Here is a 132,114-nt window from a genome sequence, read left to right as displayed (position 1 = left end):
TTTTCTTATATAATATTACAACAATTTTGGAGGTTTTTGACTTTTTATGTGTTATATTATAATCGGTCAAGAATTTATAGTGTTTCTTTGTGCTTTATATTTAATATTTTTTGATGATTCGTTCAACTATTTCTGTGTTTGTTCTTAAACACATAAAAAACGTAGCAATTTTAATGAAGCCACTGAAGTATGTTGAAACAGAACACGTCAACAATAAAATCTTTTAAAAATGCAAATGGAACAAAGAAAATCTTAACATTTGATTTTGTTTTTGTTTTTGTCATGTCAATTTATTAGATTTTTGTTTTACGTCTGGTTTGTTAAGTAGATCAAATTGTTCGGTTCTGTGGTTCATTTTTTAATAAATCATATCAATTGATTTACGTTGTAATTTCATATTTATCTCAATACGATCTACCTCTTTTAAAATAATCAATTTGATTATTTTATTTTTATTCAGTTTTTGCCTATATGTGAATATATAATTGTGAGATACACATATAACTAACCTAAAATCCAATGAAGTTTACAGAAATGCTGAATAAGCCTATCTATAACATTCCTACCTAAAAATTTAAATACTTTTACATAAAACACTCACCCATCCTAAAACAACCCTAAACACAACCCAACTACTTTAAATCAACCCAAACCGACCACCCACAATTTCCGGCCAGCCGCCTCCAGTCAGCTTCTAGCCACCACCACCCCTCACCGACAGTCATTGGTGGAAACCGCCAGCCAACAACGACTGGTGCTCCCTAAGGGCGGTGCCTGCTAGCCGCCTCCGACCACCACCTCCGGCCTCCGGCCACCGACCACCTGTAATTTTCTCTATATAAAAAATTATAAGAGGCTGGACTCTGCTCAGCAACTAGAGGCCAGGCCCGCTCAATCTAAGCCACCATGAAATATTTAATCCAAAAACCAAAAGTCAAATGAACCGAAGCATAATCAAACAAACCAAAACCACAAAATTTAATAGTAAATTACTAAATTCTCCAACTTTTACCTCTCTAGTCTCATTTTTCAAATCAGAGCAGCTACTTAGAAAGTCACCAAACCCTCCTCACTTTTCAACTACCAAAACTTTTGACTTAGCATCTCTTTGTTTCTTCATCTTCTCATCTCTTTTCCAATCCAAATCTTCAATCTTTAACCTTAAATCTTCATGAGTTTTCAATTCAGAAAATATTTGGATGATGATTCATCCTCTAACACATCCTTCACAGGATCAGTTGCATGTTCAGCAAGGTGCGATGCATTAAACTATGAAAGTATTTGCAAATCCCCTTGTGTCAAGTTTTGCTATGTCGATTGTCCTCCTCCCTACCACAAAACCCTTAGCAAACCGTTGATCGCCGGTTTAGTATTAGCTTCAGTTTTTATTCTTGTGTTTTGCTACGCTATATACTACAGATTCTACTATTCCAGGACAAGAATCAGACCAAGATCATCATTACAGCCGTTGGATCAAAGAGATGAGACGACCACCCGTGAAGAGTTTCTTGATGAGGATCATGGTCCTGTTCTTGATCATCCAATTTGGTATATAAATACTATTGGTTTAGAAAGATCTGTTATTGATTCTATTTCTGTTTTTAAGTTCAAAAAAAGTGATGGTCTTGTTGATGGAACAGAGTGCTCTGTTTGTTTGAGCGAGTTTCAAGATGATGAGAGTCTTAGATTGTTGCCTAAGTGTAGCCATGCTTTTCATATTCCTTGTATTGATACTTGGCTTAGATCTCATACCAATTGCCCGTTGTGTCGCGCTCCGATCGTTTCGAGTTCGGCCTCCACGTCTGAACGGAGCGGAAGCGTTGAGCGGGAGAGTCCGATCGGAGTTCCCGAGGATGATGGGGGTTCCGAGGGGGAAGTTGTTGTTGTTATGGAGGAAGGAGATGGCGAAAGTGAAATGGAGGGTGGGGATGGTGTGATGATTGATCAGCCATTGAGAAGATCAGTTTCTTTGGATTCTTTGTCTGCTTTTAAGATTAGTCAAGCTCTTGCTAATGTTTGTGAGTCTGATAGGAATTCAAGAACAGAGTTGGTGAAAGATTGTGAATTGGAATCAAATTTGGAAATTGTTTCTAAAAGATCAGCTGGTGCTGGTAGTAGTAGTAGTAATCAAGGTTTGTTTAAATTCATGGCTAGCTCTTCATTTGGAAGATCATTACAAATTGGACCAAGTTCTTTAAGGAGATCATTTTCTTGTGGTGGAAAATTGTTCTTGTCAAGGTATGGCAGAAATAGCAACTCTGTTCTTCCATTGTGATATCCTGTTGTTTGTGAGATATCGTATGTATGTTGCACGGAAACTTTTTGAATCTCATATTACGCGTTTTGTTTCCGTTGAAACGAAAATGCTTCTGAAATGCCGAAGCATATACTTATAAACTATACTCTAAAATATAAATATGGTTTTGGTGTTTTCCGTTTTGGTGTTTCTGTTTCCGTGCTACATAGGAGAAATCTGCATACTGAATTGTTTAGAAACCTCTCTACAAGTTGAGAGATTTTTATACTACAACCTGTATTAATAATAAACACATAATCATATAACGATCTATTAGTGTTGTACTTATTACAATACCATGCAATTGTAAGTAAAAGATTTATTCTTGCTAGTAATTTTGCTGCTATGTTATATCTCCATAATCCATAGTAGAATTTTGCTGCTTTTTATTATTTTCTTATTTGTCCTATGAAATGCATTACTAATGAAGAGTAGGAATATTCCAACTGATTAACTTTTTCATGAAATTTCAATGTCTAACATATAATATACCATGATCGAGTTATATCTAATTGGTTTTGTATCATGAAAATTTAATGTATTTTACATTTAAATAGATGGCTTCATGAACCTTTCTTTAATTGTTAAAATGTGATAAAATGAAAACCATATTTTAAAAATATGTATGCATAAATTTTCTTTTTAGATATTGGAGTAAACTATAGTAAAAAGCTTATATTTTTCATTCAATCTAGGGGTGTAAATAGATCAAGAGTATATAATTTTTTGTTTTAGTTTGAACTCAAGTGTGTTAGTTCAAGATCAAACAGGTTTTTGTTTAATAAAAAATTGGAGTTGGAAGATAAAAAATTATACCTATACATCTCAACTAGGTTGACACTCTCTTAGCGTATACACCATTTTCTCGTTACGGAATAAATTTAATAAAAAGGATAGATACAAAATTCGATTACAAAATACGGAAGTGTTCAAATAGAGAAAAAGAGTATATTCTCTAAAAGCAAAACAAGTGTTAAAAAATTCCTAAATTGTTTATAGGAAAACATTTTGATTTAGATCCAATAAACATTCCTCTTCTCGAGGCCTCTTATCCTGCGATGTATACTTGAATTTTGATGGATTAATAATTATGTGAATAACACACAAAAATATATCACAAATGTTCAGCAACAACAAAATAGAGCTGTAGCTCAAATGGTATAAGCGCTAGACAGCAAACTGCTAGGTCGTGGGTTCGTTTCCTCCCACAAGCGCTCCCCTTTCCCAATTATCAAAAAAGAAAAAATAGAATTAATTATTAAAAGAACATATATTTGATGTAATTTTAAACTTTATAAGTAAACAGTAAATTGAGCAGACCGCGAGCTGAAAACAAATATGAACTAAAATTCTATAGTCCGAGTGATAAGGTTCCGAAAATAGAATTGTTATTGGCCATAAATTAGTTTAATTTGATAAAATGGTAACTTGATTTATTTGTATAGGCAGACAGGTGATAATGCCTCGTGATCGAAAATATTGAATGTTCTAAGCTATTAGTTTAGAACACCACTCTAAATTTCTACATATGCTTACTTCTTATTGCGATGGACAAAATATTTAAACTAAAATTTGTACTATCGTTTGGTTTAAGAATCAATGTATATCTTTTGCTTCAAGAATAAATGTATAACTTTTCGTATGTCGTCTAAATGATAAGGTATTTGTTCGAATGTCGTATAACATTTTCCTACTAAATAAATACTTAGGCATTGCTGTTAAATTTTCCTTAAGAGGTAACGAACAAAAGATGCCAAATAGTTTGGCCGTCAACAATCAAATCATCATTCAACAGATTTCCTTGGATTTTCACGAAAATTGTTTAACCTCATGAAATTTTAAAATTGCCAAGATCTAGCTATGCAACTTATAACTTCACCTTCCAAACATTTGGCAGATCAATGCGTTACTAAAATAAAAGAAATATAATGAATTTATAATGGCGATGGACCGATCACTTTAGTGATTAGTTTTAATTATTTTAATAAACGAAGAATTCTTATTTTAGTATCCGAAATCATTTTATACACCGACTAATCCGAATTTCATCAAGTGGATCCATTAAATAGTAAATCTATTCTAATGTATATTTTCCTCATTCACAAAATTTAAATCCGAAAGCTTATTTAAAAGAAATCAAGTAAGCCACGTCCTTTTAAAGAAAACTACAAAAACTTTTGTCCAATTCCATAAAACCAATAGAAATTCTACAAAACATCAAAGTAAAATGCATATTTAGATCCTTGTACTATTACATTTTTCGAATTGGTTTCATATTTTTTTGTTTATCATTATCGAGCCCATACACTTTTAATTTTATAAACATTAGGTTCCTCCATCACGGAAGTGAAGTAAGTGTACTCCACGCAACGTTATAATAGTGCAAGCCTGCAAGGACCCAAATATATATTTTGCTAAATATCAATCATTGATTGCTTCTATCCAATAATTATCCAATTCATTCTCTATTTCCATGGTTGAAAATAGCTTCACTACTGAATCAAAAAAATGACAAGCATCAAAATAATATCTGAATCATCTGCTCTTACTTCTATTCCTTCCTCATACACCTTCCCTCCAAATCCTTCCGATGAAGTCGTATCAGAATCCGATGAATCACTTCCAATCATTGATTTCGCTCTTCTTACTTCGAATTCCCCCGATCAACGGTCCAAAATCATTCATGAGCTTGGCAAAGCCTGTCAGGACTGGGGATTCTTCTTGGTATAATAATCAACTTCCTATATTTTAAATTTTTTTCGCTTTATCTCGGCGTTGATAGTTTATTTTGATCATCAGGTGATCAATCATGGAGTGGCGGAGAGGTTGATGAGAAGTATGATTGATGTTTGTAGAGGATTTTTTGATCTTTCTGAAGAGGAGAAGGAAGAATTTAGAGGAAAAAATGTATTGGATCCAATAAGATGTGGGACTAGCTTTAATGCTTCTGTTGATAAGGTTTTGTTTTGGAAGGATTTTCTCAAGATTATTTCACATCCTCAGTTTCATTCTCCTAATAAACCTGATGGCTTCAGGTAATTAATTATAAACCAACGAGTATTTGCATAATTAAAAAAAAAACAATATGCCAAAGTATAGAACTCAATTAAGTTTTTGTGCGATGTAATTGCTTTAGGCAGAGGTGTAAAAGGATTGAGCTACGCATTTTTCAAGTTCGACTTGAAGAATTTTAAATCGAGTTCGAGCTAGAGCTATTCGAGTTTAATCTCGAATCGAGCTCGAATATAAAATAAAAAGACTCGAGAGTCTAAACAAGTCTAAATGATTTTCATACATGTAGAAAATAATAATCTATTTCTTGCTATAGCTTTTTATACCTCTAGATTTAAGGGGCCGTTTGGTTCGCCACAAAAAGAGGGGAATGGGAACTGGAATGATTCTCATTGTTTGTGTTTGTTTTGTCAAATTATACTAGGGAATGGAAACGTGATTACCCTTTCAATGGGAATCACCCATTCCCCTCCTACCCCATGCGAATGCGAATGGACTTTTGGGAATGAGAATCAAAATTTGACAAAATATTTTAATAATAAATAATAAATATATAATTATTAAAAAAACTATTTTTAAATATTTATTTTAAAAAACATACTTAAAATAATAAAAAAAACTTTTTTAATATTTTAAAAAAATATTTTAATTTTTTTAAAATAAATTTTTATTTTTTTTTTAAAATAATTTTTAAATTTCTTTAAAATAATTTTTTTTATTTTTTAAAAATAAGTTTTTTAATTTTTCCAAAATAATTTTTTTAATTTTTCTCAAAATATTTTTTTTTAAAATATTTTTTTTTAATTTTTCTTAAATAATTTTTAAATTTTTTTAAAAAAAATTAAAATCTTTTTGTTAAAATTTTATTTTTTTATATAAAAAATATTTTAAAACTAAAAAAAAGTATTTTTAATAAATAATAAATAATTTTTTTATTAAACTTTTCTCATTCTCATTTCCATACTAATTTTGAACCAAACAAAAAATGAAAACAATCATTCCCATTCCTTCTCATTCCGATTCCCATTCCGATTCCGATTCCCAACCTTGAACCAAACGGCCCCTAAGTGTATATCATATTAATTAATTGGTTGAGTTGTACATTTTATAGATTTATTTTTTCAAAATGCATCATATATGTTAATCTTAATTTTTTTTACTGAGCTCAAGCTTACTCGAATCGAGCTTACGTAGTTTGGATGTAAACAAGTTCGAATACGCGTTTGTAGCCTACTCGAGCTTGTATAACACATTTCAGTTTAAGCTTGAAATTGTTTTTTTATAACACATAAGTACTCGTATACACACATTCGAGTTCAATCTTAACTTGAGTTTGACCTTCTATAACACATACAAACTCGAGTTCGAACTTAACTTGACCTCGAGCATGAAATAATTCTTACGGTTTGATTATATCGACGCAGTGAGACATCATTAGAGTACTCCAAAAGAGTTAGAGAAATAGGAAGAGAATTGCTAAAAGGGATATCAGAGAGCTTAGGATTGGAAGCAAATTACATAGAAAAAGCAGTGAATTTGGAAGAAGGTCTACAAGTGATTGCAGCAAACTATTATCCACCATGTCCACAGCCTGAACTTGCAATGGGAATGCCACCTCATTCAGATCACGGCCTCTTAACATTTCTGATACATAATGGAATCAGTGGACTTCAAGTGCAACACAAAGGGGAGTGGGTTAATGTCAATGGTTTACATAATTCCTTTCTGGTTAACATTGGAGATCATCTTGAGGTTCATTTCTTGATCTTGCCTTCCTAATTTTTAGTTTTCAATTTGTTATTTTTCTATGACTTTTAGGTATTACATCACTGAATATAAGGGTGATTCATGAGTTATATGGAGCTAGAATATAAGAAAATGAGTTTTTAGAAGGTTTAATTGCTCTAAAACTCCAAACTTAAACGTAATTTGTAATTTTACGGCTTGGCGAAAAAAGCCAAACTTTTACGACTTTTTGCAATTAAAACCAAATCTTTTAATTTTTGCATTAATAGCCAAATTGCATTTGTTTGTTGCAATAATAGCCAAATTGCACATTTTGTATGAGAATTTTTGAGTTTTTTTTCCACTTCTTGTGACTTTTAATATATTATTCATCAAAAAATAATAATAGACTAATATTTTAATTAAAAACAACAAGTTTGGCCACCAATTTAGCTATTATTGCAACAAGAAAAATGCAATTTGACTATTATTATGAAAATTAAAAGGTTTGTTTTAGATTTTAACAATTCGTAAAGATTTAGCTTTTTTTTCACCATTAGACCTAATTTAACACGATTTTCCGATTTTGGAAATGCCGCACACCAACTTTTGAATCTTAGCAATTAAAAAACACCGAGTAATATTTTTTATCAAAAGAATGTTGATGTTGGCATCGCAACTGTATTTGTTCTGGTGTTCATAAAACCATTTTTTAACGGAAAACTGTGTGTTTCGAATTGCAAAAATATGATAATTCACGTTAAAATTAATTAGAACGTGATTTAGAAATATAAATTTTTTGAGATTTTTATTAATTAGGCTCTAATTAACTAGTTTGAGTGTTGGAATTCATTTCTGATAGTCTTTTTTTGTTGGCTAGATTTTGAGCAACGGGAAATACAAGAGTGTCCTACACCGAGCAGTAGTGAACAAGAAAGCTACAAGAATATCCATAGCCACAGTTCAAGGTCCGTCGCTGGAAACAGTAGTTAGACCAGCACAAAACTTACTAGAAATTGAGGGGAAAGCAGCAGCATTTATTGGCATAAAATATAAAGAATATTTGGAACTTCAGCAAAGTAGCAATCTTGATGGAAAAACCAACTTGGATAGAGTTCGAATTTGAGCAGCTTATTACCATACTTTTTTTTTGGCCAAATGTCGTAAAAGACCAAATCTTTCATAAAAGTTCTACAAAAATTCTGACCTTTTAATTTTGTCGATTTTGGCCAAAAACATATTATTTGGTTTCAATTGTGGACAACTCTCAATTTGTTTTCAATTTTGCCTATGTGGCGCCTACGTGGCATGCACATATATTGAAAGGTCAGGACTTTTGTGAAACCAAATAATCCATTTTTGGCCAAAATCGACAAAATTGAAAGGTCAGGACTTTTGTGAAACCAAATAATCAGTTTTTGGTCAAATCGACAAAATTGAAAGGTTAAGACTTTTGTGAAATTTTTGTGAAAGATTTGACCTTTTTACGACATTTAGCATTTTTTTTTATAATTAGCTTATTACCCTACTTTAATAAGTCGTTTGTATAGCCATTATAAAACAATGGGTATTTGTAAATTGAGGTAATTATGTACAAGTATGATTTCTTTTAGATTTTATAAATAATTATTTTGCACATATGATCTTTTATTTCAATTAGAAAGCCGTGCAGGCTTAAAAAGATTAATCTTCGCTTGTTTTTCTTCTCAAATAAAAAACCCTAACCGTCATATATTTCTTTTTGTCTTTCGGCTGCCATCAATGCTATATTTTTATAATTAACGGTAACTATTTCTTTTTTTATTGCTTTATTTATATAGAATAAAGTAAATAGCTAACTCCTTTTCATCTTTTTTGTGTTTGTTGGGAAATTTATCGATGAAGCACATCAATCTTATATATATATATGAATCAAGAATCAAAGATAGATCAAAACCGTTCAAAACTGAAGATAAAATCGGTTAAATATCATATTAATTTTGTTTTAATATTTTTTTATGATGGTGATTGTCTTTCCTTATAAAAATTTATTGTCCTTTTTTTTATGAAAGGTTTGTTTATTTGTTTTTTTATGAAGAATAACGGTTGGTAGTCTTGAGTTAGATAGTGAAGAATTAAATTTTATAATGACAAAACAGTTATGTGATTTTTGTTTTATAGGCGATCTGCGAATAAGACTTTACATCTTGTTTTATGTTAGGTTATTAGAAATAATAATACTTGTTTTAAATTTTACACTTGTAACTACTTATATATTCATGGAAGATTATTTCTTATGTAAAAAAAAGTGTTCGAAAACAAGTTTAAAAAGAGAGTTTGATATATTTATTGTAATTTATAAAATTGACAGATTAAAATGTCCAAATTATTTGTTAAAAATATATTTAATAAAATGGTCAAAATTGCGGATAAAAAAAATATTTTATCAATTTTATGGATATTGTTTTTATCAATTTGGATAAAAATATAAATATAAAAATAATTTTACCTTATACATTTATTAGTAAATAGATTAAACAATTTATATCGTGTTAATTTGTTAAAATAAGTGGCTATATCCGTGCTTATTTAATACAATTAATAAAAATACACCATATTCAAATTTATTAAATTTAGACATAATCTATTTTCAGGTTCCTATACTTTTTATTTTTTATTTATTTGGCATTTGGTCTACTTTATTTTTTTAGTTAGATTCTATACTTTTTATTTTTATTTATTTAGTTCCTGTGCTTCTATCTTCGTCTAAATTTTTTATAAACCTGTTATTTATTTAGTTTTTTTATGTTTTTATTTATTTCATTCTTAATTTAATACGGGTATGTGTCACATTTATGATACGAAAACATGTTCCTTACCAACATCTATATACTAGTTGTCCGTATAAAATGGCAAAAGATAATATTAATGAATGAAAAAAATTAAAAGTTTTGACAAAGTTACACATTACGTATACAAATTTCATTTATAGATATCACTTAAATAAATGATATAGATTTCATTTTCTTATTTTTCCAATTAAATGCATTACTAATGAACTTGTCATAGCATTTTAATGTGTAGCTTATAACATAGCATGGAAATTTAGTGAATGTGTTTTACATATAATTTCTTTTATGTATATATGTTAATAAATTTCTCATGAAAAAATGAGATAAAAAATATATACATGCATTTAATATATTTTAAGATAAGAATAATCCATTCTAAGGTCTTTAAACGATACCATTTTTAATTATTTGATCCTGATATAAAATACTGTTCTTTTCTGATCTTTCAATTTAGCGAAATCATATGTTCAAGTCTATGAATAACGAAGATGACACCGTTTAGAATAAAATTTATATTTTCGAGTAAAATGAGACAAGGTCATTTTCGTTATACAAAGACTTGAACATATATTTGCTAAGTTGAAATACCAATAATAATAAAATTTTATTTAAGGGCCAGATATTTATATAGTTTAAAAATCTTAAAATTGATTAATCCTTTAAGATATTGAAGTAAACTATATTAACATAAAATTGTTTGGGAGATTCAAACCATAGTCTTCCATTGTTATACTTGCAAGATTCAAGCACATCAGTATGAAGCAAAGGCGAAGTGACAACAAACTCGACCCAACTCTGCATTGCATTTTTACCATCTTGGCATCTGAGCGATCAGACACAACTAGAGTTTGTTTCTGTTCCAATCGAAAGAAAGACTTTTGAAACCCACGGGCAGATTGCTTTGATGATAGTTGGTTATGAAAGCGGTGTGAAATGAATATCTGGAAAAAATTTAAAAAGAAATCAAAACCAAAAAGTGTAAGACATGTGTTGCCAGAAACAAGTAGCAAAAGAATGAGACAAAATAATACTAATTGTTATTTTAATTCACATTTCACAATATTAGCCTATTTATAGAGAAAGATAAGAAATAAATTTTCATTAGAAAAATTGATTTTAAATTGTTTCAATGATGAGAAGTTTAATTGTTATTTGTTCATTAAACAAGCTAATAAAATTAAGTTCATTTTGTGTATTTTCATTTTCAATAAAAATAACGATAACAAAAAATAAAATTAGTTTTATTTTAATATAATGTATTAGTTATGAAAAAATTTGTTTATCAATGAAAAATCAAACAATAATTATTTAACGGTGATGATTTAATATAAAATTAACCCTTAAATATATGATATTTTTTATGTGGGTAACATTTATGACCCGATAACACAAAAGACCAATACATATGGCTTGTATATTCTTGTTTCATTTTTCATGTCAACATCAATATATAATTATTGTCAAGTTGGTGTAATGAATTACAATAAATAAAATATAAATGGAAATGTAAATTTTAATTTTTTTTGATAAAATTAAAATTAGATTAAAAAATTATAATTTTATTTAGGGTTAATTTACTTGAAAGTCCCTCAATTTTACGTTTTTTTTGTCTAATCCATGATTGTTCATTTCATCTTATCTGATTTTTTAAGTTTACGTGTTTATTTATCCGGTCCTTAAAACTTCATTTGGTCTTACAGAGATATTTCATTGCTCTATGAAATGCATTAATGATGAACAAGAGAAGTTTACAGCAACCAAACATTTTTCATGATATTTTAATGAGTAAAATAATAATATGACATGAGTGCATAATCGATTATAATTGCTTCCGTATTTCGAAAAAAATCATGAAAATTCAGAGGAATGTAATTTACTTATCCATTTTGCTCTATCTCTAATAAGAACTCCTTAATTGAATAAACAAAAGTATAAAAAGTTATACTATAATTCTAATTAATTTCTAAACAATTTTTGATTCAATTGTAGTGTATAATTCATTTTATTTTAAAATAAATTGTTATGAATGTTTTCATGAGTTTTTTTTTAGATATAGGCAAAAACTAAATTATAAGATATTGGAGTAAACTATATTAACTTGAACTCGCATCAAATGCATTCAACAAGATCATGTTTGTTGTTTGCTGGCTATCTAAGGTACATATTTCTTACTTCAGATAAACATAAATATCAAGTTGAAAATGCAAAAAAAAATCATAAAATCCTAATTTTCTTAATCAATTTAAGTTTTACAAAGATATAGTATATCTTGTTTCTTTACAAATTAATCCGACTCCATTTCGAAATATAACATCTAAATTATTTTACATATTAACTTTATTGGATATGATTTAAACTTGAATTGTAAATCAATTTGTAAATATTAAAAATATACAAAAAAAAGTTAAATACATTTCAAGGAAAAAAATATGAACTTGATCATTTAAGGACGATGGTTTATATGTTGATTTTGTTGAAGTGGAAAATCCCACATTGGTTGTGTGTGTGAATGAACTTACGTTTCAATATTGGTTTGATAACTCTACTTAACACCAATTGGTTTTAAGATAAAATTTAACAGATTTATTAACACCTACTGCTTCTCTCTTATTTGTTCCAATTATGTTTCTTTTTTCTTTTTTGTGTGTGAATTTTTTCAGTGAAAATTCTTGTTTTTTGTCTCCAGTTTTGTTCAATACGAAAAAAAAAAATGCTTAAAGAGTAGGACTGCAAAAGAAAAACAAATTCTGGCTTAGAGTTTTAATTTATTTATAAATTTTAATGAATAGATACAATTTTATTTAAAACATGACCAAACAAGAGTCTGGAATTTTAGCTTCTTCTTTAATTTCTTCTCTTAGTTGATCATCACCATTATCAAATAAGGTAACAACAATTCATTAAAGCTATGTTTCCAAAAACTGAATTGATCATAAAAATTGATTAAATAACTAGTAAATTATTTTGATCTATCTATATTTTACAGGACTAATCCACATCACGAACAAATGTTAAACATCTTTTCAAGAAAATTGATTACATTTATGAAAGCCAAAGAGAGAAGGAGATGGAGAAATGCTTAGATTCTTAGTTATATAGCATGCTGGTGACATGGTTCAAATGCCTCCATAATAGTATGCTCATACAATGGAAAATCAGTAAAAAGTTCTTAACATTAAATCCTTATGTCCTTCTTAGTACATACAAGTCCTTGAACTCTGTTAATAACATATTCAAGTGAATATCATATAAATTCGTCAATTATACACGTTTTGTAATTTAATTACTATTTATAAAAGTGATAATATTTACACATCAACCATCATTTTTTGACAAATTAATAAACCGATTGAAATATTGGTAAAAATTGTTGACACGGAAGCTAGTGGTTGTTACCATTAACTACATTATTGACACATTAAAACACGCCGGTTTGAATTATTTACATATAAATCACAAATTTTAAGATTTTTATAATTTAATCATGAATTTTATAATTTTTTTAATTTAAAATGTTCAGAATTAGATTATTTTATGATATTTATAAAAGGGAAAAGGGTCATTTATGCCCCTATGGTTTATCTCCAGGATCAATTAAGCCCTCAACGTTCGGAAAGGTTCAAATATGCCCTTAATGTCTTAAAATATTGATAACCAGGCCCCTAATTTTGACGCATAAATGAAACGTTAGGGGCCTAGTTGTCCAAATCGGGGGCCTGATTGTTCATTTTCTAAGACGTTAGGGGCATATTTGAACCTTTTTGTACGTTGAGGGCTTATTTGATCCTAATGTCAAACCTTAAGGACATAAATGACCCTTTTTCCTTTATAAAATTAAGTTATTTAATATAGGGTTAATGTCAAAAAAAATCACGAATTTTACACGTTTTCTCATTTTAATCACGAAGTTTAAATTTTCTCATTTTCATACACGACTACCACTTTTTCCCAAATTCATACACGGTGATGACGTGGCACTCATTCATTGATGTTTTGTTTTTAGCCATCAAGTTATTTGTTTAGCCAAATTTTACCCTTCTAAACCTACCCTACACTTTAGCCTCATTACAACCCATTTAAAGTCCATTTGATTTGTGTCGATTACCGAACTAAGTGGTGGAGTCCCGGATAATAGTCAAGCCTATGGTGAAGCTATGCATGCTTTTGTGAACTTTTAAATTGTTTTGCATTACCCTAAACACTTGAGTGTTGGAGTGTAATCTTGTGAGGATTCATGCCTTTTGGTTAATTTTCGCACAAATTAACCTTGAATTGCCTTTATGAAACTCATACTTAGTTGACATGTCCCGCAAGTGATAATGTGACTCTATGTGATTTAAGTATTGAGTACTCTAAATTATGATTGTGCAATTGAGTTGTCATTAGTGTGCATCTTTAGCGGTTGCTAAACTTGGAAGGAAGCATTCATCTTTTTATAGCTTGTGAATTTAAATGCGGTTTGTGTTTCAGCAATTCAAGTTTGCTAACATGTGTGCCTAAGCGAGATTCAATTCTTGCTCGGGACGAGCAAAGGTTAAGTGTGAGGAGGTTTGATAGGTGTAATTTTACTTGTCTATTTTGAGTTATTAAGGCCATGTTAATGTCCATTGAAGGTGTTTTATTGCTCATTTTCATGTCGAAGTGTTTCAGGTACATATTGGCAAGAATCGGGCAAATTGGAGCGTATTTGGAGAAATCGAAGTCGAAAGGAGCAGAAACCTGCAAGCCAGGCTCTGTTTCGGACGAAAGAAGCTCTGAATGTGTCCAGAAGTTCTTCATTTAAGGGCCATTTTGGACGAAACAAGCCAACTTCTGACAGAAACGCATTTTTAATGAAGAAACATGGTGGAAAGCTGAAATGACATATATGGGCATCCATTTGGTCTATTTTCATTGGTGGCTTATTTTAGACTTGTACTAGAATGTAATTTTGCACCCTTTTTGTCCTTGAACTATAAAAGGACCCCTTTATTTCCCTTTTAGAGTTATGCACTCATTTTTAGATTTGTAGCCCCCATTTTACCTTACTATTCTCAGCCTTTTGAATTACACTTGTTCTTAGTTATATTTTGAGCTTTGTTATGGATTGAAGATTATTATTATTAATTGAAGATTATTGGTTCCTTTATTATTTGTTCTTCATTATCTCTTTCTTATGCTTGGGTCTTCAATTATTACAAGGTAATTAATCTCTATACTATGTTTATTCCTATTTCTTACTTATTAGTTATTGTTAGTATGTTTGTGATTAGTAGCTAAACCCTTGTTTAGGGGTTGTTAATGAGGGTGATTGTTATTAGTTGATTAGGGCTTGATTGGGTAAAAAGGGTTTGTAGTGATTTGTGTGCTTAATGCCTAGGATAGATTGATCTCCTAATCCTAGGTTAAAAGGTTAATTAATTAGGCGAGAGTCATTTAATAACCCGGAATTAGTAAATCACTTAATTAGGGCTTAATCACGCGAGAGCGGTTTAGGACTTAATTGGTTATAGGTTAGCTTCGTGATTGGATTCAATTGGTATAATCGAAATCTAATTACGCGAGAGCGATTTAGATTTCGGTGTATTAATTTAATTACAATTAGCCTTAATTGCGGACTTGAGAGAGCGGATTAGGCATTTTAGAAAAAGTTGACCCGAACCAAATACTAAATCAACCCCGGTTAGCTAGAACGTTTCAACCCTAATTAGCAACCTCTAAGCGTTTCTCTTATTGATTAAATCTTGTGTTAATTAGTGATTCTTTAGTTAATTGTTTAATTTAAGTAACGTGTTAATTGCTTGTTTTAGCATTTAATTGTTTGTTAAGTAGTGATTAAGTTCCATAGTTACTAATCTAAATCAATTTACTTGTCGCTTTCCAAATTGAACTTTAATTTCGTGTTCGTTCACTTTAAACCTCTTGTCCTTGTGGGTTCGACATCCGACTTCCGGATTACTACTAGTTAGCGAGTGAAAATTGTCTAACACATCAACATTTACCTTCCACTAATCCATCACCGGAGAACATCAAATCACCTTGCCCCTTGAAGCTTAGAGTGAATTTCTTGGTCAAGAGTTGTTATTAAGCTATTAAAGGAGAAGAGCCTGCTAATTTTGATCGTATTTAGGGCAAAATGTGGAACCTTAAAGTTCCTTTACATGTCCACAATTTCATTTGGAAGGCATGCTCGGGTTATTTGCAACCCGTTGATGCTCTTGCGACAAGGCACGTCTTCATCAATGCCGACTGCTCCATCTGCATGTCTTTCCCACAAACAGCGCTGCACTTGTTCCGTAACTGCTCTATTGCTACCGATTGTTGGAGTATAATCGGAGTTCAAGTTACTGCTGCTCGTCCAATTTCTACGGTAGATTGGTGCTCTAATCGGTTGTCTAGCCTGGAAGACGAAGATAATTGTTAGGCAGCTTTGATTTGTTGGATCTTTTGGTCTAACATGAATAATTTTGTCTGGTCGAATGAAAAGGGGACTGTTTCGTCTGTTCTGAATACTGCAGGGTTCCAACTTTATGCATGGTAAGTCGCGAACGTGTAAAATCTTGAGCAGAGATCGGTATAAAATTGGAGAGAAAACGTATGCAGTTTTTTTTTAAAATCAACATAGAAAGTTATATTAGGTCAAAACCATAGCAATTATAACCTTCGGGATAAAACACGAAAACCTGATATAAAACAAAGCACCTATGCTAAAAAATAAACACCTCCATTGCATATTGCCTAAGAAATTTTAAAAGTTAAAATAATATAACTACGTTAGAGTTGTATAAATTCTTTGATTTATCAGGAATTCACAACATGCAAGCATGAATTATCACAAAAAATATCAAATCAACAAAATCTGCAAGCATCATAAGCAGCTAGAAATTAACCAAGAAACAACAAGACAATATTCGCCAAGAATTGGTGCAAGTGATCGCCCAAAACTATAAAATCTTATCCTTAACAACATCAACAAAACCATAAAAACATATATCACAACCAAAATCAACTTTAGAATCAAAAAGTTTAGTTTAAAAAACTTAAAAAGGCATAAAATATAAATAAATGGATGAGCAAATGGTGAAATTCTGGTCTTAAACTGGAATCATGTGTTCCCACCCAAAAAGAACGAAGCCATGACAAAGGGTGGAAAAAAGAAACACATTTATCTCTCTAGTTGAGTTAGAAAAGAGAACCTTAGAGTATCTTTAATAGACTCTTTAAAAGGAAAAATACTTGTGTGAACCAAATTCGTCATGTAGGATTATGAACTATTCACTTATCGAAGGACACGTGTCAATAATAAATGTGATAGCCAATCATTAATTATTTTACATTTATTGATCATATTTTAACTATAATTAATATGGTATTTAATGATTGGCTATCATATTTATTATTGACACGTGTCACTATCTCTTTATTTTAAAAAGTTTAAGACTAAAATAGAAATCCTTTTATATATTGTCAATTTAAAATAGAGAGTGTATTTGACTCTCTATATGCGGAGAGCAAAACTCACTCTGTACCTTTTATCTCTTTAATAAATTTTTAAATTCAAAACATATAGATCATCTTTTTGTTTTTGAAAATATGTGTTTTAATTTTACTCAACATAAAATAATATAAAAAGAAAATTATAATAATAAAAATGAATATAATAATTAAATTAATTAATATTTATTAAATAAAGTGTCATATCTAGAGAGTTCATTGGAGTAAAATTAGAAATTGTGTTCTTTATACGTAAGATGCTCTATGTTTTTTAATAAAATACGCTCTCTGAGTACCATTGGAAATGCTCTTAGTAGAATTTGTTTATAGTTATTCAATTGATCTAAATTAATTTTATAAAATATACAGTTCCAAACCAAAATCGGCGGTTTTTACTAAAAAAATATTAAACCCGTCCGAGACTCTCCTCCCGGTTCCGGGCTGGTTTGAATACCGTTCAAAATTGAACAAAGGGTCAACGCGCCCGCAAAATTTGTGACACAGAGTCATTTCATTAAATTTGTACTTTTTTAAACAATTAACCCCCTTAAACTCTTTATTTTTGGGTCAGATTACCTTATAATTTATATTTTTATTGCAAAAAATAGGTTTTTTGATAATTTTATCGCGACAATTAGGTAACTTTTTTTCCATCCCTCATCTCCATTTTATATTATTTTGTGTCAAAAATACAATTATGAGATAATATAACCCACAAATAAGAAGTTTGGAGTAATTGTTTATAAAAGTACAAATTGTATTAAATAATCTCGTGTCACAAGTTCAGCGGGCGCGTTAACCATTTGTTCGTTAAAAATTTGACCAACTAGTAACTAAATGCCGGATTTGATAGCGCCAGTTCATAACGGGCCCGCAACCTCTTAGTGATACCTTAGCAAACATTATTTTAGATTAAAAATGGCTTATAGAGAAGACCTTAAATTTGGGAAATTGTAAGAAATACTTCGTTTTCAAAAATATTTGTAAAATTACTCTATTTTTTGAGAAAAAAATACCTTTTTTTTCAAAAATTTATTTTTTTACTCCGAAATTTTGTAAAAAATACTCTGTTTTTTTTTTGCAACTGTTTTAAACTGTATTATAAACTGTTTCAAAAATATCAATTAGAAACTTTTCGAAACCGTTTGAAACTCTATTTGAAACTGTTTTCTAAAACAGTTTCAATTTTTTTTAATAAACTGTTATAAACCGTTTGAAATCCTATTATAAATTGTTTTTGAAACGGTTTATAAACAGTTTCAAATTGTATTTTTTTATTAAACCTTTTGAAACTTTATTTGAAACTGTATACGAAAAGTTTTGTAAAACAGTTTCAAATTGTGTTTTTTGAAACTGTTTGCTACTGTTTGAAACTGCAGAGTAAAAAAATAGTAAGTATTTATTTTTTTTAGATACGCTTGCAAATTTTCAATTTTTAAGGTAAATTTACAAATTTTTATAGTTTTTTTATGTATTTTCCTAAACTTTCCCTTAATTTTGCATTTGATGTCTAAGATGACTGCTTAGCTACTTTTGTTCTGATTCCGGGTATACAAATTGTTTTCATTGGATTAATGTTCATCAGTTCTTGTGAGAATTGGGATCGAGTTGGCTTGGTGTTTGACCAAACATGTTGTATAAAATTACTGCTTATGATGTGTTTGATAAAATGCCTCAAAGAAAGTCCAAAAAAGTGACATTTCTTTGAAAGATTCCGTCAGATTTATGGTGTTTAAGAACCTGCTTTGGAGTTGGTCCAATTGGGTACAAAAATCTTTGCTTTGATCATAATATCAGCCATGATTAAGCCGTAAATTGGCTGCAAATTTTCCTACTTTGGGTTCAGGCCATGTTTTCCTGCACTTCACTGGGATAAAAGACATGATAGTTTAACTTTATTACTTCATTGAAGTTTCTGTTAAAGTGCTTTAACGTTTTTTATTTTATTTTTGGTACAAGGCACATAAAGCGTCCTGAACGGTCCCAACTATGAGCTGGCATGACGGCACCTTTGAGCCTTCCGCAGAAGCAATTATAACGGTCGGCTAAAGAAGATTTAGAAAGCTAATAAGTCTAATAAGCATTTTGAAGGAAGGGAAAAGTCAATCAAAATGTTGAGCTCGAGGAGGAAATTCAGCCTTTTTTGGTTAAGGACGTGATGTTCATAAAGAAATTTTAGATAGACTTAGTGCACTACGTCGTCTACAATCATCTTATAACACATTTTAATATGTGTTTTAAAATAGTCGACTCAGTCCAGTCCACATATGAACGTAGTGAACTGGAATCTCTCATGTTCATGTATATGATGGCTTTTTTTGCATCCACAAGATTCGGAAATCTGTAACAAGCAATAAAGAAAAAAAAAGAATCTTTGACAATTTGTTTTTATCAGGAATATTAGGTGGAGTTCTTTTATTATCAGCATGAACTCTTGCTCAGTTCTCTCTACTTCCATTTTTAAATTTTCTCATGTCATCCAATTACTCTACTTCTGGTCTGTCAGCAAATTGCAAGTATGATGTTTTTTTGAGTTTTAGAGGCGAGGATACACGAAATAATTTTATTAGTCATCTGTATGCTGCTTTAAGCAGAAGATCAATAAGAACCTTTATTGATGATGAACTTAGAAGAGGGGATGAAATCACATCAGGACTTTTAGAAAAGATTGGAGAGTCGAAAATTTCAGTTGTCATTTTCTCAAAAAACTATGCATCCTCAGGTTACTGTTTGGATGAACTTGAAAAGATAATAGAATGTCATGAGTGCTATGGACAAACAGTTATACCCATCTTTTTCCATGTAAATCCATCAGATGTATTGGAGCCAGATAGCGGAGTTTATGCAGAAGCACTTTTTAGACATGAAAAGGATTTTGTGGAGAAGCAAGGATGGAAGGAATGGTGCAAATATTCCGTGGTTAAAGCCGTCAACTTTCTCAAGCTCTATCCACAAGTTAAGAGGTATAATATGAATTTCAATTTTTATGTGCTTTTAAAACGCTTACTATTAGATGTTAGATTGCATGCTGCATGAAATGTATGAATGTTTTATGTAAACTCTATTCAATGAGATTAATAAGTCTTTATGACAAGTAGGACAAAGCTTTGTCATGATAATAATTGTTAGCTTTGAAGGGTAGTTTCAATCCATTGATTAGGTAGTACATACTACATAGTGAAGCAGACGAGTTGTTCTGTTCATTTATGTATGAGCGCGCGTGTGTGTATTTTAATTATTTATACCTTCACATCCTTTAGCTCCCGCTTTGTTCTCAGATCAGGTTAGCGCTTATGCTGCTGCCTGATAGTGGAACTGTTTTTTCATTATGTGGCATGGTCGAATAGAACGGGATCTTGGATATATAGAGCTTGTTTATGATTTAATGCCGAGAAATTTAAAGCATGTTATATTTATTAGATTTGAAGGTGGTCACCAGAAATTGAATAAAGTGCAAAAGTGGAAACTCGCATTAACGAGAGCTGCCAATCTAGCTGGCCAGGATTTGCAGATAATTAGGTGAACTCATAAACTTTCTTTCTCTGCCCTTATTAAGCAGGATACTATGTTTTGATTTGAGAATAGCATGTTGAATATGGGAAAGCAACTTCTAATATAAACAATTTTTTTTCTGAGATGCTGGCAGGAAGGAATCTGATCTTGTAGATAAAATTGTCAATGATGTTTGGAAAAGAGTAAAACAAGTATCAGCAAGTGCTTCAGATTTATTAGTGGGTCTAGATTTACAAATTGATCGCATCAAAGCACTATTACTTGTTAGGTCGTCTGATGTTCGTATCATTGGAATTTGGGGAATGGGCGGCATAGGGAAGACAACTTTAGCCGGGGCTATTTTTAGTCAAGTTGCATTTCAATTTGAAGGTTGCTGTTTTCTTTCAAATATTGCGAAAGAATCAGAGAAACCCGGTGGATTGAATCGTCTGGGAGAGGAGCTTCTTTCGAAAGTTCTGGAGGAAAAAGACGTAAAACTGAATACTCCTGATATTAAATCCTCTCATTTTAAGGATATGCTCCATCATAAAAGGGTTCTAATCATACTTGATGATGTGAACAGCACAGAACTATTGGAATATTTTGCTGGAGATCGTTGTTGGTTTGGTCTAGGAAGTAGAATTATTATAACAAGTAGAGATAAGCAACTGCTCAGAAGAAGTGTTGATGTTACATTTGAAGTTAAGGAGTTAAACCATGATGATGCGCTTTGTCTTGTTTGTTGGAATGCATTTAAGCAAAGCAGTCCCTCGGAAGGATTTGTGGCTCAAACACATTTATTAACAGGCTACGCAAGAGGTAATTCTTTGGCTCTAAAAGTCTTGGGTTCCATGCTATATGGAAAGACGATAACAGAATGGGAAAGTGCGTTGAAGAAATTGAAAAAAGCTCCTCACAGAGAAATTCAAGATATGTTAAAAATTAGTTATGATAACTTGGATGATGAAGAACGGGAAATTTTTCTTCATATTGCATGTTTCTTTGAAGGTGAAGATAGAGACCGTGTGACTCGGGTGCTGGATGGCTGCGGCTTATCTACGGATATTGGCATAAGCACTCTTGTTGATAAGTCCCTTATAACTGTTCCGAAACACAAAATACAAATGCATGATTTACTACAAGAAATGGGTAAGGAAATCGTACGTCGAGAATCCAAAAGACCAAGCGAGCGAAGCAGGTTATGGAATCATGACGACATTTATAAAGTTCTCAATGAAAAGACTGTGAGATACATATCTTTCATCCTCTTATATATCAGCTATAGTTAGATCACAATTTTATTGCTAACAGGTTTATTCTTTGTTCTTGATTATTAGGGAACTGAAGCAATTGAAGGCATACTCTTAGAGATTTCTAAAGTAAGAAAGTTGGAACTAGCTCGGAATGCCTTTACAAGGATTTCTAATCTTAAATTTCTTCTATTCCGCATGTCTAATAACTCTGATGGCTCTGGAGAAGAAGGTATGGTTCAGCTTCCTGAGGGGCTTGAGTCTCTACCCAATGAGCTGCGGTATCTTTACTGGCATGGATACCCGTTAAAGTTTTTACCCGACAATTTCGATCCAATGAACCTTGTTGAGCTTAACTTGCCATGTAGCAGACTTGAAGGGCTATGGGAAGAAAAAAAGGTATGATCTTCTAATGTATTTTCTGGGTTAAAAAAAACTGCGGTTATCAAACTCTTAAATTTTAGTAACCGAACTTTGATTTTACCAACAATGAGAGGTCAATAAACAAATCCAGGTCAAAATTTTGCTTACGCGAAAAGTGCGTGCCTTTTAATTTTGCTATGTCATTTAAAAGTTAGTATCCGTTTTGAAATAAAATATGTAGTCTGATAACCTTAAAGTAAATAAAATATGGTAAATATTGTATCTTTATTGTCCGCGTAAATAGAAATTCCACCGAGAATCATTTAGTGACATACCATTGTTGGTAAAATTGAAGTTTGGTTACCAAAATGTAAGAATTTTAAAGTCGGTAACCAATTTGTAAAAAATGCATTAGTTTGGTAATCGCAAAAAAAATTAACCTGAATTTGCTTATTCTAGAATTAGTAGGTTCAAGAATTCTAATTTATTGGTTATATTGCTGAAGGTTCCCTTGTCAATTAGCCAACTCACCAAGTTAACTTTCATGAGCCTGAGGTACTCCAAAAACATTCAAAGTCTTCCAACTACCATTGATCTGCAATCTCTTGAGACTCTTGATCTTTCTGGTTGCTCAAATCTCAAGAGATTTCCCGAGGTTTCAAAAACCTTAAGATATTTATATTTAAGTGAGACTGCAATACAAGAAGTGCCCTGGTCAGTTCAGCACCTCAGAAAACTTGTCATATTGGATATGAAAAACTGCACTAAACTTGAGTTCATCCCAAGCACCATTTGTGGATTAAAATCTCTTGAAGTTTTTGCTCTATCTGGCTGCAAGAAGCTAGAGACTTTCCCAGAAATCTCAGAGACTATGGATTATTTACGGCACCTTTCTTTGGATGATACGTCTATGGTTAATCTTCCGGATAGCTTCTGCAATTTGAAAGCTCTTAATATGCTTAGTTTGTCTCATTGCTCAAAGCTTGGAAAGCTGCCGAAGAACATCAATTATTTATCCTCTATCGTAGAGCTTAATCTGAGTGGGAACAATTTTGATATGATGCCTGCAGGCTTTCAACAACTTTCTACGCTGACACGGCTAAATGTGACTGGATGCAAACAACTTGAAGCATTAACAGAGCTTCCACTGCGAGTGAAATATTTAAATGCGCGTGATTGTAGATCATTGGTATCAATATCTGGCATAAAGCAACTTTTTGAGCTAGGATTGAACAATTCATTGTGTGACGAAACTTTTGTTTTTACCAATTGCTATAAACTGGATCAAGATCAATGGGGAGATGTCATCGCAAATGCGCAGCTGAAAATTCGACAATTTGCAATGGAAATGAAACATTGTGATCATGAAGCCTATGATGAATTATCAGTGTACTTTACATATCCTAGTATTGAAATTCCTGACTGGTTTACTCACAAGAGTATTGGAAGTTCAGTCACAATTCAGCATCTACCTCCAAACTGGCTAAACCACAGGTTTATGGGTTTTGCTGTAAGTTTGATTGTGGGTTTTGATGATCAATTAAGCTGCGAGTACCCTCGTGGAGTTATCGCCTGTAAATGCGATTTCCGAAACAATTATGGTGGCTACAACAGTCATATTTTCACGTTGAACACTTGGAAATATTTCCCAGCCAAATCCAATGGTTTAAAGCATGTGTTCATGTGGTATGATTGTCGTTGGTATGATACCTTGGTTGCTAACAGCAGTTGGCTAAATCAATGTTGGTGTAATGAAATTTCATTTGAATTTTCTGCTAAAATACTTGATTATACAAGCCATGAAAATGGTGCAAATTGTCCTGAAGTGGAGAAGTGTGGGGTTCTTCTGCTATACTCAAAAGATGAGGGGTGCAACCAACAGGAAATGCTAGTGGAAATGACAAAGAAGAGAAGTAGCAGTTTTGGGAAAGAAGAGAGACCATATCTTAAAAAAATCAAAGCTAATTTTGATTGACAGTCCTTCAACTTTCGTCTCTCTTCCAATATAGTTCCTGAACATGACTTTGTAACTATATTTGCCTTGAAATCGTGTTTTGTATATGCAGTATCCCCGACGTTACTTCAGCGCCTTATTTTATCAAAATTAAATGATATGGAGGCTAACTAGAGTCCTATACTAATGACGTGGTGGGTATAGACCATCTAAGGATTATCCTGAATAATATATGACTAATTTTGTCCACGGCTAACGTGATGAATAGAGTACTCTATTTACAAATTTCTTATGACTAACTTCTTTCATAAATTTGCTCCTCTAGAAGTTTTTTGATTCCACCACCGGTAAGATTATATTTATGAGATCTCTAAGTTGGTTTTCTGGTTCCGCCACGGGTAAGGTTATAGGTATAAAATCTCTGTTTTCTGCTTAGTTACTGCCAATCATATGGGTTAAAGAGATATAGCAATTCAAGTGGCTCTTAAAAGCAACAACTGCTCATTGAAGCCCACAAAAAGTAGTGACATTCAAATTGGTATGCAAGTGGTCTTCATATATCAAAATTGTACTTGCAAGAAGTAAATGTTGATGGTCCATATGAGCTACTTGCAAAACATATTAAGACTTTATGCATCAATGCTTGATAGTTTTTAGGGCCAAGTACTCTGTATGACATTTTTTTTTATAAAAATGTAATACAATTAATTTGTTTTAACATCCAAATTATTTTTAAAATTAAAATTAAAAAATTTCCTAAAAACGTTCATGTCCAAAATAGTCTACTCTGCTAAATACATTTAACCATTTAACTCCATAACAGAACATGTAGCCATCATATCATTATTCTGTCCTTTCCCAACAAATGGTGAACAATCTTTAGCTATTTCTCCAAAATCTGACAAATTACATTAATACCTGTTTCACACCATCTTTTTGTGATCTTATCCAGCGTTATTTTCATATACTACGTCAAATAATCAATTCATCCAAAAAATCAAATTATTGGCATAAAACTTTAACATTATGACCGAAAAATTTAAAATATGATTCTATTTATTGAAATCGATTATTTCATAGTCGATATATATATATGTGTGTGTGTGTCTCTCGCTATACACCAATTCATTCATCGATATCTTCTTCTCTCTAAATCTATGGCTGAAGTAGCTCCATTGGTACCTTCTCTTGTTCCGATCACTAAAAAATCACCTAAGCAAATTACAAGCATTAAATTCATAGCAGAGTCACCTGATCTTACCACCATCCCTGCAAGTCATATCTTCACTCCAAATTCTGATGAATTATTATCAGTTTCAGAGCCAGAAGAGCCAATTCCTGTCATTGATTATTCCCTTCTTATTTCAAGTTCTTCTCATCAAAGAACTAAAATCATTAATGACCTTGCCAAAGCCTGTCAAGATTGGGGCTTCTTCATGGTATTAATTCCAACTTTTTTCAGATAACCAAATTTATTTTGTAGTTTAATCTTTTACCTTTTAAAATCTGTTACGGATGATATTGATATTTTATTAATCAATTTAATTTCGAGTATGAACTAGCACGTAAATGATCATATTATATGTATATTAGTATAATTTGTTAGAATATCGATTTTTAGATTTTAATGAGTTTTGATAAAAAAAAATTGGGAAAATCTTACCTAAACCCGGTCATGAATTTTTCATGAACCTACCCAATGAGGTGTTTGAAAATCTATTATAAATTTTTCTTTCTTCCACTAATTTTCTTTTTCTTCTCATTGTTTTAACATTTCATTGGATAGGTATAAAGTTTTTCCATGAACCGGATCTAGATAAAAACTTCCTTTTTTTTTTTGGAGTTTAGAGTGCATGGACTGTCAATTTTTCATCTTTAGTGGTGGTGATAAAATTTTAATTAAATTACATGTCAATACTTCAATTTGTTTATATCAAAATAGTTGATAACGCAGTCGGCCATGTCAAATTGCAACTAACATGAGAACAAATATACATAGTAAATATATTTTTCATCCTTTTGCTATGTCAAATTAAAAATTGACGAGATTTTATAAAATGAAAATTAAATTTTTGTTACTATTTTGATATTTATAAATTGACTTTATCCGCAAAGGTTTAGTAAGTCTAAATCTTAATACATTAAAATCAAATTGAAACATAGTATAATAGTTTGGTATCTCTTATAAAACATTTAATCCGAGAAAGTAAAGTTGATGAGAATTAAAGTAGACATTCCCAAATTTTCTAGTCCATAAATCCAACTAGAGTAACTAATTTAAAAATTCTAAAAAATTCTAAAGATTACAAATTTTAAAAAATTATTTAATATTTGAAAAAATTTAATGATGTCAGGTGGTCAATCATGGAGTGCCAGAAACACTAATGAAATCAATGATTGAAGCATGTAAAGGTTTTTTTGATCTTCCAGAAGAGGAAAAGCTGGATTTTAAAGGGAAAAATGTGTTGGACCCAATAAGGAGTGGGACGAGCTTTAATACTTCAGTTGAACAAGTTTTCTGTTGGAGAGATTTTCTCAAGGTTTTTGTTCATCCTGTGTTTCACTCTCCCACCAAACCTCTTGCTCTAAGGTAAAATTGGCTCATTTTAGTACAAACATTAAGGCGAAAAGTCATTTGTACTTGTTAAGTTTTGAGAGAAAGGTTATTTTGGTCCGGAAACTTATATGATAGGATCAAATTAGATCTAATTTAATTCATTAAGATCTAAATAGACACAAATGTTTATAATTTATATTAAATGAATCTGGCTTTTCTCATTATTTCATCTTAATTTAGATCATTTGGATGTATTTGATGTGATTTTAAAAGGGTAAAATAGTTTTACATATAGAATTAGACACTTTCTGAATTTAATTGTTTTAATTTGCAAAATTAGCAGATTAGACTGTCTATTTTTTTAAAAGATGTATCTATTAATACAGTTAAGGTTATGGATAATAATCAAATAGACATTAAAAGAACACATCTATTTGACCTTAATTATTTGAATCAGATCCATTTAAAAATTTATGATCAAAATAATCTTTCTCAATATAAATTTGACAAATTAATTATGAAAAATAACAAATTTTGACTAGTATTTTGACAATCGACCTAGTTTGATAGATTCTATAAAAAAAACTAAATATCAATATTGTTTGGTTCTTTCCTAGAAACTGAAAATGTCCATCTTTATTTATTTTTTATTTAACCAATTGAATCAGTGGTTGAATCGGTTAAACCGTCAAGTGTCAACGATTCGATTTTTAAATTATTAATTACTTTTAATATTTTTCTCTAATTTTATAAATTGTAGTGAGATTATGTTAGAATACTCAAAAGAAGTGAGAGAAATAGCAAGACAATTACTAAAAGGAATATCAGAAAGCTTGGAATTGGAAGCTGATTACATAGAGAAGACACTCAACTTTGACCAATGTCTTCAAACCAATATAGCAAACTATTACCCACCTTGTACCCAACCAGAACTGGCCATGGGTCTGCCCTGCCACTCAGATCATGGTTTGTTGACCATTCTAATAGAAAATGGAGTCAGTGGCCTTCAAGTGCAACATAAAGGAAAATGGGTTAATTTGAAAATCACACCCAATTCTTTTCTAGTTAACACTGGAGATCATCTTGAGGTACCTTTTTCAACTTTTATTTTTGATTTTGTGCCTAAGGAGTGATTAAAATTTCGGTTCGTTTGAAGAATCAACCAAACCAATTTGATTCGGTTTGATTATTTAATTAGTTTACTTAATCGGGATTTTGGACTGCTGTGGTTTTAATTTTAGGATTGATGGATTAGAAAATTAAAACTTTTTAGACTTTTACAATTTTAACAAGCTTTTAATCTTTGCAACTTTTAATCCAATTTTAATTTTTCACATCGTTTTTTAGTCAATTTGCTCCAATAAATTTAATAGCGTGTGTACAACTCCACAGAACTTCTATGCTATCAGACAATTATACTGACATGTGATTCGTGAACCTCTTTTCGAAATTTCAACATAATGGGAGCGAATTGGTTAAAATTGTTGCTAAAATTTAAAATTGAATTAAAGTTATAAAGTCTTAAAGTATTTATTAGAATTACAAAAAGTAAAAAAAAAGGTTTGGACTTTTTAATCCGTTAAACACTTAATTTTATACTTGAAAAATTGCGCTAATAATTTTCTTTTTAAAATTTATTAAATTTTATTAAATTAAATATGAAACAATTACAATTTGTGAGAAATTTGAACAAATATGAAAACTAATTAAAAATTTGGATCTTGTTAGTTAATTTTAATTTTAATTTTTTAATTTTAACTATAGTTTAATAGATGAAATTACAAATAAAATATATATATATTTTGCCTTTATGGCTAACATGCCATGTGTCTTTAAAGTCTTTTCACTCTCATGGTTGACTCGTCAAAATTCATTATTAATGTATAGTTGAATGACATGAAAAAATAAATAAAAATATTTTTTTTTGATGAAACTAAATAAAAATATATATTGTTGTTATTTTTTGTGTTTAGCCTATTATTTTTGTAAAAACCATATTGTATAGGATAAAAATTCAAATGAAAACCATGTTTAAACAAAATTGATGCAGCATAAAAGCCACATTAACAAACACCACAATTTTTACTCAAATTTTATAATTGCATTATAATTGTAACCAAATTCTCTGTATTGATTTGATTTTTTTTTTTACATAATTACCACGAAAGTTTGAATTGATCAACTAATCACATGATCACCAAAATATTCAGTTATTTCTTTATCTTACAACAAAATGAAACATTATTTTTCTGTAGATACTGAGTAACGGGAAGTACAAGAGTATTCTACACAGAGCAGTAGTGAACCAAACAGCTACAAGAATATCTATAGCCCTCGCACATGGACCGTCACTCGATACAATTGTTAGTCCCGCACCAGAGTTGATCGATCGTGAAAACAAAAAACCAGCATATATCGGTATCACTTATCAAGAATATGTCCAACTTCAGCAGAGCAATCAGTTGCATGGAAAATCTTGCTTGGATCGTGTTCGAATTTGAACACCCGAGTGAACCGATTTCACGTGTTTTTGTTTTCGATTCTCTGGTGTAAGTTTGTATGTGATTAGTAGAGAATCAGTTTCACTTATCGGTTTATAAATGATAGAAATGCATCCTTTTCTTATTTATCCTATGAATTGCATTACTATCAAAGAAAATGAATAAAACTACCAATTTTTTCATGATATTTTAATGTGTAACGCATAATATGACATTAGCTTATAATCAAACTTACATGTTATCAAGTTTTGTATTTCAAAATTTTGTCATGAAAAATCGGTGACTGTAATTCACATTAATATGTTAACACTAAATTGACATGAAAGATGCAATAAAAAAAATTGTCAAAAAAGAGATTGTAATTGTGAAAGCATTTAGAAATATTTACGAATAATAATTTTAAAAGAGTTATAGATATAAGATGTCTTTTAAGATATTGGTGTAAACTATATTAACTTAATTATATATAACCCATTTCACAAAAATTATTTCTTTCAATGAGTCCAATTTTAATTTATTTTTTATTGCCCCTTTTCCTTATCACTCAAAGAGAAAGTTTCAATCTTTTGCAAAGAATCAAGATGCGGACGCTATGGTCCTTCAGTTTGATTTCTTTTCAAAATCAAGAACAATTTTTGATTGTTGCTTGTAAAGGAAAAAAAAATCCCTGAACTTTGAAACCACTCCCGCGTCAATTTTTTCTTTCTTTGGCTATATTTGCTATATTTTTACATTGAAAAATAATACTAATATTTTTAAAATTTATATATAAAAGATAAATTTTTGATATAATTTACATAAATAAATATATAAATAAATTATTTGTATTATTACAAAACAGAAAGAAAATAAATGGTGTGCGGGTCAATGTTGATGGTGCACCTGCTGTACGCAGAATAATATTAATAAAAAAAATTAGTGCGGGTGTAATTAAATTTAACATTTTTATGAGGTGTGAAAAAATATTTTTTTTGATATTTTTGATATTTTATCTATTTTTATCGTATGTCAAAAATAAAACATTTGTATATCTATAAATATTGGATAATGAGAAGTACAAAAGTATTATTCATATAGCAGGTGAATAAAAGTATGTTAAACATCAGCTTAACAATAAGCTAAAAAGAAATTCTTGGAGCAGGAACAAATAGAACTATGAAATTTTCTATCATGAATTTTTTTAGAATTTGTTTGGTTGAAATAAATTTTATATTATTTATAATATTCAGTTGAATTTCAACAAAATATGCGTTTAATATGCTAATGAAATTCTGGTTTATTATTGTTTTTAAAATATTAGATATATAAATCATATAATATATAATAAGACTTCCAAATTTAAGATTCATTATATCAATTACGATAATTCATTTTTTAAATGAACTTTAAATAAAATTTATTTAAAAATACAATGAATTTTACATTAGAATAGTAGAATTGAACCAAACAATATCTTAATTTTTTATTTAGTTAATTAACTCGAAAATTTAAATTATCAAGTAAATATGTTTTTCAATAATGATATTATCTATAATACTTTTGTTATTTATAAATCTTTTTTTTATTTCAAAAAATAAATATATAATTTAATTTTTTATATTAAATCTGTTTAATCTTGTATGTTATCCGTTGGTTTCCGCTTTCGCGTGAGTACTATTTTTATTGTCTTAGAGTCATTTCAGTTTATGAATGAACAAAAGTTCCCGAATATGTCAACCTTCCAAACTGCGGCTGAATTCATAGGCAGACAAGAGACAACCTATAATTTTTTTTTGAAACTTTTGGATCAAATAGACATGCAACTAGCACTTAAACATTAAACTCACCCTCTAACATAAAAACACATAAAAGGAGAGAGAGATTTTCTAATTATAAATTTTAATTCTAATTAATACTAATTTAACCCTAATTAAATATAATTAAAATTTTAATTAACTATGATTAATGAACTCAATTTACTTAAATAATCCAATTAAATCAAATTTTAGTTATCATAATTATTGTAACACTAAAACCTGCCGCCATCGGCACCCACCTCTGGCAACTACCCGGCACCCACCCGACCCAACCGCATAATAAACATAATAAAAATTCTAATTAATTATGATTAATTCAAACTAATTAAAAATCTAATTACATTAAATTTTAATTATCCCAATTATTTTAATACTGAAACCCGCCGCCACTAGCGTCCGCCTTCGACAACTAATTGGCACCCACACGATCCACCGTTGGAGCAGCAACTCCTCCCCGTCACCTGAGAAGGAGCTAATCGCACTCCTTCTCAGGCGACGAGAAGGAGCAGTTCTACTCCTTCTCGGAGGAGGATCAACAGCTCCTCCGACGGTGGGTGTCACGTAGGTTACAGTGGCGGCAGGTGAAGAAGAAAAAGCAATTATTTACGTTTTTTATTTTGATAATAAATTTTATTTAAGTTAATAAAATGAAAAACGTTTAAAATATCAATGAAGTTTTATTTAAAAATTAATTTGATTTTTAAAATTTAAAAATATAAGCATTATAAATAAAAAAAAAATTATTGATGTCAATTCGAAAAAAGAAAATAAAATTAGAGATCACTTTAAATTCTTTTACATTTTAAAATAGAGAGTGTATCTCACGTGAGGGGGTAAGAGTGAGGGAGAGACTTTCCTTTTTTTATGCTAAAGTGATAAATTACGAGCCTATTTGATCTAAAAGATTCGAAAATGAGATTTTTGATATTATACGCCAAGTTGAGGGGTGAATTATCCTTTATACGATTATTGATATACTAAATTAATCACATGCTATACATTATCAGTTAGTGTTGATCACCCGATTGTTTGCTTAATTTGATTTGGCCAATATGGTCGGTTCGGGTGTATAATTTGTTTTTAATGTTATTCGCTTTGGGTTTGGCTTTAATTTTGGAAAATAAAAATTAACCAAACCAAGTGAATAGTTGAATATTTGAACCTTTTTTTTAACCTTCTTCAAAAATATATTTTTATCGGTTTTAATCAAACCAGTCGACATTTTAAAAAACAGTTTTCAAGTTTTAAAATTCATTTTATTTTATTATTTGGTCGATTTGATTTCAGTTAAAGTTTTATCATTGGTCAATTCAATTTTAAAATTTTGGTCTATCCATTAATTCAGTTTAAAAAAAAAACAAACCAACCAAATACTCACCTTAAGAGGTGTGTAAAAACCGAACCAATTAAAAAAAACGAACCGATCCTGACCGAAAAAATATAGAATGGTTAAAAAGGTTAAAATAGTTTGGTTTGGTTTAAAATTTCAAAACACAATTGTGGATTTTCGGTTATTGTTTGGTTTTAGGCCTCGGTAAACTGAACCGAAAAACAAAAATTTCATTTTTTTTTTGAATTTTATATAAATATATATAAATTATTTGGATTAACATAGGACTTTTATTACAAATTAATGTTAAATCATCAATAATAATCATTATATTTAGTAAAAATATTAATTATATATATAATTTTAATGATGATTAATTAAAAATTTATATTTTTTGGTTTACACCGAACCAAACCAAAAATGTTGATTCACCGAACTGAACCATTATATTTGGTTTAAAATTTTATAAGTGCAGTTCGATTTGGTTTAGGGAGTGTGAATGCCGAACTGAACCGCACACCCCTAGTTTTTTTTGGGATAAATACGCACACCCCTAGTTACCTTGATCAGTTATGCTAAAACTTACAAATTTATTATTTTTGTTATCCGAAAAAAATATTAAAAGGAATAAATACTAAAAAGAGATTTAATTATTTTAAAAATCTTAAATTTTAACATATTTTTTTAATTTTAGTACAACTTTTTAATTTTGACAGTGACAAACACCAATTTTTAATTTTTTGCAATTCAAAATACCACATGATGTTTTGTCAAAAATTGCTAATATGAACACTACACTATTTATTATGGTATTTACATCATTATATTTTAACGAAAAATTGTTCGATATTTAAAATTATAAAAGAAATTATAACTTTTATATCAAATTGTCGAAATTGAAATTTGGTATTAAAATTATAAAAAACTTTAATATTTATGATTTTTTTTTTTTGAGAGAAAAAGAGAGCTTTATTAACTAGGGAATACTAGTTACAAGCTCATTGACCGGGAAGGGTAATTCACCGTCAAAATTACGAGATCTACCATAGAAAATACCCCATTTTGCAAGGGCATGGGCAACACCATTGCCATTTCTACGAATATGCTGGAAAACAATGGTCCTATCTCCTACAATATCCATGCAATCCTCCACGATAAGTTGAATACTATCGATGGCTGACTCCGGTTGCTGAAAACGGTGGACGACTGTGAGAGCATCAGATTCGACTATCCACCTTTGCTCAGGTAGCTGTGCTGCTAACTGCAAACCGAGGAGAATAGCTTGAGCTTCGGCCTGTTCTGCGTCCACCACACCATGCAGGATATTAACTCCACCATTTAACACTGCACCTTGATCATTACGGCAAACTGCAGCAGCCACCGATAAATTCTTATGAACAGACACTGCAGCGTCGGAATTAATCTTCAAAGCGTTGCAAGGAGGAGGTAACCAAGACTGAACTTCAGGAGGTCTAGGGGTTCGATCACGATGGGACTCTCTCCCCCCTCTGAACTCAGCAACACAGCGGAAGAGATAAGGTACCGGGACTCTACGATTATTGAAGACAATATTATTCCTATCGTTCCAGATCACCCACATACTAGTAATGAAGTCTTGTATCTCGTCATCCTTGAGAGTAGAAAACATGATGTTTAACCACTCCACCATTGAAGAGACACGATAATCACCAACTCTCAGCCCTTGGGGAGACATCAACCATAGGCCCCTTACTTCTTCGCAGTCTTTGAGGGCATGGAGTTCCGTTTCTGGCCCAGCTCCACACCTAGGACAACAATTCATCACCGGAACACCTCTCGCCGACAAATTAACATTACAAGGAAGCGTACCGTGACAGATACGCCAAACAAAATGTCTAATTTTCGGTTGAATCGAGCAACTCCAAAGTTTCTTCCATAGACCAGATTGATTCACCCCATTTGACGAACTCGCCTCATCTTTACTAAGAATTTCACACGCTTTGTAATATCCTGACTTGACGGAGTAGAATCCGTTCTTGTTGAGGGGCCAAAACAACTTATCAGGAGGTAATCTTCTACTCAGAGGGATCTTCAAAATATCAGTTGCTTCCATTGGGGAAAAAACTGCAGCAATTTTATCTCTATCACACGCAGGATCAGGAGCTGCAATGAAGTAACTGACTTTGCAGTCAGGAGGAATATTCAGAACACCCATCGGCTTCATACAACCCGCGGTAACAATCCAATTGTCCTTTCTGACATCCGCTGATTGACCATCGCCAATCCTCCAAGCAATACCAGCATCTATCACTTGCTTACCTGCCATAATACTTTGCCACACAAAACTTGTACCTCTCCTGGGTTTAGCTTGAAGGAAATCACCATCAGCATGGTATTTTGCCTTAAACACGCGAGCGCAGAGGGAATTTGGAGAGTTAATGAGCCTCCAAGCCTGTTTAGCCAACATGGCCAAGTTGAAAGCACGCAGATTACGAAAGCCTAATCCACCTTCCCTCTTTGATTTGCAAATCTTTTTCCAACTAACCCAAGCAATTTTCCTCTTATCTTCCGTTCCGCTCCACCAGAACTTTGATATGATACTTTGCATTTCAGCACAAAAAGAGACAGGAAGCGCAAAACAGCTCATGATATAGGTTGGAATGGATTGAGCAACTGACTTAATTAGAACTTCCCTCCCTGCCTTTGATAGGAAACGTTCATTCCACCCTGCAACTCTTCTATGTAGCCGATCTCTGAGAAAAGCAAATAACGGTTTCTTCGATCTCCCAATCATAGTAGGCATACCAAGGTATTTCTTGAAGTGGGCGACAACTTGCATGCCGATTACGTTCTGAATAGCATCCCTATTTGCCTGCGGAACTTTTGCACTAAACATGAACTCGGACTTCTCAAAGTTAACTAGCTGGCCCGATGCCATTTCGAATGAGCTAATTATACTTTTAAGAGTATGACACTCTCGAATCGACGCCTGCGCAAACAAAACACTATCATCCGCAAAAAATAAATGATTTATCTGCGGTGCCCCTCTACAAATACGACTGCCTGAGATCTGACCATTTCGAGCTCCACGACGAATAAGAGCTGACAATCCTTCCATACAAAAGAGAAACAGATATGGAGATAAAGGATCACCTTGACGGAGACCACGCTGCGGCTGAAGAAAACCAAAAGGGGTCCCATTTAAAAGAAAGGAAAAGGTGACAGAGGATATGCAACCGATAATAAGCTTGATGAACTGATCCGGAAAATGCATTTGAACCATAACTTTTTCAATAAAACTCCATTCAACCCTGTCATAAGCCTTGCTCATATCCATTTTTATGGCTATCGATCCATTTTTGCCTTGGGACCTTTTAGCCATTGAATGAAATAGCTCAAAAGCTATAAGAGCATTGTCTGTAATAAGCCTTCCTTGAACAAACGCACTCTGCGACTCGTGGATCAGGCTGGGAAGAACTCTCTTAAGCCGATTAGCTAATACCTTAGCAATAAGCTTATACACTACGTTGCACAGGCTAATAGGGCGGAGATCAGACATAGCTTCAGGAGAAGCTTTTTTGGGGATCAGTGTAATGAACGTGTGGTTCATTTTTGCAGGCATAACTCCAGACTGTAAGTAGTTAAGAACAGCCCTTGTAACTTCTTTGCCAACAATATGCCAGTAAGCCGTGTAAAAAATGACAGGAGTGCCGTCAGGACCCGGCGCCTTCAACGATCCCATTTGCTTAAGAGCAGTAATAACTTCATCCTCACGATAAGGCTTCAGAAACTCGGTGATTTGCTCCTGAGATAAATGGGAATCAACACAGCCGATCACATCTTCTTGATTAGATGGATTAGATGACGTGAACAGCTTTCGGAAATACTCCGAAACGACAACAGTAACTGCCTCCCCATACCTCCAACGACCCAACTCATCTCTAATTCTATGGATCGAATTGTTTTTCTTGCGGCTAGACGCTCTATTGTGGAAATATTTAGTGTTTCTATCCCCTTCTTTGAGCCAATCCGCTCTAGAACGCTGTTTCCACATCGTCTCCTCCTTCAGCAATAAATCATCTAACTCCATATTGATCGATACAATAGCAGCGTCATTTTCCTCTGTATTTTGACCATCCTGGAGTCTTTTAAGCTCCGCCATACCATCCTTGATCCTCCTGCGCACACTACCAATTTGGTGGTATGCCCAAGATTTGAGGCTAACGCCACAACCGTCTAACTTCCCCATAAATCCGTTCTGACCTCCATCAGTACTACTCCATGCTAAATCCACCGCCTCTTCGCATTGGGTATGGGTCATCCACATTTTCTCAAACCGATAAGGCTTTGGAGCCTTCGGAACAACCTCATGTAACGTGCTCAACAAAATAGGATTATGGTCAGATCTTTGTCTAGGCAAATGAATCACTCTCCATCCCATATAACTCTCCTGCCATCAATCGTTTGCAAAGAATCTGTCGAGACGAGCTTGAATGTTTTGATCACCCCTTCTCATGTTAGACCACGTGAATTGCGAATCTTCACACCCCAAATCAGCTACCTCACATTCTCTAGCTGCGTTCCTGAACCCTTCCATCTCCCTGTGGTCTCTAGGACGGCCTCCATGCTTTTCTGAATTATAGAGGGACATGTTGAAATCACCAAACATAAGCAGCGGACCATCAATAGTCGACGAAACTGAGCACATCAGCTCGCAAGTTAACCTTTTATTACTGGATTCTGGCCAGCCATACACTCCCAAACCGAACCACTTCAAATTAATAGTCACATCAGTAGCAAAGAAAGCAATGTGATTATTTGAAAAATCAAAAACAGTAACATCAATTGACTTATTCCAAAATAGAATTAAGCCTCCTTTGCGACCCAAACAATCAACAGTAAAAGAATTAAAAGATTGGAAACTCCTCTTAATGTTAACTAGCTCACTATCAACAAGCTTAGTTTCCATTAAAAAGAAAACATCCGGGGAATTTGTATTAACAACAAATTTAAGCGCACGTACCGTCCAAGGATTCCCCGCACCTTGGAGGTTCCAACTGAGGAGTTTCATTGCTTCCGGCGAGACTGCTTAACAGTCTCCGCCGATATCTCAATGTTGTCAAATTTATCCAATAACCCATCTCTAGATTTCTTCGAGAAAAGGTTATTAGACTCAGTAAAGATTTGGGCTTCGGTAAGGGATCTCTTCATGACACCTCCTGACTTAGAACTCTCTCCGTCTACATTCACATGGCTTCTGTTTAATTTGCTGCGGGTCCAAGTACTCTTCTTCGCTGGGATAATTTGCTTGCCTGAATTACTAGTAATGTTTAAAATCTCAGTAGTATTCTGCACTTGCGACACATTAACATCCACAAATCCCTCGTTCTCCCCAGTTAGATGGCTGCTACTCCCTCTATTACCTGCCTGAGTAAGGTCTGCTGCTGGATTAAACTCTTCCTGGACAGAAATCTGGACACCCTCGTTTCCGAGCACATTATTCGTATCTAAATCCAATACACGCCTCACGTTAGGGGTATTAAGCGACTCAGACGGATACTCATCTCCCTCCTCCCCCTATTTCTGTTCATGTCTGGTTTATTTGGAACCTGTTTTTGTCCCATCAGAATTCGTTTCCTAGGTGTAGCTCTTAGCACCGGGCCATAAGGCCATTCTGAAACCTCCACCTCCTCAGGCTTAACCTCACATTCAGCCACAGTATGGTCGAGAAAGCCACACCAGTAGCAAAAATTCTGTATCCGTTCGTATTTAAAATAAATCCAGCAGTGTTCACCCATAGGGTTTATAACCTTCGTACCCCTGATAAGAGGTTTTGTAACATCAATCATGACACGAACTCTGCAGAACCTATTCCATAGACCGTCAGAATCACTATTCCATTCAATAATCTTGCCCACCTTACCACAAATCTTACTCAGTGCTGCCTTGCCTCTGCAATTTAACGGTAGATCATAAATACGTAGCCATATAGGGCTCATCTGCATCCCCATGTTATTAGGCTGCATATTCCCTACCATTGGTTCGAATATTATCAGTTGCTTATCGAAGTGCCACGGGGATTCGCGAAGAACCCTAGCTCGGTCAATCTTTGTATGGAATTCGCAGACAAAGAGATTGTCTCCGATATCCTTCATCTCAAACCCTTTAGCCATCCTCCATGCACTAGTAAGGGCGTTCCTCATATGAATGAGGTTGTAGGGTTTTTTCGTAAGTAACTTTCCAACCAGACTCATATCAGCTTTTGTCTCAATTAAATCATCCACCACGTCCTCTAGATTGACAGCGGCGCATTCGTCTTCTGTAAGTCTCATGTTCGCGCATAACTCGGACAGATCACCCTCTGTTGTCATAGAAGCAAAAGGGCCCCGAAGATAACAGTAATCAGTAAAGAACGGAATGAATCCGAGATAGCTTCACGAAGAAGATGCAAAAACCCTAACCCTAATAACTAGGGTAGAGAGGAGAGACTCCACGTGAAACGGGAGAGATATTTATGATTTTTTTAGAAGAAGTTATTCAGCATGCATGGTTATACACGTTTACCCTGCTACAAAAAGTCACTCTGCTAAAATCACCACGTATCTCAATATAATTGCACTGTCTAGTGTAGTTTAGATGCTCCTTTCCCTTTAATCTTTTAGAAGAATTAATAAATTCTAATATTTCAATTTCATCTAATTTTGCTATCTCTAATTAGTAATTACCATACAATCTGTTGGTTTCTTTCTTTTTTTTTCCCTTCTGTTTTATAACTATAAATAAATTGCATTTCTTATCACTTTGAAATGGGTTCTTAATCTTCCGGTTTTCTAACATATTTGTCCTCTGCTTATCTGTTAATCACTCTGCTTAAAGAGGTAATTCTATTAATTTGTTCTATTCACTTGTATATTTTCTTGTTAATCTCATTTATAATTGTGTTTTAGCTTGTTTTGTTTATAGCTTGATCGTCACTTTTGTGTTTATAGCTTGATCATTCTTAGAGAATCAAGAGATTGCTACTTATGACTAAGGCTTTCTTTGGTCTAAACAAATTTTAAATTGGCCTAATGTCTTAAAAAACCCCGACCTTTTAGCCCCTTTTCAATCATACCCTGACGTTGAAAATTTGTCAATTTTACCCTATTTTGCATTTTTGTGTTTCAATTGTACCCTGAAAAATTAAATTAACGTCTTTTGCGTTTGGAAATTTGTTTAAAACATTCTCCATGTCTCGCATATATTAATTGTATATTTTTAAAATTTATTTAAATTTAGTTAAATTAATTAAGAATTTAAATTAGTGTTAATTTGATTATGGTTTTTAGTTAGTTTTTAAAAATAAAGGATTTATTTGTACTTTTTGAATAAAAAATAATTTAATTTCATGTTTAGACTTAATTAATTGAATGATTTCATCATTTAATTAAAAAAATTAACAAAAATTAAAATATTGGGGTACAATTGAAAACGGAAAATTGAAAAGTGGGTAAAATTGACAAATTTTCAACGTCGGGGTGGAATTGAAAAAAAGTTTAAAGATGAGGGTTTTTTGAGTGATTAGGCCTTTTAAATTTTATGTCGAATTGAATTGTAAATATATTATGTCTAATGATTTTAAAGAGTCATGCATTTTTCAATTTTTTTAAAAAAGTTTTTAAAATTTATAAATCTTTTATAATTTGAAAATTTTGTTATAATTTTTTCTAACTTTTCAATCTAGTTAATTGTATTTATCTTTTACATTAGTATAATATTTATTTGTCTTTTTCTATTTGTTTTGAGTTTCAAATTTGTTTTTTTTTTTCCTTCAACTATTATAATTGAGATTTTCCAATTGAACTTTGATGTTAATTATTTATTGAATTAGGTATTAAATTAAGCATTTCTAATAAAAATATAATTTGTAAACTAACAGATTAATTAGTAGTGAAATCAATTGAAAATTGGAATAATTAAATTATAAGTTTAATCATTAAAAAATACTCCGTCTTTTTGACTTTTCACAAACTTTCAAAAAATTAAATTTTGGCTCAATTTTGAATTTTCAGGTTTCAATATTAGCCATTTGTTTAAAGTGGAACGAAAAACATTCTAACATACTCTTTATATTGCTTCATGTTTGAAAATTTTTATAATAAAAATACAACTTGAAATAATATGAACTAATATAATAGGCATATTTGAAATTGAAAATCAAATGGTATAAACACTGGACATAAAGTATTAAGATCGTTGGTTCGATTCCTCCTACAAGACTCCCCCTCTCCAATTATTGAAAAAAATAATAGGCATTTTTGAAATTGAAAATTGATTAAAATTGATGATTTTAAAAGTTTACGCCATTTACTGAAAAATATGTTTTGGATGATTAAACTTAATTATATGAAAAAAACTATTTAACACAAAAATTTATATGAAAAAAAAAATTGCGTATGAATTGCAATGAAATTATCAAATTAAATAGATTTGTAAAAACTAGAAAAAGTTTGAGTTGAGGCAACATTTTTTTTAATAACTGGAGATGGGAAAACGCTTGTGGAAGAATTTGAACTCACGAATTAGATTTGAGATAATAGTATCATCAAACAAATAAAATCTAATGACATTCAAGCTAGGATGCACGGAAACCTTATGTAGGGAGAGTTTCCCCGTTTCAGAAACGTTTCCGTTTCGGTTACTCTCAGAAACTCTTCGGAAACGTTTCGGGCCCGTTTCCGTAAATACTAAAAGTTGGAAACTCGTTTCCTAAAAGGATACCCATCTCCTATATAAAAAAATTCTTCAATAGTTAAAAAATGCCTTAAAAAAATTACTATAAATAAAAAGATCTAATCAATTACTCATACACTTTATAGTTATGGAATTTATTGATGTGTTATATTTGTTATATATTGAAATTTTAGACTTTATAATTATGAAATTTATTGATATGTTACATTTGTTATATATTCAAATAACTTATTAATTGTTATAATAGTTTATTTATATGAAAATAATTTTTTTATAAATAAAATTATATATATATATATATTATAACTTTATACATTTATAAAAATACCCCTATATTTTTATTATTTACACGTTTCCCCCCACGTTTCCGTTTCCTATATTTTGAGAAAATCCGTTTCGCCGTTTCCGTTTCAGTTTCCGTTTCCGTGCAACTTAGCATTCAAGTGTAATCTTCTTGTATTTAATTTCAAGGCTGTTTAATCGGTTGAACTCTTTAAATACTATTAAAGTTTATAGTTTATAAATATGATATGACTGAGTAAAAAATAGGAATAGATCTCATTTATGAATTATGCTTAAACTTATGAAAATCAACTGGTTTTTACTGTCCAGCCGGTTTAATAGCTCACTAGCTGGTATGCATTTTTTTGGCTCAAAGTAGTTGAACCAGAAATCCTGTTTTTAGGAAAGAATCGAACTGAACTGATCTTTGATTCGCAATATATAGAACGATTGAACCGATTGGTCCAGTTTTGTTATTAAAACACTGATGTGAACACTAGTGTTTGCATTTATTGCACGGAAACTTGTCGAGTCATACGTTTTTAGTTTTCAAAAATTGGAAATGCTTTCAAAACTCCAAAATGTTATATTTAAAAAAATATTATTCTACAGTTTTTCGTCATTTTAGCGCTGTCTGTTTCATCATTTTTGTTTTCGTACTATATAGGTTTTTGCACTTGGAGCAGACACTCAGCTAGCAAAGATGGAGACTGAACACAATAGTAATAACCAAGTAACAAATGAAGAGGAGAAGATGACCAATACACATAAGAAGTTCCTGCTCATAGCGAATGTTGCAATGCTGGCAATAGGCAATTGTGGAGGTCCACTGATCCAACGTCTTTACTTCTTAAAAGGCGGTAAGGGTGTCTGGTTTTCGTGCTTTCTGCAAACAGCCGGCTGGCCATTTTTCATAATCCCCCTATCGGTTTCATACATTTATCGCCGAGCCAAGAATGGTGATCGAACCAAGTCGTATTATATAACTCCTCGTCTCTTTATAGCTTGTGCTGTCATTGGTGTTCTTACGGGATTGGATGATTTTCTTGCCGCCTATGGTGTTTCGCTTCTTCCGGTCTCAACTTCTGCTCTTATAATTGCTACACAACTTGGATTTACGGCTGCGTTTGCTTACATTTTAGTAAAACAAAAGTTCACTCCTTTTACTGTTAATGCGATTTTCTTGTTGTCAATTGGAGCTGTTGTTCTTGTGCTTCATGCTAGTTCTGACCGCCCGGCTCACGAAACCAGCGGACAGTACTTCTTAGGGTTTTTCATGACTCTTGGTGCTTCGATTCTTTACGGGTTTGTGTTACCGTTGATCGAGTTGACGTATAAGAAAGCAAAGCAGACAATTACGTATACTCTAGTTATGGAGATGCAGATGATAATATCTCTCTTCGCCACCGCATTCTGCAGCATCGGAATGCTTCTGCATAACGATTTCCAGGTCTCCTCTCTCTATATTGTATAAAAACGCTTCTGGAACTCCAAAACTTTATATTTATCACGGTGTTGTACACGCTTTTCACTTCTGCGTTTTCTGATTTGATATACAAAACATATTTGAACTAAAGTGTTGGTTTTGGATATATCAATACAGGCGATTCCGAGAGAGGCGAGCGAGTTCGAGCTTGGAAAAGCGAAGTATTATATAGTGATAATATGTAATGCTGTATTTTGGCAATTCTTCTTCATGGGAGCAGTTGGAGTTGTGTTCTGTGGTTCTTCGTTGCTGTCTGGTATTATAATTGCGACTCTGCTGCCGTTGACGGAGACTTTAGCAGTGTTGTTCTATCATGAAAGTTTGAGAGTTGAGAAAGGGATTTCTCTTGTTTTATCTCTCTGGGGATTCATGTTTTACTTCTATGGTGAGCTTCAGCAGAACAAGAAAAAGAATCAAACTTTAGAACTAGCCGTTTAATTGTGCAGCCTGTAAATATTTGGCTTAGCATCTTGCAAGCTAACTTCAATAGCAACAAGAAACATGTTAAATATTGAGATCAGTGAATATTAGTCGACATGTTTCTTAAAATTTAGCAGCAAGTTCTATTGGTTATGCTACATAACCATTTCCAATGTTGCCGTTGCAATCTATATAGCACGAAAAGAAACACGAAACAGCAAATCAACAAAATGATATGCTAGCGCTTTTAAAACTTAAAACAAAAATGCTTAAATATAAAACTCGATAAGTTTTTGTGCGATTGTGAGTAACGGAAAGTCCACTAACTAGATTACTACAGTTGTAATAGTCCTCACGACTAATCACCAAAATCCACAATCAACAGCCAAATTTGATTCCCTAAGTTAAGATTATTTACATGAATCTCCAGCAACATAGACCTAGCATACCGGTCCGAGGTAATCGCCCTCCAAACTGACCAACGCCTGAAAGTCCCTTTCTGCCTCAAGCCACTTGGTTCCAATGACAATGAATCTAACCACCACACCTTTCTCAATCTTGGAGGTCTTATCGTTCAAAAAGACTGGATTCTCTCCAGGCACATAATGATAGTCTGGCATCTTCAAACAGGAGAGATAGATACTCTCGATCGGCCCGCATCTCAGAAAAACTCCATGCTTAAGCACCTTGTGAACAACCCCTTCTAGAACCTCTCCCCTGAAAATCTTGAAGGTGATGGCTTTGAACGTAACTGGAAAGAGTACATCCCCTGTGTGCTCCCTCACTTTACCTTCCCCGATTCTCTCCAAAGTAGAGACAGCAGTGTAGTATCCCAAATCTTCGGTGGCTTTTTTGGTTGCGAAATCTTCCAATAAACGGACGACGATTGACCTTTGAAGCATTATTCCTTTGGCATCCAGTTGATTGGCAGGAATTATAACATTCCAAGGCAGCTGCACTTTGAGATACATACTTCCTGTCATGAAATAAAACAATGAGATACCTGATTCGGAGCATTTCATATCACGAGGCAGTGTTCATAGGTTGATAATTTGATATAAAAAGATCTATTCAAACAAGAGCTAGTGAAACCTTTAATAGAACCTAACAAATACATATATAATTTCTTTTAGAGAACGGATTTTGGATAAGACAATCTTTTCATTTCTCATGTTGAAAAGATAAAAAAAAAAAGAGGGGTTAAGCGTTTTATCATCCCAGCGTCAAGCTATTTTTTCACACAGACACCATATTAGAGTTAAAGCACTGTTCCTCTACGCCTAGAAGACCAGAATATCAAACGATTTTTTAGTAAATCACCACAATGCTTTAGGGTTCTCGAAGAAGAAAAAATTGAAAGGAATCTCACACATAGCTGAAAACTCTGTCAATGGATTATAAAGGGACATGAATGGTAACAATAGCAGAAAATCACGGAGACTAAATCCGGTATTTGCTCCAATCTATTGCAATAACAACTCAGTCTCAGCTATGGTATTTCCCTAGATCAATAGTAACTGCTCAGATTATTTATGAAGATTTTGAACATTATCTAAAACAAGTAATGGCCATTTTAAACACAATTTGACAACAGTGAGCCACAAAAGAAAAACTCAAAAAATACAATCACACAATACCATATATTATACATATCAAAACAAATCCAATTTCAACCAGACACTGTCACACAAATTCAAAGGTTTGAACAAGAAAACATCTTTACAAGTCTTCGTCAACTAAAACCATTAAAAAAGATTTAATCTTTTTCTTCATAAGTTGGTCTAGAACCAAAAAAATCACCAAATAAGCAGCACCCATATAACAAATCTTAATCAAAATGAACAGAAGAAAGAACCCAAAAAATCAAAATTAAAGACTATACACATGCAAACCCATAAAACAAAAAATCAATACTGCAACAACGAAATAGAAGTAAAGATGGGTATTTTGTGTAGAGAAGCACCTGTAGTTGCTGCAAACGATGGAAATTTGGTGAGGGTTAAACCTTGATTCTTCAATTAATGGAGTGTAGAGAGACTGAGAGGCTCAGTATACAAGGACGTACCTGTAGAACTTTTTTTTTGTGTTTTGAAGAGGAATATTTTTAAGCTGCAAAACAGTGTCGTTTGGTTTGCTTCACGCTAGAGATGTGCAAAAACCGAATTGAACCGAAAAATTAAACCGAACCGAATCGAAGTTTTAATATTGGTTCGATTTTTTTGGTTAAAATCGTTTAATTTGGTTTTTGTCAACCTAAAAATTTGATATTCAGTTTTCAATTTGATTTTAGGTTTCTGCAAACCGAACCGACCGAAAAACAGAATAACAAATTATTTTTATTTTTATTTTGAAAAAATTAAAATTTATATGTTTATTAATGCTTTTTTAGTATGTATTCTTTAATTATATATAATATATAAGTTAAATTTTTTATTATAATAGATAAAATATACAAATAACATATGTAAAATTATTGTTAATCAATATTTTTTTAATTTTTTATATTAAAAAACTGGAAAAAAATAATAATTAAAATTAATCGGTTTTTAACCGAACCGAACCGAACTGAATTTTTTGCTTCGGTTCAATTTCAGATTTTGGTCTATTTCGAAACCGATTCAGTTTTGAATCTTAGTCTATTTTCGGTTTCGATTTTTTCGGTTCGGTTCACCGAACCGACCGAAACCGACCGATGCATAGGCCTACTTAAGGTAGTCGATTTTACTATGGAAATTTATTATCGAACAAAGGAACATTTCACCCCCCCGGACTTGGTACGAAATATCAAATATATTCAAATTTGCAAAATCGGATCAGATCACCTCAGAACTTGGAAAAACGGATCAAATTCACCCATCGACCACTTGCCCACTCTCAACCCTCATTTAAAACACACTCTTCAAGGTTTAAAGTCTAAAATAATCCTTATTTGTTTTTCAATTCTTCAAATTTATACTTATAGATTTCTATTTTTTTTTTCCAAATTTTGGAGTACAAACAATTAACCAACCAGCATTGTCGGAAAAAAATTTTGGCAGCACGATTTTTTTTCCGCCGACTCCTTGGTCTGCTCCCTCTGGTAAGAACAGACCCCTCTCTCCAGCGAAGAGTAAATTCAGATCGTGAAGAGCGGATCCAGATGGGTCTACTTCCTTCGGCGAATTCAATGAAAAAGAAAAAAAATTCCATGCGGAATATTTTTTCCGGCGATGGTTGTCAGTGGGGAAAAAAACTGGCGTTGGTGTCGGAGTTGACGGCGGTTTCCGGCGGGTGCGGCGATTTTTGATGGAAATTGGGGGCTAAATTGATCCAATTTTGTGAAGTTTAGAGGGGTGGTATTCCCACTCTATTAAGGACGTTTTTAATACGATTTGACAAGTTATGAGTCTGTTTGATCCATTTTCACAAAGTTGAGTGTATTTGATATTTCGTACTAAGTTTAGATGGTGAATGATCCTTTGTTCATTTATTATCACATAACATGCGAGCCTAATTCAAGGGAGGCTATTATATTTGTAATAAAAGTTATTTTTTACAAAATAATTGAGTTACTTTTTTTCTATTTTTTTAGGGACAAAAATGAGTTGCCACTACTGAAAAATAGGGCATTAGCGACAGTTATTTTTCGTCGCTAATGACCTATAAATAACCTAATAAATTTATAAACCTAATTAAACCAAAACTTATCAAATTTAACCTAATTATAAAATAATTAAAATTTAACCTAATTAACAATCAATCTAATATAAATTATTTAATCTAACAATTCTAACAATTTCACATAAACTAACAAATATAAATAAAAATTAACAAAAAATAATAAAATTAACATACCTTTTATGACTGGGCTCACTGAAATGGCGGTCGGAGAATGGACGGCGGCGGCAGGGGTAGGCGGAGGCAGGGGTAGGCAGGAGTTCTCTAAAGAAAGAAAAAAATTAATTAAAACTTAACATAAATAAAAAAAGCAAAATCAATTGAAATGCATACCTTTAAACAAAGGAAACGAAAATAATGAAATGGAGTAGAAAACGGAGGAATGAAATAAAGATGGAAATAGGGTAGAAAACGGCGACAGTTTCTGTTTTAGAAGCAAAAAATAAAAACGAAGAAGAAAGGGCAATAGGGTGGTACAATTAGATTTTAGCGATGGACAGCGATCCATCGCTAAGTCCGTCGCTAAATCAAAGTGGTAACTGAAACGCATCGTTTCATTTACCCAGTTAGCGACAGATATGTCGCTAACTTAACGACGGATATGTCGCTAACTTAACGACGGATATGTCGCTAACATGGAAAATGAAACGGTGTGTTTCATTTGGGCTCAACTTTAGCGACAGGAAAATCCGTCGTTAAAATTGGCAAAAAAACAAGCGCCAATCTCCCGCCAGAATAGCGACGGTGTAGCGACGGAACGGCCATCACTAGCCTATTTTAGCGACGGATTTGGTTTCCGTCGCCAAATCCGGCGCAAAACTGATATATCAGCGACGAAAATTGATTCCGCAGCGAAAAACCTGTTTTCTAGTAGTATATGTTACTTATTAGTTATTTGAGACTGATCCGGAAAGAAAAATTGAAATCAAGTCAAACCTGAGTGTCAATTAAAGAGACTATTGAGATCTGCAAACCTATATGAGCCTCTCACGCACATAAAATAATAATTTATCTCTTTTTTACTTTAATTGTTTATCTCTAAATTTACATGTGTATCGTTTTAATTGATTGAATTTCAAATTTTACAATTAAATAAAAGAGATAATATCATATAAATTCACAATTTTTTTTATTTTTTTATTTTGGTCATGTTTTTTAAAAGTTGACCCGAGTTTGAGTAGCTCAGATATTATTTGAACTCGATACTAAAAATTTAAAATTCATTCAAATTCAATTTCTGTATAACACACTTCAACTCGACCTTGTATCATACATTCGAGGCTTAATTACTTAAAAAAAACCCCACCTTTAACTTCTTTTTCGTTTATACCCTGACCTAAAAAAATTGTCAAATATACTCATGACCTTGTCCTTATGTTTCACCTCTACCCTCGAGGTATTAAATTTACCTCTTTTCATTTGAAAAAAAAAATTAAAATAGTCCTTCCTTTTTAGTATATATTCTAATTACACGTCAATGTTATTAATTATACAAAAACACCAACTTCTTTAATAAAATCAATTAATCATAATTATTTAATTATTCCCGACCTATAACCGTACTCCAATTTTAGAATCCGCTATCAAAATTAAAAACCGTAAAAAAAACTCTTTAAACAAAATTAAATTAACTTTTTTTTAAAAAAAAAAATCCACCCACCGCCACCGTCCTCCTTCTGTGGAAGGAGGAACCGTCGTCCTCCTTCCATGGAAGGAGGAACACTGTTCCTCCATGGAAAGGAGGAACACGATGTTCCTCCTTTCTAAGGAGGAACATATATGTTCCTCCTTCCATGGAGGAACATACTATTTCTCCTTTTCAGGCGTCCGTTTCAAAAATCAAATTTTTTTTTTATTTATAAATAATAGAGAATAATATTAGTGGCTTTTTAAATTGGAGTATAATTGTAGGTTGTAATTAAAAAAAATTATTTATTTTATATAAATCAAAAAAATTAATTAATTTTAGGACTTATTTGAACGTTTTTAAAGATAAAATTTTTGTTTGTAATTTTTTTATTAAAAAATGGTATAAAATAACTCTTATATTTAGTTGTTTTTAATTAATTATCTTTTTTTTTGAAATTTGGGGTAGAGGTGAAACATAAAGACAAGATCATGAGTATTTGTGACAATTTTTCTAGGTCAGGGTATAAACGAAAATAAAATTAAAGGTGAAGGTTTTTTAAGTAATTAAGTCTACATTCGATCTCGAACTTGGCTTAAATAGAGCTTGACTTGTCTAGCTTGTCTTATTCACACTTTATCTTCTAGACAGCTGAAATTTCGGTAGTTAATCTTCTATTTGAACTTGAATACTAGTGTCATATCCTATTTATTGCTTGTGAATTATTTGATATTTTATTTTAACTGTATATAATAATCTTTTAAAATTAGAATTTTTCTAAATAAATAAATCAAACACAATTGATATTAGTTTATAAATAAATTTCAGTATAAAATTAATTAATTTATACTTAAGTCAATTATATACGTTTGGAGAAGATCAAAATATCATGAATAAATTAACAAATAAATGAGTTCTCACTTTCAAGTTCATGGTGCTCCGTGTTCAGTACCTACAATTAAAATACGCTATAAAATTAATAATTCAAATAAACTGTAAATCACAACCATATACTAATTGTCCCATAATTGAATGTTACAATTATATTGAATCTCTCACTGTCTGGCTGGGATAACATATTGAACAAAGTCCATATAAAAAATTCGTAAACAATGATGATATTAGTGTCCTTTTTGGATGACTATGTCCTTCCTCTTCATCATCCTGATTGCTATTTTGTTCTTCCTCTTCATCATCCTCACTGCTACTTTGTCCTTCATCTTCGTCTTCGTCGTGCTCTTTGATTTCGATTCTATGTTGTCCGTCTTTGTAAAACCTCCACGCCGAAGGTACATTAAGGGGGGCAATGTTATCTTCATGTGTAAGGGGGCCAATGTTATTGTCATCAAATAATATATGAATTCCACACTTGCTTACCACCGCGGTAGAGCTCAAGTGTTCTCGGCCATCACAGTAGATTTTAGTATAAAATTCAAAAGAGAACGTACTGAAACTGTATTTGGAGTGGGTGAATTGAACTGTTGAATACCACAAGAAAGTGTGTTCTGATCCAAACACCTCATCATGCAAAAGTGATTTGAAAATACGCTCCCTGTATACTGTTTCAAAACAAAGAATTTGTCCAGAATCATCCATGAATCTACATTCACATTTCACATATATTTCATTGTCAGAATCACAATCTTCAGATGGCGTATCTTTCACTGCAACAAAGGCCCAGAAGGCAAGAACCATAAAGTCATGCGGCCCCGATCTTAATGGTAATAGCAAAGATGATCCGTTGTTATTTAGATACATCAGTTTTGGTGGAATTTCACCTCCACCAATGTGCAGCCCGCGTAAAAATGTACAAATTTTAACATTTTGTTGAACCATTTCCTGTATAGCAAGAAATATGTCATGCTTTTTGGTTTGTAACAAAATAGAGATAAAGAATATTTGAGAGAGGTAAACCTGAAAAGTATCATAGAGAGAATTTCCAAATGCATAGAGTTTCAGCTGCGGCAAACAACTTTCTAGTCTCAGTATCATATAATCCACAGTCATTTTGCACTCATTCTGATCCAAATTAGCACAATTACGAGTATCAAGGAACCATAACGAATCCATATTTCCTTTTGTGAGAGATGATGGCAGTACTTTTAGCATTGTGCAGTTACTTAAAACTAAGCTTTGTAGAGCTGATGGGAGATCAGATAAACATTTAAGCCTCTTACAGTTACTTAAAGAGAGTTTTTCTAACTTAGGAAGATTTTTGAAGCTAGTAGGCAACATCTCTAGGTTATTTCCATTTAAATTCAATTCCCTTAATGAAACTAAAGAGGACATACTGCTCGGAATTTCTATCATACCACAATTCTCTAGAGAAATGTGTTTTAGAGAGGACAAACCCGTGAAAGAAGGCAACACCAATCCTTCACATTCATCGCATTTTAATCTATCAAGTTTGCTCAAGCAATTGATGGAGGATGGTATCCTTTTTATACCACTTTTGGTTGCACAAAGCCACTTAAGAGATTCTAAAGCCCCCAAGTTCTCTGGTAATTCTTTGAGATTTTGACATAAACTTATATCAAGAAACATAAGAGACTTCAAATTTCCAATGCCCTCCGGTAGATTCATAAGTTTTGAGCAATTGCTAAGCTCTAGATCTTTTAGACGCTTCAGCTCGCCAATGTTATCCGGAAGACTTACCAGTTCTGAGCATCCACTAAGATTAAGATCTACAAGACACTTCAACTCAGTGATACCGTTTGGAAGAAATTTGATCCTCGTACATTCATACAAAGACAATTTAGTGAGTGAATTGTGTCGCCTAATTGATGAGGGAACTTTGACTACTGCAATTCTATCTAGGATGAGATGTCCTATATTCCTGGGAACTTTTGGAAACTCATTGATATTTGAGCAACCTTCAAGAGAAAGAAAATTAAGATTTTTCAAATGAAGAAAGCTTGGAATACTTTCGAGCCTTTTGCAATGTCCAAGATCAATATGTGAAAGCTTGCTATCAGGTTGATTAGATGAGAAAATCTCAACCAAACTTTCACAACCTTTCAAGCGTAAACTTTCAAGTTTCAAGAATTTTGACAAGTCTGGCATTTTCAGTAGATCCACAGAATAGCTGAGGTCCAAGAATCTCAAGTTTAAAAGACACTGCAAGGAGAAATGAGAAATGGAAGATTAAGAAGAATACTAGACAAAAAAATCCACACAAAGATAATATTAATTAAATTTTACCTGATTTTTATTGTAAAGTTGTTGAATATGGCTGTGCATCAAATGAAGGTGAACAAGATTTTCTGGAAAAAAGTTCATTGGCAAAGATTTTGAAGGATATTTATACCAATATAGATATCTCAAATCATTTGGTAAAAAGCTGAGCTCTTCTGAGAGAGAGACATAATTTCTTTTGTGGGGATCAAAAATTTTGTTTTGTTGATAACTGGAAAGGTCTTCTTCGTAGTAAGGGCAATATAATTTTAAGAATTTAAGTTTGTTCATCCTCTCAAATGCACCGGAACTTAGCTCAATATCTTGAATTTTTGACATGTCTAAGGAAATGCTTTCAGTTGAAATTGTCCCCTAATAAACAAAACCAAATAATTATGCGAGAATTATTATCTATATAAAAGATTTAACGTCAAATGATCAAAAAATGCTAAACATTTTACGAAAGTTTCACAAAAGTCTAAGTCTTTCAATTTTATCTAATTTGTCCTGAAACACATGATTTCGTTTCAGTTTTGCCCAATTATATTATTTTACTCATGTGGCGCCTACGTGTCGCTGATGTGGCAATACCACACATCAGCGCCACTTAAGAAAAATTGTTGAGTTGGACAAAATTGAAATGAAATTATGCGTTTCAGGACAAATTGGATAAAATTGAAAGGTCTAGACTTTTGTGAAACTTTCATGAAAAATTTGGTCTTTTTTAGTTATTTGATTTAGATTTAATAAAAGCAAGAAAAGTATTATAGTAATTGAATTTTAACAAGAAAGAAACAGCAACAACTTTGATTCTCACCAAATCTTTTGTCAATACATTGATGATTTCTTGAGGATTCCACAACCTGCTACGCTTTCTAGGATTTTTATGGCATTCGTTGATAACGATATCTTTGCCCATTTGTTGTAACAAATCATGCATTTCTATCTTATTCTTAGAAATAAAAATGAGACATTTATCAAGAAGACAACTTATTCCAATTCTTGCAAAATGACCCAAACATTCCAATGCACTTTCAACATGATCTTTATCCTCTGACGTAAAGAAACATGCAATGTCAAGAAATATTTCCTTTTCGTTCTCATCCAATCCATCATAACTTACCCTCAGAGTATTTTGGATTGTCTTATCAGGACTATCTTCTAGTTTTTTCAATTGATCTTCCCATTCTACTGCATTCTTATTGTATAAACTGGAACCCAAAACTTGAAGAGCTAATGGGACACCCTTTGTGTACAATATTGCCCTATTTGCCATTTTCATAAGTGCTTCAATAGGATGGTTTTGTTTAAAGGCATGGATTCTAAAGAGTTGAATGGCCTCAATATAATTCAACTCTTGAACTTCATATATATCAACACATCTATTCTTGAGAATTTGTTTATCTCTACTTGTCAGAATAATTCTACTCCCTTGAGCATAAATTGCATTGTCTCCTATCAAAAATCCCAATGCACCTAGATCGCTCACATCATCCAAAACAATGAAAACCTTTTTCCTAATGAATATTTTTTTAATAGAAGATGATAACATGATCGGCATGCAAACATTTGAGTTTTGTTTCCCCGATATTTGGGAAAGGATTTCATGCTGTAAGCCATCTGATGTGTACTTTTCCAGTTTTTCCCTAACATTATAAATGAAGCATCGACCATCAAATTGGGAAGATAATTGATCAAATATTTTGCTAGCAAGAGTTGTTTTACCTATACCGCCCATCCCCCAAATTCCTATGAAGCGCACATCCATAGCTTCTAAGTGCAATAATGATTCAAGATCCTTGATACGTGGTTTAATTCCAACCAAACCATCATCACAAGGATCATTAGGAAATGTCTCATTTAATTTCTTCAAAATGTGGTTAACAATTTCTTCAATTAGTTTGGATTCAGGCCTATTAACAGAGAAAAAGAAAAAAAAAAGAACAAGTAAGAACCTACCAAGCAAATAATAAGTTAATAAAAAAAATCTTTCTTTGTGATATCATTTTTTTTAGGGTTAATATCAAAAAAATTCACGAACTTTGCACGTTTTCTTATTTTAATCACACACTTTAAATTTTCTCATTTTCATGCACAAATTTTATTTATTCAAATACAAAAGCGGCCTATTTGAGAAATTAGAAGGAAGACTTATCTCCATGTAACTGTAATTTATATGATATAGCTCATAACCAAGAAACTTACTTAAGGTTCTGTGAAACCAATCCTGACATTCCTGCGGTTTCCTTCAAAGCACGGCTCCAATTCTCCACTTTATCCAAATCATCCTTGAACTCTTCTCTGTGCTTGATAAACGCATCGCCATAGCTTCCGGTCAACTCTTGCACATCAGTTGGATCTATCTGGTAGAATACTGGTAATATCTGTTGTCCCATCAATTTGTTGCATTCGATTATCTTCACTAGTTCATCTAAACACCATGACGAATTTGCATAATTTTCTGAAAAAATAACGACTGCAAAATATGATTCTTCAATTATTTGCAAGAGATTATTTGAGATCTCTACTCCTCTGTCAAGATTTTCATCTTTGAAGGTAATAATTTGATTTCTGCATAAAGCGTCGAAGAGATGACTAAGAAACCCATCGCGAGTGTCTGCGCCTCTAAAACTAATAAAGACATCATATTTCCATTGTTGCGGAACAGACGAAGTAGAAGCCATATTATATCTGAATATGAAGCTGTTTATGAGACAAATTCCTGCAAACTAACGGAGAAAATGGAAGGGAGCTTCAACTATCCTATATAATTGTAATATAAATCGTACAAATAAGGAGATTTTAGATATTTTTTTAATATATAATTTGTACTTTCAAACATAATACATATAAGAAGAAGTAGGCACTAAACCATATGGATTATTATATATTATAGTATTTTGTAATAAATTTGAAAGTTTGATGGTATATTTAATAATTTGGAAGAAGCAGCAACATTTTGTAATTTTCTTCCTGTTAAGTCGCTTTCAATTTCAAAGACTTTTAGTGGTAATTGGTGGATTTGAGCAGTTTCTTGATTTATATATACAAAAGAAACTGTCATGAACGCATATTGTTGATACAGTCTTGCGTTTTATGGTTAATTTATTAATTTTTTTTTGTTATATTTTGTTTTCAATTTTCTTTTATCGCCACTAAATTGTATTGCCAATTGAACAGCAAGGCCAATGTGGGCCTAGATTAAATGGTTAAGTTAAAGCACCTCTAAGTGCATCAAGAGGTTGTGTGTTCGAACCACGCCTCGGTAACTAACAACTAACAAATGAGACTCCAAAGAGTCGATTCCCACCTTTGATAAAAAAAAAAAAAATTGAACAGCAAGAATAAAATCAATAGAGATCATCATGAAACCAAGTGGTGCAAATAAAATAAAAAGTGAAATCTTCAACTAAAATATAAAATAATTCACCCTTATCTTTAGCCAGTTTGCTCAAGTCAATTTATTTATATTATTATTATCATCATCCTTTTTGACATTTGACATTTCTTTTTTGACATCAGATTTTATACTGGTCAAACTCTCAAAGAATACGAAACCTTTGTGATTTTTATCAGTTATGATCCAATCTTTTTAAAATTTGCAAATATAACCCACTTTGGCAAATTGTGTTCGTTTTATAGCAAATTCAAATCAAATCGATTTTCTTGCCAACATGGCAACCATGTATATAAGATTTTATATAATAAAATATCAAACATTTGCGTGTTATGTCAAAATGAAAGGGTTAATCAGTAAAAAAAACAAACCGATTCAAAAATAGCTATAAAAGAAACATAATTTGCCAAAATGGGTTATATTTGTAAATTTTGAAAGGTATGGTGGGCATAACTAACAAAATCGCAAAAGTTTAGTATCTTTTGAGGGTTGGCCTTTTATATTCTTAAGATGACCTAACTTTTAATAAATGCAAGAGGGTAAATGCAATATTATTTTATTAACCGGAGTTATATTTAGAATTAACTGCAAATTAATATATGAATTTTACCTGATTTGTAATTACAACACGAACTTTTAAATTTGGCAAATTAGTACATCAACTTTCAGTTTTTTGACAAATTGATATACCAATCAATCATGCAACAACACGTCACTATATATTATAATGTCCACGTGAGTGTTTTTTTTACTTCGGTGTATTAATTTGTAAAAAAATGAAAATTAGTGTACCAATTTACCAAATTTTAAAATTCGTGTAGTAATTATGTCACGACCCGATTTCCGCCTAGAAACTCGTGCCGAGACCGGCGCTAGGGAATGGGAATGGTTGTTCCGAAATCCGTAGCAAGCCTAGGAAAAACAGTAAAAACTTTTCGCGTTTTGAAAACATAAAAGGTCTCAATCTCTTTTCGCAAGTATTTGAAAACCTTTAGATAAACGTGTAATCAAAACCATGCAATTGCATTTCTGAACTCAGGGTAATACGTGTACACTGCACACACCTTGACACAACCCTGTCCGAAAACAATGCCGGCGGTGCAAACCAGTTATCACATCAAGTAACTGGTTTAAGCATGCCAATTAATTAATCACAAAACTTTTATCAAAACCAGGTTTCTTATAAACAACTGGCAAAAGCCCTTTTTATAAAAACATGCTTTTGTCCCAAAATGATACTGACAGTAGTTTCGTATCAGAGTTTAAGCATTTACAATTGAACTACTGTTCGGAGCTAGAACTACTCTGCAGCTCTAGAGTGACCTTTATTTAGTTACAACTTCCAGAGAAAGAATTGGAAGTCTTGTCACGTCAAAATATCATTTACCTGTGAAAAGGAAAATCAACGGGGGTCAAATATGAGTGAATTAACATAATTACTCAAGCATATTAATAAAAGCAGAAATCGCATGTAAACACACTTTGTGCAGCCAAATAACCGATCCAAATGAAACCCTAAGAGAAACCCCATTTGGTTAACTGTGATTAACGTTACAGTTCGTGCTTTCTTGTTTAACACAGGATGAAATGTGAACTTACGTTATCACAATCATCTTATCTCTGTGTAAGGTTTGCTGGGCCGTAAATTGAATTACTGGCTCCCCAGGATAACCTGTTAGGTCTAGGCCGCTTTGCAAGCATCTGGCCAAAGAACCCAACTAGTATGCAATGCAATGTTTTATTAATACCGGTGATCACACAGTTCTATTGTTGCCCAATAGATAGCACGTTCCAGTGGATCTATATATTGGTTTCAAATCGACTCTATGCAATGCAATTTCAAACACATTTTTAGTTATAAATGTTTTGGCATCAATATTCAAAAGTAAATATGTGAACTCACAAAACCGTTATCCACAAAACAGTTCTCGATCACTCTCTACTCTCCTGGTCCGGTAACTTGCTTGCTCGTCGGATCTAGTTAGAAAACAATTATTAAACACAATTGCAATATGAATTCTAACTCTAAAGAATAGACTATACTAACATTACTAGATATATAACATATCTAGTCTATATTCAATCTTAATCTCAACTCATAGTCCTCTAACTATTAATCACTTTGATTAATAGAGAATCTAATTAAAACGTCTCTAAGTTTTAATTAATCGAACTTTCTTAGACGTCCAAGTTCCTTTTTAGTCCTTATTGAACGTACCGTTCAAAATTATTCAAAACCCATCTGTTCGGAACCCGACGTGCGAAAGCACGTCGGAAACGCGCGCTGGCGCGAGGCCCTGTGCGCCCGCACAGGACACTGTGCGCCCGCACAGTCACTGTGCGACGCACGGTGGCTGTGCCGCACAGCCACGGGAACTCCGTTCCCGGGCCAATTTCCGTCGAGCTATCCTCATTTTTCGATCCAAAACGCATATACAAATACCAATCTATTTCTTTTCACTATCGAAACGTAAAATCATTACGTATACGTTCGATTCGATACGGTAATCGTTATATATTCGAATATAATCCATTTTCTATATATCCAAATTCAAAATAACGGTTATAACTTCGATTATTAATGGATTACCGAAGAAATTTGAGTTAGAAACGAGAAATTGGATCGAAATCGGCGAACCTACCGTCGATCGCGTCGTCGCCGTTCTCTCTGTGCCTAATCCTAATATTTTAGGTTTCTGAAACTAATGAATTCATTTGAATTCATAAACTTATATATAGTTTGGCTAAAAGCCAAACTAGTCCCTAGGTATACACGCGTTACTTTAACCCAAATTCTTAAATACTCGTCCATAACTAAAACGGACAACGAACTCCAAATTTTATGAAATTTTAATCACGAATTCCATAATTCGTAATTAGAATAAAAACATAATTTTTATTCTCACGGAACTTATATTTTATCTTTAATAAATCATTAAAGATTTATTAGGGCTAAATTAGACCCACTAAATAAAATTTCTATCTCCAAATTCTATAAAATTTTAGGGGTATAACTTTCTAAAAATATTTCGTGAATATTGACACCAAAAATATTCACACGGGACTTATAAATTATTCTATTTCAATTTATAAACATTTCTTACTTCCCGTTAGTTAAAATATAAATATCCAAATTTTATATTTTAACTTCTATAACTATTTTATATTTCCGGAGATACTATAAATTAAATTTATCCTTAAATTTAATTTACGTTCTTCCGGTCCTATAAATTATTCCTTACGTGGAATAATTTAATCGTTTATTTTTACGGGGTATTACAAATTATAAATCAGAGTAAAATTAATTCGTGTATTAATTTGCAATCCTTATATTTATTCTTCTTGATATTAGGTATCTATAAAATGAACATCTAATCAATTTACCAAAAGCCTATAAAACCTAATATATAAAAGAATTGATATTAGGTATCAGTAAAGTAAACACAAACACATTTCATACTTTCAGTCCTACATATTTAGGCAGCGTTTGATAAAACTGAAAATTAAATGTTAAAATTTAAATATTAAATTATATGTGTCGAAAATAATAATTGTTAATTTTTTTAAGTGCTGAATTAGATAAGTTTATTTGATAACTGTAGCTACTGAAAATTATTGTATTTACATATTAATCTTTATTTACATATGTTAATAATTAGTCTGTAAAGATTATAATAATGCCCCCTTTACTTTGAAAATGAGTTTTTAAAATAAAATATTAATTTTAAAAATTTTAAAAAGCCGTTTAAATTTTATAATAAATATTTTGTGTTACAAACGGCAATCCAACTAATATTTAAGAGCGAAAATATTAAATAAATGCTATATAGATTTAAAAAAAATAGATTACAAAATATTAATATAATGTTGACCTAAATATATACACTCATTATGATATTTAAAAAATAAAATAAAATAATATATATGAGATAAAATATTTTACTGGTGAATACTAATTGAAAATAGTAAGAATAAAAAGTTTATTTAATAATAAAATTGATAATTTATAATTTAATGTGTTCAGTTAAAAAATAAATTAAAATATTTGATTTATTATTATAAATGGTTTTTGACTAAGCTGAATAAGTTAAGATGAACATGTTTGAATTATTAAACCAACTTAAAACAATTAAATGATTAATATATTAATTTAAGTAATAAGTTGGGTTATAACACACAAAAAATTCTTATGTGGACCAAATTCATCACACAGAATTGTGAACTATCATTAAAAATATGACACATGGTGTAATTAATATGAACAACCAATCATTAAATGATCTATTAATTGGATGTTTTTTTATTTAAAATATAAGGCTATTTAATAATTGGTTGTTCATATTAATCACGTCATATGTTATATTTTTAATGGATAGTTTTCTACTTAGTGAACTTTTTTTTTTGAATTCATCGGATCTCATTAAATTGAATATGTAACATTTACAGTAAGAAATTCGGGATAATTTAAAAATTAAACCCGATGATTTAACATGAAACAGACAACATGCGGCCTGCGAATCAAACAGTATGTTGTCTACGTGGTGAACTTAATTCACACAAGTACTATTTTTCATAACACGCCATTTACATACATATAGACAGAATTAATGTGAAAAGAGAGGAAGAATGTGAAGGCTCATTTAGAGAAGACCAACCTAACTACTTTTTGACTCCTTCCACCTTCTGGTTACGTATATTAAGATATTATTTGATTTAATTGTAGCGTAAAATTATTTCATTTATAAAAAATATATATTAAAATTTAGTTAAAAAGGAACTTTTACATTTAATATTATGAATTTTAAATATAAAAATTATGTAAAGTGGAATAAATTAAATTTTGTATTGGCCGATTTGATGTAAATTTAAATTTTAAAATATATTTTATTGAAAATAGTTTTTTTATATATTATATTTTTCTTCAAATTTTATCGAATAATTTTTGTTTTCAAAATTAAAACCGAACTGGAAAACGTCTTTTTCTTTTTGAAATTTTTAAAACATACTTCCTAGAACCCTAAATACATGACGTTTTACAACATCAAAACAATATCTAATATTTATGACGTTATGATCATTAAAGCTTCTTTTGGTCTAAAATAGCCTTATTGTTCTAATAACATGTCCACCGTTAAGAGTCATCCTTCTTCAAACTGAAAGGTCACTGGGAAATGGGTTTGGGTATGAAGGAAGATGGGATAATTATATGCCACTAATCACCCAAAATTGCTTGTTTCTTCACCAGAAACACAACGCTATCAGTGTTTTTTTTCGGACTAGTGCCTTAAAAATGGCTAATAATCACCCATGGCACCTCAACTTTAAGGGTACGGGCGCTAAACCCCCTGATGTTTAAAAACGGGCGCTAAACCCCCTGATCTTTGTGGCGGCGCTCACTAAACCCCTTTTGGACGAAATATGACCAAAATACTCCTGGCGCCGTTTTTCCTGGTCAACTGACTTTTTTTTCAAAAAAAAAAAATAAATAGTGCTGCCACGTCAGCTGCCACGTCACCAAACTACCCTAAAAAATTAAAACACCTAAAATACCCCTAAAACACCCAACCCAATCAAATCAACCCAATAACATCCAACCAAACCACTTTCACCCGAACCACCACCCCACCGCTCTCCGGCCACCACGTCCGACCACCGCCATGGACGAAACATTTTCCGGCCGGTCTGTTCTTCGTGGAAGAACAGATCCCAGGCCTGTTCTTCCACGAAGAACAGACCTTGGATCTGTTCTTCGTGGAAGAACAGATCCGGTCTGTTCTTCCACGAAGAACAGACTTTGGATCTGTTCTTCGTGGAAGAACAGATCCGTCGTTCTTCCACGATGACCGGAAAATTTGCCGGTCATCTCGGAGAAGATGACCGGAAAATTTTCCGGCGGTGGTCGGGTGGCGGGTGGGGTGGTGGTTGGGTCGGTTTTTGGGTTGATAGATTGGTTTATATTAAATTGGGCTGGTTTGATTTTTTTTTTTTAAATTAAATTAGGGGTATTTTGGGTTTTTCAAATTTTTAAGATATATTTCTGACGTGTCAGATGATATGACAGTGTCAGATTTTTTTTTTTAAATGTCAGTTGACTGAAAAAACGGCGCCAGGGGTATTTTGGTCATATTTCGTCCAAAAGGAGTTTTGTGAGCGCCGACACAAAGCTTAGGGGATTTAGCGCCCGTTTTTAAACATCAGGGGGTTTAGCGCCCATACCCCTAAAGTTGAGGGGCCATGGGTGATTATTAGCCCTTAAAAATGGACATGTATTTATAGACAAATAAAATTTACTAAATGGACAATTAAAAAAGATAGAGAAAGTAATTGTTTCATATGAGTTTCTTTTACAAAATCCGGCCAATATGATGTGACAACCAGAGTAAGAAATTTATTTTATCTTTTCCACAACAGATGGCACATCAAATGAACTAACAAGTACAATTTCAATAATAGAAGTTATGTTCAATATGATTTGTCAATTTGATGTGAAAACAAAAAACAAAATTCTTGCTCCTGTTTCCACGTCAGTAAAAGAGACCGAATTTTGTTAAAAAAAACCGATCTTAAACAAATAATAGAAGTTATGGTATAAAAAGATACAAATTAAAGACTGGGTACCATTTTAATTTATGATACAAAAATTGGATACCATTTTGGCTAATAATCTAAAAGTTGACTTAAAACTTAACACTCGGCTCAGTGTACAAGGACGTACTTGTGGTGCGTTTTGCGTTTTGAAGGGGAATTTTCTAGAGCTGCAAAATAGTATTGTATTTTCAAAAACAAAAAAGAATCTGCTCATGAAGCTTTAACAATTCATTCATTTTTTCTTTTTCAAATTCAAGGTGCTTCATGTTCATTGCCTGCAATTCAAACACTATAGAAACCAGTAATTCAGACAGTGGATTGCAAAATGGACAAAATATTTACCAATTACTAAAGAAATTGTATTGTTAGAAAGCATAAAAGCTGGAGTGACTTGGAATAGATTCAATGGACCGAGCTACTAAAATTGCAACCATATTTTGTATCTAATATGTGTACGGATCAGATGACGTATCGAACGAAGTCGGTGTATAAGAATTTCTTCAAAAATATGATATTAGTTTCCTTGTCAGCTCTAAATTCGTGCCTTTTTGTATGACCTATAGCTGCTACTTTGTTCTTCCTCTTCATCATCCTCAGAGCTGTTTTGTCTTTCCTCTTCATCATCCTCCAAGATTCGGATACTACTCGGTTCATAGCTGTAATTCGTCCATGGCCACAATTGCTTACCACCACACTAGAGCTTCTATGTTCACGGTAAGAAATATTAATTATTTTAAAATATATATAAATTTTATAATAATATAATTAATTAATTTGATTTAAAGATTAGATTTAATTTTAATTTGTCTGTCATGTGGTTTGATTAGGGATGTCTTAATTTGGTTAGATTTATAGATACTGTCAATTCAGCTTCACTCAATGACTTATGCTGAGTTGGCAGCAATGTGGCCGATGAGGTAGTAAGTTTTTCAGTTCAATCACGAATGGTTAGAAAATGTTTAAATATTATAAAATGGGCTAAATTAGCCAATTTTAGAAAATTTAGTTATAACTGACAAAATCTGCAAATATTTACAATTTTATTGAGACTAACCCTTTAAAATATAAACAATTGAATGAGTCAAACTCAAATAATTTTAATTTATAAATACCATGAATAATGAAATTTACCAGTGACTTTTTAAATTACGATACAAGTTCTTATTCTAGGAAAACTGTATAAACCAGCATTATCATGAGCTTACCAAAAATAATAAAAATGAAAAACCGTGCCTTTTTGTATGACTAGTAGCTGCTACTTAGTCCTTCTTCTTCATCATCCTCTGTGATTCGGACACTATACGATGGTTTGATGCAGAAACTCCCCCATGCCATAGGTACATCAAGGGGGGCAAAGTTATCTTCAAGTGTAAGGGGGCCAATGTGATTATCATCATATAATATATGAACTCCACACTTGATTACCACTGCAGTAGAGATTACGTGGCTTTGGCCTTCATGGTAGAATACAGGGTAAAATTGAAAAGAGGCATTATTGAAACTGTATTTTGATTGTGTGAAAAGAACAGATGAACACCACAAGGAAGTGTGTTCTGATCCAAGAACCTTGTCCCACGATTTCTTTAGGAAAGGATAATCCGGGTCTACTATTTCAAAACAAAGGGTATGTCCAGAATCGGCCATGAATCTACATTCACATTTTATGCGCATTGAACAGTGATCAGAATCACAATCTTCAGAAGGTGTATCTATGAATGCAACAACTGCACAAACAGCAAGAACCATAAAGTCATGGGACCCTGGTATCAATGACAATAGCAAAGATGAACCGTTGTTATTTTGATGCATCAATTTTGGTAGAACTTGACCACCAGAAAAGTGCAGCCCAGTATCATATGTACAAACTCTAACATTGTGTTGAACCATAATCTGCAAGAAATAATGAATCATGCGTTTTTTTTTTAAAAAACACAAGGACAAAGAATATATGAGAGAGAGGTAAACCTGAGAAATATAATTCGAAAAGCTTTTCAGCCGTGGCAAAAGGATTTCCAATCTCAACAACATACTATTTGCGATCGATATGCACTCATTCTGATCCAAATTAGCACAATTAGTAGCATCAAGGCACCATAAGGAAGTCATATTTCCTTTTGTGACAGATGATGGCAGTAGTTCTAGCAATGTGCAGTTATTTAAAAGTAAGTATTCTAGGGCGGATGGAAGATCATATAAACATTTAAGCCTCTTACAGTTCCTTAAATCTAGATATTGCAACTTAGAAAGTTTTTTGAAGCTCGTAGACAGCATCTCCAAATTATTTCCATTTAAAGTCAATGCACGTAATGAAATTAAAGAGGAAATATTGCTCGGAAATTCTATCATGCCACAATCTTGTAGAGAAAGATGCACTAGAGAGGACAAACCAGTGAAAGGAGTTAATACCAATCCTTCACATCCATCGCATTCAAACTCAACAAGTTTGGTCAAGCCATTGATGGAGGGTGGTATCCTTTTTATACCACTTTTGCTTGCATAAAGCCTCTTCAGAGATTCTAAAGCTCCCAAGTTCTCTGGTAATTCTTTAAGATGTTGACACCGTTTTACACTAAGTTCTTTAAGAGACTTTAAGTTGCAGATGCCATCTGGAAGATTCATAAGCTTTGAGCATTTGTTAAGCCAAAGATATTTTAGACACTTCAACTTACCAATGTTATCTGGAAGACTTTCTAGTTGTGAGCATCCATTAAGATTAAGATCTTTAAGACATTTCAACTCAGCCGTACAGTTTGGAAGAAGTTTGATCCTTGTACATTTTTTCAGAGATAACTTAGTGAGTAAAGTGTGTCGCCCGACTGAGAAAGGAACTAGTTCTATTGCAGTTCTATTTAAGACAAGATGTTTTATATTCCTAGGAACTTTTGGAAACTCATTGATATTTGAACAACCTTCAAGAGATAGAAAATTAAGATTTTTCAAATGAAGAAAACTTGGAATAATGTCGAGCCTTTTGCAATGTCCAAGATCGATATGTGAAAGCTTGCTATCAAGTTGATTAGATGAAAAAATCTCAACCAAACTTGCACAACCTCTCAAACGTAAAATTTCAAGTTTAGGTAATTCGGACAAGTCTGGTATTTTCAGTAGATCCATAGAATAGCTGAGATCCATGAATCTCAAATTTACGAGACACTGCAAAGATAAATGAGAAATTGGAGATTAAGAAGAATACTGTATACTAAACTTCCTATATCACTCAAATCTCATGAAATTTAAAAAAAAATCACTAAAGTCAATTTTCTTACAAAATGGTCACTGAAATATACCTTTTATTACAAAAATATTTCTGTTGTTACGAAAAGAATATTAAATTTTTCGTGAATTATAAAAAAGTCATGGATTATACCTTTTATTAAAAAAAGGTCATTAAACTATGTTTCCTTTTATAATTTTAGCTTGCCACGTAAGCAAAAATATTACATTTTTACGTCGTTTTATATGGGTGAACCCTTTTATAATAAAAAGTATAGTTCAGTGACTATTTTGTAAGAAAACCTTTTTAAGATTTCCTGAGATTTGAGTGATTCAGGGAGTTTAACATCCAAAAATACTGGACAAAACCATCTACACAAAGATAATAATAATTAAAGTTTACCTGATTTTTGTCGCCAAGTTGTTGAATCTGGCTATACATCAAATGAAGGTGAACAAGATTTTGTGGGAGAAAATTCATGGGCAGATGTTTTGAAGGGTATTTATGCCAATACAAATATCTTAGGTCATTTGGTAAAAACCGGAGCTCTCTTGAGAGAGAGATGTTTATATTTCCACATGGATCAAAGATTTTGTTTTGTTGATAATTAGAAATTCCTTCTTCGTAACAAGGGCCGTAGAATTTTATGAATTTAAGTTTGCTCATCCTCTCAAATGCACTAGAACTTAGTTCAATATCTCGAACTTTTGACATGTCTAGGATTATACTTTCAATTGAAATTGTTCCCTAATAAACAAAATAAAATGGAGTAATGTTATAAAAATTTATAAACTGTATCTGTTTTTTTAATTTAATCATAAATTTTAAAATGTCTCAGTTGTATGCACGAAGTTTATTTTTTTTCTCAATTCGATACACGAGATCATAATATGATGACATGGTTGCCAAAATGATGTCCACCTCAAAAAAATCACTAATTGAGAAAAAAAAACTTCATGCATATAATTAAGGCATTTTAAAGTTCACATCAAACTGAAAAAACAAATATAGTTTATGAATTTATTTAATATTACCCCAAACAAAATAGTAGTTAGAGAATTATCTTTATAAAAGACTTAATAAAAGCAATATAATAATAAAAAAATCAATTGAATTTTATCAAGAAAGACAATGGCAACAACTTTGATTATTACCAAATCTTTTGTCAAAACATAGATGATTTCTTGAGGATTCCACAACCTACTACGCTTTTCAGGATTTTTAACGGATTCCTTGATAACAATATCTTTGCCCATTTGTTGTAACAAATCATGCATTTCTAACTTATTGTTTGAAATGTAGATGAGACACTTATCAAGAAGACAACTGATTCCAATTCTTGCAAAACGGCCCAAACTGTCCCAAGCACTTTCAGCATGATCTTTATCCTCGGACTTAAAGAAACATGCAATGTCAATAAATATTTCCTTTTCATTCTCATCCAATTCATCATAACTTACTCTCAGAATATCTTGGATTTTCTTATCAGAACTAACCTCTAGTTTTTTCAATTGATCATCCCATTCTGATATATTCTTATTGTGTAAACTGGAACCGAGAACTTGCAGAGCTAATGGGACACCCTGTGTGTACTTCATTGCCCTATTTGCCACTTTCATAAGTGCTTCAGTAGGATGGTTTTGTTTAAAGGCATGCAGGCTAAAGAGTTGACGAGCCTCATTATAATTTAACTCTTGAACTTTATATATATCAGAACATTTATTCTTGAGAATTTGTTTATTTCTACTAGTCAAAATAATTCTACTCCCTGGAGCATAAATGACATTATCTCCTATCAAAAACTCTAATGAACCCAAATCACTCACATCATCCAAAACAATGAGAACCTTTTTCCTTATAAACCATTTTCTTACAGAAGATGATAACATGATTGGCATGCCAACATTTGAGTTGTGTTTCCCAAATACTTTGGAAAGGATTTCATGTTGTAAACCATCTGATGTGTACTTTTCTAGTTTTTCCCTAACATTTGAAATGAAGCATTGACCATCAAATTGGGAAGAGAATTGATCAAATAATTTGCTAGCAAGAGTTGTTTTGCCTATACCGCCCATCCCCCATATTCCTATGAAGCGCACATCTGTAGCTTTTAAGTGCAATAATGATTCAACATCCTCGATCCGTGGTTTAATTCCAACCAAACCATAATAATAGCTTAATATTCTAATTGAAACAACAAATTTGATCACCAATTTGGCTATTATTGCAAAAAAAAAAACAATTTGGTTATCATTAGAAAAAGGCTTAATCACTCAAACCACCACCCACCCCCCCCCCCCCCCCCCCCCACACTTCTAACCCCTTTTGCAATTATTAATAGCATTGATAATTATATTAGGGTCTAATTGAAATATAAGATAAAAATGAAGGATTATTTTAAACTTTTTTCTAAGTGAAAAGAGGTCAATTTAATATTTTGGGGTACAATTGAAACACAAAATGGCAAAATAGGGTAAAATTAAAAAAAAATCCTACGTCAGGATATAATTGCAAAATGGGCTAAAGGTCGGGGGGTTTGAATGATTAGGCCTTAGAAAAATTAAAAAAAAAATAGATTAAATTGCATGAAGTCGTAAATGTTTTGATTTTTTTCACTATTAGGCCATATTAACAGATCCAAAGCCTAGTTTCCAGAGAAAAAAAAACTTACTCTTTAGGTTCTGTGATACCAATCCCGACATTCCTGCTGTTTGCTTCAAAGCATGGCTCCAATTCTCCACTTTATCCAAATTCTCCTTAAACTCTTCTCTAAGCTTGATAAGAGCATCGCCATAGCTTCCAGTCAACTCTTGCACATCAGTTGGATCTATTTGGTAGAATACTGGTAATATCTTTTGTCCTACCAATTTGCTGCATTCGGTTATCTTCACTAGTTCATCTAAACACCATGGCGAATTTGCAAAATTCTCTAAAAAAATAATAACTGAAATGTATGATTCTTCAATAATTTGCAACAGAGTATCTGATATCTCTTCTCCTCGATCAAGATTTTCATCTTTGAAGGTAATAATTTGATTTCTGCATAAAGCATCAAAGACATGACTAACAAGACCATCGCGAGTGTCTGCGCCTCTAAAACTAATAAAAACATCATATTTCCATTGATGCGGAACAGACGAAGTAGAAGCCATACTATATCTGAATATGAAGCGGTTTATGATCAAATAAAAAGAAGGGACGAAGATATGAAATACCTTCAACCATGCATATGGATTGTATATTATACTATTTGTAATAAGTTTGAAAGTTTGATGATATATGCAATAGGTTGGAATTTTCAAGCAATCTAATCTTTTTATTGTTCAATACATATAAAAATAATAGTTGTAATTTTCATCCTGTTAAGTCTCTTTCAATTTCAAAGACTTTTAATGGTAATTGCTGGATTTGAGCAGTTTCTTAATTTTTATATTAGTACCAAATAAACTCTCATGAAGGCATATTGTTGATACAGTCTTGCCTCCCTTTGTGGTTAATTTAAAATACATTTTTGCTATAAATTTTGTTTTCAATTTTCTTTTATCAGATTGTATCACCAAATGAACAATAAGAATAAGGCTTAATTACTCAAAACTCCCCCATCTTTATCTTCTTTTACAAATATACCCCGACGTATGAATTTCTCCAATTTTACCCTAATTTTCCCTTTTATGTTTCAATTGTACCCCAAAACATTAAATTGACCTCTTTTCACTTATAAAAAAGTTTAAAATAATCTTTTATTTTTTATATTATTAATAATATTAGGGTTTAATTGAAATATAAGCTAAAAATGAAGGATTATTTTAATTTTTTTTTAAGTGAAAAGAGATAAATTTAATGCTTTGAAGTACAATTGAAACATAAAAGGGTAAATTAGGGTAAAATTGGAGAAATTCCTACGTCATTGTATATTTGCAAAATGGGCTAAAGGTGGGGTTTTTTGAGTGACTAGGCCTAAGAATAAAGGGTTTTTTACACAAACAACCTATATTGGCTAATTGTTTACTTTTATACATGTCATATTTTTCACTTACTAAACTACCATACACGGAGCTGATTATAACTTTTATACGGATCTTATATATTCAACCATAATAGCACAATCATCATAATTTCATTTATTTTATCTCTCCTCGTCATTCAATTCTCTCTTCCTCTCAACTCATATTTCTTTCTCTTCCTCTCAGCTCATCTTCCTCTCTCTTCTTCTCCGTCGTCTTCCGCTTCGCCGTCCTCTATTCCTCCGCTCCTCCGTCATCATTCTCATCATCGTCTCCGTTGTCATCTTCGCCAACGCCATCATCTCCTCTACTCGTCGTGTCATCTATTTGATTTCAGATCTACAATTTATTCATTCTTCTTCTTTTTCTTCTTTTTTATTTTCAGATCTACAATTGTTTTACTGTTTTTTCACCATTAAACATGTATATAGATTATATTTCAAGAATATAATGTTAATTTCATGTTATGTAATATAAAATTATGGTTATATGGAATAATTTTTTGTTATTTCTGCATTTTGTTTTTGTGTTTGGTTGTATTTCTGTATTTATTTATTCTGCAGCTCGATTTTTTGATGATGGTTGATTGTTGAATTATTATAATGTTACAATGTTGTTGATTTGTTGTTGATTTTGTGTTGATAATCAGTTGGTATTTCCTTAATTTTAACATTGGAAAATTTTGTTTTTTTAAAAAAAATTGGCAAATTAGATAACTTTGTCAACGAAATAAACTAAATAAAATAAAATTTAACCGAGACTAGATAATTATATGTTTGCATTATTATGTTGACATGTTGTTGATTTCTTGTTGATATTTTGTTAATTGTCACAGTTTTTCAAAAAATTATGTTTTATTTTATTCCTTATGTTGATTCGTTGTTGATTTATTGTTGACATTATGTTGATAAGTATTTCAACTTTTTTTGATTTTCAATTTTATGTTGACATGTTGTTGATATACTGTTGATAACATGTTGATTTTTCAATCATTGAAAGAAAAATAAAATTAGTCTTAAATTACTGTATTGATGAGCTATTGACATGTTTTTGATAATATGTTGATTGTTTTTTACTTAAAATCAATCAATGTTCTCATTTTACAAACACATTGACTAAATTAGCATTAATTGTTGATATCATATTGACATTATGTTGATAACTTGTTATTATGATAGTAGTAATTCTACTAAAGAACAACAAAGGTACAAAATATTTAAAATAAATGAATCAGATAAAGAAATTATCAGAGTAAGTAATGAAAACAATATGAAAAAACAACAACAATAATTTAAATAAAATAATAAAATTATTCTTACATATAAAAATAAAATATATTAAATATACACCAACACAATAGTTCACAAATTAAAAAAATCTATCTCAAAATATTTTTCTTCCTCAATTCTCTTCGCAGCCGCACAGTTCCTTCAATATTACTTGTATAATTGTTTTTCGTTTTTCACCTCTCATACCTAACTAAATTTTGACAAAGCCGGTTATGATATTCATTTCATCCAACAAAAGTTTATTTCACAGACAATATTATCTTATTTGTCAATGTTAAAATAAGAAAAATCAGTTGATATCAACATAATATCAACATCAAATCAACATAAAATCAACAACACTGTAACATTACAATGATTCAGCAATCAATCATCATCAACAAATCGTTCTGCAGAATAGAAAAAATGCAGAAATACAACAAAACACAAAAAAATGCAGAAACAACAGAATTTTAGTACATAAAATCACAAAATTATTCTACATAACATGAAATAAGTATTAGATTCTTTAAAGATACTCTTTATACATGTTTAATGGTGGATAAACAGTTAAAGATAAACAAATTACAGATCTGAAAATGAAAAAAAAAAAGAACAACAAATTTCAGATCTAAAATCAAAAAGATAAAAAAAAGATGGCGCGGCGAGACAAAGGCGAAACGACGGAAACGGAACGGCGGAGGCGGAACGGCAGAGGCGGAACAACGGAACGGCGGAAAGGTGGAAGCGAAAGAGCAGAAATCGTGGAAATTTTCTTTCACATCTAAAAAAAATCATGGAGAAGAAGAATGATTGAGAGAAATAAGAAAAATCGTATAAAAAAAAAATCTGAAGTACAAGTTATTAAAGTAAGAAAATGAGGTAGGTGTTAGCAATTTCACTTACCAACTTGTAAATAGTGGACTATAAGTCCGAGTTATCGTACCCACAAGGATGAGAGGTTCAAAGTGAGTGAATTAGATTTTGATCTTCAATTCGTTTAGCAAGAGAATAAATGTTTTTGCTTAATTAACTAATCAACCAACTACTAACAACTTACGCTAGTCTAGGAATTAACAATTTACTAATTTAAAAAAACGAGTAAACACTATAATAATTAACGAAATTCAAGTGATAAAGAGGTTTGGGAGCTAATAATCCTCCTAGATCATGCAATCAAGGGTATCAGGTTTAGGGTTCTAAACGAGGGCCGAGCGTTCTAAGATCGTAACTCCCGCTCTCTCGAGCCTCTAAGAGCTACAAAACCACGACTAATCGAGCTTAGGAGCATTGCGGAAGCATTTTGGTGCAAAATTTTATTACCTTGTGTGTATTTCACTACCCTTTTTGCCACTTTTATGAATGTTTCAGTTGGATAGTTTTGTTTAAAAGCATGCAGGCTAAAGAGTTGAAGAGCCTCATTAGAATTTAACTCTTGAACTTCATATATATCATCACATTTACTCTTGAGAATTTGTTTATCTCTACTAATCAAAATAATTCTACTCCCTGGACTATAAATGGCATTGGCTCCTATTAGAAAACCTAATGTACTCAAATCACTAACATCATCCAAAACAATGAGAACCTTTTTCCTCATAAACCATTTCCTAACGGAAGATGATAACATGATTGGCATACCAAAATTTGAATTTTTCTTCCCAAATACTTTGGATAGGATTTCATGCTGTAAGCCATCTAATGTGCACTTTTCCAGTTTTTCTCGAATATTTGAAATGAAGCACTGACCATCAAATTGGGAAGAGAACCGATCAAATACTTTGCTAGCAAGAGTTGTTTTACCTATGCCGCCCATGCCCCAAATTCCTATGAAGCGCACATCCGTAGCTTTCAAGTGCAGTAATGATTCAACATCCTTAATACGTGGAGCAATTCCAACCAAACCATCATCATAAGGATCATTAGGAAATATTTAATTTAATTTCTCCAAAATATGATTGACAATTTCTTCAATTAGTTTGGATTCGGGCCTAATAATTAATAGAGAAAAATAAAATATCAGTGGATATAGAGGACATATACCCTTGCATTTCTTTTAAAAATTGGCGTCGTTTTTTGTTTTGTGGATGACCAAAAGGACGTTATTTTAGACATTTATGCTATATATGCCGCAAAGATTTGCTATTTGGTGAGACATTTTGTAGTTTGTGCTCAATTTGAAAAAAAGGCGAAAGATTGTGCTATATGGTAACATTAACTCTAATTAAAACGTAAAACGAAATGATGAATTAGAGTTATAATCTATGATATGGAAATAAACTGCATTGCATTAATTGATGAAGTTCCATATCATTGCTGAAGTTATATAGGAAATGTTAACATAATGAATATATATTAACAAGTTCAAGGCTTAGTTAAAGTGATAATTAAAACAAAGAGATAAAGAAAAGGAAGAAACTTACTTTAGGTTCTGGGAAACCAATCCCGACATTCCTGCTGTTTGCTTCAAAGCATGGCTCCAATTCTCCACTTTATCCAAGTCCTCTTTGAATTTTTCCCTATGCTTGATAAATGCATCGCCATAGCTTCCGGCCAACTCTTGCACATCAGTCGGATCTATTTGGTAGAATACTGGCAATATCTCTTGTCCTACCAATTTGCTGCATTCGATTATCTTCACTAGTTCATCTAAACACCATGGCGAATTTGCAAAATTTTCTGAAAAAATAATAACTGAAATGTATGATTCTTCAATAATTTGCAACAGAGTATTTGATATCTCTTCTCCTCGATCAAGATTTTCATCTTTGAAGGCAATAATTTGATTTCTGCATAAAGCATCAAAGAGATGACTGAGAAAACCATCACGAGTGTCTGCACCTCTAAAACTAATAAAAACATCATATTTCCATTGATGGGAAACAGAGGAAGTAGAAGCCATAATATATCTGAAAACAGGGGTTTTTTCCCAAATAATTCCTACAGAAAAAAGTTATTCCCAAATGGTGCCTGCTGCTTGAATCCGCAAGTCATACTTGCGGATTCAAGCAGCAATCCCCTTAATTAATATTAAGGGGATAATTAACTGATTCCCCATGTGGGAATCAGTTATGATTCCCGCATGGGAATCAGACTAAATGTATCCGCAAGTATGACTTGCGGATACATTTAGATATATTTAGCACCCGGGTGTGCATTTTCAGCACACCCGGATGCCACACTCTTCTTTTAAAAAAAAAAAAAAACCCTTTCAATTCATTTTTTTTTTCGAAAATCCTTTCAATTTTTCGATTTAAATTTACAATCCTATAATTTACAAATATCGGAGCTAGGCGTTAACGACGGACAGCGTATCAGAGCTAGGCGTTAACAACGGATAGTGTATTATTGCTTGTGGACTACAAGAGGTTAGTAAATATTTTATTTATTTTAATTTAAATATAAATTGTTAATTAGATGTTAATAATTAATTTTGGGTTGATATTTTTAGAGTATTTATTATAACTGTGAATATTTAATTTAGAAATTAGTCAAATAAAAAAAAATTAAATTTTTTAGTATGTTAGTTTAATGTTTAAAAAATTAGAAAATACTAATTGTGAAAATTATTGATTTACTATATAGAATTTGTAATGTAAAATGGTAAGTATTATCATTATTAAATAAAATTCTAGAATCAAGCATAATTTAAAAAAATGGTATGATTTAAAGAAATTAGTATAATGGATAATAATAAAAATTAATTACATTTTAGTAAAATGTTAGGGATTAGTAATTTTTAGAAAAATATTAAAAAATTATAATTGTTAAAAGTGAAATTATTTTTATATTGTTAGTAAAGTATTAGAAATAATTGTTATAATTATTTAGTGCTAGTAAAATGTGATTAAAAGATGCTTTGTATTTGAAATGGTTATCATAATTTATGGACAAATATTAAATATAGATAATTAATTTTTTGTTAAAAAATGTGTAGTAATGTCGACACTCAATGTATCCTTTCTAATATGGTTCGATGGGCAAATTGTAAACTCCCCCCGTGGAGTAGAATATCACGGTGGTTGTCGAGTGAAGATGCCACTCAGTGAACGAATGAATTTCGATGAATTGGTTAACATTTGTAAAAGAGCAGTTTGTAGCGGACCGAACTCTACTAACTCAGAAGTGGAGATTACACAAATTTTATTCAGACTGCCTAAATTTGTAAGGGGTGAAGTAGATTCGTACGCACTCTTTTTAGTGCAGGACAATAACCATTTATTTGGAATACTAACCGAATCTATGAGATGTCCGAATCTACGAATTATGGAGTTCTACGTTGAGTACCGGATTTTGGGTGGAACTGAAATTTCGCTGGATAATTTGGAGTTAAGCGATTCGAGCGAGTCAGAGTGGGACAATGAGTCAGTAAGGAGCAGTGACGAAGATGAAGACGAACACTTTTATGAGAGCGACGAAGATGATGCAGGAGACATCGACGCCGAGTTAGGAATGGCCAATTCGGGAGAACAAACTCATTACCAGTCGCAGCTCCCTGAACACGTTAGTCGTGTAAATGTTGACGATTTCGTAGTTGACTTGAATGGGGGTGAGACCCCGAATTTTACTTGGCAGCCAGGAATGGAGTTTCAAACGGGGATGACCTTTAAAAGTCGCGATGCTGTTCAGACCTGTGCAACCGCTTATTCAATCGCTATGGGGAAGGAGCACCAGTTTCATCGGACTACCCCCAAGACAATCGTGTTTGTTTGCCGACACAACGAAATCTGCGGATGGTGGTTGCGAGCAACCAAACTACAGGCAAATCATACATGGACCCTGACAAAATATATAGGGCCACACACGTGCGATCATTTTATGACAGGTCGCGACCATCGAAACTTTAAGTCTAGTCAAATCGTAGAATTTATCAAGGACCTGGTGTTGGAACAACGCGACATTCGCATCAAGACGCTGATTGCTGGTATTTGGGAAAGATTTTCTGTAATGCCTACCTATAAAAGAACTTGGTTAGCTAAGGAGAAGGCAATATGCAGCGCCTACGGAAACTGGAAGGACTCTTTCGCCGAAGTTTGTAGCTTCATGGCCAATGTGAAGGTCACAAAACCCGGATCATTCTGGCATGCAGAAGGTACATTTTTAAGTACAATCTGTATTTTATTATGTCCATGCCAAGACAATTGTGTTCCGTCTCTAATTATGTTCAAATTCTATTAAACAGGCGATCCAATTTACACAAACCACTCGCAAAATGCCCGAGTGAGAATGTTTCACAGAATGTTTTGGACCTTCTACCCGATGACAGCTGGATTTGCTTTTTTGAAACCTGTGCTATTCGTTGACGGGACTCCTTTTTATGAAAAATACACAATGACCTTGTTGATCGCATCGGCGATAGATGGAAACAATCACATAATGCCACTTGCCTTTGCACTTGTCGAATCGGAGAGCGCAGCAAGCTATGAATATTTTTTGAGTCATCTCCGGGAGCATGTTATCAAGGAGAGAAAAGTGGCAATTATTTCGGATCGCGCTGGTGGAATAATAGCTGTTTTGAAGCGTCCGGAGTGGGCGGATGTTTCTCACATGTTTTGCATAAGGCATTTAGCGAGTAATTTCAATACTCATTTCAGAGATAAGGATTTGAAAAAACTGGCAAAAAACTGGGCGGTTAGGGCGTACCTATGGGCTGCTCTACAGACTTTGTGCTTCCCAGACCTGAACAGTGGTCATTTGGGTTTGAGAATTTTACCCCTTTTAGCAAATTTACATGATTTACGGACTATCAGCTGGGGATCTGCAGTTTTGGCCCATTTATACCACGAGATGTGCCTACGATACGAGGATGTAAGTTTTGTAGTTATTTCAGTTTAATTTTACATAATTAACCACATTTTGACATTGTGTTCAATTTTATTGTCCAGATCCACTGGCAGCCATATTCTGACGATATTCTCAGCTCGATCCCTCGAGAGTACCTCGATGGGGCACATCTCTGGCGTGCGCGAGTCCCACTCATTTACTATAACATTGTGGAGTGGCACCAGCCAGACAGGGTGCTTCAGCAGTTCGGCCTAGTTCAGCCTATTCCGTTGCCCCCCTTGCAGACTGAGGAGCTTCACAACGTCCGCTACCGGGGTTCCTCGAGCTTCGCATATGAGATGGACTACTGGGTGCAACTTTGGAACAATAGAAACGCGTTTGTAGTTCAGGGCCGGCAGCTTCAGCACCCACCCCATTACCATTCCCAGTACATGGACTGGTATAGGCGTCGATGCCGGAGATGGATTACACTTCAGGGTGCAGAGGCTGGCACTAGTTGTCACGACCCGATTCTCGGCATCGAGACCGGCGCTAGGGAATGGGAGTGGTTGCTCCGAAACCCGTAGCAAGCCTTAAAAATACTTTAAAAATCACTTCAAATTTTTCGCGGAATTCAAAACACATTTTCGAACATTTTAAAATCTCCGTTTAAAAACGTTCCGATAAAATCATAATGAAACTTTACAATTAATTTCCTATTTAATTAATGTATTCAAGTTTCATACCCACTACACTGGGGTTAATAATGCATCTCATTATGCACACACCATCTCATTATGGTGATAACTGCATTCCACTATGCAGACCATTTCATTATGGATTTAAATGCATTTCATTATGCAAACACATTCATTAAATTAAAACCGTTACTTTTCAATTACTGGTTATCGTTTTAACGCGTATTCCTTGAATACCGTCTTTTACAAAACCGATAACATGCAATTATGCATATAGCCACGCTGGGCCCCACATTATACACATAACATAGTTGCGTACAGTTTCCTTTACACTGTATCTCAAAACTCCCGGTACTACCGTGTACCCGGGTTGCAACTATTTTCCAATACCTTAATGCATGTCATTAAAATATATTATAATCGTGCGATGAAAACAAAACAGAGTTCATGCGTGGCAAACATCGCAAATACTGACATGCTAAGGCGTCTGTCTATCTATTCTACTGCAGCTCTACAGATCAAGATAAGACCAAATACCATATACGCAAAACGAAGACTTCATGAATCAAAAAGATGAAGTCTTGTCCAGACACAGGCAATATTCCTGAAAAATAGTTCCACAACGTGGGTCAGATATACTGGTGAGTTTACAACTTACAAACACACATTAAATAATTTAACCCGTTATAAAATAGTCGTATTAAAATATTTAGTACTGGTTCAATCACAGAAACGTAAAGCTTTTGAATGAAATGTTGTTTCTAATCCATATTCCTCTAAGTCTCCTTTCAGACTTAGATTAATAAACTAGTCGGCTGAACCCATAGATTCACTCGACTCTAGTTTATTTTCCACTATCCTTTACAGTTCTAAACTTTTGTTTAGACTGTTCCCAACTTTTCTCATGAACTCAACGACCGATAACATTAAGTGTTCCATGACGCCGTTAGTTCTTAAATCAATCGGCCGAACTCTATCGTTCTGTCACCGTTAACTTGTTCGGGGTTCTAGACCGTCGTCTTAGAAGCTCTCCCGCAATGTCTGGACCGTCGTCTCAGACTTCTAGACCGTCGTCTAGATTCACACAGTACATTCCTCTTTACATAAAATAAATATGCATGCAATAACTAGTGATCACATAGTCCTATTATAGCCCAAATAGGATGGCACGTTTCGTAGACTCATTCCATAATAATTTTATTTACTCAAAATAAATATACGATATATTTAAAATGCTTTATGATATTAATTTCCCACATTAAAGTAATAATTATAATTTTATTACTTTAATGTATGCATGTAATAATGCAAACTCACAGACTGTCGCTCCATAAATAATTAAATACGCCACGATGATCCACTATTAGCCACTCGGTCTATTCCAACCGGTGCTCCTTCAATTTGATCCGTCAATAGTTGACTTTCCGTCACATCTATATTCAGGAATCGTGTTAAGTCGATTTCAAAATAGAATTCTAAATCTATTACCGACCTCTAAACACGTAGCCACATAAATACGATATCATATCGTATACAAACAATCATCACATTAAAAACTTTTCACAAAACACTATCATTTTCGGTCGTTATTTCAACGTAACCGATTCACAATTCCTTCTCATTCTCGACTATTCGAGAATTACGAACCTACTCTATCGGGTTCGATTCAGGAAAACACTTGAAATAAATTCAAGGTTCATTCCACATCTATGGACTTTCATAAATAACCACAAATAATTCTTTTTCTTTTATCTCTTTAATTAGTTTCACTAAACTAATCAAATTACCATATTTCCCTTTTATCACATTACCCTTATTCCATTAATTACCGAACTAAATAATATTAAAATTCGGATTTACTTTCAATATTGGGTCTAACCATTCCATAAGATAATTAAAACAGCCCTATATTGGCTTAAATTCCCCTTTTGGTTAAAATACTAAAATATCCTCAAGCTTTTCAAAATTGACCATTTAGGTCCTTTCGTAAACTAATCGATTTTAAAATCGAGAAAATTACTTAAAATATCCAAAGTCATTCTACTTCAGATTATTAACAAATATAATCTGGAAACTTTGGCTAACATACCATGTAGCCCCTCATAATTTGGAAAACTACAATTTAACCCCAAAACTCTAGTTTTCGGCAAAAACATTCAAATCTTTCCAAAACTTACTAAAATCATTTAAAATCATTCTACATCAGATTATGTACATCTATAATCTGAAATTTTGGTTAAAATACTGACTGGTCCTTTATTTTTACGAAAGTTACATTTTAACCCCTTAACTTTTTAATTTGCTAATCATCTCCAAAATTAACAAAATTCACACCAACTTTTAACCATTCTCAATAAATCTAAGCATGAATATTTAACATGTATAATAAACCATGTAATTATGAATTTACAAAAATAATACCGAACTATCAAACAATTTTCATACAAATTGCTAACATAAAAATCAATATATATATGGCCTCCAATTTTAACAATCTCTACACATTCTTTTCTTTTTTTTTTACATAATTTAATTTCTCATAACCATACCAACATAAAATTAATTACATGCACAACAATTCTAACAAACAACTATCCACCATAATTCCATATCAAAATTTCACTTTAACACATAAAAATTTCAAAATCATAATCTCTAAGGTATAACATTTTTATTTTCGATTCCCACTTGAAATTATAACATCTAAATATTATTTTCAGATTTAATAAAATAAAATAATTATTAGATCTTTAACTTTTTTTTTTATCAAGAGTTCAAGAACACTCTAAACCTCAAAATTTCATATTACAATTACTCATGAAATTTTCGGATTTAATTAAATCATGAAAATTCAAAGGATTTTTCTCAAACTTTTAAAGCATAGTCCTTTGAAAAATTCACCATAATTTAAAAATAAATTAAACCCACCACTTTAACAAGTTTGGATTATTTAAGAATCTATTTGCATGTCAATTTACTTAACCAAATTTTTATCTAACATACAACTCAAAACTATTAAAATTTCATAGGGAATTTTCGGATTTAATACCCATTAAAATCATCAAGTTGGTTTCAAGAAATACCCAAAGCATAACATATAGATTAACACCTCAAAATTTGAAAATAATAGATACCCAAGTAGTTGATCATCCTAAATACACTTATTCAAGAAGAAATTTTAAGTTTTTAAAGCTTTGAGTTCATACCCACATAAGAACGAATTTAACACATAAACACCCATAAAGCTTCTACTCACTTATTAACATCAAACTCATAAATTAAAATCAAGTTTTGATACTTTTTAATTAATCCCGAAATAATTATTAATCACTAAATAGAATTCGAAATTAAAACTCAAAACACCATCAAAACCATTTGTAAAGCATGTATAAACTATTAGTACAAGAAAATACCTTGATTTTAAGCTTAAACTTGAGTAAAAATGGTGGTTTATGAGTATTTGGGGGTGAAGTTTAATGAAAGAGAAAACACAATGAAGAAGATGAAGTTGTCTAACTAAAATAGGAAAATTCTCTTTCCTCTAGAAATATCCGAAAATAGCAAGTCAAAAGCACCCTTTTAATCCCTAACTTTATTTGTTTCTTTAACTATAATCCTTCCATAACTTTATTTAGTAACTTAGTCACCAAGTTGTTTTATCCAAGTGACACATAGCATAACATGTGTCATCTTTAAAGAAAAATCAAACCCTTTTTTAATTCTTTTGTCTCTACACATGACACATGTTTTAACATGTGTCATACTTTTATAAATTCCTTCTTCTTGCATGACACATATATCTACATGTGTCACAATCTCTACAACCCCTTTTTGTTTCCATGACACATGTATCTACATGTGTCACAACCCTTACACCCCATTTGTTCTCCTTTTAGTCTCTACAATATATTTTATAGTATATTTATTTTTATGATTAATTAATTACATACTATTTTAACGGTTTTTAACATAAATAATATTTTCTCGGAAACCAATTCCGATGCATTTTTATTTATTTTAACTTAAAAAGTCAAATTTCATATTTAACCTATTTTACAATATTGTAAAACTCATTTTAAAATATTTTGCATTTATTTACGAAAATGCCACTGCACATAATAAATAGCACGCAATCTATTTCTAACACGTAATCACATAATTCACACAATTTGACTCGATTATGACCTTACATCGTCAAATTGACTTTTCTACTCCCGGCTCATACGTCAACGGGACTAATCTCACCGTCCGATCTTTTAAAATTACATCCTTAAATTTTCGGGGTATTACATTCTCCCCCACTTAAAAACAATTCGTCCTCGAATTGCTTAAAACTCGTTTGTGCTTACCAGTTACTCATTTTAATGTAAAATATAAATCCTTTGCGCTTCCACTGCGCTACTCTGATACTTTACATCTTCTCTTTTCCAATATATAAAATTCTTTCATTGGTCCTTATCTCATTAATTACTTTTACTTTCTCGTTAATGTTTACCGACTCTACCTATCATTTCCACTGCGTTCTCATCCAAATATCACTATCTTTTCTTATTCTCATTTCTTTCACAGTTTTCATATTAACCGCATCTTTACAACTCCTTCACTCTTTTCTATGTTTTCCGAGTTTCACATGTCAAACTCGTACTTACCACTTTCTTATATCAAATCTTATTCTCTTAATCCTTGGAATTTCCAAATTTTGATACCAACTTTCATTTTACCATCCCATTTGATATCGACTCACCATTCGATATTCATTCCTATTTCTTTATAACATAACGATCGTATTCTCGAACATTCTACTTACTATATTCTTAAACTTCTTTTATGATTTTCTTTTACCTCTTACACCATTACATCACTGTACTTTCTATTTTGTAACGTCCTTAGATTCTCTCCCCTTTTTTTTTCTTTAATCTGAATCAATTCCAGAATTAACTTGTGACGATTCTTTCGCCAAATACACTTCATTACTTCATAACTCCTTAATTCATATGCCAATAATCAATTTCCCACACCGGAACTTACCTCCTTCTACCACAGAATTCTTTCTCTAGGAAATTATAATATTTCCGAGTTAAGGATTTAGTCAATGCTTTTGCGTCACGCGTGAGATTATCCGAAGATTTTGTACTCAACACATTTGCCATAACATTTCCTATTCTGTAATGTTTTTGCAGTGTAATCATAGCTTCGAAATTTTCTAAATCAATTTCTCAGCCTGAGATTCCATTCACTTTGATTCGTGAAAATCTCACCAATTACATCATACAACTCGTGTCTCTATCTTGAGCACACGCATACAACCTTCTACTACCTTTCTAGGCGTCAGAAAAGATATTTCTGGTACCCAATTGTCTTGTCTCCTTATCACATCACTTTCTACTCATGACTTTATTTGTCAGAGAACACACACCCTTACTCCAATCACTTTGCCTCTTAATCACTTTTCTCAATTGATTTTTATTCTCACTACGACAATCCTTAAATTCTTGTTCATCACTTTATATAGCTTCAATGCTAACTTTCACTTATCCATTCTTCCATTTATACTTATTTTTCTTTAAATAATTCATGAATCCCGTTCATGACCAATACACGAGATTTACCGATTATCTTTGATCGTAATCACTTTCCATACTCTTTTCTATTAATCCTTTATTCACCTCTACTCTTTATTTCAGGATTACTCCTTTTCCATTTCATCATATCTCGTAAAAGATGAAATTATACTTTGGTATCAACATCGTCTTTAACCACGACGCACTTACTTATTATAATAGGATGGTTCTACACATCCAATTGCTACCGCTCACTCAATAGCTTTCTACATTTCGTACTATGCTACTTTATCTTTAGTGCAACATCTCGCTAGCGTACTCTTAATCGATCTATTCGCTCGATCCGCCGCGTAATCCTTATATCTCAAAGGATATACCTAGCTTACATTATCGGTATTATCATCTAAAATACCTGATAATTCTACTCTATCGCTATCGAATTTCTACTCGGGTAGAAATCCGGATATTCGATAAGAATTTCTCCTTATACTTGAATATCGGAACGTACTTGAATTCTTTGTCCCACGAACAATGCTGATTATCTCAAACTTCTTTCGATACTACAGAGTTATGTCCAACAAAACTTATTTAAAACTCAAATTCACTTTAAAACATAGGGCGTCCCCTTTTTCTTTTCAACAAACTTTCAAAATTTTCACTTTTTGAAATCAAAGAAAATCTCATTTAAATTTTATTCCCTTGTGATCACAAGTTTATAATAAAACTCTTTTGAAAATAATTTGACACTCCTTTAAATAAGTTGCTTTAGACATTTCCAACTCTGTAAAAATCATTCTTCGCTTTCTTCTTTCGTTGATCAATTCGATGTCAACGACAATGTCTCTATATCTATTATTATCTATCGTTCGCGATTTTTACCTACTATAGGTAATGAGTCATTTCCTTTACCCTGAACAGAGGTCTCATCATGAGTCTCCTCTTTATCATGTTCTACTTCTACAACATGAGTTCCCACTTATATTTAGTCACTCATTCTAATCAAATCACGTTGCTCACTTAGCAACCAATCAAATTCAAATGCGCAAACAAATCGCACATCATTCTTTAAACATATACTCACCGAATAGCCAAACATAAACCATATAACTTTTAACATAAAAATTAAACAATTAATTTTCATACTTTCCACACATCACATTTTGCACGTTTTAAATACTAAAAATCATGCAATCATATTCGGTTTTCATTAACCGAAATCAACTTTAATCAACGAATCATAGAATTGCAAATAAGCACATAATCACATAATCACAGACTCACTTCCTAAGGGAAAGCTGAAGATCGAGGATTTTGAAAACGATGACATAACAAAGACATGATTCGAATTCTTATATGCTGCAGTAGATTCCTATGAATACTTATAAATTCCTAGGAACAAGATAGACATTTCTAAGCCTTTACACTTTATCACTATACAATCATTCGACTTTTTCGAATATTGCTCACACATTTTCACGCAATGGCCCAACTCATCGACCATTGCTCTGATACCACCTTTGTCACGACCCGATTCTCGGCATCGAGACCGGCGCTAGGGAATGGGAGTGGTTGCTCCGAAACCCGTAGCAAGCCTTAAAAATACTTTAAAAATCACTTCAAATTTTTCGCGGAATTCAAAACACATTTTCGAACATTTTAAAATCTCCGTTTAAAAACGTTCCGATAAAATCATAATGAAACTTTACAATTAATTTCCTATTTAATTAATGTATTCAAGTTTCATACCCACTACACTGGGGTTAATAATGCATCTCATTATGCACACACCATCTCATTATGGTGATAACTGCATTCCACTATGCAGACCATTTCATTATGGATTTAAATGCATTTCATTATGCAAACACATTCATTAAATTAAAACCGTTACTTTTCAATTACTGGTTATCGTTTTAACGCGTATTCCTTGAATACCGTCTTTTACAAAACCGATAACATGCAATTATGCATATAGCCACGCTGGGCCCCACATTATACACATAACATAGTTGCGTACAGTTTCCTTTACACTGTATCTCAAAACTCCCGGTACTACCGTGTACCCGGGTTGCAACTATTTTCCAATACCTTAATGCATGTCATTAAAATATATTATAATCGTGCGATGAAAACAAAACAGAGTTCATGCGTGGCAAACATCGCAAATACTGACATGCTAAGGCGTCTGTCTATCTATTCTACTGCAGCTCTACAGATCAAGATAAGACCAAATACCATATACGCAAAACGAAGACTTCATGAATCAAAAAGATGAAGTCTTGTCCAGACACAGGCAATATTCCTGAAAAATAGTTCCACAACGTGGGTCAGATATACTGGTGAGTTTACAACTTACAAACACACATTAAATAATTTAACCCGTTATAAAATAGTCGTATTAAAATATTTAGTACTGGTTCAATCACAGAAACGTAAAGCTTTTGAATGAAATGTTGTTTCTAATCCATATTCCTCTAAGTCTCCTTTCAGACTTAGATTAATAAACTAGTCGGCTGAACCCATAGATTCACTCGACTCTAGTTTATTTTCCACTATCCTTTACAGTTCTAAACTTTTGTTTAGACTGTTCCCAACTTTTCTCATGAACTCAACGACCGATAACATTAAGTGTTCCATGACGCCGTTAGTTCTTAAATCAATCGGCCGAACTCTATCGTTCTGTCACCGTTAACTTGTTCGGGGTTCTAGACCGTCGTCTTAGAAGCTCTCCCGCAATGTCTGGACCGTCGTCTCAGACTTCTAGACCGTCGTCTAGATTCACACAGTACATTCCTCTTTACATAAAATAAATATGCATGCAATAACTAGTGATCACATAGTCCTATTATAGCCCAAATAGGATGGCACGTTTCGTAGACTCATTCCATAATAATTTTATTTACTCAAAATAAATATACGATATATTTAAAATGCTTTATGATATTAATTTCCCACATTAAAGTAATAATTATAATTTTATTACTTTAATGTATGCATGTAATAATGCAAACTCACAGACTGTCGCTCCATAAATAATTAAATACGCCACGATGATCCACTATTAGCCACTCGGTCTATTCCAACCGGTGCTCCTTCAATTTGATCTGTCAATAGTTGACTTTCCGTCACATCTATATTCAGGAATCGTGTTAAGTCGATTTCAAAATAGAATTCTAAATCTATTACCGACCTCTAAACACGTAGCCACATAAATACGATATCATATCGTATACAAACAATCATCACATTAAAAACTTTTCACAAAACACTATCATTTTCGGTCGTTATTTCAACGTAACCGATTCACAATTCCTTCTCATTCTCGACTATTCGAGAATTACGAACCTACTCTATCGGGTTCGATTCAGGAAAACACTTGAAATAAATTCAAGGTTCATTCCACATCTATGGACTTTCATAAATAACCACAAATAATTCTTTTTCTTTTATCTCTTTAATTAGTTTCACTAAACTAATCAAATTACCATATTTCCCTTTTATCACATTACCCTTATTCCATTAATTACCGAACTAAATAATATTAAAATTCGGATTTACTTTCAATATTGGGTCTAACCATTCCATAAGATAATTAAAACAGCCCTATATTGGCTTAAATTCCCCTTTTGGTTAAAATACTAAAATATCCTCAAGCTTTTCAAAATTGACCATTTAGGTCCTTTCGTAAACTAATCGATTTTAAAATCGAGAAAATTACTTAAAATATCCAAAGTCATTCTACTTCAGATTATTAACAAATATAATCTGGAAACTTTGGCTAACATACCATGTAGCCCCTCATAATTTGGAAAACTACAATTTAACCCCAAAACTCTAGTTTTCGGCAAAAACATTCAAATCTTTCCAAAACTTACTAAAATCATTTAAAATCATTCTACATCAGATTATGTACATCTATAATCTGAAATTTTGGTTAAAATACTGACTGGTCCTTTATTTTTACGAAAGTTACATTTTAACCCCTTAACTTTTTAATTTGCTAATCATCTCCAAAATTAACAAAATTCACACCAACTTTTAACCATTCTCAATAAATCTAAGCATGAATATTTAACATGTATAATAAACCATGTAATTATGAATTTACAAAAATAATACCGAACTATCAAACAATTTTCATACAAATTGCTAACATAAAAATCAATATATATATGGCCTCCAATTTTAACAATCTCTACACATTCTTTTCTTTTTTTTTTACATAATTTAATTTCTCATAACCATACCAACATAAAATTAATTACATGCACAACAATTCTAACAAACAACTATCCACCATAATTCCATATCAAAATTTCACTTTAACACATAAAAATTTCAAAATCATAATCTCTAAGGTATAACATTTTTATTTTCGATTCCCACTTGAAATTATAACATCTAAATATTATTTTCAGATTTAATAAAATAAAATAATTATTAGATCTTTAACTTTTTTTTTTATCAAGAGTTCAAGAACACTCTAAACCTCAAAATTTCATATTACAATTACTCATGAAATTTTCGGATTTAATTAAATCATGAAAATTCAAAGGATTTTTCTCAAACTTTTAAAGCATAGTCCTTTGAAAAATTCACCATAATTTAAAAATAAATTAAACCCACCACTTTAACAAGTTTGGATTATTTAAGAATCTATTTGCATGTCAATTTACTTAACCAAATTTTTATCTAACATACAACTCAAAACTATTAAAATTTCATAGGGAATTTTCGGATTTAATACCCATTAAAATCATCAAGTTGGTTTCAAGAAATACCCAAAGCATAACATATAGATTAACACCTCAAAATTTGAAAATAATAGATACCCAAGTAGTTGATCATCCTAAATACACTTATTCAAGAAGAAATTTTAAGTTTTTAAAGCTTTGAGTTCATACCCACATAAGAACGAATTTAACACATAAACACCCATAAAGCTTCTACTCACTTATTAACATCAAACTCATAAATTAAAATCAAGTTTTGATACTTTTTAATTAATCCCGAAATAATTATTAATCACTAAATAGAATTCGAAATTAAAACTCAAAACACCATCAAAACCATTTGTAAAGCATGTATAAACTATTAGTACAAGAAAATACCTTGATTTTAAGCTTAAACTTGAGTAAAAATGGTGGTTTATGAGTATTTGGGGGTGAAGTTTAATGAAAGAGAAAACACAATGAAGAAGATGAAGTTGTCTAACTAAAATAGGAAAATTCTCTTTCCTCTAGAAATATCCGAAAATAGCAAGTCAAAAGCACCCTTTTAATCCCTAACTTTATTTGTTTCTTTAACTATAATCCTTCCATAACTTTATTTAGTAACTTAGTCACCAAGTTGTTTTATCCAAGTGACACATAGCATAACATGTGTCATCTTTAAAGAAAAATCAAACCCTTTTTTAATTCTTTTGTCTCTACACATGACACATGTTTTAACATGTGTCATACTTTTATAAATTCCTTCTTCTTGCATGACACATATATCTACATGTGTCACAATCTCTACAACCCCTTTTTGTTTCCATGACACATGTATCTACATGTGTCACAACCCTTACACCCCATTTGTTCTCCTTTTAGTCTCTACAATATATTTTATAGTATATTTATTTTTATGATTAATTAATTACATACTATTTTAACGGTTTTTAACATAAATAATATTTTCTCGGAAACCAATTCCGATGCATTTTTATTTATTTTAACTTAAAAAGTCAAATTTCATATTTAACCTATTTTACAATATTGTAAAACTCATTTTAAAATATTTTGCATTTATTTACGAAAATGCCACTGCACATAATAAATAGCACGCAATCTATTTCTAACACGTAATCACATAATTCACACAATTTGACTCGATTATGACCTTACATCGTCAAATTGACTTTTCTACTCCCGGCTCATACGTCAACGGGACTAATCTCACCGTCCGATCTTTTAAAATTACATCCTTAAATTTTCGGGGTATTACATTCTCCCCCACTTAAAAACAATTCGTCCTCGAATTGCTTAAAACTCGTTTGTGCTTACCAGTTACTCATTTTAATGTAAAATATAAATCCTTTGCGCTTCCACTGCGCTACTCTGATACTTTACATCTTCTCTTTTCCAATATATAAAATTCTTTCATTGGTCCTTATCTCATTAATTACTTTTACTTTCTCGTTAATGTTTACCGACTCTACCTATCATTTCCACTGCGTTCTCATCCAAATATCACTATCTTTTCTTATTCTCATTTCTTTCACAGTTTTCATATTAACCGCATCTTTACAACTCCTTCACTCTTTTCTATGTTTTCCGAGTTTCACATGTCAAACTCGTACTTACCACTTTCTTATATCAAATCTTATTCTCTTAATCCTTGGAATTTCCAAATTTTGATACCAACTTTCATTTTACCATCCCATTTGATATCGACTCACCATTCGATATTCATTCCTATTTCTTTATAACATAACGATCGTATTCTCGAACATTCTACTTACTATATTCTTAAACTTCTTTTATGATTTTCTTTTACCTCTTACACCATTACATCACTGTACTTTCTATTTTGTAACGTCCTTAGATTCTCTCCCCTTTTTTTTTCTTTAATCTGAATCAATTCCAGAATTAACTTGTGACGATTCTTTCGCCAAATACACTTCATTACTTCATAACTCCTTAATTCATATGCCAATAATCAATTTCCCACACCGGAACTTACCTCCTTCTACCACAGAATTCTTTCTCTAGGAAATTATAATATTTCCGAGTTAAGGATTTAGTCAATGCTTTTGCGTCACGCGTGAGATTATCCGAAGATTTTGTACTCAACACATTTGCCATAACATTTCCTATTCTGTAATGTTTTTGCAGTGTAATCATAGCTTCGAAATTTTCTAAATCAATTTCTCAGCCTGAGATTCCATTCACTTTGATTCGTGAAAATCTCACCAATTACATCATACAACTCGTGTCTCTATCTTGAGCACACGCATACAACCTTCTACTACCTTTCTAGGCGTCAGAAAAGATATTTCTGGTACCCAATTGTCTTGTCTCCTTATCACATCACTTTCTACTCATGACTTTATTTGTCAGAGAACACACACCCTTACTCCAATCACTTTGCCTCTTAATCACTTTTCTCAATTGATTTTTATTCTCACTACGACAATCCTTAAATTCTTGTTCATCACTTTATATAGCTTCAATGCTAACTTTCACTTATCCATTCTTCCATTTATACTTATTTTTCTTTAAATAATTCATGAATCCCGTTCATGACCAATACACGAGATTTACCGATTATCTTTGATCGTAATCACTTTCCATACTCTTTTCTATTAATCCTTTATTCACCTCTACTCTTTATTTCAGGATTACTCCTTTTCCATTTCATCATATCTCGTAAAAGATGAAATTATACTTTGGTATCAACATCGTCTTTAACCACGACGCACTTACTTATTATAATAGGATGGTTCTACACATCCAATTGCTACCGCTCACTCAATAGCTTTCTACATTTCGTACTATGCTACTTTATCTTTAGTGCAACATCTCGCTAGCGTACTCTTAATCGATCTATTCGCTCGATCCGCCGCGTAATCCTTATATCTCAAAGGATATACCTAGCTTACATTATCGGTATTATCATCTAAAATACCTGATAATTCTACTCTATCGCTATCGAATTTCTACTCGGGTAGAAATCCGGATATTCGATAAGAATTTCTCCTTATACTTGAATATCGGAACGTACTTGAATTCTTTGTCCCACGAACAATGCTGATTATCTCAAACTTCTTTCGATACTACAGAGTTATGTCCAACAAAACTTATTTAAAACTCAAATTCACTTTAAAACATAGGGCGTCCCCTTTTTCTTTTCAACAAACTTTCAAAATTTTCACTTTTTGAAATCAAAGAAAATCTCATTTAAATTTTATTCCCTTGTGATCACAAGTTTATAATAAAACTCTTTTGAAAATAATTTGACACTCCTTTAAATAAGTTGCTTTAGACATTTCCAACTCTGTAAAAATCATTCTTCGCTTTCTTCTTTCGTTGATCAATTCGATGTCAACGACAATGTCTCTATATCTATTATTATCTATCGTTCGCGATTTTTACCTACTATAGGTAATGAGTCATTTCCTTTACCCTGAACAGAGGTCTCATCATGAGTCTCCTCTTTATCATGTTCTACTTCTACAACATGAGTTCCCACTTATATTTAGTCACTCATTCTAATCAAATCACGTTGCTCACTTAGCAACCAATCAAATTCAAATGCGCAAACAAATCGCACATCATTCTTTAAACATATACTCACCGAATAGCCAAACATAAACCATATAACTTTTAACATAAAAATTAAACAATTAATTTTCATACTTTCCACACATCACATTTTGCACGTTTTAAATACTAAAAATCATGCAATCATATTCGGTTTTCATTAACCGAAATCAACTTTAATCAACGAATCATAGAATTGCAAATAAGCACATAATCACATAATCACAGACTCACTTCCTAAGGGAAAGCTGAAGATCGAGGATTTTGAAAACGATGACATAACAAAGACATGATTCGAATTCTTATATGCTGCAGTAGATTCCTATGAATACTTATAAATTCCTAGGAACAAGATAGACATTTCTAAGCCTTTACACTTTATCACTATACAATCATTCGACTTTTTCGAATATTGCTCACACATTTTCACGCAATGGCCCAACTCATCGACCATTGCTCTGATACCACCTTTGTCACGACCCGATTCTCGGCATCGAGACCGGCGCTAGGGAATGGGAGTGGTTGCTCCGAAACCCGTAGCAAGCCTTAAAAATACTTTAAAAATCACTTCAAATTTTTCGCGGAATTCAAAACACATTTTCGAACATTTTAAAATCTCCGTTTAAAAACGTTCCGATAAAATCATAATGAAACTTTACAATTAATTTCCTATTTAATTAATGTATTCAAGTTTCATACCCACTACACTGGGGTTAATAATGCATCTCATTATGCACACACCATCTCATTATGGTGATAACTGCATTCCACTATGCAGACCATTTCATTATGGATTTAAATGCATTTCATTATGCAAACACATTCATTAAATTAAAACCGTTACTTTTCAATTACTGGTTATCGTTTTAACGCGTATTCCTTGAATACCGTCTTTTACAAAACCGATAACATGCAATTATGCATATAGCCACGCTGGGCCCCACATTATACACATAACATAGTTGCGTACAGTTTCCTTTACACTGTATCTCAAAACTCCCGGTACTACCGTGTACCCGGGTTGCAACTATTTTCCAATACCTTAATGCATGTCATTAAAATATATTATAATCGTGCGATGAAAACAAAACAGAGTTCATGCGTGGCAAACATCGCAAATACTGACATGCTAAGGCGTCTGTCTATCTATTCTACTGCAGCTCTACAGATCAAGATAAGACCAAATACCATATACGCAAAACGAAGACTTCATGAATCAAAAAGATGAAGTCTTGTCCAGACACAGGCAATATTCCTGAAAAATAGTTCCACAACGTGGGTCAGATATACTGGTGAGTTTACAACTTACAAACACACATTAAATAATTTAACCCGTTATAAAATAGTCGTATTAAAATATTTAGTACTGGTTCAATCACAGAAACGTAAAGCTTTTGAATGAAATGTTGTTTCTAATCCATATTCCTCTAAGTCTCCTTTCAGACTTAGATTAATAAACTAGTCGGCTGAACCCATAGATTCACTCGACTCTAGTTTATTTTCCACTATCCTTTACAGTTCTAAACTTTTGTTTAGACTGTTCCCAACTTTTCTCATGAACTCAACGACCGATAACATTAAGTGTTCCATGACGCCGTTAGTTCTTAAATCAATCGGCCGAACTCTATCGTTCTGTCACCGTTAACTTGTTCGGGGTTCTAGACCGTCGTCTTAGAAGCTCTCCCGCAATGTCTGGACCGTCGTCTCAGACTTCTAGACCGTCGTCTAGATTCACACAGTACATTCCTCTTTACATAAAATAAATATGCATGCAATAACTAGTGATCACATAGTCCTATTATAGCCCAAATAGGATGGCACGTTTCGTAGACTCATTCCATAATAATTTTATTTACTCAAAATAAATATACGATATATTTAAAATGCTTTATGATATTAATTTCCCACATTAAAGTAATAATTATAATTTTATTACTTTAATGTATGCATGTAATAATGCAAACTCACAGACTGTCGCTCCATAAATAATTAAATACGCCACGATGATCCACTATTAGCCACTCGGTCTATTCCAACCGGTGCTCCTTCAATTTGATCCGTCAATAGTTGACTTTCCGTCACATCTATATTCAGGAATCGTGTTAAGTCGATTTCAAAATAGAATTCTAAATCTATTACCGACCTCTAAACACGTAGCCACATAAATACGATATCATATCGTATACAAACAATCATCACATTAAAAACTTTTCACAAAACACTATCATTTTCGGTCGTTATTTCAACGTAACCGATTCACAATTCCTTCTCATTCTCGACTATTCGAGAATTACGAACCTACTCTATCGGGTTCGATTCAGGAAAACACTTGAAATAAATTCAAGGTTCATTCCACATCTATGGACTTTCATAAATAACCACAAATAATTCTTTTTCTTTTATCTCTTTAATTAGTTTCACTAAACTAATCAAATTACCATATTTCCCTTTTATCACATTACCCTTATTCCATTAATTACCGAACTAAATAATATTAAAATTCGGATTTACTTTCAATATTGGGTCTAACCATTCCATAAGATAATTAAAACAGCCCTATATTGGCTTAAATTCCCCTTTTGGTTAAAATACTAAAATATCCTCAAGCTTTTCAAAATTGACCATTTAGGTCCTTTCGTAAACTAATCGATTTTAAAATCGAGAAAATTACTTAAAATATCCAAAGTCATTCTACTTCAGATTATTAACAAATATAATCTGGAAACTTTGGCTAACATACCATGTAGCCCCTCATAATTTGGAAAACTACAATTTAACCCCAAAACTCTAGTTTTCGGCAAAAACATTCAAATCTTTCCAAAACTTACTAAAATCATTTAAAATCATTCTACATCAGATTATGTACATCTATAATCTGAAATTTTGGTTAAAATACTGACTGGTCCTTTATTTTTACGAAAGTTACATTTTAACCCCTTAACTTTTTAATTTGCTAATCATCTCCAAAATTAACAAAATTCACACCAACTTTTAACCATTCTCAATAAATCTAAGCATGAATATTTAACATGTATAATAAACCATGTAATTATGAATTTACAAAAATAATACCGAACTATCAAACAATTTTCATACAAATTGCTAACATAAAAATCAATATATATATGGCCTCCAATTTTAACAATCTCTACACATTCTTTTCTTTTTTTTTTACATAATTTAATTTCTCATAACCATACCAACATAAAATTAATTACATGCACAACAATTCTAACAAACAACTATCCACCATAATTCCATATCAAAATTTCACTTTAACACATAAAAATTTCAAAATCATAATCTCTAAGGTATAACATTTTTATTTTCGATTCCCACTTGAAATTATAACATCTAAATATTATTTTCAGATTTAATAAAATAAAATAATTATTAGATCTTTAACTTTTTTTTTTATCAAGAGTTCAAGAACACTCTAAACCTCAAAATTTCATATTACAATTACTCATGAAATTTTCGGATTTAATTAAATCATGAAAATTCAAAGGATTTTTCTCAAACTTTTAAAGCATAGTCCTTTGAAAAATTCACCATAATTTAAAAATAAATTAAACCCACCACTTTAACAAGTTTGGATTATTTAAGAATCTATTTGCATGTCAATTTACTTAACCAAATTTTTATCTAACATACAACTCAAAACTATTAAAATTTCATAGGGAATTTTCGGATTTAATACCCATTAAAATCATCAAGTTGGTTTCAAGAAATACCCAAAGCATAACATATAGATTAACACCTCAAAATTTGAAAATAATAGATACCCAAGTAGTTGATCATCCTAAATACACTTATTCAAGAAGAAATTTTAAGTTTTTAAAGCTTTGAGTTCATACCCACATAAGAACGAATTTAACACATAAACACCCATAAAGCTTCTACTCACTTATTAACATCAAACTCATAAATTAAAATCAAGTTTTGATACTTTTTAATTAATCCCGAAATAATTATTAATCACTAAATAGAATTCGAAATTAAAACTCAAAACACCATCAAAACCATTTGTAAAGCATGTATAAACTATTAGTACAAGAAAATACCTTGATTTTAAGCTTAAACTTGAGTAAAAATGGTGGTTTATGAGTATTTGGGGGTGAAGTTTAATGAAAGAGAAAACACAATGAAGAAGATGAAGTTGTCTAACTAAAATAGGAAAATTCTCTTTCCTCTAGAAATATCCGAAAATAGCAAGTCAAAAGCACCCTTTTAATCCCTAACTTTATTTGTTTCTTTAACTATAATCCTTCCATAACTTTATTTAGTAACTTAGTCACCAAGTTGTTTTATCCAAGTGACACATAGCATAACATGTGTCATCTTTAAAGAAAAATCAAACCCTTTTTTAATTCTTTTGTCTCTACACATGACACATGTTTTAACATGTGTCATACTTTTATAAATTCCTTCTTCTTGCATGACACATATATCTACATGTGTCACAATCTCTACAACCCCTTTTTGTTTCCATGACACATGTATCTACATGTGTCACAACCCTTACACCCCATTTGTTCTCCTTTTAGTCTCTACAATATATTTTATAGTATATTTATTTTTATGATTAATTAATTACATACTATTTTAACGGTTTTTAACATAAATAATATTTTCTCGGAAACCAATTCCGATGCATTCTTATTTATTTTAACTTAAAAAGTCAAATTTCATATTTAACCTATTTTACAATATTGTAAAACTCATTTTAAAATATTTTGCATTTATTTACGAAAATGCCACTGCACATAATAAATAGCACGCAATCTATTTCTAACACGTAATCACATAATTCACACAATTTGACTCGATTATGACCTTACATCGTCAAATTGACTTTTCTACTCCCGGCTCATACGTCAACGGGACTAATCTCACCGTCCGATCTTTTAAAATTACATCCTTAAATTTTCGGGGTATTACACTAGTGTACGTATTTTGTAAATTAAAACTATTTACATTTTATTAATTTTCATTAATAATATTAGTGACTGTTTATTGTATATTGTCACAGCGCGATTTGCAGGAGAGAACCCATGTTACGGGGGAGGCCAGTTCGAGTGCCGCTCGCAGGATTAGGTTTGGTGCACGAAGTTCTCAGCTTGCTACCATGGAGGATCGCAGGGACGTCACACTTCCCCCTCCTGAGCCAGCCGACCGACCATACCAGCTGCCTCCGCTCCCTCCCTGTCAGGTTGATTTAAGCTCTATTAGAGGACGTCGTCGACAGCCACGCAGAATGCCTCCACAACCTCGTCCAGAGCATGTGTACCCTATCCCAGAGCCATTATTTTTTCACGCGGAGGTGGCGGGTACCTCAGACATACCGCATGCGGACTACTGGGAAAGACAACATTATGGGTCAACCTCCGGGGCGACACCCCAAGCATCATATCCACAGGTTTGAGACAATTTAATATACTATTTCACTTGATTAACTCGTATTTTATGCTCTTACGCTTAGTGCCACCTGATGTTATAGTTTCAGGTCCCGCCTGCGTCGATGCCGTATGTTGACTCATTTTTTGGAGATACGACCATTACGACCACTCAGGATCCACCAGGGCCATCTGAGTCACAGGTTTGAGTTACTTTATTATTATTGTAGTTAATTTATAATTTACATTTTTAGTTTACAATTTAATAAGTTACGTTGTTCAGGTCCCCCCGGCGCCGATGCCGTATAGTGACTCATCTTTTAGACATACGACATTTGCCAACACTCGAGATCCTTTTGCGCCATCTGATTCACAGGTTCGACCTATTTTATTATATTTGTAATTTATAATCTTCTATTTCAGTTTATAAATCTAATCAATTCATTATTCAGGTTCGCCAGCCGCCGATTCCGTCTTTCCATTCATATCTGGGAGAGATGGGATATACTCCACTAGGTACGCCGGCTCAGCCAGAGTCAGATCAGTCATGGCCTGCACCGCCGACGCATTCAGATGTCCCATGGCGTACGTCGACAGAGTCGGATTTCATTGAACAGTTGTTCTACTATCCCGCCGCACCTACTGTAGGACAGGCGTCATCGTCACATCAGGTACCACCTTCTGGGTCGCCTCAGGCTCAAGATCCTTCGCAGATGTATTTCTCGACTGCGGAGCCGTGGTGCTCTGGTGCAGATCTGTCTGCTGATCCGTTTTCCGGTGATCGGTTTCAGCATTTTACGCCTCCTGGTTTTACCCTGTATCCGGACATCACCTCGCAGGATCTGCGAGACACTACTCCAGCTCCAGTTATAGAACAGCCACACCAGTCTGCAGACGAAGACAGTGACGATTCAGAAGACAACGACGATTCTGATAACAGTGACGAGGGTGACGGTGGCGACTATAACCCTGTGACTGATACCTCACGTCACCGACGCACTCAGCAGGGTTATGACATGAGAACCCGCATGCGGAAACCGGCTCGATATCGTGACTAGTTTTAGTACTTGTAAACAATTTTAAAATAATATTGTTATTTTAAATTATTATAAATGTTATAATTTGTATTTAATTTTTAATGTTTAATATTTTTATCAATTTTAAATTAGTAGGTATTTGTTAAAATAGATTAATAAATAAATTAATTTTTTTTATTAATATATTGGGATTAATGATTGGGCATTAATCACCAATCATTGGGAGAAAAAACTGTCTCCCAATGATTGGTGTCAGCCCTTAATCATTCGATTAAGGGTTAATCACCCTTAATCTAGTGATTAAGGGTTTCTGGCTTGAATCCGCAAGTCAGACTTGCGGATTCAAGCCAGAGGCACCATTTGGGAATAAGTTTTTTATGGAGGAATTATTTGGGAAAAAACCCTGAAAACAGATTCCTTCAAGTCTATAAGGAGATTTTAGTTTTTTTTATATATCTAATATGTACATTCAAATAGAATATATATAGGAAGAAACAGGCATTAAACCATATGAAATATATATATTAAACTAAATTGTAGCTAATAATTACTTATATATTTTATAATAAGTTGAAAGTTTGATGATATATTTAACATGCTGGAAGAAGCAACTACATTCAAACAATCTAATTTTTTTATTCTACAACTATGCATATTAAAAAAATTGTAATTTGTTTTCCTATTAAGTCACTTTCAATTTCAAAGACTTTCACATTCTATACCTTCCCTGGCATACAATATTAAAGGAAATTTCTGGTTTTGATTTATATATCACAAAAGAAACATTCAAACAATCTAGTTATTTAAAAAAAAAATGATTACTTTCTAAAATAGTTTATTATTCTATATAAATATTGTTTTTCAAATATTTTTTAAAAATAATCATTTTTTAAATAATTACTTTTTCAGCAATTGTTTTAAATAATCATTTTCATTTTTTTTTCTTTTAAAATTTGTGACGGAAATGGACATTAGAAAATTTGTGACCGATATTTTCCGTCACAAAAGTTTCTTGATGGAAAAAATCCATTTTTTTTTAATAATGTTAGAGACGGGTTGAAGATATTAATTAGATTAATTCAAACACAAATTGATCCAAAAGCAATATACCTTTGCATATTTAAGAAATGAGAAGGTAGACTCTAAAATAGATAGTAAAATCAGTATCCTATAAAATAAGAATGAATTGCATATCATAGCTGAAGTCAAACGAAAATGCTAATGAGTTCATATTAACAGTTCAATGCTTGATTTACGTGATAATTGAACTTACTTGAGGTTCTATAAATCCATAGTAGATCTGAAAGAAAGAAACTTACTTGAGGCGGGGGCGGATGCCCCTCGGGCTATATGCCTAATTCTGCTCCTGACTTGAGGTTCTTTGAAACCAATCCTGACATTTCAGTTGTTTCCTTCAAATGGAAGCTCTATAAATCCTTAACTTTCCTCACTCCTTTAAATCCTCTGTTTAAATCGAATTTCTCTCAAATCCAGCTAACTCCATTTTTTCTATGCATAAACCCTAGCAAATTGAGAATCAGCGGCGGAATTGGGAACCGGAAATTGAATCATCAGTTTTTCTCTTCAGGTGCATTAAAATGTGCGGAATTAGAGGAGGAGTGGAATTCTAAAGAAAATGGAGATGATTTGAAAACTAAAATTTTTAGGCTTAGACTTCCAAAAAGAATCGCTACTAATATTATTCAGAACTGGTTTAGTGAAGGGAACTCTGTTACTGTTTCTGAGCTCAGAAATATTTCTAGAGAGCTCAGGAATTTTTTTTTTTTTTTATAAAAGACGATAATCGACTCTTTCGAGTCTCATTTGTTAGTTGTAAGTTATCGAGGCGTGGTTCGAACCCACTATCACTTAAAGATGCTTTAACCATTCAGGCTAGGCCCACAATGGCAGAGCTCAGGAAGTTACAGCGGTATAAACATGCAATTGAGATAAATAAATAAATTTGTATTTTGTATTTTTTGTTTTTATTTTTGTATTTGGCTTATAAACATGCACTTGAGGTAAATAAAACGGACTCATTGGAGGTCGTTTTGGAAATTCGGAATTCAACTCTTGTTGATTCATAATTGTTAGCTGAGGTTGTGCTGAACTAGTAAAACAGTTAAGTAATATTTTTTTGTGAGACGGTCTGCGAATCAAGCAACGCATGTATGTTTTAGTGCAAATTATATTAGGAGTAGATCACTTTTTTCAATTTCACATAAATATAACTGCTTTTGATTTGAATTAATGAATTCATATTTCATTCAGAAAAGAAATTAAATTAGCTAAAGATTGATTTCTGAAATTATTTTGAGTGTGTTTTGGAAGTCTTTAGTTGGTAGAACTTGATTGTTTCAAATTAAAATAAAACGAGGGATTTCGAAAGAAATTAGAGCATCTTCAAAGAACTCTTTAAAATTGTCAAAATTCTTTAATTTAGAGAGTTTGACAATAAATTTAAACTCCAATGGACTCTCTATTTTTTAAATTTAGAGAAGAGAGATAGAGAGTCATTTTCACTTTCTACTTCAAATTTTAAAAGATCAAATTTTAAATTTCAAAAAATAAGTTAGTTAGTTTTAATATAAAACTGAATAAATAAATAATTTTAAAATAAAAATAAATTTATATTATTAATATATATTATTAGTATTACTTTTTGTAAAAATTAAATTAAATGAAAATATTATTATTTGAATTAATATTATTAATATTTAATATTTTTAAATATTAATAATATTAATTGCGAAATTTTCTGAAAAAATAATAACTGAAATGTATGATTCTTCAATAATTTGCAACAGAGTATTTGATATATCTTCTCCTCTATCAAGATTTTCATCTTTGAAGGTAATAATTTGATTTCTGCATAAAGCATCAAAGAGATGACTAACAAGACCATCGCGAGTGTCTGCGCCTCTAAAACTAATAAAAACATCATATTTCCATTGATGGGAAACAGAAGAAGTAGAAGCCATAGTATATCTGAAAACAGATTCCTTCAAGTTTATAAGGAGATTTTAGTTTTTCTTTTTTATATATCTAATATGTACATTTACATAGAATATATAGGAAGAAACAGGCATTAAACCATATGAAATATATATATTAAACTAAATTGTAGCTAATAATTACTCATGAATTTTATAACAAGTTGAAAGTTTGATGATATATTTAACATGCTGGAAGAAGCAACTACATTCAAACAATCTAATTTTTTTATTCTACAACTATGCATATTAAAAAAATTGTAATTTGTTTTCCTATTAAGTCACTTTCAATTTCAAAGACTTTCACATCCTATACCTTCCCGGGCATACAATATTAAAGGGAATTTCTGGTTTTTGATTTATATAGGCTTAATTTCTTAAAAAAACCCCACCTTGTATTTTTTTTCCGTTTATACCCTGACCTTGTAAAAACACCATTTGTACCCAATTTTGAGTTTTTATGTTTCATCTCTACCCAAAAGCATTAAATTGTACTCTTTTCATTTGAAAAAAAGTTTAAAACAATCCTTCATTTTTAACTTATATACGAATTAGATATTAATGTTATTAATAGTACAAAAATACCATCTTTTTCAAAAAAATTAAAAATAATAATAATTTTTTTTATTTTTTTTAAATATTTCGAATTTTTTTTTTAATTTTTTTAAAAATATTTCCGACAAAAAAAATTAAAAATAATAATAATTTTTTTTAATTTTTTATTATTTTATCAAATTAAAAAATTAATTAATTATTTGGATGTATTTGATTATTTTTTAAGTTTAAGGATTTATTTGTATATTTTAAAATAGAAAAAAGTATGTTTTAAACTCTTTTCCAGATGAAAAAAGTACAATTTAATGCTTTTGGGTAGAGATGAAACATAAAAACCCAAAATTGGGTACAAATGGTGTTTTTACAAGTTCAGGGTATAAACGAAGAAAAAGTGCAAGGTGGGGTTTTTTTAAGGAATTAAACCATTTATATATTACAAAAGAAACTGTCAAGATTGCGTATTGTTGATACAATCTCTTGGCTTTTATAGTTAATTTAGTTTACTTTTTTTGCTATTATTTGTTTTGAATTTTATTACAGCCACTAGCTTGTATGTGTGTATCACTAGATAAACAATAAGAAAACAAATCACTAGAGATCATCATGAGACCAAGTGCAAATGAAAAGAAAAACCGATATCGCAATTATAATAGTTGTCATTTGACATTTCTCTCTTGATTAGATTTTATATCATTACTAAAAAACTGTTGATTATTGAAAATCCGTCACAAATGTTGTTTGTGACAGATTTTTTCTGTCACTAATTTTCTAGTCTAAATTTGTTTTGTGATGGAAGAAATCCGTCACAAAATTTCTGAAAAAATTTAAATTAAAAAAAAACTATGTATTCTATTAAACTATATTAGCTAATCATATTACCTATTTTTTTAATATAAATTTCAAAAAAAATTCTATTGTCATTATTGAGATCTATATCTATACTATATTATAAAGTTGAGCTTGAAAATAACTTTTAACATCATTTAGTCAAGTGGATTCATCTGGTACGGACATGTGGATTTATATTAATTAACTCCGATTCAATTATAGTCTCTTTTGAAAGAATAATTATTTTAGCGGTTACACTCCTTCATTTGCACAATTTTTCAATTTCAAAAACTACTTCAATAATTACTTACAGTTACACTCCTTCATTTGCACAACTTTGTAATTTAAAAAATGCTTCAACTCCTTTTATTTATAACTTCTTAACCCCCCACACAAGTCATCTGCCAGTATATATTTCAGCTTCAATCAGACTAATTAGTATCAAATTCTCCATTTTTTACACAATAATAAAATCATTTGGTTATGTGCTTCGAATTCAGTCATAGGCTACACAATTTTGGGATTAAGAGAGTGAATTTTCGGTTGTTTCACTGTTGTAGATTCAATCAAAAGTTGTATGATCATTATTATTTTTTGCTTATAATTTTACATGTCATGAATATCAGTTAGATTTCTAACTGTTCTTCTTACAGGTTAGAGGTTCTTATTTTTTTTTGGCAAATGTCTTAAAATATCTTGACCTTTCATTTCCTTTTCAATCCTACCCTGACGTTGCAAATCTGTCAATTTTACCCTATTTTGTATTTTTTTCATTTCAATTGTACCTTAAAGCATAAAATTGACCCTTTTTTACTTGGCAAAAATTCTTTAAATTGACCTTTTTTGCATTAGATTAACTTTTTATATTAAATTGACCATTTTAAAAAAAAATTATTGAACTTTTGTCAAATAAAAAAAGATCAATTTTATGCTTTAGTGTACAATTGAAATGAAAAAATACAAACTAGGGTAAAATTGACAATTTTTCAACGTCAGGGTAGGATTGAAAAGGGGATGAAAGGTGGGTTTTTTTTAAGGCATTACGCCTTTTTTTTCTATTCGATGACAGAATTTCAATTTTTTTGAAGATATTTATCAATTTTAAAAGAAGATGGATGAGTTTTGCTAATTGACAATTATTCCTTTTCATTGTGTTATTGTGCTTGTTGGCTTTTACTATTACATTTGAAAGAGGTTAATTTCTTTTTTGATAATTGAGGATTGTATTTTGTTCCTATAGTTTAATTAGAGTTATAATAATAATTATTATCGTGATGATTAAAAATCATATCATATCATACTATATTAATATATTGACATTGAGACATTTAGAGAGAATAAACAAAAAATTATCAAGTGGCACATCAAAATTTTATTAAGCGATTTTATTTTTAATTAATTTCCTATTTGTAAAACATTTCACAATTTATAAACATAATTATTATTATGATGATTAAAAAGTATTTTTAAAATCAATCACTATATTGTATTTTACATTTAGTTAAATCATATTGAATTAATAAATTCAGTTCAAAAGTATTATCTTATATTAACGAATTCAAACTATTATTTTAAATAAGACTATAAATTTTAAAATTTTAAAAAAATAATATAAAATTTAAAATTATTTATTTTATCCGCGCAACACGCGAGCATCGACCTAGTTTTCATAGAATTCCGAATAAGCCATCCATCATTAAATTGCTCAATTCATGGCTCGTTTTTCATGAATTTCTTGCATAAATCACCTACAAAACAACACCTATACAAGGATAACATCTAACAATACTAAAAATATATTGAGTTCATAAGAAAAATTAGTATATATAAAATGCACGTATTGATAGAGTAGAATGCTCCTAGTATTTAATTCGTTTTTTGCATCGCTTTGTTATGTTTTATCATGCGTTTTTAATTGTTTATATGTCTTATTGCGTGTGTAAGCGTTTCACTGAAACAGAGCGTTTACGAGACTATTTTGGATTAAAAGCGTGAAGAATTGAAGATATCATGAAGTTGAAAGGTAGAGCGCAAAATTGAAGCAAAATAAGGCTCATGACATGTCTCTATCAATCAAGAAGCCTCACCTTTGTGCTTGTCTCAATTGAGAAGTAAATTTAAAACAGATTTCCCGATCGAGACATACATATTTCCCGATCGAGACATGAAGGGACATTTTGCACGAAAACTTTTGAAGATAGCTTTTCGATCGAGAAATTCCTCTTAAGTGAACTTCTCTAAATGTATATAAATAAAGAAATTTTTGCATATATATATACTATTGTTGTTTTATGTGTTTCACACATGACTCGTAGTGTGACTCGTCAAACAATAATAATTATATTAATTATGGATTAGAAAAATTATATTTATATTTAATTTAATAATGTTTTCCATAAACAACTATAAACCTCTAAAACACGGTTGACAGTATTATATGGATCTTTTTTTTCAACGTTTTTAGGTGTATTTTATGGATTTTCACTGTTTTTCCAATTTTTTTCTTGATATAAATTTTTGATTTTATTGACTGGTTTGTATGAATGTCATTAAATGCTTATTAGGTGAATATGAATTTGTTATTGGTGTTTTCGTTTTTCTTCCAGTGTTTTTTTGACATACTAATACCAAAATATTAACCGAAATTAAACCGGCTCATTTTTTTTACTTTTAATGGATATTAGTTGTCAAAAACTAGATCTTTTTTTACTTTTAATGGGTTCAAATAAACTGGTTCAATTAAGCCGGAAGAGCAGCAACTCCTTCAAAATGAGGAGCTCTACTCCTCTCCCGGAGGTGCAGATCTGCAGCTCCTCATTGTGGTGGAGCGGATATGCTCCTTAGATAGATTCTTTGGCGGTGGTCGAGGCGGCGGTGGCGGGTGTCGGTTTTTGATTTTCGAGCTGTAAGTTGCGGCGATGGGGGATATCAGTTTTTTAAAATTTTAATTAGTGTTACTTAAATTATTTAGAATTGATAAGGATTAATTTTTTTAATTAGATAATCCACTCTCCTTTTTTGTGTCAGAAGGGTGAAATTGATCCGGTTTGCTAAGTTGCGGGTTGAATTGATATGAATTTGCTAAGTTGTGGGTTAGTTTGACTCAAAAGCTTCCAAAATGACTCATTTGATATTTTGTGTCAGGTTGAGTGGGTGAATTGATCCTTTATTCAGAGAAAATTGTCAATTAGATTCCTAATTTTAAATTTAATACGAGTCAAGAATAGTTTTGGTGTTTAATTTTTTTATTTGAGCTTTAACAAAGGCTCATAATCATTACCAGAATTAAAAATGAGAGGGCTAAATAGTTTGATTTTTAAGTAAGAGGTATCTAAATGTAATTTCATTATTTGTTCTAAAGGGTCTTAAGTTAACCATTTTACTCACTCTTTCTCTAGAGCAAAAGCAGCAATGGCGTCTCGATCACATCTCTTCAATCTCCAAAGGTAAGCTCTCTAAATCCCTAACTCATAAATTAAAAACAAGCTTTTTAAATCTAATTTTGAGCTAACTCCACAATTTGTATGCATAAACCCTAGGAAATTGAGAATCAGCGGTGGAATTGGGAATTGGAAATTAAATCGTCAATTATTCTCTTCAGGTGCATTGAAAAGTGCGGAATTAGAAGAGGATTGGAATTCTAAAGAAAATGGAGATGATTTGAAAACTAAAATTTTTAGGCTCAGACTTCCAAAAAGAAGTGCTACTAATATTATTCAGAACTGGGTTAGTGAAGGCAATTCTGTTACTGTTTCTGAGCTCAGAAATATTTCTAAAGAGCTTAGGAAGTTACAGCGGTATAAACATGCACTTGAGGTGAATAAATTTTCTATCTTTTTGTTTTTACATTTCTATTTTGTCTGTACAATTTAAATTAGTCGGAAGATAATTTCTAAAATTATTTTACGAATGTGCTGATTAGTGACGGACACTGCTGTCACAATTTGTGGCGGATTAGTCAAATTGACATGATTGAATTTGTGATGGAAGAATCCGTCACAAAATGAATTGTTGAGTGTGATTAAGTGTGGCTGTGTAGGCATAGATTAGTGGTATTTAGTTATAACTTATATATGGCAGATTAAATTTGAGATAGAGAATCTAAATCGTGCTTGATAGATGCTTGTTTATGGAATAGTATTTTCTTTAACACTTTGGTTGCAGTGTGGCTCTTGTTATACATTGCAGTATTTCTTATTGTTATTATTCTTATTCGTTCGATGATGGAATATGATGCAGAACAGTGAATGGGTATTAGTTGTCTCGTTTAATTTTGTAGGATTAGAAACAATGCTCTGTTTCTTTTCTTGAATGCACTGCTAAAGTCACGTGTCGATGATTAACAGTTACTGACTTATGCCCGTGTATTGATCTGTTTTTCATGTCAAACTGTTTATGATAAATTTTCTCAGCGTTGGTCAATAGTTAAAAATAAAGGAGAAAGGCTTTAACTTATAGGATAATAACTGAGATGGTCATCGCTTATCCGGTGCCATATTAGAACAAGTGGGATTGTAAAAGTGCTGGGAGGGATAAACCTTAAGGTTAACCATATGAAGGATAAAAGAATGCAATCTTACGAACACTGACTATAAGAATGAGAGTTTAATATGAAACTTTCCTATACTTCTGGAATCAATGCTTATTGCTAAATCTAGTTAATAACTGAAAAAAATTGTTTGGTCACATTTATTGCTCTTAATTATTTTCTCTCTGGATTGTCTGCTTATGTTCCACTGATTTAATTTGAAACAAAATAAAGTGTAAAATTCTTGAATTATATAATGCGTTGGTTTCATGAGTTGTTATAGTTCCGCCTGTGCTTAAAGTTATGAAATTAGATGATGTTACATGAGAATCGAAGTTGACATTTTTTCTTGTTTTGAAAGTACTTGACTTTTTGTAGCATCTGCCGACCAATAATGCCATTAATTTCTGTTTTGTAACTAATATGATTTGTAGATTTCAGAGTGGATGGTTGCTAATCAAAATTTTGAGTTATTGGACACCGACTATGCAACCCGTATTGACTTGATGACAAAGGTTTTTGGTATTGATTCTGCGGAACGCTACTTTGAAGGTCTGCCTATAACAGCAAAAACTAGTGAAACATATACTGCTCTCCTCCATTCTTATGCTGGGTTGAAACTGCATGAAAAGGCTGAAGAGCTTTATGAGAGAATTAAGGAATCAAACCTGTCTTTCACCGCTGTCACATACAATGAGATGATGACTTTATATATGTCAATCGGGCAGGTAGAGAAGGTCTCATCAGTCGTTGAAGAACTGAAACGTCAGAATGTTGCCCCCGACATCTTCACTTACAATCTATGGATAAGCTCATGTGCTGCTACCCTAAATATGGATCGAGTTACAGAGATTTTAAATGAGATGAAGCACGACTCTGGTTGTAATGAGGACTGGCTTAGATACATTGACATAGCCAACATATATGTGAAAGCAAGTCGTCTTGTGAATGCAGAGTCGAGTTCGGTAATTGAAGCACAGAAAAGTATCACTCAAAGAGAATGGATAACATATGACTTCCTTATGATGCTGTATGCAGGTGTAAGGAACAACGATAAAGTCGATCAAATATGGAAATCGTTGAGAATGACTAAACAAAAAATGACGAATAGAAACTTTATTTCCATTCTTTCTTCATACATGATGCTCGGAAAATTGAAAGAAGCTGGAGAGGTTCTTGATCAGTGGAAACAATCTACTACCACAGACTTCGATATTGCTGCATGTAACCGGCTTTTGGATGCTTTGGCAAGCGCTGGATTTACTGAAACCGCGAACAGCTATCATATGCTTCTGATCGAAAGGGATTGTGACCCCACCAACCCAACAAACTAATTCTTTCTTTGATCAGGGTGAAATATTTTTTTGATTTGTGTTCGTACATTTCGAAAGAGAGTATGTACAAGTGCAGCTCCGCAACGAATGCAAGACGGACATGCTGATTACCACAGTTTGGTATCACTACTTTACTCTCTCCTATCCGTTTCATTCCATAAATTCTGTGTGCAATTCATCACTGCACATGCTCAAGTCATCACTGCACATGCTCAAGTCATCAATGCAAGCTTTTGATGTTTAGGAAATTTTATGTAATTTCTGATGGAGAGCTAAAGAATGAGAATAAATGCAGTGGATGGTTTATTACTTTATTCAGATATACTTTCTTTCATACTTCATCATATTGACTCAAGTGGTGCACAACAAAATTGCTGATATAATCTGTTGTATGAAAATGGTATTAAGCATTTGCTGTCATTTAAAATCTCATTCAATTTGGCAATATTGTTTTGACTTAAATAAATTTACCTTCTCAATTTGTAAGCAATTGCAATTAATACATAAATTAATTTTATAGGCAAATCGGTTACAAATTTTATGATTATAGTCAATTAGTTTTATTTTAGTAATTTGCCTCTTCAACTTGTAAGCTATTGTCCTCCAAATTGGCACCCTCAACTTGTAAACTAATTTACTAAAATAAAATTAATAGCTCATAATTATTAAGTGTATGACAGATTATTTACAGAATTAATTTATTTGTTAATTGCTCATTATTTACAAATTTGAGTGAGCAAATTGCTAAATTTGTATGTCAAAATCGTTTAAATCACACTTAATTTTAAAATTACACAAACTAAATGAATCCAGTGATCTCGATGATCCAATTTCAAAGTTAGTTGACCTAATAATAGAAAGTATTATCTCTAATTAATTTAAAATTAAAAAATATTATTCTAAATTAACTAAAACAACTAAAAATATGAATTAAATGAGTCCGACACACAAATTCAGGAACCTGAATGACCCTTTACTCGTTTTTTATTTTCTTACATAAAATAGTGTTTGATCTTCAGAAAGTAAAAAAGTGGCGGGTAACTTCATCATCACCACCACTGTCATTACCACCGGATTACCAAACTGTGGGTCCTAACCAGTTTCTCCGTACAATTTCAAAACTAAAATTAAAATCAAAATAAAAAAAGAATTAAACTTTCTTTTCAATCAAACGTATAAAGTTTTCAATTCAATCACCCATTTCTCCTTTTTCTTCTCTATGAAGAAGGTACATACTTTTTTCACATTTTTTTCTCTCTATTTTTATTTGGTTTTGTTTCTGGGTTCTGTTTGTTTCCTGGGAAAATTTGGTATGAGATTTTAGCAAATGGGCTTTGTTAATTTCCTGAGAAAATCAAGGATTAGATAAAAAGGTGCAATCTTTTTGGGTATTTTCGTTTTTTTTGGTTTTGGTTTTGGTTTTAGTTATTTCCTGAGAAAATATAGGATTGGTTTTCTGTTTGTTTCATGAGAAAATCAAGGATTATTAGATAACTAAATTGGCAAGATTTTTTTCCATCTGTTTTCAGTTTATTTAGCAAGGTGTGTGCTTTGTGCTTAGTTGTTTTTGTAATTTACAACTAGTACAGGTTGTCTCATGTGATTTGTTTATATATATATATACTTTTTTAGCAAATTTTAGCAGATGAATTGAGATTTATGTGGTGGTCTATATGTTTGCAGATATTGTTCAGATATGAAGATAAATCCATGCCTAAAGTCTTCGAATTGTCAGCTAACATGGTTCAGAAGAAGAAGAATGAGAGGCCTCTGACATTCAAAGGTCGATTACTAATCTTTTAAAAGTTGATTACGTATAATTGTTAAGGCTTTCGATTGTGGAGTAGAGTGCAAGACTGTTATGTTCTCATTGTTATGCTTTTTCGGGAATTGCAGAACATATGCAAGGATTGAATCTTGTGATAGAATGGTTGTTACTTTGATTTAACTTGAAGAAACTCCTAGTTGTTCATCATTTGGTTTATGCTTTCTTAGAGCGATATTACTTGTTTAAAGATGTAGTTTCTCTTTTAGGTTGCATTTTATTTTGGGGGCATTTGATAGTTGCTTGATCTAGACATTTGATGGAGTCCTTAAGAAGGAAAAGAAAAGGTCTTGAAATTTTTCCATCGTATGGAAAGTTATTAACTTCATCTACTGTTATTTGGTCCCGCTTATCGTTGGAAGATTACTCAAGGCAGAAGAAAAAATGTAAGGAGAATGAAGGCAAGGAAACTGGCTCCAATAGGAGGATAGTTAAAGGAGCTGTAACTGCCCCACATTGTACAAGTTCCTCGCTGGATCCACCCTGTAGGGGTCATAAGAGGAAAATCGGGTGTATAGATTCAGTCACACAATTAGGCAGGAAGAAAAAGATTGAACAACATTATGATTTGGGTGCTAAAATTGGGCAAGGGAAGTTTGGGTCCGTGGTGTTGTGCAGAAGTAAAATTACCGGAGAAGAGTTTGCATGCAAAATGTTGAAGAAGGGTGAAGATCTTGTACATCGAGAGGTGGAGATAATGCAGCACCTTTCTGGTCATCCAGGCGTTGTGACATTGAAGGCAGTGTATGAGGATTCAGAATCGTTTTATCTTGTGATGGAGCTCTGTTCTGAGGGACGGCTGCTTGACCAGATGGCTAGGGAAGGGCAATATTCAGAGCATCGTGCTGCTAATATATTGAGGGAGTTGGTATCAGTCATCAAATATTGTCATGATATAGGCGTTGTTCATCGTGACATAAAGCCTGAGAACATCCTCCTTACTACATCGGGGAGTATAAAGCTTGCAGATTTTGGGCTAGCTGTGAGGATTGCAAACGGTAATAATGGAACTCTTACTATCCTGTCATTTGTCTACTTGTACAGGCTTGAGTGCACGTACTTTTGCATTTTGGCTTTCTCGGGAATAGGGTTAGAAACTCTTTTGAGGATGTCCATACCTGCTTGTCTGCTAATTTCTTATATTAGAGAAAAAACTGTTAGAAATTACATCATACAAACTCCAATAACCTTTATATGGATTTTAGTTTCTTTGTTCTCCCCGTTTTTAATGAATGGGCTGCATTTCTCCATTTCCTTCGCAATGAGCTAGTTCTATATATTTTTGGATGTTTTTTTATTCCTTCATTTTTTTATGCTTAGAACGGCATTTTCGTGTCTTATGCATTTTTGACTCATATTGCGCCTGTATCTTTTCCACTGCCAGGATTAGAGCAGTCATGCTCATCTATAAGTAATTCTTTGGCAGTAGCAAATAATCTTCAGTTTCTTTTTCACAGGTCAGAGCCTAACAGGTATGGCTGGCAGTCCAGCCTATGTTGCTCCAGAAGTTCTATTGAGAGATTATTCAGAAAAAGTTGACATTTGGAGTGCCGGTGTCCTTCTCCATGCCCTTCTTGTTGGCACTCTTCCATTTCAAGGTGACTCATTGGATGCGGTATTTGATGCAATTAAGAAGGCCAATCTTGATTTTGAAAGTGGAATATGGGAGTCAGTATCCAAACCTGCAAGGGATCTAGTCTCCCGTATGCTGACAAGGGATGTTTCAGCAAGACTAACTGCTGATGAAATACTAAGTAAGCTTTTATACCCCTCTTGTCTATTTTTTAACAGATTAAACATAGGAAGGGTTTTCGAACTTATATTAATCATTAGACTAACATTTAACTAAAAGAATATGCCTGGTAAGGATTTCACACTTAATACTACTGGTTGTATTAATCAGATATCCAAGCTAAACAGATTATGAGTAGCTATTTGGAATGGAATTAGGAACATGATGCTCTATAGTGTAATCAATGTGTTTAATGTTGGGTTCCGAGAGCAAGGGGCTGCGGAATTTGGAGATAATCTGAAGTACTGGAGTTCTTCACTACTGCTGTTACATCTACATTTTTGAGAAGCCTCCTCTTTGGTGTCCTAGTTAGTCCTTTTCTGGAATTTTTACTAAACTATTGGATAGGGCTGGCTGGGGAATTTTCAGATTCTCTGGAATCCTGGAGTTTTCACTACTGTTGTTAGATCTAGATATTTGAGAAGCCTCCTGTTTTTATGTCTTAGTTTAGCTTTTTTATTTTGTAAGATTTTATGGCTTTGAGGCATCGATTTCTTCTGATTGTTCCAGGATTACGCCCTTTAGTATCTCTTCTTGCACAGTTTATAGTTATCTTGGATGATGGCAGATTGTTTCAAGCATTCGTGTCTCAAAAATGTGGGGTCTGAATCAAAATTCTTTTATGTATCTATCCTTTTATGACTGTCTCCAAAATCCAAATTTCACCTCAATGATAGTACGACCTCATAGCTTTTATTGGCCTTCAGTTATTTGAAACACAGCACCATGCTCTTTTGCTGCTCAATAAACTAGTTTTATTGCTTTTTGATTTGTGGAACTTTGTTGAAGTGACATATTAATATCAACTATCTGGAGTATGGGGTGTATTTGCAGAGTAAGACTTTGGTTGTGCTAATCGCACTCAGGCACTCAGTGCTGTGTGTTGTCTGATGAATTTTACTAGGTAACAATGGGAGATCTGTAACAATATGCCCTTGTATGTGAAATTAATAGCGAAATGGAGCAGTTCTCATTGTGTATAATAATTTTTTGTTTGCTCCTTTTTTCTCATCTTTTCCTTTCAAGACTAAATACAAACCAAGCTCTGCATATATTATGAAGTCTTTTTATGATCTATTAAATGTATTCATGATGTGGGATTTGCAGGGCATCCATGGATCTTGTTCTATACAGAACCTACCCTGAGGGGACTTAAAATGACACCAAAGTTAAGAAACGATGTTAGACTAACTTCTCGACAACTGACTCTCAAAGCATGGATGGAATCGGAGAGATGCGATATAGCGACCAGTACTCTTAATGATGATTCTAGCCTGATTTCGCCATCCGGCGGTTCAACAAACAGGTTGGATGAACAAGACTGCGGATTGGTTGATGTTCTCGCTATGGCAATATCACGTGTCAGAATATCTGAACCAAAGAGAAGCAGGCTTTGTGGTCCTGCTATCCCTATCCAACAAGAGTGTTCCTCTAACATTAAGGTTAACAGTCTCTGTGCAGCTTTCTGATCATCAATAACTGGTATCCTGATACGTCGCTGCTGCATGAGCGATAAGATGACAATGGGAGTGAAATGATACCGAGTATATATATCAGCTGTGAGAACGGTATGAAACTTAACTAGTGTGTTTTATGCGCTCTCCCTCTTTCTTTAACTGTGTGTTTAGCTTGACATGGCATGCTTGGCTTGTGATTTCACTGTAAATAGAGTCTGGGCGATTATGTTTAACCATATGCCTAACTAGAAATATTGTGCACTAGTTTTTTACCAATGTATATAGTTTATTAATAACAGAACTTGTCTGGTTCAATGCTATACTTAGCCTGACTTGGCGCGCTTCTATTTCATTACTGTTTCACACGTTTTAACGACATAGATTGATGCATTCATCTCTTAGCTTTGTGCCATTAGATCTAGGTGCTAATTTAAGTAGATTAAGGTTTTCATAAGATAAATAGGGTTGAAATGAAGCTGAAAAACTGAAAATGGACTTCATAATGAAGGGAATTGCTTGTTTTAGTCTTGTTTCTGCCGTGGACTTGAGTTTCTCATTATTTCTGCATCATGTGGTGGTGCATTCTTGCATGCCATTTGTGCATGAAAGATCATGATAATGACGAGAAAGATCGATTGAGTGGCTCATAAGATTATGCGGTGTTGAGTTTTTTTTTATATCTGTGAATCCTAGGCGTGTGCATTTGGTTTGAATCAAATTGAACCGATTTAATTATTTTTTTCTAGATAAAATGAAGTTGAGTTACAAGAATGTAAATTTTTTTCAAACTAAACCGAACTGGATTTTTTTACGTTCAAAACTGAATCGAATTGAAAAACTAAATTTTTTAGTATCAAACCAAATTGAACTAAATTTGTCGATTGGATATACGGTTTATTTTGATTTTCGAACACCTCTAGCTATATCATTACTTCACTAGTTTCAGTCACATGATATATGCTTCTTCCCTTTTTTCAATCATCACTTGCTTTTGTCATTTTCTTCTTTTTACTAGAGTTTTTGCTTTTCTTCCCAAAAAACCGGCTCAAAATCTGTAGTTTCATTATCCTTTTTAGTATATGCATTTATGAGTATCTAAAAAACTATTTTTGTATAAAAAAAAACACAATGGCTAAAGCACCAATTAGTCCAAAGAAACCTCATAATCAACTCTCTACATCTTCATTTTGTTTCTTCTCCCTTAAACTCTCAATCTTTCTTATAATTCCTTTATGTGTCACTCTCTTCACACTTGCTCAAATCCAATCCCTCCATTATCCACCATCATCATGGTCTTTCATGCACAAATCTGCAGCAGAAACACGACTGAAACAAGCAGTCACGTTTCTTCCTATCAAAGATTTACGTTACAAAAATAAACCACTGGAAGGCCACACATGGTTCATGAGTTCCACATTTGATACACAGGATCATGAAGGCGAAGTTCAATACCAACGATTTCCTTCAAAATCATCCCAAGGTCGGGTTCTTTGTTTAAAAGGTAATAACACTCACGACGGTTCGTGGAATTCATATGCTTTAGCTTGGCCTGAAACCCTACCTTTTAACACTACCCTTCTGAAAGGTTTAACTTTTGTATCATATAACCATTACAATTATGAAAATATTTGGCATGGTTTATCATCTATACTACCATTTGTTGCTTGGCATGCAAGAAATCAATGTGAATTACCTAATAGATGGGTCTTATATCATTGGGGTGAGCTTAGATTCAAGATGGGTCCATGGCTAAATAATCTAACCATGGCTACATTTGGTGCACCACCAAACTACATTGAAGGGTCTAAATGGGACAAAAATGAACCAATTTGCTTTGAAAAAGCTATTGTGATGAGGCATAATGAAGGTGGCATGTCAAGAAATAGAAGAATTGAAACTTATGATTTGATGAGGTGTAAAGCTAGGGTTTACTGTAATGTGAGCTTGGAGAGTGGAATTAGGGTTAATGAGGATGGTTTGCCTGTGATTGGTATGACTTTGTTTATGAGAAGTGGTGCAAGATCCTTCAAGAATGAGTCTTTTGTTATTGAAATTTTTGCCAAGCAATGTGCTAAAGTTGATGGTTGCAAGTTGAAGGTGGCTTACTCCAATAATCTTACTTTTTGTGAACAGGTAACTTTAAAAATCCAGTTGTTTTTTCAGCAAAATATCAATATATTACGGAAAGTGACAGAACTAGAATTTTCCGGCATTCCGAAATTAACCTTCATCTAATCCTAAATTCATTATAAATTTACCTCTATTTATTAAAAATTCCTCTAATTTTAAAAAGATTCTGATCCCAAATGGGGTGGTCTGAGGTTATCGACAAAAAAGATTTGTCTAAGTCACTTCGTTTCTTTTTGTCCAAGTTACTTCTTTTTTTGTCCAAGTTCTGAAGCCTAAGCCTAATGTTACTTTTGGGGGAAAATGTAACATAATTTATCTTTTATAATGATTTAAAAAAGGTGGGCAAAATAAATATTTTAGCTTAGATAAAAATTTATTAATACATATATTAATATTATTACTTGAATATTAAAGTTTATAAAGTGAAAAATTATTCACTATATATTCTATGCAGGTCCGTCTATAATTACTCCACTGAAAATGTTCATTAAATTTTTAAAAAAAAAGTCAGTAGTTTTTTTTAATAGTTGGAGAAGAGAGTGTTTGTAGGGAAAATAAACCCATGACTTTAATAAAATGCTATCCAGCAATAATACCATTTGAGTAGTTGATGTTGCAAATGTGGCAAATTCGGCTCACATACACAAATTTGTTATATTTCAAAGGCTAAACCCATCTAAAGACTCTTATACTATATCATTTTTTTTAAAAGTCCTTGTACTATTATTTTGTTCTTCCGGTCCCTGTACTTATATAATTTTTAATTTTTGGGTCCTTTTTTAGTTTTTTCCAGTCCCTCTATTTACAATTTTTTTGTTCCCCCAGTCCCTCAAAAGGACCTGAAAATCAAAATTTTGCCAAGTATAAGGACCCAAACATAAACAACTTTAAGGTAGGGGCCTTTCGAACAAAACTGGTAAAGTAAAGGGGCCTCAGTGTGGATTTTGCCTATTTCAAAACTACTAGATCTCACATGAAATGTCACTCATAAAATATTCTAAGGTACTAAAAAGATATAAATTAAAGTTAGGGTATCAATTTAATATGTCATACAAAGTTTGGATCCTAATAGTTTAATTAACCTGGTAATTGGATATCAATTTCTGCTACTAATTTAAATCTAATCGTTACATGCATGATCTTATTTTCATCTCTAGATTATCTAAATTAAATTCTTCAATTAATATAAACAGGTGAAGTTAATGAGCATGACAGATATTTTAATATCCCCTCATGGAGCTCAATTAACCAACATGTTCTTAATGGACAAAAACAGTAGTGTGATGGAATTTTTCCCCAAAGGATGGTTAAAACTTGCTGGTGTAGGTCAATTTGTTTACCATTGGATGGCTAGTTGGTGCGGCATGAAGCATCAAGGCGCATGGCGAGACCCCGACGGCGATCACTGCCCCTACCGCGATGATGATCCCCGGTGTATGCCGATCTTTAAAGGGGGTAAGATCGGATTCAACGAGACTTATTTTTCGGAATGGGGTCGGAATGTTTTAGATGAAGTTAGATTAAGAAAGATGGGAATGTTAAATAAGAGTAAACTTAGTGGTTTAAATTCAAGTGCATGTGGTTGTTAGATTATATATTTACAATCTCTTTGTTACTCCTTTTTCATTAGTGTTTTAATGAACCTTGAATCGTCTTCAATGAGCATAGTTAACCCTTTTAAATAAAAAAAAGCCTAAATTATTTTTCAATCCAAACCTTCGTATTTTTTTTGTTAATTATAACCAAACTTTTAAATTTTCATAATTATGTCAAATTTAAAAGATTTTTTGTTGTAATTAAATCTAAACCTTTAAATTTCATTTTTAGATCCAAAAATTTGTATATTTTATCAACTGCGACCAGATATTTAAACTAACTATTTCTAAAAGCTAGATATCATTTTTAAAATTGGTTGTAAATGACAAAAATATGAAGATTTGGATTTAGAAAATCAAAATCATAATTTTGGACACAATTGCAAAAAATCAAAGAAGTTTTCAAATTAAAATTAGACATAATTATAAAAATTAGGTTTAGTTACAAATAATAAAAGACGCGGAAGTTTGGATTTAGAGAGTGATTATGTCATAAAATAAATTAAATATATATAGTTTTAGTGATCTGTCTTAAGAATAAGATATGCTAAATATAATATAATCTATGCTATATTATAAAACTGAAGTTTAAATGAAAATTATTACAAGTGAATTTGGCTTATTAGTTTGAATTTATAAAAGTTGACTTATTAGTTTAAATTTATGGAAGTTGAAAAATTATATTCATATGGGAAAAGGTGCAAAAATGACCCTAATGTATAGCCCGTGTCTCATGTTGGCACCTCATGTATTTCGGATCTCAAAAAGGACCCTAACGTCTTGAAAAAGTGTCAAAAATGACCCTTCCGTTAACATTTCCGTTTAAGGCCGTACACATTTATGTTTAACGTCGTCCATGTTTTGTGTTTTTTTGATACTTTTTCGCAACGTTAGGGTCATATTTGAGATCCGAAATACATGAAGTGCCAATAAGATACATGAGGTATACATGAGGGTCATTTTTGCACCTTTTCCCTATTCATATTATTGTTAATAAATTTATAAGTTGTTCTATATAAAAAAAAATTGATCGAATTTTAAAAATTATAAAATCGAATTAGACCAAACTAAAATTCTAGGATTTTGTCCTTAACATCATATATCAACAGTTTCTTTGTTAAAAAAAAAAAAAGCAAATTAGTGTGTGATTCCCATATATGTTATAATTCACAGTTTAAAATATTTTATTTAAAAATCAGATAATTTTATATCTCACTTTTATTTTTACAAACAATTACAACCTGCTGTTATATCTGAATACTAAATTGTTAATGGAAGTAAAGTACCAAATTGTTAATGAAAGTGAAGTACCATATAGTTAACATGTAATTGAAAGTAAGATATCAAATTGTTAACAAAATTGAAAGTGAGGTATTAAATTATTTGAAAGTGAATACAAAATTGTTAGTTAAACTAATAGAAGTTCCTTTTTTTTTTTATGAATACTAATAGAAGTTCCTAATTTTCAATGGAATTGAAAATGAGATATCAAATCATTTGAATAAAAAATACCAAAGAGTAAATTATTAGGGTTAATTTCTAAAAAAATTACGAACTTTACACGAAGTTTCATTTTAATCATGACCTTTAAAAGTTGTCATTTAAAGGCATGAACTTTTATTTTATTTCAAATCTATCACCAAAGTAAAATTCAGTGTATTTTATAAAAAAAAATTCCTAATCCTAGATACTCTAACCGAAAGATAATAAGATGTGATGTTTATTAATAACTGGGTATTTTATTAATGGTTTAGTGAAGAATTTAGTTAATAAAAATACATTAAAATAATGAATTTGAAACAATATGAAAGTTCGTGCCTTTAAATGGCAACTTTTAAAGGTTATGATTAAAATTAAATTTCGTATAAAATTCGTGAATTTTTTAAAAATTAATCCAAATTATTAACATATGGTGGGGCTTCACAATATTTTGCTCAAAAAACAACATAGTTTCAGTTTAATTATTTCAGCTTTTTATTAATCAAAACCATTTAATCGATTTTTTATACACTAAAAACAAAACTCGAATTTATCAAAAAATAATTTAATTCAAACTCAATCCTTACTAAACGGTCAATTAATCTGTTCATAACGATTATTGCACAGCAAGCCCTGCCTATATCAAACAAATTCTAGGACTGCTGTGTGATGAATTTTTTAATAACATAAATTGGAGGATGAAAGAGTAGAAACATACCTAATAAATAATAGGATTTATTTCATAAAAAAATCACAAATTTTATACAAAGTTTCGTTATAATCATGACTTTTAAAAGTTGTCATATAAAATCATGACCTTTTATTTATTTTTAAATCTATCACCGATTATTTTTCGGTGTATTTTTATTTTTCATTTTTTTTAAATCAGCCGATTTCGGTTGCCACGTCAGCAAAAATACACTGAAAATTAATTTGGTGATCGATTTGAAAAAAAATGAAAGTTCATGGTTTTATAAAATAATTTTTAAAAGTCGTGATTAAAATAAAATTTTGTGTAAAAATTATGAATTAACTTCAAATAATAATGCCCATCAAGCTATTGAATTTAGGGAATAATATAAAAAAGTGGGAATAATCATTGGAGGACAAAACATTCTCATCAAACAATTTCTAAAATGGACACTTTAAATGGAAAGTAGGCCAATAAAGCAGGGAAAACAATAAAATGATCCGAAAAAATTAATTAAGTTTTTCGATACGGAAAATATAATTAGTTGTTAGTGATAGTTTTTTAGTAATTTTTAATTTCGCTCAGAAAGTCTCTTGCCTTAGCCATTTAGAGCATGCCTCACTGGCCAAAAAGAAATAATTAATTTTGAAAATATATATTAATCCCAATATTTGATTTTATTTAAAAGTAATTTCTACTTTTTTTATTTTTGTTTTTAATTATAAAAATATATATTATAGATACATATATCAATTATCTCAACGATATGTTGCTGATATATATTTGCTACAGTTACGATATAGAGTGTTTAGAGTAAATTTTTAAAAAAATATAGAATGAAAATATTAAAAGTAAGAGAAACAACTTTTTATAAAAAAATATCATTTTCAAAAATTGTCTGATTAAAATAATTTTTACGGCCTCCTTTTTTTTCTTTTTTTTAGCAACTTTATGAGACATTTCTATATACATGAGCTGAAATAAGATTAGAGTATTGGAAGAGCTAATTATATAAAATTAATAATTATATTTTTGAAAAGGTTGAAAAGGCTAATTATATAAAAATAGCAATTTAAAAAGTATTTTAAAATAAAAATCTAGTTGATCCCTAATTAAAGGGCTGGTTTCCCTGCACACAAACGAAGTATGGACCTATACAAATTATGATGAATTATTGGGGACGTATTGAAATAGAAACAAGATATTATTAAATTATAATATGAATTTTATTTTACTATACAAATTTTAAATTAAACTAGATTGAGTTAACACACTAATTTTTAAATGTATAGAGTTCATGTGGCGAAATAAATTATTACAATAATTAAGGGATGAATGTATAATGTCTAGCCAAAGCCCAACAACCAATGGTCACTTGCATGTGTGGAGGGAATGGGAATAGCAAGGCAACGTGGCTTATTTCTCACCACCAATTATATAGGGAAAAGGGTCATTTATGCCCCTAAGGTTTAATTCCATGATCAAGAAGCCTCTAACGTCCGAAAAGATTCAAATATGCCCCTAACGTCTTAAAATATTGACAATCAGACCCTCAATTTGGACGCATAAATAATACGTTAAGGGCTTTGTTGTCCAAATCAGGGGCTTTATTGTTCATTTTTTAAGATGTTAGGGGCATATTTGAACCTTTCTGAACATTGAGGGCTTACTTGATCCTAAAGCCAAACCTTAGGGGCATAAATGACCCGTTTCCCAATTATATATAATCTTCCTTAGAATCCTAGTTGGCAATCGTTCCAATTTTATATTCAAAAAAATATATGCCAAAACACATATTAAAATCTCTATATTATTATATTATTATAAAATTTCTTTATTTTATTTCCATTTATCAAAACTAAGTGTTTATATATTTAATCTTGTATACATTGGGTTCTTCCGTCTCAAAAATAAATTGTGTGTACTACTATACACATTATTATTATTATGAATGAGATAAAGTTTTATTCATATTTTTAGATTGAGTTCATGCATTTTCATTATTGTAGGAATATATAAGTAATAAAAATTGATAATATTTGAAATTCTATTATTAATTAATTATTTGCTTTTCTTAAGATTTTAAAAGTTAAAAATTTATTTTAAAAAATTTATGTATTATTTCAATAATATTTAGTATTCTTAGTGAAATTTTATAGAAAAAAACTGTTAAATATAGCTCACTTTTACAATTAAATATATAGTTCCGAGCCTCTAAAAGTAAACTTGTTATTATTTGAAAAAATAGTAACTTGTTGTGTTTCATATTTTTTCTTATTAAATTTTATTTTATTTCACTCTAAACTTGCAACGCACAATAGAAAAGGAGTCGGCTCAGGTGACGACTCTGGCATAGGTGCCAGTTTTAGACTTCTATCCGGCTGAAAGCGGCCGCCCCTTCGCTCCTCCAGGTTTCGCCATTGAGTATTATAAATTTTTTCTATGAACTATAAAATTACATGTGTATATATATATATATATATATATATATATATATATATATATATATACATATATATATGTGCAACAATCAGAAAACACATGACTTGCCTAATAAGGATTGTATAAAATATTGTATATGTATATAGCTACAGATATTTTGTCAACTTCCATTGGGGCAGGATCCTCCTATGATTGAAAGAAATGAAATAGTACAGCTCTAGAATACACATTATTAAAAGCCAAGTTTGGTACTTTTTAATTGAATATGGATTGGAAAAGAAAATGAGTGTTTAAATTCAATAAAAATATAGGTTTAATCACCAATAGATGTCAAACTTTCACATCTTGTGTTAGTTGTAGGCAAATCTTAAAAAATTATCAGATTTATCCAATTTTATTATACTATATTTCTTTTTCAGCTATTTTTAAATTGAACCGAATTGATGTCCTCATATTATTTATGTCATTTCTAATTCAGTTAATTAGCTGACATGACAACATCCCACATCACTAACTCAACTTAATCAAATCACATAATAAACCAAGAAAAACGAATACAAATAAATCAAATCAAATTAATAATTAATTAATTATTAAATTCATACATATTTTAAAAAAATAATATTTTTTAATTAATACTAATTTATTTTATTTAATAATTTGATAGATATATAATTAATTTTAAATTTTTACTAATAATTGATAAAATGTCTAAAATAATTCTTAATATTTTTCAATTTTCTATATTAGTACTTGAAGATGTTTTTAAAAAAAAAATAATAACTTCAGAAATTTTAATGTAATTTTTTTATTTCTCCACCCACCACCAACCTGCCGCCACCAACCACCACCGTCGGAAAAAATCTGTTTAGTGCTCTAATTGTATTAGAATTCTAAATTAGTTAAATCTAAAATTAAATTGACAATTAAATTGTACCACTATATAAATATATTGTTAAAATAGTAAAAGAACAATAGAGATAAACAATATACTATGAGGATTGAGGACCATGATTATATTACATCTAATTATTTATATGGTCAGTGACAAAGCCAGCCCCAAAATTCAGGTAGGACACAAATTCAAATATCATACAACAAAAAATATAATCAATATGTATAATTATTATATTAATGTAAAATAAAATAAAAAGTTAAAAATCACATTATATAAAATATATCAATTTTTTCATTTATTTTAAAAGCCTGTTTAATTTTCATTTTAAATTATGGACGATTTTTTAAATATAGTTTATTACATACAATAATTAATCATTATATAAACCAACTTAAATTAGTTCTGAATTAAAATTATAAATTTATAATCAAAAGTTTAAGTACCTTCAAATCGAAGTTTGATTAGTGGTGATAAATTTTTTAGATAAACCGAAGAAGATTTTGACAAAAATAAAAAAATTAGTCAAATTGTTGAGTTGCTAACGCACATCATGAGTATTAGAAATTAAATTTATCATATTTGAAAATAGTTAAAAAAATTAAGGCACCGTTTGGATTGATGGATTCTAAACGATGGATTCTAAACAATCCATGGATTTGGACAAAATCTACCGTTTGCCTAGAAAAAAAATTAATAGAATCCATGGATTTATAAATTCCCTCATTTTCTACAATCCATCATTTTTAAGGGTTTTGATTTCCCACCTACTAGGTGGGAAAGTTCAAATCCACCATTTTTTATAGATGATGGATTGTTATACTATTTATTATTTTCCATAAATAATATTAAAAATTCATTGATTTTATATTCAATCCAAACGATGGATTTTTAAAATCTATGGATTTAAATTCCATTGATTTAAAATCCATCGATTTTGCTAAAATCCATGGATTTTAAAAACCCTCAATCCAAACGATGCCTAAGAGTATGTTTTTGAATAGAAAATGCTGAAAAATTAATAATTAGAATTTAACTTGAATAGAGATTATACAATCTAAGAGAAATTTTAGATTGATTTATATAAATATTAAAATTATTATACATTTTAATTTGCCACACACTCCTCATATTTAGTAGTATCTTAGGCTAACCCAAATAGTACACTGGGCTTTGCTATAAAATAAAAGTTTACATCATTATTTTTTAATCAGGCTGTATATGGTTGTCCTCTTTTTACAGAGTTAATAAAAACAATTATAACGTCGGAAAAAGAAAAATAGATAAAATTGATTACTATTAACTTAATATTAATTATGGATAAAATATATTAATTTTTTTAAATAAATTTAATAAAAATAAATATTATTAATGTCTCTTAATTTAAAACTTAATAAATTGAATGATTATATTTATTTATAATAAAAATTCTAATTAATTTAATATTAATTATAAATAAAATATATTTATATATTTACAATGAAGTTAATTAATATATAGATTGGTAGGTCACATTACGAGCCACGTGCGTAGCACGTAATGCGAAACTATTTCTAAAAAAAAAAAGAACTTTTCACTCTAATGTCAGCCTATTTTATGGACCATTGAAATTTTACAATGCTTAATTATTCACTGCTATATAAACAAATTAAGAGCAATTACCAAATCTGGAAAATTTTAAAAGAAAAATCATTGAACATTTTTATATTTTAAGCACCTGAAAGTTATTAGACATGAATGATAGCCATCAAAACACATGAATGGAAAACATATTTCAGTAGGGTAGATCATGTCTCTCTTTTTCTTTCACAATTTATATTACCTTAGAAGTTCAATAATTTGTTGTAACATCTCACTTGGCACTTACACTTTTATTTTCTCATAACGTTCCTTTGACTACATATTAATTTTAAATATTCAAGTACAATAAGGTGAAAAAATAATAAAAATATAATGATCAGTAGCGAAATCAGAAAATAAAAAAGAAAATTTTAACTGGATAAGGGAGTAGAATAAAATATTTATAAAAATTATATCAACAAAGATGGAGAAACATTCGAAAAATGACGATAAGAAATGATTGATTATTCCATATCTTTTAATTAGTTTCGTCCATGATAACCGCTTTACAATGAAATAATTTGAGTGGTTGATGATGGTGGATTTTATCATGATCAACATTTAAATTAGATCAAATGATAAAAAAGGCCAAACTTTTTATAAAAGTTTCACAAAAGTTCTAATCTTTTAATTTTATCCAATTTGTCTTGAAACATATGATTTCGTTTCAATAATGTTCAGCTATGTAATTTTTTTCATGTGGCGCACACGTGGCGCTGATGTGACATGTCACACATCAGCGTCACATAACTAAAATTGTGTAGTTGAATATAATTAAAACGAAATAATGTATTTTAGAACAAATTGAATTAAATTACAAGGTTTAAACTTTAAAAAAATTGGCCTTTTTTTTAGTCATTTGGTCTTTAAAGATGGGTTTTTTTTTTGAGTGATTAAATCTATTATATTTGTTCTTTTCAAAAAAAAAATCTATTATATTTGTTTTTATCAATTAGGCTCATTAATGTTTTACTCATTTTCATATATACTCCACTCAAAATATTAAATTGTTGAATTAAAATGTCAATTTTTTTAATTTTAGAATATATCAATCTCATCATAGTTTTGAATGTTAATTTATTCCATCTGTAAATTTTTTTAGAGGTATTCCATCTTTAATTAATTTCAAAAACATTCAAGATTAGAGTGACTGAGGAATGGAGAAATCAAATCTGAGCCACTAAAGTTTGGTAAGGTCCTACTCTTCCTTATCTCCATCGCTGTCTGGTAGGCGGATTGTTTTATTGCTGTTTGCTATATAAACATAGCAACCTAATATCTCACCCTTACACCATTTCTTTTAGTTAAAACTAAATCAATCATGATAATTGATAAGCATATAAACAGTAATTGCATGCATAATTAATTGTTAATTTGTTAGCTTTCAAGGTAATTTTAGAGAGATTTTTATATAGATTCAGTCTATCACGTTATCCGTGAACTAGCCTATTATATTATGACACGTCATTAAAATAGTGGCACTATTTTTAATTTTATTTATTATTATTTTACACTTTTGAATAGTGACTTGTCATAATGTGATAGATTTAGTTCATGGATGACGTGGTGAACTGAGTCTACCTAAAAATTTCTCGTAATTTTAATCAACTGTTATGGGCTATTTTAATTTAATCAGACGATTAGAATTTGATCCGTAAATAATAAAGAGTGTTTCAATATGAGTTATGAACTTGGGATGATATAATATTTTTAAGGATCGATTGCAAATTAATACCATTTTTACCTTAATTTGTAATTGCAACACGAACTTTAAAATTTAACAATTACCACATTAACTTTTATTTTTTTGCAAATTGGTATACTGATCAATCATGCAACAACACATAGACGTATATTATAATGTTCACGTTAGTGTTTTTTTAGTTTAGTTATAAATTTTTGAGAGCTCTTTTTTGGATAGTTTTGTGATTAATTCTAAAAATAATACATTTTTTTTCTATTTTAAAAGTCTTATTTTATTATACACAAAAATTTAAAAAGATTATTATTATCATTATTGTTATTATTATTATTATTTTATTCTTTTTAATGATAGTATAGTTTATGATAATTTTTTTAAAAAAGACTGAAAAAAGGGTAAAAATAAATTGAATGTAAAAGTATTTTAAAAATAGAATAAAATTTTAAAATCGAACATATCTATACTATATATAAAAGCACGGATGGGGGGGGGGGACAGGCAAATTTACTGAATAACCCTTTTCAATTTAGTACTAAATAAAGGTTTTAAAGTCATTAACTAATTAGTTATTTAATTAATTACTATTGTAATTAAAATCCTAATTAGAATAGGTAGCTAAATTATCTCCAATTTAATTTTTAATATATAAAAAATAACTAATTTGTCTCCAAATTAGTAGGAATACCTATCTTTTAGTTTAATTGAACTACAAAATTAAAATATTGTATTTGGTCAGAATAATATTATTTAAATTTCTATCTTATTATTTTTAAAGATATTATTAATAAAATTAAGTTAATTATTTAATTATGGTTATTATAAAACCAAAAGAAGAATAAATTCAGTATGAAAGAAAAAATTAATAACCAAATATATTATATTTACTTTTACACAAATTCTTAACTAATTTAATATTATTTATAAATAAAAAATTGATATAATTATAATAAATTTACTAATATATTCATTGACGAGTTACGTTACGAGCCACGTGCATAGCACGTAATGCGAAACTAGTAACAAATAAAAGATAAAATTTTTAAAATTGGACGCAAAGAGCAGATAAGAAGCCATACAATTATTATGCATGAGAAAATAATGAAACTTTTATACACATACTGACATACATAATTATATAAGTTTTCATATATTGTTTTTTTTTTTGATAATTGAAAAAGAAAGCGTTTGTGACAGGAAACAAACCCACGACTTAATAAATTGCTAGATGACACTTATATCATTTGACTTATGACTTATTGGTATATAAGTTTTCAATGTTATGCAAATTACAAGTTTTTCAAAATTTATTTAGATGTAAATGAATCGATCCATATATGTATACATTTTTGGCGTCTTGAGCTTTAATCGATCGTGATCTTTCAGCCAAAACAATCAGTTTTCACCAAGCACAGAGTTGTCCTGATCAGCCATTACAAACAAAGAGAAAACATTAAAAAGTGAAAATAAAAATTTAAAAAGAGGTAGGACCATGAAATAGGTCCAAATCAGTTGACAAAATATTGAAAATCAGTCTCTCCTAACAGTGAAAAGCCCTGCACTTTCAAGAATGCTTTATAAGTGGGGAAGATAACTCATCAACAATAGAGAAATAAGTCGAATCGAATTGAATCGAATCAAACCGAACTAAATTAAATTAAATTTGTTTATGATTTTTATATTTTAAAAATCAAATCTAACTAAATCCATAAGTAGTGTTTTAAAATTCGAACTGGTAATTGAACCGTTAAGGCTACTGGTTTTCGATTCAACCAATTAAATATAGGTAAAAGTAAATTCTACATATAATTTATGATCTAACTGGTTGAACTGCCTATCCAACCAGCTTAACTAAATGCCTATTCAACTAGTTTAACTGTCGGTTCAACTAGGTCAATCACAAGTTCAGGTCCAGGTCAACCAAATTAATCCAGCCCAACTTGATTAGACTGGATTGCTGGTTTTTATGGTTAATTGGACCTAACAACTAGCCAGTTCCGGTTGAACAAGCCAGTCCGGTCCCGGTTTTGAATCATTTTTTATAAAAATAAATTGTAAATCAAACTAATTAATTTGGCTGATTTAATTCGATTCGATTTAATTTTTCAATTTAGTTCGATTTTTGTATACTACTCATCATCACCATAAGTAATGGATCTTTGTTAAAAAGGCTAACAAATTTTTCATATCTATCGAGGAGTCATAGTTTTTATTGTATACGCACTGGATAGCAAATTACTAGGTTGTGAGTTCAAAATCTTCCACAAACGCTCTCCCTCTCGATTATCAAAAAATAAATAAAAAATCTATTTTCCAGCTAGTTTACAATAAATGTTGGTGGACATTCATATCATTTATTACATTACAACAAATTAAAATACTTCCTAAAGCAAAATTAATGGACCTACCAAAGCACGACTTAAGCTACAATTGAATTAATCCTTTTTTATGTACTTCAGAAACATTAACTTTTCTAATTTAGGTGTATTACACTTATTTTTTTTTTTTTTAGGTTAAAATTTCATTAAATCAAAGCAAAGCCAATTGATCGGCCATTACATAAACTAAAGCATCAGAAGGGACATGCCCCCTCCATATTGTTTTTGACTCATACCCTGTTAAAGCCTTTTTAGCTAGATGATCAGCTAAGGAATTAATATTCCTTCTGATATGAAAATAACCATAGCATAAGCCATTACTAAGCTTGATACAATCTTCTGCAATTAAACTCACTTCATTACAATGCAGTAACCTTTGATTAAAGATATCCACTGCTATTTTTGAATCAGAATTGATTTCAAAAGGAGTAAGATTCTCTTCTACTGCAAGCATGATGCCATCCCTGATTGCATTTGCTTCACCAATCTCTACATCAACTGTGCCCTTATGCACTTTGCACTGAGCAGCTTGAACCTCACCCTTCCAGTCACGAATCACCACTCCAGTACTGAATTTGCCATTTTTGTTGTCAAAACCAGCATCAACATTGATGCAGAACTTACCTTTGTCAGGAGGAATCCATCTACTATCTTCTGGCCTTGGATCTTTCCTGTTCAAACTACCAGCTACAACTTTTATCTTCTTCTTTGCCTGAGAGTATTCATCAATATACTGAGCAGCCCATTGAACAATCAAATCAGCAGGCTTTCCTTTCTGACCATGAACCACACAGTTTCTTTCATGCCAAATAAGCCACAACATTACAGCAAAGAAAGTGAAATCTTCTTTCTGAAAAATCCTGTGAGCCAGAAAGATGAGGTCCTGCATAGTCCAGTGTTGTTCTGGCTTTAACAATGTTGCCTTGTCCCAGCACCTCCATACCTTCCTTGCTTGCCTGCAGAACCAAAGAGCATGGATTTGAGTTTCCCCTGCCATACCACAAATAAAACAAGAGGTATCAATGTTCAAGCCCCTGCAAGTGAGGTTTACTCTACAAGGGAGCCAATTATTAAAACATTTCCAGAGGAAAATTTTAATTTTTGGAGGTAATGACAGACTCCACATATATTTCCACCACTTCATACTTCCAACCTCATTCGAACTAGAAGCTTGATTTTTAAGCTCCCAAGCAACTCTATACCCACTCCTCACACTATAAATGCCTGTCTTCTCATAATGCCACCTCCTACAATCTGGCTGGTCAGATTTAGCAAGAGTAATACTTAGAATGTCCTTTGCATCCTCTGCAGAAAAAGATCTCAAAATCATATCAACATTCCAGCTGCCATCATCCAGAATTAAGGAATTCACCACAGACTCTTCATTCAACATCCTCATATTCAAAGGTTTGAAGGTCTTTTCAGCAGGAATCCACCTGTCCTTGAAGATCTTAATATTTTGACCATTGCCAACTCTCCATCTTAGCCCTTTTTCAAGAAGTTCTCTTCCCCATATAATACTTTTCCAGGTGAAAGAAGCATTCCTAGGACAGTTTGCTTCCATAAAGTTCTGGTTTTTGAAATACCTAAACTTGTAAACTCTAGCTAACAAATTATCAGGCCATTTAAGGATTCTCCAAGCTTGTTTAGCCAATAGACTTTGGTTCACACACTCCAGATCCTTAAAGCCTAAACCTCCTCTACATTTAGGCTTGCACAGCACACTCCACCTGGCCCAATGTAATTTTCGTTTCCCATCATTACTTCCCCACCAAAACTTATTACACAATTTTTCTATCTCAGCAATCATACTCTTAGGAAACTTAAAACAATTCATGTGATAGTTGGGAATTGCTTGAATCACAGCTTTAATTAAGACTTCTTTCCCACCACCAGAGAACAAAGAACCTCTCCAACTCTGAAGCTTCTGCCATATTCTATCCTTCACATACTTCAGGCTAGTACCTTTCTTCCTTCCTATACAAGAGGGTAAGCCAAGATAATTTTCATGGCATTGGACCACCTGTACATTCAAAATATTCGTAATCTCTTCTTGCACCTCTAAAGCTGTCCCCTTACCAAAACAAATAGCAGACTTATCAAAGTTCACAATCTGTCCTGAGGCCCTACCATAAAGCTGTAACATATCTTTGATAAGGATACATTCTGCTTGATTATCTCTTGCAAAGAGAAGACTATCATCTGCAAAGAACAGATGAGAAACAGTGCAGCTATCTCCAAATTTGAGGCCATGAATTAACTTCTTTCCAACTGCAGCATTAATCAAAGCAGTCAATCCTTGAGCACAAATAAGGAATAGGTAAGGGGATAGGGGATCCCCTTGCCTAAGGCCCCTGTGAGCCTCAATCTTTCCTGTCACAGAACCATTCAGAAGAAAACTAAATTGCACAGATGAAATGCAGTTCATAATCTTAGCAATCCAGGTTCTGCAGAAACCTAGTTTATTCATCATTGCCTCTAAGAACTTCCACTCCACCCTATCATAGGCCTTAGACATATCCAGTTTAAGAGCAACAGGACCATTAAGCTTTTTCTTAGACTTCTTAATCACATGGATACATTCAAATCCCAAAAGTGCATTATCAATAATTTGTCTTCCTGGGATGAAAGCACTTTGAGCTTGATCAATGACATTTCCCAAGACAATTCTGAGTCTATTAGCTAAGGTTTTAGATACTATTTTATAGATCACATTACACAGACTAATGGGTCTAAACTTAGAAATGGAGTCAGCTATTTTGACTTTAGGGATTAAAGCCAAAACAGTCTCATTAACACATTTAACATCCCTATCATCATTCAAGATTTTCAAACAAACATCAGTTACCTCTTTACCAATGATGCTCCAGTATTTTTGAAAGAAAAGAGCAGGAAAACCATCCTTTCCAGGGGCTTTAGTAGGAGGCATCTCATTTAGAGCTTTAAGAACATCTTCTGCATTGAAACTTTTACAGAGCATCCTATTCATGTTTTCATCAATACCAGGTTTCACATGCTCCACTACTTCTGCAATATCTACATCAGCAGGTTGAGAGGAAGAAAATAGATCAGTAAAGTACCTTTGAATAATACCTTCCATCTCCTCTGGTTTCTCCTTCCACACTCCATCTTCACTATGTAATCCAGTAATGCTGTTTCGAGCTCTCCTTTTTGAAGCTTTCAAATGGAAGAATCTAGTATTGTTATCCCCATATGCTAACCAGTCACTCCTAGATCTTTGCTTCCAAGCAACTTCTTCTTTAAGCTGAAGATTCTCCAGACTTGTTTCAACTCTTCTAATGCTTTCAACAGAAACAGATTCAGAAGAATTGAGAAGGATAAGCAATTCCTTCTTCTTCTCATCTATCTCCCTCCTCAGCTTTCCCATAGACAGCTTGCCCCATCTATTAAAAGCTCCTGCACAATGATTCAATTTATGGGGCAGGTCTTCAACTCCCTGCATAGTTCTGCTCTCTACCCAAGCAGCTTTCACTTCATCTTTAAAACTTTCCTCTAAGGTCCACACTTCCTCAAACAAGAATCTATTTTTCTTCTTTCTTTTGGTTCTCTTAACAAGAGAATTATCCCTCCTACTGCTCCAGAAAGCAATGGGCCTATGATCAGATCCCCAATGATCCAGAGTTTGAATCATATAGTCAGGGAACAAATTTTGAATCTCAGAATTGATCAGAAACCTGTCAAGCCTTTCTTTAATTATCCCATTGCCTCTGTTTCCCAACCAAGTAAACTGATTATCATTGACTCCTGCATCAAACAGATTGCTATTGTTTATAGCTACTCTAAAGTTGTTCATTAGATACTGGGGTCTGTTACCACCACCCTCTTTTTCCTCCTCCACCAGAATTTCGTTGAAATCCCCTCCACAAATCCAGGGGCCCAAGAAAACTTTACTCAATCTCTCTAACAGTGTCCATGAATGAACTCTCATACTCTGCACCGGGTCACCATAAAAACCAGTAAAACGAATCACATTGCTAGCCTCATCTGTAACAGTGCAATCTATATAATGATTAGAAGAACTCATTATAGAGACTGTGAGAGGGCTGTTCCACAGAAGAGCCAAACCTCCACTTTTGCCACTGCAATCTACAACAAAACAACTATCCATCTCCAATTCAGAAGCTTTTTTCTCTATTCCCCTTCTCTGCATTCTTGTTTCCATCAAAAAAACTAAGCTAGGCTTTAAATTTCTCACATGGGTTTTGAGATTTTGGAATGTTCGAAAGGGACCCAGTCCTTGAACATTCCAGCTGAAGTAAATCATTGCTCTCGGCGAGCCTGCTCAGCAGACTTCGCCGGATCATCATTATTCTCCTTTCCATTAACATAGTCCCCATCACAAGATAATGTTACTGGAATTGCACTAGTATTTCCTTCGTAAAAGACTTTCTCTACTCCCTCATCTCCAATCAGATTTGAAATGTCTAATAACGGTAACAATTTACCCAGGCTTCTTTTTTGGGCTTTCTTCACAGTACCTGATTTGGTTATGGGCTTTTTAGTTACAGCCTTTAACTTAAGCCCAAGTGTCGTGTCCGGTCCATTCTTTGAAAAAATCTTCTTTCGCGCCACCAAATTATCTCTGTTAATACCTACCTCCTGATTTATAGCAACATCTACCAAATCCATCTACTTGATCTCCTTTCCAATTCCATCTCCATTCGTTTGAATTTGAAATTTGG

The 132,114-nt window shown here is 31.8% G+C and overlaps 13 protein-coding genes and 1 pseudogene across 16 annotated transcripts; 9 read left to right on the top strand and 5 right to left on the bottom strand.

Moving 5' to 3' along the window:
- The first annotated feature begins 1,003 nt into the window (after positions 1-1,003).
- On the top strand, positions 1,004-2,642 carry LOC126659587 (RING-H2 finger protein ATL54-like). The gene has a single exon (XM_050352883.2). It carries the CDS (start codon positions 1,172-1,174, stop codon positions 2,273-2,275), a length of 1,104 nt encoding a protein of 367 aa, XP_050208840.1. The 5' UTR covers positions 1,004-1,171; the 3' UTR covers positions 2,276-2,642.
- Positions 2,643-4,693: 2,051 nt separating this feature from the next.
- Positions 4,694-8,671, top strand: LOC126660321 (2-oxoglutarate-dependent dioxygenase 19-like). Its single transcript, XM_050353748.2, has 4 exons — positions 4,694-5,020; positions 5,096-5,331; positions 6,733-7,060; positions 7,914-8,671. Exons 1-4 carry the CDS (start codon positions 4,805-4,807, stop codon positions 8,157-8,159), a joined length of 1,026 nt encoding a protein of 341 aa, XP_050209705.1. The 5' UTR covers positions 4,694-4,804; the 3' UTR covers positions 8,160-8,671.
- Positions 8,672-18,620: 9,949 nt separating this feature from the next.
- On the top strand, positions 18,621-24,681 carry LOC126660319 (disease resistance-like protein DSC1). The gene is made up of 6 exons (XM_050353745.2): positions 18,621-18,728; positions 19,297-20,300; positions 20,758-20,856; positions 20,984-22,073; positions 22,167-22,478; positions 22,948-24,681. The coding sequence occupies exons 2-6, from the start codon at positions 19,810-19,812 to the stop codon at positions 24,415-24,417; spliced, it is 3,462 nt and encodes a 1,153-aa protein (XP_050209702.1). The 5' UTR covers positions 18,621-18,728; positions 19,297-19,809; the 3' UTR covers positions 24,418-24,681.
- An 802-nt stretch (positions 24,682-25,483) lies between these two features.
- LOC126660320 (2-oxoglutarate-dependent dioxygenase 19-like) lies at positions 25,484-29,641 on the top strand. Its single transcript, XM_050353747.2, has 4 exons — positions 25,484-25,835; positions 26,751-26,986; positions 27,714-28,041; positions 29,209-29,641. Exons 1-4 carry the CDS (start codon positions 25,554-25,556, stop codon positions 29,452-29,454), a joined length of 1,092 nt encoding a protein of 363 aa, XP_050209704.1. The 5' UTR covers positions 25,484-25,553; the 3' UTR covers positions 29,455-29,641.
- Positions 29,642-41,875: 12,234 nt separating this feature from the next.
- Positions 41,876-43,584, top strand: LOC126660986 (purine permease 3-like). The gene is made up of 4 exons (XM_056104086.1): positions 41,876-41,927; positions 42,075-42,157; positions 42,242-43,024; positions 43,178-43,584. Exons 1-4 carry the CDS (start codon positions 41,876-41,878, stop codon positions 43,496-43,498), a joined length of 1,239 nt encoding a protein of 412 aa, XP_055960061.1. The 3' UTR covers positions 43,499-43,584.
- Positions 43,585-43,734: 150 nt separating this feature from the next.
- LOC126659576 (DNA-directed RNA polymerase V subunit 7) lies at positions 43,735-45,560 on the bottom strand. The gene is made up of 2 exons (XM_050352874.2): positions 45,444-45,560; positions 43,735-44,456 (listed from the first exon to the last, which is right to left on the bottom strand). Exon 2 carries the CDS (start codon positions 44,449-44,451, stop codon positions 43,921-43,923), a length of 531 nt encoding a protein of 176 aa, XP_050208831.1. The 5' UTR covers positions 44,452-44,456; positions 45,444-45,560; the 3' UTR covers positions 43,735-43,920.
- Positions 45,561-49,717: 4,157 nt separating this feature from the next.
- Positions 49,718-54,735, bottom strand: LOC126660323 (disease resistance protein RPV1-like). The gene is made up of 5 exons (XM_050353749.2): positions 54,144-54,735; positions 52,756-53,851; positions 51,966-52,310; positions 50,679-51,881; positions 49,718-50,603 (listed from the first exon to the last, which is right to left on the bottom strand). Exons 1-5 carry the CDS (start codon positions 54,620-54,622, stop codon positions 49,806-49,808), a joined length of 3,921 nt encoding a protein of 1,306 aa, XP_050209706.2. The 5' UTR covers positions 54,623-54,735; the 3' UTR covers positions 49,718-49,805.
- Positions 54,736-63,063: 8,328 nt separating this feature from the next.
- Positions 63,064-65,872, bottom strand: LOC126660324 (disease resistance protein RUN1-like). The gene is made up of 3 exons (XM_050353751.2): positions 65,540-65,872; positions 63,889-65,076; positions 63,064-63,813 (listed from the first exon to the last, which is right to left on the bottom strand). Exons 1-3 carry the CDS (start codon positions 65,849-65,851, stop codon positions 63,169-63,171), a joined length of 2,145 nt encoding a protein of 714 aa, XP_050209708.2. The 5' UTR covers positions 65,852-65,872; the 3' UTR covers positions 63,064-63,168.
- Positions 65,873-66,213: 341 nt separating this feature from the next.
- LOC130014939 (disease resistance protein RPV1-like) lies at positions 66,214-68,356 on the bottom strand. Its single transcript, XM_056104085.1, has 2 exons — positions 67,809-68,356; positions 66,214-67,355 (listed from the first exon to the last, which is right to left on the bottom strand). Exons 1-2 carry the CDS (start codon positions 68,287-68,289, stop codon positions 66,214-66,216), a joined length of 1,623 nt encoding a protein of 540 aa, XP_055960060.1. The 5' UTR covers positions 68,290-68,356.
- A 3,272-nt stretch (positions 68,357-71,628) lies between these two features.
- Positions 71,629-98,910, bottom strand: LOC126661496 (disease resistance protein RPV1-like; annotated as a pseudogene).
- LOC126661495 (uncharacterized) lies at positions 95,569-97,225 on the top strand. Its single transcript, XM_050355349.2, has 5 exons — positions 95,569-95,688; positions 95,770-96,156; positions 96,238-96,336; positions 96,417-96,509; positions 96,586-97,225. Exons 1-5 carry the CDS (start codon positions 95,569-95,571, stop codon positions 97,189-97,191), a joined length of 1,305 nt encoding a protein of 434 aa, XP_050211306.1. The 3' UTR covers positions 97,192-97,225.
- A 5,982-nt stretch (positions 98,911-104,892) lies between the features above and the next one.
- LOC126659594 (pentatricopeptide repeat-containing protein At5g09450, mitochondrial) lies at positions 104,893-107,749 on the top strand. The gene is made up of 3 exons (XM_050352891.2): positions 104,893-104,992; positions 105,086-105,362; positions 106,509-107,749. Exons 1-3 carry the CDS (start codon positions 104,958-104,960, stop codon positions 107,406-107,408), a joined length of 1,212 nt encoding a protein of 403 aa, XP_050208848.1. The 5' UTR covers positions 104,893-104,957; the 3' UTR covers positions 107,409-107,749.
- A 713-nt stretch (positions 107,750-108,462) lies between these two features.
- On the top strand, positions 108,463-112,802 carry LOC126660764 (serine/threonine-protein kinase PEPKR2-like). 4 transcript variants are annotated; one of them, XM_050354427.2, is made up of 5 exons: positions 108,463-108,636; positions 109,092-109,191; positions 109,443-110,231; positions 110,691-110,987; positions 112,133-112,802. In XM_050354427.2, exons 3-5 carry the CDS (start codon positions 109,493-109,495, stop codon positions 112,492-112,494), a joined length of 1,398 nt encoding a protein of 465 aa, XP_050210384.1. In that variant the 5' UTR covers positions 108,463-108,636; positions 109,092-109,191; positions 109,443-109,492; the 3' UTR covers positions 112,495-112,802. The 4 variants fall into 4 exon arrangements, with proteins under 4 accessions (XP_050210384.1, XP_050210381.1, XP_050210382.1 ...); XM_050354424.2 differs by having other exon boundaries at positions 109,305-110,231; XM_050354425.2 differs by lacking the exon at positions 108,463-108,636 and adding an exon at positions 108,653-108,781 and having other exon boundaries at positions 109,092-110,231.
- Positions 112,803-112,898: 96 nt separating this feature from the next.
- LOC126660762 (uncharacterized) lies at positions 112,899-116,277 on the top strand. The gene is made up of 2 exons (XM_050354423.2): positions 112,899-114,615; positions 115,806-116,277. Exons 1-2 carry the CDS (start codon positions 113,440-113,442, stop codon positions 116,199-116,201), a joined length of 1,572 nt encoding a protein of 523 aa, XP_050210380.1. The 5' UTR covers positions 112,899-113,439; the 3' UTR covers positions 116,202-116,277.
- Positions 116,278-132,114: the final 15,837 nt, after the last annotated feature.

This window comes from Mercurialis annua, linkage group LG8 (assembly GCF_937616625.2).
Source record: "Mercurialis annua linkage group LG8, ddMerAnnu1.2, whole genome shotgun sequence".
NCBI lineage: Eukaryota > Viridiplantae > Streptophyta > Magnoliopsida > Malpighiales > Euphorbiaceae > Mercurialis > Mercurialis annua.
Note: the sequence above shows the minus strand (reverse complement) of the source record. Positions and strands in the feature narration are given on the sequence as shown.

Coding starts and splice junctions, on each gene's coding strand:
- LOC126659587 (XM_050352883.2), top strand. CDS start 1,172: ATGAGTTTTCAATTCAGAAAATATTTGGATGATGATTCATCCTCTAAC.
- LOC126660321 (XM_050353748.2), top strand. CDS start 4,805: ATGACAAGCATCAAAATAATATCTGAATCATCTGCTCTTACTTCTATT. Junction 5,021..5,095: donor AGGACTGGGGATTCTTCTTG/GTATAATAATCA, acceptor TTTGATCATCAG/GTGATCAATCATGGAGTGGC. Junction 5,332..6,732: donor AATAAACCTGATGGCTTCAG/GTAATTAATTAT, acceptor ATATCGACGCAG/TGAGACATCATTAGAGTACT.
- LOC126660319 (XM_050353745.2), top strand. CDS start 19,810: ATGTCATCCAATTACTCTACTTCTGGTCTGTCAGCAAATTGCAAGTAT. Junction 20,857..20,983: donor CAGGATTTGCAGATAATTAG/GTGAACTCATAA, acceptor AGATGCTGGCAG/GAAGGAATCTGATCTTGTAG. Junction 22,479..22,947: donor GGCTATGGGAAGAAAAAAAG/GTATGATCTTCT, acceptor ATATTGCTGAAG/GTTCCCTTGTCAATTAGCCA.
- LOC126660320 (XM_050353747.2), top strand. CDS start 25,554: ATGGCTGAAGTAGCTCCATTGGTACCTTCTCTTGTTCCGATCACTAAA. Junction 25,836..26,750: donor AAGATTGGGGCTTCTTCATG/GTATTAATTCCA, acceptor TAATGATGTCAG/GTGGTCAATCATGGAGTGCC. Junction 28,042..29,208: donor ACACTGGAGATCATCTTGAG/GTACCTTTTTCA, acceptor ATTTTTCTGTAG/ATACTGAGTAACGGGAAGTA.
- LOC126660986 (XM_056104086.1), top strand. CDS start 41,876: ATGAAAATCAACTGGTTTTTACTGTCCAGCCGGTTTAATAGCTCACTA. Junction 41,928..42,074: donor GTTTAATAGCTCACTAGCTG/GTATGCATTTTT, acceptor TGTGAACACTAG/TGTTTGCATTTATTGCACGG. Junction 42,158..42,241: donor TGCTTTCAAAACTCCAAAAT/GTTATATTTAAA, acceptor CGTACTATATAG/GTTTTTGCACTTGGAGCAGA.
- LOC126659576 (XM_050352874.2), bottom strand. CDS start 44,451: ATGTATCTCAAAGTGCAGCTGCCTTGGAATGTTATAATTCCTGCCAAT.
- LOC126660323 (XM_050353749.2), bottom strand. CDS start 54,622: ATGGCTTCTACTTCGTCTGTTCCGCAACAATGGAAATATGATGTCTTT. Junction 53,852..54,143: donor TTGGTTTCACAGAACCTTAA/GTAAGTTTCTTG, acceptor CTCTGTTAATAG/GCCTGAATCCAAACTAATTG. Junction 51,882..51,965: donor AACTTTACAATAAAAATCAG/GTAAAATTTAAT, acceptor TTCTCCTTGCAG/TGTCTTTTAAACTTGAGATT.
- LOC126660324 (XM_050353751.2), bottom strand. CDS start 65,851: ATGTCAAAAGTTCGAGATATTGAACTAAGTTCTAGTGCATTTGAGAGG. Junction 65,077..65,539: donor AACTTGGCGACAAAAATCAG/GTAAACTTTAAT, acceptor TTATCTTTGCAG/TGTCTCGTAAATTTGAGATT. Junction 63,814..63,888: donor TTTCGAATTATATTTCTCAG/GTTTACCTCTCT, acceptor TATTTCTTGCAG/ATTATGGTTCAACACAATGT.
- LOC130014939 (XM_056104085.1), bottom strand. CDS start 68,289: ATGGCTTCTACTTCGTCTGTTCCGCATCAATGGAAATATGATGTTTTT. Junction 67,356..67,808: donor GGTATCACAGAACCTAAAGA/GTAAGTTTTTTT, acceptor TTGCAATAATAG/CCAAATTGGTGATCAAATTT.
- LOC126661495 (XM_050355349.2), top strand. CDS start 95,569: ATGACCTTACATCGTCAAATTGACTTTTCTACTCCCGGCTCATACGTC. Junction 95,689..95,769: donor GGGGTATTACACTAGTGTAC/GTATTTTGTAAA, acceptor ATATTGTCACAG/CGCGATTTGCAGGAGAGAAC. Junction 96,337..96,416: donor CAGGGCCATCTGAGTCACAG/GTTTGAGTTACT, acceptor TACGTTGTTCAG/GTCCCCCCGGCGCCGATGCC.
- LOC126659594 (XM_050352891.2), top strand. CDS start 104,958: ATGGCGTCTCGATCACATCTCTTCAATCTCCAAAG. Junction 104,993..105,085: donor CATCTCTTCAATCTCCAAAG/GTAAGCTCTCTA, acceptor CATAAACCCTAG/GAAATTGAGAATCAGCGGTG. Junction 105,363..106,508: donor GGTATAAACATGCACTTGAG/GTGAATAAATTT, acceptor TATGATTTGTAG/ATTTCAGAGTGGATGGTTGC.
- LOC126660764 (XM_050354427.2), top strand. CDS start 109,493: ATGGAGTCCTTAAGAAGGAAAAGAAAAGGTCTTGAAATTTTTCCATCG. Junction 110,232..110,690: donor AGCTGTGAGGATTGCAAACG/GTAATAATGGAA, acceptor TCTTTTTCACAG/GTCAGAGCCTAACAGGTATG. Junction 110,988..112,132: donor AACTGCTGATGAAATACTAA/GTAAGCTTTTAT, acceptor TGGGATTTGCAG/GGCATCCATGGATCTTGTTC.
- LOC126660762 (XM_050354423.2), top strand. CDS start 113,440: ATGCTTCTTCCCTTTTTTCAATCATCACTTGCTTTTGTCATTTTCTTC. Junction 114,616..115,805: donor ATCTTACTTTTTGTGAACAG/GTAACTTTAAAA, acceptor TAATATAAACAG/GTGAAGTTAATGAGCATGAC.